Genomic DNA, 121896 nt, shown 5'->3' with positions numbered 1-121896 from the left:
GTTTCGGAGGCAGTGTGTCTCAGTGCTGGAGTCAGCGAGCTGCTGCTGGTGCGTGTGTTAGCAGCACGCCCTGATAGATATCAGACATAGATACCATCGGCCCTGCAGGCGAGCACTAGGATCTGTTAGATATCTCTTTCTCTTAAGGTACCGGAGACAGGCTGACCAATGCGACCGAAACAATTCCACATATACCCCAGGATATTTCCGACTCGTTTGCAGAGGAACTTTCATTTGTCCCCCGGAGTCTTTTCTTTCTGTCGCCAATAAGTTTACCTGGAATTCCCGCGTGTCTGCCTGCCTGCCGGTCCGGGCTGGGTGCAGACAGAAGAGAACACGGTCTGATTGTAGCGGTCATATCAAACCAACTGGCTGGTGATCATGAGCATGAAAACGCGCTGCTGGATTTTCCACATGTTTCTCTGCTTGGGAATAGTGTATTTGAAAATAGGGTGAGTAGCACATTGTGCATGTTGAGACCTGATAGCGTGGAATTAGGGATGAGAGCTGGGGAATGTTGTCAGTGGATAGCTATGAACACAGATCATATGAGACATGTGGGCAGGAAATAATACCTTCATCATTTATTGTTAACGAAATAATATTAGATAGACTAGTTTGTTTAATTCATTGTTCCAATAATTGTGATACCTGAGTAAATGAGCTATTAGCCCTAATAGACATGTATTAGCCTACTGTCCGGCACAGTGGGATTTATATTATAGTTTAAATAGTTTTAACATCAAACAGAGAAATAAACATGACCAAGAATATCTCGGATTGAAAATATTGTGCGGGTCGCTACAGTATGTTGAATGGTTTTGTATTGTAATGTATTTATGATTTATAGTCCGTGTCAAATGTCAATATACTTGCATGATTATCATTCAACACTATGTCCAAATATTTTGAAACCATGTTGATGACAAGTATCCAACGCATTATTCATTATTTGCCATCATTTAATGTAACTAATACAATTCACAGGGTTTTTTCGTCCGTGGTGGCATTAGGCGCGGGTATCATCTGTAACAAGATCCCGGGTTTAGCTCCACGACAGCGGACGATCTGTCAGAGCCGACCCGACGCCATCATAGTGATCGGAGAAGGAGCTCAGATGGGCATCAATGAGTGCCAGTTTCAGTTCAAAAACGGACGGTGGAACTGTTCTGCCCTGGGAGAGAGGACCGTATTTGGAAAAGAGCTGAACGTGGGTATGTAACAATCATTTCAGTTTCACCTCTTACAGTGATTAAATCGATATTAGTAGGATACACCTGCCAAATTGACAACACTCCGTTCCCAATGTATTTGCCAAGTGCTCAGAAATGTTCTTCCTTTTTTGAATGTTATAGCACGTGTATCCCCCTCTCACTTTAGTTCAGTTTGTCCATGACCATCATATGGCATCAGTCCAATGAGTAAGTTGTTTACACTCATCATGTCTGGTGTCCTATATTATGGACATCAGATAGCTGAGCAGTGACAAACTTTAATCATGTATGGTGTCCTATATTATGGACATCAGATAGCTGAGCAGTGACAGACTTTAATCATGTATGGTGTCCTATATTATGGACATCAGATAGCTGAGCAGTGACAGACTTTAATCATGTATGGTGTCCTATATTATGGACATCAGATAGCTGAGCAGTGACAGACTTTAATCATGTCTGGTGTCCTATATTATGGACATCAGATAGCTGAGCAGTGACAGACTTTAATCATGTATGGTGTCCTATATTATGGACATCAGATAGCTGAGCAGTGACAGACTTTAATCATGTCTGGTGTCCTATATTATGGACATCATACTTGAATTATTTCAACCATTTCTAGAACACAGATAAAATAGATTCTTAAAGAGGCGATCAGTTTCACTTCAAAGCTGAGGGGTGGGCTAGGCGAGGTGCGTGGCAGGGTTCCCGGGTGGGTAGAAGGATGCTGGGGGGTGGATGGGGAATAAGGGGAAATGGGTGGATGGGGAATAAGGGGAAATGGGTGGATGGGGAATAAGGGTAAAATGGGTGGATGGGGAATAAGGGGAAATGGGTGGATGGGGAATAAGGGGAAATGGGTTGGGGTTATCTTTGTATGCAATTCTTTGATTGATTGATTTTTTTTGTACCTGTAGTCCCCCACAAAACTAAATAATAACTTAATCACAATAACAAGCTGATGGATGATGGGGCTGGAGATACTGTATGTATCCACTTCTCAGATTCATAGACTGGTAGACTGTATGTATCCACTTCTCAGATTCATAGACTGGTAGACTGTATGTAACCCCTCTCAGATTCTTAGACTGGTAGACTGTATGTAACCACTCTCAGATTAATAGACTGTATGTAACCACTCTCAGATTCATAGACTGGTAGACTGTATGTAACCAGTCTCAGATTCATAGACTGGTAGACTGTATGTAACCACTCTCAGATTAATAGACTGTATGTAACCACTCTCAGATTCATAGACTGGTAGACGGTATGTAACCACTCTCAGATTCATAGACTGGTAGACTGTATGTAACCCCTCTCAGATTCATAGACTGGTAGACTGTATGTAACCACTCTCAGATTAATAGACTGTATGTAACCACTCTCAGATTCATAGACTGGTAGACTGTATGTAACCCCTCTCAGATTCATAGACTGGTAGACTGTATGTAACCACTTTCAGATTAATAGACTGTATGTAACCACTCTCAGATTCATAGACTGGTAGACTGTATGTAACCAGTCTCAGATTCATAGACTGGTAGACTGTATGTAACCACTCTCAGATTCATAGACTGTATGTAACCACTCTCAGATTCATAGACTGTATGTGACCACTCTCAGATTCATAGACTGGTAGACTGTATGGAACCACTCTCAGATTCATAGACTGGTAGACTGTATGGAACCACTCTCAGATTCATAGACTGGTAGACTGTATGTAACCACTCTCAGATTCATAGACTGTATGTAACCACTCTCAGATTCATAGACTGGTAGACTGTATGTAACCACTCTCAGATTCTTAGACTGTATGTAACCACTCTCAGATTCATAGACTGTATGTAACCACTCTCAGATTCATAGACTGGTAGACTGTATGGAACCACTCTCAGATTCATAGACTGGTAGACTGTATGGAACCACTCTCAGATTCATAGACTGGTAGACTGTATGTAACCACTCTCAGATTCATAGACTGTATGTGACCACTCTCAGATTCATAGACTGGTAGACTGTATGTAACCACTCTCAGATTCATAGACTGTATGTAACCACTCTCAGATTCATAGACTGGTAGACTGTATGTAACCAGTCTCAGATTCATAGACTGGTAGACTGTATGTAACCACTCTCAGATTCATAGACTGTATGTAACCACTCTCAGATTCATAGACTGTATGTGACCACTCTCAGATTCATAGACTGGTAGACTGTATGTAACCACTCTCAGATTCATAGACTGTATGTAACCACTCTCAGATTCATAGACTGGTAGACTGTATGGAACCACTCTCAGATTCATAGACTGGTAGACTGTATGTAACCACTCTCAGATTCATAGACTGTATGTAACCACTCTCAGATTCATAGACTGTATGTAACCACTCTCAGATTCATAGACTGTATGTGACCACTCTCAGATTCATAGACTGGTAGACTGTATGGAACCACTCTCAGATTCATAGACTGGTAGACTGTATGGAACCACTCTCAGATTCATAGACTGGTAGACTGTATGTAACCACTCTCAGATTCATAGACTGTATGTGACCACTCTCAGATTCATAGACTGGTAGACTGTATGTAACCACTCTCAGATTCATAGACTCTATGTAACCACTCTCAGATTCATAGACTGGTAGACTGTATGTAACCAGTCTCAGATTCATAGACTGGTAGACTGTATGTAACCACTCTCAGATTCATAGACTGTATGTAACCACTCTCAGATTCATAGACTGTATGTGACCACTCTCAGATTCATAGACTGGTAGACTGTATGTAACCACTCTCAGATTCATAGACTGTATGTAACCACTCTCAGATTCATAGACTGGTAGACTGTATGGAACCACTCTCAGATTCATAGACTGGTAGACTGTATGTAACCACTCTCAGATTCATAGACTGTATGTAACCACTCTCAGATTCATAGACTGTATGTAACCACTCTCAGATTCATAGACTGTATGTGACCACTCTCAGATTCATAGACTGGTAGACTGTATGGAACCACTCTCAGATTCATAGACTGGTAGTGTCATGTACTGTCATGTTGTGTCTTGTCTCTGTCCTTTCCCTTCACCCTGTCTCCCTCTGCTGGTTGTTGTTAGGTTACCTTTTCTCCCCCTCTTTCCCCCAGCTGTGCCTTGTCTCCTCCTAACCACCTCGTCACCCCTTTTCCCACCTGTTCCCTTTTTCCCTCTGATTAGGTCCCTATATCTCTCTCTGTTTCTGCTCCTGTCTTTGTCGGATTCTTGTTTGTTGTGTTTCATGCCTGAACCAGACTGTCGTCATGTTTGCTGTAACCTTGTCTTGTCCTGTCGGAATCTGCCGGTCCGTCTGAGCCTACCTATGTTTGGTAATTAAAGAAGCTCTGTTTAAGTTAATTCGCTTTTGGGTCCTCATTCACGCACCGTAACAGAAGAATCCGACCAAGAATGGACCCAGCGACTTCGGATCCTCTCCACTCAGCCGTCGGGATCCAGGGAGCGATGCTAGGCAGACACGAGCAGGAAGTGTCTGCTGCTCGACATGCCGTTGAGACCCTGGCCACCCAAGTCTCCAACCTCACAGAACAGGTTCACCATCTCCGCCTCGATCCACCGGCCACTTCCAGGGCTTTCGAATCTCCGGAGCCCAGAATCAATAACCCGCCGTGTTACTCTGGGGAGCCCACTGACTGCCGCTCGTTCCTCACCCAGTGTGATATTGTGTTTTCTCTCCAGCCCAACACTTACTCCAGGAGCACTGCTCGTGTCGCCTACGTCATATCTCTCCTTATTGGACGGGCTCGTGAGTGGGGCACGGCAATCTGGGAGGCAAGGGCTGAGTGTACTAACCAGTATCAGGACTTTAAGGAGGAGATGATACGGGTTTTTGATCGATCTGTTTTTGGGGAGGAGGCTTCCAGGGCCCTGTCTTCCCTATGTCAAGGTAATCGATCCATAACAGACTACTCTATTGAGTTTCGCACTCTTGCTGCCTCCAGTGGCTGGAACGAGCCGGCTTTGCTCGCTCGTTTTTTGGAGGGTCTCCGCGCAGAGGTAAAGGATGAGATTCTCTCCCGGGAGGTTCCTTCCAGCGTGGATTCCTTGATTGAACTCGCTATTCGCATTGAGCGACGGGTTGATCTTCGTCACCGAGCTCGTGGAAAGGAGCTCGCGTTCTCCGTTGCCCCCCTCTCCGCATCACTACCATCTTCCTCTGCCGGCTCGGGTGCTGAGCCCATGCAGCTGGGAGGTATCCGCATCTCGACTAAGGAGAGGGAACGGAGAATCACCAACCGCCTCTGTCTCTATTGCGGTTCCGCTGGTCATTTTGTCACTTCATGTCAAGTAAAAGGCCAGAGCTCGTCAGTAAGCGGAGGGCTACTGGTGAGCGCTACTACTCCTGTCTCTCCTTCAAGATCCTGCACTACCTTGTCGGTCCATCTACGCTGGACCGGTTCGTCAGCTTCCTGCAGTGCCTTAATAGACTCTGGGGCGGAGGGCTGTTTTATGGACGAGACCTGGGCTCGGGAACATGACATTCCTCTCAGACAGTTAAAGGAGCCCACGGCCTTGTTCGCCCTGGATGGTAGTCCTCTCCCCAGGATTCAGCGTGAGACGCTACCTTTAACCCTCACTGTTTCTGGTAATCATAGTGAAACCATTTCTTTTTTAATTTTTCGTTCACCTTTTACACCTGTTGTTTTGGGCCATCCCTGGCTAGTTTGTCATAATCCTTCCATTAATTGGTCTAGTAATTCTATCCTCTCCTGGAACGTCTCTTGTCATGTGAAATGTTTAATGTCTGCTATCCCTCCTGTTTCCTCTGTCTCTTCTTCACAGGAGGAGCCTGGTGATTTGACAGGGGTGCCGGAGGAATATCACGATCTGCGCACGGTGTTCAGTCGGTCCAGGGCCACCTCTCTTCCTCCACACCGGTCGTATGATTGTAGTATTGATCTCCTTCCGGGAACCACCCCCCCCCCCGGGGTAGACTATACTCTCTGTCGGCTCCCGAACGTAAGGCTCTCGAAGATTATTTGTCTGTAGCTCTTGACGCCGGTACCATAGTCCCCTCCTCCTCTTCCGCCGGAGCGGGGGTTTTTTTTGTCAAGAAGAAGGACGGGTCTCTGCGCCCCTGCATAGATTATCGAGGGCTGAATGACATAACAGTGAAGAATCGTTATCCGCTTCCTCTTATGTCTTCAGCCTTCGAGATCCTGCAGGGAGCCAGGTTTTTCACTAAGTTGGACCTTCGTAACGCTTACCATCTCGTGCGCATCAGGGAGGGGGACGAGTGGAAGACGGCGTTTAACACTCCGTTAGGGCACTTTGAATACCGGGTTCTTCCTTTCGGCCTCGCTAACGCTCCAGCTGTCTTTCAGGCATTAGTCAATGATGTCCTGAGAGACATGCTGAACATCTTTGTTTTCGTTTACCTTGACGATATCCTGATTTTTTCACCGTCACTCCAGATTCATGTTCAGCACGTTCGACGTGTCCTCCAGCGCCTTTTAGAGAATTGTCTTTTTGTGAAGGCTGAGAAGTGCACTTTTCATGCCTCCTCCGTCACATTTCTCGGTTCTGTTATTTCCGCTGAAGGCATTAAGATGGATCCCGCTAAGGTCCAAGCTGTCATTGATTGGCCCGTCCCTAAGTCACGCGTCGAGCTGCAGCGCTTTCTCGGCTTCGCGAACTTCTATCGTCGTTTCATCCGTAATTTCGGTCAGGTGGCAGCTCCTCTCACAGCCCTTACTTCTGTCAAGACGTGCTTTAAGTGGTCCATTTCCGCCCAGGGAGCTTTTGATCTCCTCAAGAATCGTTTTACATCCGCTCCTATCCTTGTTACACCTGACGTCTCTAGACAGTTCGTTGTCGAGGTTGACGCGTCAGAGGTGGGCGTGGGAGCCATTCTTTCTCAGCGCTCCCTCTCTGACGACAAGGTCCACCCATGCGCGTATTTTTCTCATCGCCTGTCGCCGTCGGAACGTAACTATGATGTGGGTAACCGCGAACTGCTCGCCATCCGGTTAGCCCTAGGCGAATGGCGACAGTGGTTGGAGGGGGCGACCGTTCCTTTTGTCGTTTGGACTGACCATAGGAACCTTGAGTACATCCGTTCTGCCAAACGACTTAATGCGCGTCAGGCGCGTTGGGCGCTGTTTTTCGCTCGTTTCGAGTTCGTGATTTCTTATCGTCCGGGCTCTAAGAACACCAAGCCTGATGCTTTGTCTCGTCTCTTCAGTTCTTCAGTAGCCTCCACTGACCCCGAGGGGATTCTCCCTGAGGGGCGTGTTGTCGGGTTGACTGTCTGGGGAATTGAGAGGCAGGTAAAGCAAGCGCTCACTCACACTCCGTCGCCGCGCGCTTGTCCTAGGAACCTTCTTTTCGTTCCCGTTCCTACTCGTCTGGCCGTTCTTCAGTGGGCTCACTCTGCCAAGTTAGCCGGCCACCCTGGCGTTCGGGGTACGCTTGCTTCCATTCGCCAGCGTTTTTGGTGGCCCACCCGGGAGCATGACACGCGTCGTTTCGTGGCTGCTTGTTCGGTCTGCGCGCAGACTAAGTCCGGTAACTCTCCTCCTGCCGGCCGTCTCAGGCCGCTTCCTATTCCCTCTCGACCGTGGTCTCACATCGCCTTAGATTTTGTCACCGGACTGCCTTCGTCAGCGGGGAAGACTGTTATTCTTACGGTTGTCGATAGGTTCTCTAAGGCGGCTCATTTCATTCCCCTTGCTAAGCTTCCTTCTGCTAAAGAGACGGCACAAATCATCATCGAGAATGTTTTCAGAATTCATGGCCTTCCGTCAGACGTCGTTTCGGACAGAGGTCCGCAATTCACGTCTCAATTTTGGAGGGAGTTTTGCCGTTTGATTGGGGCTTCCGTCAGTCTCTCTTCCGGCTTTCACCCCCAGTCTAACGGTCAAGCAGAACGGGCCAATCAGACTATTGGTCGCATCTTACGCAGTCTTTCTTTTCGCAACCCTGCGTCTTGGTCAGAACAGCTCCCCTGGGCAGAATACGCCCACAACTCGCTTCCTTCGTCTGCGACCGGGCTATCTCCTTTTCAGAGTAGCCTCGGGTACCAGCCTCCGCTGTTCTCATCTCAGTTCGCCGAGTCCAGCGTCCCCTCCGCTCAGGCTTTTGTCCAACGTTGCGAGCGCACCTGGAAGAGGGTCAGGTCTGCACTTTGCCGTTATAGGACGCAGACTGTGAGGGCTGCTAATAAGCGTAGAACTAAGAGTCCTAGATATTGTCGCGGTCAGAGAGTTTGGCTCTCCACTCAGAACCTTCCCCTTAAGACGGCTTCTCGCAAGTTGACCCCGCGGTTCATTGGTCCGTTCCGTATTTCTCGGGTCATTAATCCTGTCGCAGTTCGACTTCTTCTTCCGCGATACCTTCGTCGCGTCCACCCGGTCTTCCATGTCTCCTGCATCAAGCCCGTCCTTCGCGCCCCCGCTCGTCTTCCCCCCCCCCCCCCCCCCCATCCTTGTCGAGGGCGCACCCATCTACAGGGTCCGTAGAATTTTGGACATGCGTCCTCGGGGCCGTGGTCACCAGTACCTCGTAGATTGGGAGGGGTACGGTCCTGAGGAGAGGAGTTGGGTTCCCTCTCGGGACGTGCTGGACCGTGCGCTGATCGAGGATTTCCTCCGTTGCCGCCAGGTTTCCTCCTCGAGTGCGCCAGGAGGCGCTCGGTGAGTGGGGGGGTACTGTCATGTACTGTCATGTTGTGTCTTGTCTCTGTCCTTTCCCTTCACCCTGTCTCCCTCTGCTGGTCGTTGTTAGGTTACCTTTTCTCCCCCTCTTTCCCCCAGCTGTGCCTTGTCTCCTCCTAACCACCTCGTCACCCCTTTTCCCACCTGTTCCCTTTTTCCCTCTGATTAGGTCCCTATATCTCTCTCTGTTTCTGCTCCTGTCTTTGTCGGATTCTTGTTTGTTGTGTTTCATGCCTGAACCAGACTGTCGTCATGTTTGCTGTAACCTTGTCTTGTCCTGTCGGAATCTGCCGGTCCGTCTGAGCCTACCTATGTTTGGTAATTAAAGAAGCTCTGTTTAAGTTAATTCGCTTTTGGGTCCTCATTCACGCACCGTAACAGGTAGACTGTATGGAACCACTCTCAGATTCATAGACTGGTAGACTGTATGTAACCACTCTCAGATTCATAGACTGTATGTGACCACTCTCAGATTCATAGACTGGTAGACTGTATGTGACCACTCTCAGATTCATAGACTGTATGTAACCACTCTCAGATTCATAGACTGGTAGACTGTATGTAACCAGTCTCAGATTCATAGACTGGTAGACTGTAAATTTGTATTTGCAATGATGGCCTACCCCAGCCAAACCCAGACGACGCTGGGCCAATTGTGCACCGCCCTATGGAACTCCCAATCACGGCCGGATGTGATACAGCCTGGATACCATAACCCCACTGCCACCATGGGGGATGCTGTTCACAACATTAACATCAGCAAACCACTCGGCCATACAACGCCATACACGTGGTCTGGCCACATGACGCCATAAACGTGGTCTGGCCACACGACGCCATAAACGTGGTCTGGCCACACGACGCCATAAACGTGGTCTGGCCACACGACGCCATACTCGTGGTCTGGAAACACGACCCCATACACGTGGTCTGGAAACAGGACGCCATACACGTGGTCCGGCCACACGAACACATACACGTGGTCTGGCCACACAACGCCATATACGTGGTCTGGCCACACGACGCCATAAACGTGGTCTGGCCACACGACGCCATACTCGTGGTCTGGAAACACGACCCCATACACGTGGTCTGGAAACACGACCCCATACACGTGATCTGGAAACACGACGCCATACACGTGAACTGGAAACACGACGCCATACACGTGGTCCAGCCACACAACGCCATACACGTGGTCTGGCCACACGATGCCATAAACGTGGTCTGGCCACACAACGCCATACACGTGGTCTGGCCACACGCCGCCATACACGTGGTCTGGCCACAAGCCGCCATACACGTGGTCTGGCCACACGACGCCAGGGGCGGCAGGGTAGCCTAGTGGTTAGAGCGTTGGACTAGTAACCGGAAGGTTGCAAGTTCAAATCCCCGAGCTGACAAGACAAATCTGTCGTTCTGCCCCTGAACAGGCAGTTAACCCACTGTTCCTAGGCCGTCATTGAAAATAAGAATTTGTTCTTAACTGACTTGCCTAGTAAAATAAAGGTAAAAAAAAAAAAAAAAAAAAAAAAAATACACGTGGTCTGGAAACACGACCCCATACACGTGGTCTGGAAACACGACCCCATACACGTGGTCTGGAAACACGACCCCATACACGTGGTCTGGAAACACGACCCCATACACGTGGTCTGGAAACACGACGCCATACACGTGGTCTGGCCACATGACGCCATACACGTGGTCTGGAAACACGACCCCATACACGTGGTCTGGAAACACGACCCCATACACGTGAACTGGAAACACCACTCTCAGATTCTTAGACTGTATGTAACCACTCTCAGATTCATAGACTGTATGTAACCACTCTCAGATTCATAGACTGGTAGACTGTATGGAACCACTCTCAGATTCATAGACTGGTAGACTGTATGGAACCACTCTCAGATTCATAGACTGGTAGACTGTATGTAACCACTCTCAGATTCATAGACTGGTAGACTGTATGGAACCACTCTCAGATTCATAGACTGGTAGACTGTATGGAACCACTCTCAGATTCATAGACTGGTAGACTGTATGGAACCACTCTCAGATTCATAGACTGGTAGACTGTATGTAACCACTCTCAGATTCGTAGACTGTATGTGACCACTCTCAGATTCATAGACTGGTAGACTGTATGTAACCACTCTCAGATTCATAGACTCTATGTAACCACTCTCAGATTCATAGACTGGTAGACTGTATGTAACCAGTCTCAGATTCATAGACTGGTAGACTGTATGTAACCACTCTCAGATTCATAGACTGTATGTAACCACTCTCAGATTCATAGACTGTATGTGACCACTCTCAGATTCATAGACTGGTAGACTGTATGTAACCACTCTCAGATTCATAGACTGTATGTAACCACTCTCAGATTCATAGACTGGTAGACTGTATGGAACCACTCTCAGATTCATAGACTGGTAGACTGTATGTAACCACTCTCAGATTCATAGACTGTATGTAACCACTCTCAGATTCATAGACTGTATGTAACCACTCTCAGATTCATAGACTGTATGTGACCACTCTCAGATTCATAGACTGGTAGACTGTATGGAACCACTCTCAGATTCATAGACTGGTAGACTGTATGGAACCACTCTCAGATTCATAGACTGGTAGACTGTATGTAGCCACTCTCAGATTCATAGACTGTATGTGACCACTCTCAGATTCATAGACTGGTAGACTGTATGTAACCACTCTCAGATTCATAGACTGTATGTAACCACTCTCAGATTCATAGACTGTATGTGACCACTCTCAGATTCATAGACTGGTAGACTGTATGGAACCACTCTCAGATTCATAGACTGGTAGACTGTATGGAACCACTCTCAGATTAATAGACTGGTAGACTGTATGTAACCACTCTCAGATTCATAGACTGTATGTAACCACTCTCAGATTCATAGACTGGTAGACTGTATGGAACCACTCTCAGATTCATAGACTGGTAGACTGTATGTAACCACTCTCAGATTCATAGACTGTATGTAACCACTCTCAGATTCATAGACTGTATGTAACCACTCTCAGATTCATAGACTGTATGTGACCACTCTCAGATTCATAGACTGGTAGACTGTATGGAACCACTCTCAGATTCATAGACTGGTAGACTGTATGGAACCACTCTCAGATTCATAGACTGGTAGACTGTATGTAACCACTCTCAGATTCATAGACTGGTAGACTGTATGTAACCACTCTCAGATTCATAGACTGTATGTGACCACTCTCAGATTCATAGACTGGTAGACTGTATGTAACCAGTCTCAGATTCATAGACTGGTAGACTGTATGTAACCACTCTCAGATTTATAGACTGTATGTAACCACTCTCAGATTTATAGACTGTATGTAACCACTCTCTGATTCATAGACTGGTAGACTGTATGTAACCACTCTCAGATTCATAGACTGGTAGACTGTATGTAACCACTCTCAGATTCATAGACTGTATGTAACCACTCTCAGATTCATAGACTGTATGTGACCACTCTCAGATTCATAGACTGGTAGACTGTATGTAACCACTCTCAGATTCATAGACTGTATGTAACCACTCTCAGATTCATAGACTGGTAGACTGTATGGAACCACTCTCAGATTCATAGACTGGTAGACTGTATGTAACCACTCTCAGATTCATAGACTGGTAGACTGTATGGAACCACTCTCAGATTCATAGACTGGTAGACTGTATGTAGCCACTCTCAGATTCATAGACTGTATGTGACCACTCTCAGATTCATAGACTGGTAGACTGTATGTAACCACTCTCAGATTCAGTGGTTCAGTGGTTCAGTTGGCCCCTGCTCTCTGTGTGTTGTGGTATGGTTACTCAGGGGTTCAGTGGTTCAGTTGGCCCCTGCTCTCTGTGTGTTGTGGTATGGTTACTCAGGGGTTCAGTGGTTCAGTTGATCCCTGCTCTCTGTGTGTTGTGGTATGGTTACTCAGGGGTATGGTTACTCAGACTGGTAGACTGTATGTAACCACTCTCAGATTCATAGACTGTATGTAACCACTCTCAGATTCATAGACTGTATGTAACCACTCTCAGATTCATAGACTGTATGTGACCACTCTCAGATTCATAGACTGGTAGACTGTATGGAACCACTCTCAGATTCATAGACTGGTAGACTGTATGGAACCACTCTCAGATTCATAGACTGGTAGACTGTATGTAGCCACTCTCAGATTCATAGACTGTATGTGACCACTCTCAGATTCATAGACTGGTAGACTGTATGTAACCACTCTCAGATTCATAGACTGTATGTAACCACTCTCAGATTCATAGACTGTATGTGACCACTCTCAGATTCATAGACTGGTAGACTGTATGGAACCACTCTCAGATTCATAGACTGGTAGACTGTATGGAACCACTCTCAGATTAATAGACTGGTAGACTGTATGTAACCACTCTCAGATTCATAGACTGTATGTAACCACTCTCAGATTCATAGACTGGTAGACTGTATGGAACCACTCTCAGATTCATAGACTGGTAGACTGTATGTAACCACTCTCAGATTCATAGACTGTATGTAACCACTCTCAGATTCATAGACTGTATGTAACCACTCTCAGATTCATAGACTGTATGTGACCACTCTCAGATTCATAGACTGGTAGACTGTATGGAACCACTCTCAGATTCATAGACTGGTAGACTGTATGGAACCACTCTCAGATTCATAGACTGGTAGACTGTATGTAACCACTCTCAGATTCATAGACTGGTAGACTGTATGTAACCACTCTCAGATTCATAGACTGTATGTGACCACTCTCAGATTCATAGACTGGTAGACTGTATGTAACCAGTCTCAGATTCATAGACTGGTAGACTGTATGTAACCACTCTCAGATTTATAGACTGTATGTAACCACTCTCAGATTTATAGACTGTATGTAACCACTCTCTGATTCATAGACTGGTAGACTGTATGTAACCACTCTCAGATTCATAGACTGGTAGACTGTATGTAACCACTCTCAGATTAAAGACTGTGGTAACCACTCTCAGATTTATAGACTGTATGTAACCACTCTCAGATTCATAGACTGGTAGACTGTATGGAACCACTCTCAGATTCATAGACTGGTAGACTGTATGTAACCACTCTCAGATTCATAGACTGTATGTAACCACTCTCAGATTCATAGACTGTATGTAACCACTCTCAGATTCATAGACTGTATGTGACCACTCTCAGATTCATAGACTGGTAGACTGTATGGAACCACTCTCAGATTCATAGACTGGTAGACTGTATGTAACCAGTCTCAGATTCATAGACTGGTAGACTGTATGTAACCAGTCTCAGATTCATAGACTGGTAGACTGTATGTAACCACTCTCAGATTTATAGACTGTATGTAACCACTCTCAGATTTATAGACTGGTAGACTGTATGTAACCACTCTCAGATTCATAGACTGGTAGACTGTATGTAACCAGTCTCAGATTCATAGACTGGTAGACTGTATGTAACCAGTCTCAGATTCATAGACTGGTAGACTGTATGTAACCACTCTCAGATTTATAGACTGTATGTAACCACTCTCAGATTTATAGACTGGTAGACTGTATGTAACCACTCTCAGATTCATAGACTGGTAGACTGTATGTAACCACTCTCAGATTTATAGACTGTATGTAACCACTCTCAGATTTATAGACTGTATGTAACCACTCTCAGATTTATAGACTGTATGGAACCACTCTCAGATTAATAGACTGGTAGACTGTATGTAACCACTCTCAGATTCATAGACTGTATGTAACCACTCTCAGATTCATAGACTGTATGTAACCACTCTCAGATTCATAGACTGTATGTGACCACTCTCAGATTCATAGACTGGTAGACTGTATGGAACCACTCTCAGATTCATAGACTGGTAGACTGTATGTAACCAGTCTCAGATTCATAGACTGGTAGACTGTATGTAACCACTCTCAGATTTATAGACTGTATGTAACCACTCTCAGATTCATAGACACTCTGATTCATAGACTGTATGTGACCACTCTGATTCATAGAAAGACTCACCATCAATGATATACAATCATAGTTTGAACCATGTTTTGAAGCTATACTGTGTGTGTTTATTTTTACTTTGTTTACAAACGTTATAAGTCCACAAATGGATATTGCAACTGTAGATTTCCCCTTTGATTGGGCTGTTTATGGATTTTTACACAAATAGCCATAAATATACTATAATTTACAATGAAATGTAGGCTATTCCTTCTATAGTATGATCTTGTTGTATGGAGTAATGGTTGGATTAATATTTAAGTCATGTGTTCAAGTTAAATTGTTTTCAGACTACATTTGTTTTAAATGGCATTGGTGCAAGTCTGTGGTAAATGTTCATAACTCTTAGTTACACAACAGATCATGAAAAATACAGTTACAAATCTCTAAGGACATTTTGGTTTAGTACAACACACAACATCATACAGTCACTTTTTCACTCAACTTAAACAGTGTTTTGTAATACACATTGCAATGCATATTCGTATAGAGCATTTTCTTTTCACAATACAATGTCCAAATTACTGACTGTCTTCTCATTTGTTAAAATACATCTTGAACTGGTTTGTCTAAAGCAGATTTTAAAGCCCGGATCCGCTGTTGTTTTTCCCAACAGATGGAGCCCCACTGCTTGTGTTGTGAGAGAGAAAACATATAGAGTTTGAAGGAAAACATGGGGGCTTTTGCCTGGCCGTATCTGCTGGGCTGGCCTAGCCATATCTGCTGGGCTGGCCTGGCCATATCTGCTGGGCTGGCCTAGCCATATCTGCTGGGCTGGCCTAGCCATATCTTCTGGGCTGGCCTAGCCATATCTGCTGGGCTGGCCTGGCCATATCTGCTGGGCTGGCCTAGCCATATCTGCTGGGCTGGCCTAGCCATATCTGCTGGGCTGGCCTAGCCATATCTTCTGGGCTGGCCTAGCCATATCTTCTGGGCTGGCCTAGCCATATCTGCTGGGCTGGCCTGGCCATATCTGCTGGGCTGGCCTAGCCATATCTGCTGGGCTGGCCTAGCCATATCTGCTGGGCTGGCCTAGCCATATCTGCTGGGCTGGCCTAGCCATATCTGCTGGGCTGGCCTAGCCATATCTGCTGGGCTGGCCTAGCCATATCTGCTGGGCTGGCCTAGCCATATCTGCTGGGCTGGCCTGGCCATATCTGCTGGGCTGGCCTAGCCATATCTGCTGGGCTGGCCTAGTCATATCTGCTGGGCTGGCCTAGCCATATCTTCTGGGCTGGCCTAGCCATATCTTCTGGGCTGGCCTAGCCATATCTGCTGGGCTGGCCTGGCCATATCTGCTGGGCTGGCCTAGCCATATCTGCTGGGCTGGCCTAGCCATATCTGCTGGGCTGGCCTAGCCATATCTGCTGGGCTGGCCTAGCCATATCTGCTGGGCTGGCCTAGCCATATCTGCTGGGCTGGCCTAGCCATATCTGCTGGGCTGGCCTGGCCGTATCTGCTGGCCTGGCCGTATCTGCTGGGCTGGCCTGGCCGTATCTGCTGGGCTGGCCTGGCCGTATCTGCTGGGCTGGCCTGGCCGTATCTGCTGGGCTGGCCTGGCCGTATCTGCTGGGCTGGCCTGGCCGTATCTGCTGGGCTGGCCTGGCCGTATCTGCTGGGCTGGCCTGGCCGTATCTGCTGGGTTGAACTGGCCGTATCTGCTGGGCTGAACTGGCCGTATCTGCTGGGCTGAACTGGCCGTATCTGCTGGGCTTGTCTGGCCGTATCTGCTGGGCTAGCCATATCTGCTGGGCTGGTCCTGCTATATCTGCTGGCCTAGCCATATGTGCTGGGCTGGCCTAGCCATATCTGCTGGCCTAGCCATGTCTACTGAGCTGGCCTAGCCATATCTGCTGGGCCGACCTAGCCATGTCTACTGAGCTGGCCTAGCCATATCTTCTGAGCTGGCCTAGCCATATGTGCTGGGCTGGTCATGGGGAAAGGTGTGTCTTTGCGTAAATGCCATCCACTTAAAGGACCTTCATTGTGCCTCGCTCTGGGAGCCAGTGGAGTGAGAGGAAGCCTCTCCAGCTTGTTACTGCTGCCGCCAGACTGAAACACAGCCTACACATACTGACAAGTGACAAAGTCACAAATAAATGGCCAACGTTCTCCTGTTCAAGTCAGTGTTGATATTGTTGCTTTTATAATCAAATTAATCAGCTAGCTAGGTAGCCTAGAGGTTAAAGAGTTGGGCCAGTAACCCAAAAGGTTGCTGGATTGATTTCCCGAGCTGACTAGGTAAAAATCTGTTGTTCTGCCCCTGGGCACCGAAGACGTGGATGTCGCTTAAGGCAGCCCCCTGCACCACTCAGAGGTGTTGAGTTAAATGTGGAAGACACATTTCAGTTGAATACATTCAGTTGGACAACTGACTAGTTATCCCCCTTAGCTGCTTGCTAGATAGCAAGCATGTTTGATGAGTAGGCAGGGCATTTTTTTTTTAACTTACAGCAATTATGTACAGATCCTTGCGACATTATCATGCTGAAACATGAGGTGATGGCGGCGGATGAATGGCACAACAATGGGCCTCAGGATCCATCAATTAAATGCAATTGTGTTCATTGTCCATAGCTTATGCCTGCCCATACCATTTAAATTTATTTTTAAAAATGTAATTTAATTTAACCTTTATTTAACTAGGCAAGTCAGTTATAGAACAAATTTGTATTTGCAATGATGGCCTACCCCAGCCAAACCCAGACGACGCTGGGCCAATTGTGCACCGCCCTATGGAACTCCCAATCACGGCCGGATGTGATACAGCCTGGATACCATAACCCCACCGCCACCATGGGGGATGCTGTTCACAACATTAACATCAGCAAACCACTCGGCCATACAACGCCATACACGTGGTCTGGCCACATGACGCCATAAACGTGGTCTGGCCACACGACGCCATAAACGTGGTCTGGCCACACGACGCCATAAACGTGGTCTGGCCACACGACGCCATACACGTGGTCTGGAAACACGACCCCATACACGTGGTCCGGCCACATGACCCCATACACGTGGTCCGGCCACATGACCCCATACACGTGGTCCGGCCACATGACCCCATACACGTGGTCCGGCCACATGACCCCATACACGTGGTCCGGCCACATGACCCCATACACGTGGTCTGGAAACACGACCCCATACACGTGGTCCGGCCACATGACCCCATACACGTGGTCCGGCCACATGACCCCATACACGTGGTCCGGCCACATGACCCCATACACGTGGTCCGGCCACATGACCCCATACACGTGGTCTGGAAACACGACCCCATACACGTGGTCCGGCCACATGACCCCATACACGTGGTCCGGCCACATCACCCCATACACGTGGTCCGGCCACATGACCCCATACACGTGGTCCGGCCACATGACCCCATACACGTGGTCCGGCCACATGACCCCATACACGTGGTCCGGCCACATGACCCCATACACGTGGTCCGGCCACATGACCCCATACACGTGGTCTGGAAACACGACCCCATACACGTGGTCCGGCCACATGACCCCATACACGTGGTCTGGAAACACGACCCCATACACGTGGTCCGGCCACATGACCCCATACACGTGGTCTGGAAACATGACCCCATACACGTGGTCTGGCCACATGACCCCATACACGTGGTCTGGAAACATGACCCCATACACGTGGTCTGGAAACATGACCCCATACACGTGGTCCGGAAACATGACCCCATACACGTGGTCTGGAAACATGACCCCATACACGTGGTCCGGCCACATGACCCCATACACGTGGTCCGGCCACATGACCCCATACACGTGGTCTGGAAACACGACCCCATACACGTGGTCCGGCCACATGACCCCATACACGTGGTCTGGAAACATGACCCCATACACGTGGTCTGGCCACATGACCCCATACACGTGGTCTGGAAACATGACCCCATACACGTGGTCTGGAAACATGACCCCATACACGTGGTCCGGAAACATGACCCCATACACGTGGTCTGGAAACATGACCCCATACACGTGGTCTGGAAACATGACCCCATACACGTGGTCCGGCCACATGACCCCATACACGTGGTCTGGAAACACGACCCCATACACGTCGTCTGGAAACATGACCCCATACACGTGGTCCGGCCACATGACCCCATACACGTGGTCTGGAAACATGACCCCATACACGTGGTCCGGCCACACGACCCCATACACGTGGTCCGGCCACACGACCCCATACACGTGGTCCGGCCACACGACCCCATACACGTGGTCCGGCCACACGACCCCATACACGTGGTCCGGCCACACGACCCCATACACGTGGTCCGGCCACATGACCCCATACACGTGGTCTGCGGTTGCTCTCTAAATCGCCAATGGAGGTGGTTTATGGTAGTTTAAGATCTAAAGTGAACTTGATACACTGAGTGTACAAAACATTAGGAACAGATTCCTGATATTGAGTTGCACCCCCTTTTGCCCTCAGAACAGCATCAATTTGCCGAGTCATGGACTCTACAACGTGTCAAAGCGTTCCACAGGGATGCTGGCCCATGTTGACTCCAACGCTTCCTATTGGCTCGTAGTGGAGCTCTACCTCAAATAGCTAATTTCATCTCATCCCACAGATGCTTTGTTGGATTGAGGTCTGGTGGGCAGGCCTACTGCTGTAAGCAGATTCCACAACAATCCTCGCCTTGTGGCATGGGGCATTATCCTGCTGAAAAAAATTTGCAGATGTATACACTGCTGCCATGAAGGCATCTGATTGGCAATAATGTTCAGATATCCAATCAAACGTTGCTCCACTTTTATCAAGGGGCCCAATGTGTGCCCTGAAAACACAACAACAGCACCAGCCTGAAATGTTGACACGCTGAATAGTGGATGCATGTACTCATGGTTTTCTCCATACCCTAGTCCTCCCATCAGCGTGAAACTACAGGAACCGGGATTCATCAAACCAGGCAGTATTTTTCCAATTCTCCTGTGTCCAGTGTTTTGTTCCATAGCCCACTGCAATAGCAGTTTCTTGTTTGGTCGTCAGCTGCCATATCCCATTCGTGTCAAGGTACGACGAGTTGTGCATTCTTGTATGGGTCTTTGGGAACCAATGTTGTACTGGACTGTCAGTTGACTTACTGAGCCCGCCTGATGGTCTGCATAATTTGTGTCTGCCTCCTTTGTCCTCTTTCATCAATGACCCATTTTCCACCACTGGCCTGCTGTTGGCTGAAAGTCCTTTGGGTGGTGGACCATTCTTGATACACACTGGAAACTGTTAACTAAAAGTTAACTAGAACTATCTAGCTGTTTAGGATCTAAAGTTAACTAGATCTATCTAGCGGTTTAGGATCTAAAGTTAACTAGATCTATCTAGCGGTTTAGGATCTAAAGTTAACTAGATCTATCTAGCGGTTTAGGTCTAAAGTTAACTAGATCTATCTAGCGGTTTAGGTCTAAAGTTAACTAGATCTATCTAGTTCTTTATATGAAGTGTTCCTAAGGAGAGACAGGCCTCACTTCACTCCACATGATATTTTAAAACATTTCAATTGATTGCCCTGTCAGTTATTCAGTGTGCAATGTGCTGCATACCTGTAGCTATCGGTCCAGAACTGTGAAACTCATAACGCTGGCAGAGAGAACATATATAATCCACAGATGTAGACACAGGAACATGGTGTTCATTTCCTACAATTACATTGTCGGACAAAGAGTACTTCCTCTGACCTGCAGGTGCTCAGACATGATTGGTCATGATTAACCAGAGTAAACTAGTAAACCATTTTCACTGACTCTGCTCTGGGTAACAAAGGTTAGGATGTTATACACACTAAAACACATAACATAAAACGATATAGTTCCAAATATGAGTTATTTGGCTTGTAAGCAAAGGGGAACCATTTTTAGTGCTACTGTATATAGAAACTTGTTTTGATGGTTCTATAAAGAATGTTCTATATCACACCAAAGAAGGGTTCTGATGTGATTAAAACACTTTTTTTGGGGCTATATAAAATCAAATTTTATTTGTCACATACACATGGTTAGCAGATGTTAATGTGAGTGTAGCGAAATGCTTGTGCTTCTAGTTCCGACCGTGCAGTAATACCTAACAAGTAATCTAACAATTTCACAACAACTACCTTATACGCACACAAGTGTAAAGGAATGAATAAGAATATGTACATATAAATATATGGATGAGTGATGGCCGAACGGCATAGGCAAGATGCAGTAGATGGTATAGAGTACAGTATATACATATGAGATGAGTAATGTAGGGTATGTAAACATTATATAAAAGTGGCATTGTTTAAAGTGACTAGTGATACATTTATTACATCCAATTTTTAATTATTTAAGTGGTTAGAGATTTGAGTCAGTATGTTGGCAGAAGCCACACGATGTTAGCTGTTGTTTGCTGTTTAATGGTCTGATGGCCTTGAGATACAAGCTGTTTTGGGCAGGGTAGCCTAGTGGTTAGAGCGTTGGACTAGTAACTGAAAGGTTGCAAGTTCAAATCCCCGAGCTGACAAGGTACAAATCTGTCGTTCTGCCCCTGAACAGGCAGTTAACCCACTGTTCCTAGGCCGTCATTGAAAATAAGAATTTGTTCTTAACTGACTTGCCTAGTTAAATAAAGGTAAAATAAAAAAAGTATCTTGGTCCCAGCTTTGATGCACCTGTACTGACCTCGCCTTCTGGATGATAGCAGGGTGAACAGGCAGTGGCTCGGGTGGTTGTTGTCCTTGATGATCTTTTTTTTTTTGTCCTGGAGGGCAGGTAGTTTGCCCCCGGTGATGCGTTGTGCAGACCTCACTACCCTCTGGAGAGCCTTACGGTTGTGGGCGGAGCAGTTGCCGTACCAGGCGGTAATACAGCCCGACAGGATACTCTCGATTGTGCATCTGTAAAAGTTTGAGTTTTTTTGGTGACAAGCCGAATTTCTTCAGCATCCTGAGGTTGTGTGAGGTTATTTTCCTGACACCACACTCCGAGGGCCCTCACCTCCTCCCTGTAGGCCGTCTCGTCGTTGTTGGTAATCAAGCCTACCACTGTAGTGTTGTCTGCAAACTTGATGATTGAGTTGGAGGCGTGCATGGCCACGCAGTCATGGGTGAACAGGGAGTACAGGAGAGGGCTGAGAACGCACCCTCGTGGGGCCCCAGTGTTTAGGATCAGCGGGGTGGAGATATTGTTTCCTACCCTCACCGCCCGTCAGGAAGTCCAGGACCCAGTTGCACAGGGCTGGGTTGAGACCCAGGGTCTTGAGCTTGGAGGGTACTATGTTGTTAACTCTTGGAACCATCCATCCCGGATCCGGGATAATTATCTTCAACTACGCTAAATAGCATAGCGCAACGGTCAAATAATCTTACTAGAAAATATCCATATTCATGAAATCACAAGTGAAATATAGCGAAACACAACTTAGCCTTTTGTTAACTGTCGTCTCAGATTTTGAAATGATGCTTTACAGCGAAATCAATACAAGCGTTTGTAAGTTTATCGATATACTGGCGAAACATTATGTACACCTAGCAGCAGGTAACTTGGTCACGAATCAGAAAAGCAATCAAATTAATCGTTTACCTTTGATCTTCGGATGTTTTCACTCACGAGACTCCAATTTGACAGCAAATGTTCCTTGTGTTCCATAAAGATATTTTTTATATCCAAATACCTCCGTTAGTTTGATGCGTTATGCCCAGGAATCCACCGGAAATAGCGGTCACGACAATGAAGACACAAATTCCAAATTATATCCATAATATTGACAGAAACATGGCAAATGTTTTTTATAATCAATCCTCAAGGTGTTTTTCAAATATCTATTCGACAATATATCAACTGGGACAGTTGGCTTTTCACTAGGACCGGGAGGAAAAATGGCTACCTCTCTGTTTTGCACAAAAATCACACTGAGCCAACAACTGACCACTTACGCAATGTGGCCTGAAACTACGTCTAAAGGCTGTAGACACCTTAGGGAAGCCACAGAAAAAGAAATATGGTTGATATCCCTTTCAATGGTCAATAGGGATGCATAGGAACACAGAGCTTTCAAAATAAGTCACTTCCTGATTGGATTTTTCTCAGGCTTTCGCCTGCAATTTCATTTATGTTATACTCACAGACAATATTTTTACAGTTTTGGAAACTTTAGAGTGTTTTCTATCCTACGCTGTCAATTATATGCATATTCTAGCATCTGGTCCTGAGAAATAGGCCTTTTACTTTGGGAACGTTATTTTTTCAAAAATAAAAATAGTGCCCCCTAGCACTTCATGGTGACGGAATTGAGTGCTACGGGGCGATAGTCATTTAGCTCAGTTACCTTAGTTACCTTAGCTTTCTTGTGGCCCTCACAATAGTGGCCCTCTTGAAGCATGTGGGAACAGCAGACTGGGATAAGGATTGATTGAATATGTCCGTAAACACACCAGTCAGCTGGTCTGCGCATGCTCTGAGGTCGCAGCTAGGGATGCCGTCTGGGCCGGCAGCTTTGCGAAGGTTAACACGTTTAAATGTTTTACTCACGTTGGCTGCAGTGAAGGAGATCCCGCAGGTTTTGGTAGCGGGCCGTGTTGGTGGAACTGTATTGTCCTCAAGCAAAGAAGTTGTTTAGTTTGTCTGGGAGCAAGACATCGTGGTTCGCGACGGGGCTGGTTTTCTTTTTGTAATTCGTGATTGACGGTAGACCCTGCCACATACCTCTCGTGTCTGAGCCGTTGAATTGAGACTCTACTTTGTCTCTATACTGATGCTTAGCTTGTTTGATCGCCTTGCGGAGGGAATAGCTACACTGTTTGTATTCGGTCATGTTTCCAGTCGCCTTGCCCCGATTAAAAGCAGTTGTTTGCGCTTTCAGTTTTGCGCGAATGCTGCCATCAATCCACGCTTTCTGGTTGGGGAAGGTTTTCATAGTCGCTGTGGGTACAACATCACCGATGCACTTTCTAATGAACTCGCTCACCGAATCAGTGTATTCATCAATGTTATTATCCGATGCTATGCGAACATATCCCAGTCCATGTGATCGAAGCAATCTTGAAGCGTGTAATCCGATTGGTCGTACCAGCGTTGAACAGACCTGAGCACAGGCGTTTCCTGTTTTAGTTTCTGTCTATAGGCTGGGAGCATCAAAATGGAGTCGTGGTCAGATTTTCCGAAAGGAGGGCGGGGGAGGGCTTTGTATGCATCGCGGAAGTTAGAATAACAATGATCTAGGGTTTTACCAGCCCGGGTCGCACATTCGATATGCTGATAAAATTTAGATTAGCCTTGTTAAAATCCCTATCTACAATAAATGCAGCCTCAGGATATGTGGTTTCCAGTTTACATAGAGTCCAATGAAGTTCTTTCAGGGCCGTCGATGCGTCTGCTTGGGGGGGAATATACACGACTGTGATTATAATCGAAGAGAACTCTCTTGGTATATAATGCGGTCGGCATTTGAATTCTAGATCAGCTGAACAAAAGGACTTAGAAATAGAACCCTTTTTAATGGTTCTTTATAGAGAATGATTCTATAAAGAAACCTTCTCAATCTTAAGGTTCTAGAAAGAATCTTTTGAAGAACCAAACAGGGTTATTTTTTCTGGTTAGCCATTTTATATTGTTAACATTTCGTTGGTTTTATTATTGTGTTAACTAAGTTGAATCAGGTGTTCTAGATCTGCAATGGCTGGGGAGAACCACTGGTTTAGACATCAGTTAACTCAAGGCCATACGTGAGTCTTTCACTAGACACCGTCACGGGCCGTAGTCACATAATTAATTATCACTAAATGAGCAAAGAACCCTTTTGTGAACTGCAAAGAACCATTGAAGGGTTCTAATGGTTCTTTGAGTCATTATGTCTCCACATAGAACCATCAACCTTCCCAAAGAACCCTTGAGGAACCCTATTTTCTTAGTGTTTAGGGGGAGCTAGCGGTTGATTTGGAATACAGGGTATGTTTCCTTGGTTGAAGGGTCAGTGTTGTCGGGTTAAGGTGTAAATTATTGATCGGGGGTAGAGTTGACCAGGCAAGCCAGTAACACTGCTTATCAATACTGTAATGATGATGATGACGACACCACAGGGTTCAATCAATACATTTTTTTAAAGCCCTTCTTACATCAGCTAATGTCACAAAGTTCTGTACAGAAACCCAGCCTAAAGCCCTAAACCTAGAGAGGAACCAGGCTATGAGGGGTGGCCAGTCCTCTTCTGGCTGTGCCGGGTGGAGATTATAACAGAACATGGCCAAGATGTTCAAATGTTCATAAATGACCAGCAGGGTCAGATAATAATAATCACAGTGGTTGTCGAGGGGAGAGAGAGAGAGAGAGAGAGATCACACAGGACATTGGATAAGACAGGAGAAATACTCCAGATATAACAGACTGACCCTAGCCCCCCCGACACATAAACTATCAGCATAAATACTGACTTCAAATCTACTGAGATTTGTCCTGATAGGATGTGATTAAATTACAGTATGGTACTATCACTGACCAGCTCATGGGTGTTTTCATTTCCTGTGTATTTTATTTTCAATAGTATCACCTGTAAGGTGTTATCTGTATTTTAATTAAGAATGAGGCTAACCTGGTAGTGGTGTATGGGGTGGAACCCTATGGTATCACAGCCCTATGGTATCACAACCCTGAGTTATCACAGCCCTGTGGTATCACAACCCTGAGTTATCACAACCCTGTGTTATCAGAACCGAGTTGTATCTGAACAGAACACTGTGGTATCAGAATATAACCCTGTGGTATCAGAGCAGAACACTTTGGTATCAGAACAGAACCCTGTGGTATCATAACCCTGTGGTATAAGAACAGAACCATGTGGTATCTGAACAGAACCCTGTGGTATCAGAACCCCGTGGTATCAGAACAGAACCCTGTGGTATCAAAACCTGTGGTATCAGAACCCTGTGGTGTCAGAACAGAACTCTGTGGTATCAGAACAGAACCCCGGTCTGATCAGAACCTTGTGGTACTGTATTAGTGTGGGGTGTAATGGTGTGGTATCAGGCGGTCCATCTAGGGAGGGTCTGCATGCCTCTCAGCCCTCAGGCTCACCTCAAGGAGCTGCCAGCTGTGTGACAGGAGCTGGGCTGAGGGCCAGATTCTAAACATCACAACACTATCTCTCCCTCTGGGTGCACCGTTAAATACATCTCTGACCATTGTATTGCAGCAATACATGGACTATACTTTCCTGGGTTGACCTGGTTGATCTGCTGAGACAGTGTTGACCTGGACAGTTAACCTGCTGAGAGACAGTGTTGACCTGCTGAGAGACAGTGTTGACCTGGACAGTTGACCTGTTGAGAGACAGTGTTGACCTGCTGAGAGACAGTGTTGACCTGCTGAGAGACAGTGTTGACCTGCTGAGAGACAGTGTTGACCTGCTGAGAGACAGTGTTGACCTGCTGAGAGACAGTGTTGACCTGCTGAGAGGCAGTGTTGACCTGCCTCTCAGACAATGTTGACATGGTACCGGTCTGTCTGTCTGTCTGTCTGTCCAGAGACAGGATGTGGCTGCATGGCTGGACTAATGCTCCGTCCGTCCTTCCGTCCGTCCGTCCTTCCTTCCTTCCTTCCAGAGACAGTGTTGACCTGCTGAGAGAGTGTGTTGACTTTGAGGTTGACCTGCTTAGTGACAATGATGACCTGCCGAGATGCAGTGTTGACCTGCTGAGAGAGTGTGTTGACCTGTTGAGAGACAGTGTTGACCTGGCTCTTAGCAGGGCAACACTGTCTCTCAGCAGCTCAACACTGTCTCTTAGCAGGTCAACCTTCAGATCAACACTATCTCTCAGCAGGTCAACACTGCCTCTCAGCAGGTCAACACTGCCTCTCAGCAGGTCAACACTGTCTCTTGACTCATCATTGTCAATAAGCAGGTCAACCTTAAAGTCAACACACTCTCTCAGCAGGTCAACACTGTCTCTGGAAGGAAGGAAGGAAGGACGGACGGACGGAAGGACGGACGGAGCATTAGTCCAGCCATGCAGCCACATCCTGTCTCTGGACAGACAGACAGACAGACAGACCGGTACCATGTCAACATTGTCTCTCAGCAGGTCAACCTCGGGTCAACACTGTCTCTCAGCAGGTCAACACTGTCTCTCAGCAGGTCAACACTGCCTCTCAACAGGTAAACACTGCCTCTCAGCAGGTCAACACTGTCTCTCAGCAGGTCAACACTGCCTCTCAGCAGGTCAACACTGTCTCTCAGCAGGTCAACACTGTCTCTCAGCAGGTCAACACTGTCTCTCAGCAGGTCAACCTCCGGTCAACATTGTCTCTCAGCAGGTCAACACTGTCATTCAGCAGGTCAACACTGCCTCTCAGCAGGTCAACACTGTCTCTCAGCAGGTCAACACTGTCTCTCAGCAGGTCAACACGGTCTCTCAGTAGGTCAACCTCCGGTCAACATTGTCTCTCAGCAGGTCAACACTGTCATTCAGCAGGTCAACACTGTCTCTCAGCGGGTCAACATCCGGTCAACATTGTCTCTCAGCAGGTCAACACTGTCGTTCAGCAGGTCAACCCCAAAGTCAACACTGTCTTTCAGCAGGTCAACCTCCGGTCAACACTGTCATTCAGCAGGTCAACACTGTCATTCAGCAGGTCAACACTGTCATTCAGCAGGTCAACACTGTCATTCAGCAGGTCAACACTGCCTCTCAGCAGGTCAACACTGCCTCTCAGCAGGTCAACACTGTCTCTCTGCAGGTCAACAACTGTCCCTCTGCAGGTCAACACTGTCTCTCAGCAGGTCAACATTGTCTCTCAGCAGGTCAACCTCCGGTCAACACTGTCTCTCAGCAGGTCAACACTGTCTTTCAGCAGGTCAACAAACTCTCTTAGCAGGTCAACCCTGCCTCTCAGCAGGTCAACACTGCCTCTCAGCAGGTCAACCTCCAGGTCAACACTGTCATAAGCAGGTCAACACTGCTTCTCAGCAGTCACTAAGCAGGTCAATTTCCAAGTCAACACTGTCTCTCAGCAGGTCAACACTGTCTCTCAGGAGGTCAATACTGTCACTAAGCAGGTCAAACCCCAAGTCAACACTGCCTCTCAGCAGTCACTAAGCAGGTCAATTTCCAAGTCAACACTGTCTCTCAGCAGGTCAAAATTGTCTCTCTGCAGGTCAACACTGTCTCTCAGCAGGTCAACACTGTCTCTCAGCAGGTCAACACTGTCTCTCAGCAGGTCAACACTGTCTCTCAGCAGGTCAACACTGTCTCTCAGCAGGTCAACACTGTCTCTCAGCAGGTCAACACTGTCTCTCAGCAGGTCAACACTGTCTCTCAGCAGGTCAACACTGTCTCTCAGCAGGTCAACCCCCAAGTCAACACGGTCTCTCTGCAGGTCAACACTGTCTCTCAGTAGGTCAACCTCCGGTCAACACTGTCTCTCAGCAGGTCAACACTGTCTCTCAGCAGGTCAACTTCCAGGTCATCACTATCTCTCAACAGGTCAACACACTCTCTCAGCAGGTCAACCCTCCCTCTCAGCAGGTCAACACTGTCTCTGCAGGTCAACACTGTCTCTCAGCAGGTCAACACTGCTTCTCAGCAGGTCAACACTGCTTCTCAGCAGGTCAACACTGCTTCTCAGCAGGTCAACACTGCTTCTCAGCAGGTCAACACTGTCTCTCAGCAGGTCAACCTCCAGGTCAACACTGTCTCTCAACAGGTCAACACTGTCTCTTAGTAGGTCAACACTGCTTCTCAGCAGGTCAACACTGTCACTAAGCAGGTCAACCCCAAAGTCAACATTGTCTCTCAGCAGGTCAACTTCCGGTCAACACTGTCTTTCAGCAGGTCAACACTGTCTCTCAGCACGTCAACCTCCGTTCAACACTGTCTGTCAGCAGGTCAACCTCCAGTCAACACTGTCTCTCTGCAGGTCAACACTGTCCCTCTGCAGGTCAACATTGTCTCTCAGCAGGTCAACCTCCGGTCAACACTGTCTCTCAGCAGGTCAACACTGTCTTTCAGCAGGTCAACAAACTCTCTTAGCAGGTCAACCCTGCCTCTCAGCAGGTCAACACTGCCTCTCAGCAGGTCAACCTCCAGGTCAACACTGTCATAAGCAGGTCAACACTGCTTCTCAGCAGTCACTAAGCAGGTCAATTTCCAAGTCAACACTGTCTCTCAGCAGGTCAACACTGTGTCTCAGTAGGTCAATACTGTCACTAAGCAGGTCAAATCCCAAGTCAACACTGCCTCTCAGCAGTCACTAAGCAGGTCAATTTCCAAGTCAACACTGTCTCTCAGCAGGTCAAAATTGTCTCTCTGCAGGTCAACACTGTCGTTCAGCAGGTCAACCCCAAAGTCAACACTGTCTTTCAGCAGGTCAACCTCCGGTCAACACTGTCATTCAGCAGGTCAACACTGTCATTCAGCAGGTCAACACTGTCATTCAGCAGGTCAACACTGTCATTCAGCAGGTCAACACTGCCTCTCAGCAGGTCAACACTGCCTCTCAGCAGGTCAACACTGTCTCTCTGCAGGTCAACAACTGTCCCTCTGCAGGTCAACACTGTCTCTCAGCAGGTCAACATTGTCTCTCAGCAGGTCAACCTCCGGTCAACACTGTCTCTCAGCAGGTCAACACTGTCTTTCAGCAGGTCAACAAACTCTCTTAGCAGGTCAACCCTGCCTCTCAGCAGGTCAACACTGCCTCTCAGCAGGTCAACCTCCAGGTCAACACTGTCATAAGCAGGTCAACACTGCTTCTCAGCAGTCACTAAGCAGGTCAATTTCCAAGTCAACACTGTCTCTCAGCAGGTCAACACTGTCTCTCAGGAGGTCAATACTGTCACTAAGCAGGTCAAACCCCAAGTCAACACTGCCTCTCAGCAGTCACTAAGCAGGTCAATTTCCAAGTCAACACTGTCTCTCAGCAGGTCAAAATTGTCTCTCTGCAGGTCAACACTGTCTCTCAGCAGGTCAACACTGTCTCTCAGCAGGTCAACACTGTCTCTCAGCAGGTCAACACTGTCTCTCAGCAGGTCAACACTGTCTCTCAGCAGGTCAACACTGTCTCTCAGCAGGTCAACACTGTCTCTCAGCAGGTCAACACTGTCTCTCAGCAGGTCAACCCCAAGTCAACACGGTCTCTCTGCAGGTCAACACTGTCTCTCAGTAGGTCAACCTCCGGTCAACACTGTCTCTCAGCAGGTCAACACTGTCTCTCAGCAGGTCAACTTCCAGGTCATCACTATCTCTCAACAGGTCAACACACTCTCTCAGCAGGTCAACCCTCCCTCTCAGCAGGTCAACACTGTCTCTGCAGGTCAACACTGTCTCTCAGCAGGTCAACACTGCTTCTCAGCAGGTCAACACTGCTTCTCAGCAGGTCAACACTGCTTCTCAGCAGGTCAACACTGCTTCTCAGCAGGTCAACACTGTCTCTCAGCAGGTCAACACTGTCTCTCAACAGGTCAACACTGTCTCTTAGTAGGTCAACACTGCTTCTCAGCAGGTCAACACTGTCACTAAGCAGGTCAACCCCAAAGTCAACATTGTCTCTCAGCAGGTCAACTTCCGGTCAACACTGTCTTTCAGCAGGTCAACACTGTCTCTCAGCACGTCAACCTCCGTTCAACACTGTCTGTCAGCAGGTCAACCTCCAGTCAACACTGTCTCTCTGCAGGTCAACACTGTCCCTCTGCAGGTCAACATTGTCTCTCAGCAGGTCAACCTCCGGTCAACACTGTCTCTCAGCAGGTCAACACTGTCTTTCAGCAGGTCAACAAACTCTCTTAGCAGGTCAACCCTGCCTCTCAGCAGGTCAACACTGCCTCTCAGCAGGTCAACCTCCAGGTCAACACTGTCATAAGCAGGTCAACACTGCTTCTCAGCAGTCACTAAGCAGGTCAATTTCCAAGTCAACACTGTCTCTCAGCAGGTCAACACTGTGTCTCAGTAGGTCAATACTGTCACTAAGCAGGTCAAATCCCAAGTCAACACTGCCTCTCAGCAGTCACTAAGCAGGTCAATTTCCAAGTCAACACTGTCTCTCAGCAGGTCAAAATTGTCTCTCTGCAGGTCAACACTGTCTCTCAGCAGGTCAACACTGTCTCTCAGCAGGTCAACACTGTCTCTCAGCAGGTCAACACTGTCTCTCAGCAGGTCAACACTGTCTCTCAGCAGGTCAACACTGTCTCTCAGCAGGTCAACACTGTCTCTCAGCAGGTCAACACTGTCACTAAGCAGGTCAACACTGTCTCTCAGTAGGTCAACCTCCGGTCAACACTGTCTCTCAGCAGGTCAACACTGTCTCTCAACAGGTCAACTTCCAGGTCATCACTATCTCTCAACAGGTCAACACTGTCTCTGCAGGTCAACACTGTCTCTCAGCAGGTCAACCTCCAGGTCAACACTGTCTCTCAACAGGTCAACACTGTCTATCAGCAGGTCAACCCTGCTTCTCAGCAGGTCAACACTGCTTCTCAGCAGGTCAACACTGTCTCTCAGCAGGTATACCTCCAGGTCAACACTGTATCTCAACAGGTCAACACTGTCTCTTAGTAGGTCAACACTGCTTCTCAGCAGGTCAACACTGTCACTAAGCAGGTCAACCCCAAAGTCAACATTGTCTCTCAGCAGGTCAACTTCCGGTCAACACTGTCTTTCAGCAGGTCAACACTGTCTCTCAGCACGTCAACCTCCGTTCAACACTGTCTGTCAGCAGGTCAACCTCCAGTCAACACTGTCTCTCTGCAGGTCAACACTGTCCCTCTGCAGGTCAACACTGTCTGTCAGCAGGTCAACCTCCGGTCAACACTGTCTCTCTGCAGGTCAACACTGTCCCTCTGCAGGTCAACACTGTCTGTCAGCAGGTCAACCTCCGGTCAACACTGTCTCTCTGCAGGTCAAAACTGTCTTTCAGCAGGTCAACTCTGCCTGTAAGCAGGTCAACACACTCTCTCAGCAGGTCAACCCTGCCTCTCAGCAGGTCAACACTGCCTCTCAGCAGGTCAACCTCCATGTCAACACTGCCTCTCAGCAGGTCACCTCTTCCTGTCAGCAGGTCAACACACTCTCTCAGCAGGTCAACCCTGCCTCTCAGCAGGTCAACACTGCCTCTCAGCAGGTCAACCTCCATGTCAACACTGTCTCTCAGCAGGTCAACAAACTCTCTCAGCAGGTCAACACTGTCTCTCAGCAGGTCAACTCTGCCTGTCAGCAGGTCAACACACTCTCTCAGCAGGTCAACTCTGCCTCTCAGCAGTTCAACACACTGTCTCTCAGCAGGTCAACACTGTCTCTCAGCAGGTCAACCCTACCTCTCAGCAGGTCAATACTGTCTCTCAGCAGGTCAACCTACAGGTCAACACTGACCCTCCATAGGTCAACACTGTCTCTCAGCAGGTCAACACTGCTTCTCAGCAGGTCAACACTGTCTCTCAGCAGGTCAACACTGTCTCTCAGCAGGTCAACACTGTCTCTCAGCAGGTCAACACTGTCTCTCAGCAGGTCAACCCTGCCTCTCAGCAGGTCAATACTGTCTCTCAGCAGGTCAACCTCCAGGTCAACACTGACTCTCCATAGGTCAACACTGTCTCTCAGCAGGTCAACACTGCTTCTCAGCAGGTCAACACTGTCTCTCAGTAGGTCAACCTCCGGTCAACACTGTCTCTCAGCAGGTCAACACTGTCTCTCAGCAGGTCAACCTCCAGGTCAACACTGTCTCTCAACAGGTCAACACTGTCTCTCAGTAGGTCAACACTGTCTCTCAGTAGGTCAACACTGCATCTCAGCAGGTCAACACTGTCACTAAGCAGGTCAACACTGTCTCTCTGCAGGTCAACCTCCAGGTCAACACTGACCCTCCATAGGTCAACACTGTCTCTCAGCAGGTCAACACTGCTTCTCAGCAGGTCAACACTGTCTCTCAGCAGGTCAACACTGTCTCTCAGCAGGTCAACACTGTCTCTCAGCAGGTCAACCCTGCTTCTCAGCAGGTCAATACTGTCTCTCAGCAGGTCAACCTCCAGGTCAACACTGACTCTCCATAGGTCAACACTGTCTCTCAGCAGGTCAACACTGCTTCTCAGCAGGTCAACACTGTCTCTCAGTAGGTCAACCTCCGATCAACACTGTCTCTCAGCAGGTCAACACTGTCTCTCAGCAGGTCAACCTCCAGGTCAACACTGTCTCTCAACAGGTCAACACTGTCTCTCAGTAGGTCAACACTGTCTCTCAGTAGGTCAACACTGCTTCTCAGCAGGTCAACACTGTCACTAAGCAGGTCAACCCCCAAGTCAACACGGTCTCTCTGCAGGTCAACACTGTCTCTCTGCAGGTCAACACTGTCTCTCAGCAGGTCAACATTGTCTCTCAGTAGATCAACCTCCGGTCAACACTGTCTCTCAGCAGGTCAACACTGTCTCACAGCAGGTCAACTTCCAGGTCATCACTATCTCTCAACAGGTCAACACACTCTCTCATCAGGTTAACCCTGCCTCTCAACAGGTCAACACACTCTCTCAGCAGGTTAACACTGTCTCTCAGCAGGTCAACCTCCAGGTCAACACTGTCTCTCAACAGGTCAACACTGTCTCTCAGCAGGTCAACACTGTCTCTCAGCAGGTCAACAAACTCTCTTAGCAGGTCAACACTCTCTCTTAGCAGGTCAACACTGTCTCTCATCAGGTCAACCCTGTCTCTCAGCAGGTCAACTCTGCCTGTAAGCAGGTCAACACACTCTCTCAGCAGGTCAACCCTGCCTCTCAGCAGGTCAACTCTGCCTGTCAGCAGGTCAACACACTCTCTCAGCAGGTCAACCCTGCCTCTCAGCAGGTCAACTCTGCCTGTCAGCAGTTCAACACTGTCTCTCAGCAGGTGAACACTCTCTCTCAGCAGGTCAACACTCTCTCTTAGCAGGTCAACACTGTCTCTCATCAGGTCAACACTGTCTCTCAGCAGGTCAACACTGTCTCCCAGCAGGTCAACACTGCCTCTCAGCAGGTCAATATTGTCTCTCAGCAGGTCAACCTCCAGGTCAACACTGCTTCTCAGCAGGTGAACACTCTCTCTCAGCAGGTCAACACTCTCTCTCAGCAGGTCAACACTGTCTCTCAGCAGGTCAACACTGTCTCTCAGCAGGTCAACACTGTCTCTCAGCAGGTCAATATTGTCTCTCAGTAGATCAACCTCCGGTCAACACTGTCTCTCAGCAGGTCAACACTGTCTCTCAGCAGGTCAACACTGTCTCTCAGCATGTCAAAACTGTCTCTCAGCAGGTCAACACTGTCACTCAGCAGGTCAACCCCCAAGTCAACACGGTCTCTCTGCAGGTCAACCCTGCCTCTCAGCAGGTCAACACTGTCTCTCAGCAGGTCAACCTCCAGGTCAACACTGCTTCTCAGCAGGTCAACACTGTCACTAAGCAGGTCAACCCCCAAGTCAACACGGTCTGTCTGCAGGTCAACACTGTCTCTCAGCAGGTCAACATTGTCTCTCAGTAGATCAACCTCCGGTCAACACTGTCTCTCAGCAGGTCAACACTGTCTCTCAGCAGGTCAACTTCCAGGTCATCACTCTCTCAACAGGTCAACACACTCTCTCAGCAGGTCAACCCTGCCTCTCAGCAGGTCAACACTGTCTCTGCAGGTCAACACTGTCTCTCAGCAGGTCAACCTCCAGGTCAACACTGTCTCTCAACAGGTCAACACTGTCTCTCAGCAGGTCAACACTGCTTCTCAGCAGGTCAACACTGTCTCTGCATGTCAACACTGTCTCTCAGCAGGTCAACCTCCAGGTCAACACTGTTTCTCAACAGGTCAACACTGTCTCTTAGTAGGTCAACACTGCTTCTCAGCAGGTCAACACTGTCACTAAGCAGGTCAACCCCAAAGTCAACATTGTCTCTCAGCAGGTCAACCGCCGGTCAACATTGTCTATCAGCAGGTCAACACTGTCTTTCAGCAGGTCAACACTGTCTCTCAGCAGGTCAACCTCCGGTCAACACTGTCTCTCTGCAGGTCAACACTGTCCCTCTGCAGGTCAACACTGTCTCTCAGCAGGTCAACCTCCGGTCAACACTGTCTCTCAGCAGGTCAACCTCCGGTCAACACTGTCTCTCAGCAGGTCAACACTGTCTCTCAGCAGGTCAACCCCCAAGTCAACACTGTCTCTCTGCAGGTCAACACTGTCTCTCAGCAGGTCATCTCTGCCTGTAAGCAGGTCAACACACTCTCTCAGCAGGTGAACCCTGCCTCTCAGCAGGTCAACATCCATGTCAACACTGTCTCTCAGCGGGTCAACAAACTCTCTCAGCAGGTCAACACTGTCTCTCAGCAGGTCAACTCTGCCTTTCAGCAGGTCAACACACTCTCTCAGCAGGTCAACACTGTCTCTCAGCAGGTCAACACTGTCTCTCAGCAGGTCAACACTGTCTCTCAGCAGGTCAACACTGTCTCTCAGCAGGTCAACACTGTCTCTCAGCAGGTCAACACTGTCTCTCAGCAGGTCAACACACTCTCTCTCAGCAGGTCAACACACTCTCTCTCAGCAGGTCAACACTGTCTCTCAGCAGGTCAACACTGTCTCTCAGCAGGTCAAAACTGTCTCTCAGCAGGTCAACACTGTCTCTCAGCAGGTCAACCCTGCCTCTCAGCAGGTCAATACTGTCTCTCAGCAGGTCAACCTCCAGGTCAACACTGTCTCTCCACAGGTCAACACTGTCTCTCCACAGGTCAACACTGTCTGTCCACAGGTCAACACTGTCTCTCAGCAGGTCAACACTGTCTCTCAGCAGGTCAACACTGTCTCTCAGCAGGTCAACACTGTCTCTCAGCAGGTCAACACTGTCACTAATTAGGTCAACCTCCATGTCAACACTGTCTCTCAGCAGGTCAACAAACTCTCTTAGCAGGTCAACCCTGTCTCTCAGCAGGTCAGCTATGCCTGTAAGCAGGTCAACACACTCTCTCAGCAGGTCAACCCTGCCTCTCAGCAGGTCAACCCTGCCTCTCAGCAGGTCAACACTGTCTCTCAGCAGGTCAACTCTGCCTGTCAACAGGTCAACACTATCTCTCAGCAGGTCAACTCTGCCTGTCATTCAGGTTAACACTCTCTCTCAGCAGGTCAACACTGTCTCTCAGCAGGTCAACACTGTCTCTCAGCAGGTCAACACTGTCTCTCAGCAGGTCAACCCTGCCTCTCAGCAGGTCAATACTGTCTCTCAGCAGGTCAACCTCCAGGTCAACACTGTCTCTCCACAGGTCAACACTGTCTCTCAGCAGGTCAACACTGCTTCTCAGCAGGTCAACACTGTCTCTCAGAAGGTCAACACTGTCACTAAGCAGGTCAACCCCCAAGTCAACACGGTCTCTCTGCAGGTCAACACTGTCTCTCAGTAGGTCAACCTCCGGTCAACACTGTCTCTCAGCAGATCAACACTGTCTCTCAGCAGATCAACACTGCCTCTCTGCAGGTCAACACTGTCTCTCAGCAGGTCAACCACCAGGTCAACACTGTCTCTCAACAGGTCAACACTGTCTCTCAACAGGTCAACACTGCTTCTCAGCAGGTCAACACTGTCTCTCAGCAGGTCAACACTGTCTCTCAGCAGGTCAACCTCCAGGTCAACACTGTCTCTCAACAGGTCAACACTGTCTCTCAGCAGGTCAACCCTGCATCTCAGCAGGTCAACACTGTCTCTCAGCAGGTCAACCCTGCCTCTCAGCAGGTCAACACTGTCTCTCAGCAGGTCAACTCTGCCTGTCAACAGGTCAACACTATCTCTCAGCAGGTCAACTCTGCCTGTCAGCAGGTTAACACTCTCTCTCAGCAGGTCAACACTGTCTCTCAGCAGGTCAACACTGTCTCTCAGCAGGTCAACACTGTCTCTCAGCAGGTCAACCCTGCCTCTCAGCAGGTCAATACTGTCTCTCAGCAGGTCAACCTCCAGGTCAACACTGTCTCTCCACAGGTCAACACTGTCTCTCAGCAGGTCAACACTGCTTCTCAGCAGGTCAACACTGTCTCTCAGCAGGTCAACACTGTCACTAAGCAGGTCAACACTGTCACTAATTAGGTCAACCCCCAAGTCAACACGGTCTCTCTGCAGGTCAACACTGTCTCTCAGCAGGTCAACCTCCAGGTCAACACTGTCTCTCAGCAGGTCAACCCCCAAGTCAACACTGTCTCTCTGCAGGTCAACACTGTCTCTCAGCAGGTCAACACTGTCTCTCAGCAGGTCAACACGGTCTCTCAGCAGGTCAACCACCAGGTTAACACTGTCTCTCAGCAGGTCAACACTGCCTCTCTGCAGGTCAACACTGTCTCTCAGCAGGTCAACCACCAGGTTAACACTGTCTCTCAACAGGTCAACACTGTCTCTCAACAGGTCAACACTGCTTCTCAGCAGGTCAACACTGTCTCTCAGCAGGTCAACACTGTCTCTCAGCAGGTCAACACTGTCTCTCAGCAGGTCAACACTGTCTCTCAGCAGGTCAACACTGTCTCTCAGCAGGTCAACACTGTCTCTCAGCAGGTCAACACTGTCTCGTCAGCAGGTCAACACTGTCTCTCAGCAGGCCAACACTGTCTCTCAGCAGGTCAACACTGTCTCTCAGCAGGTCAACACTGTATCTCAGCAGGTCAACCTCCAGGTCAACACTGCCTCTCAGCAGGTCAACCTGCAGCAGCCTGCCTGGCTGGACGAATGATTCCTCTGTCTGACATGCAGAATAAAGGACAGTGTTTGTATTACATCTAGTGTGCCCTCTGAGATTGACACTTTCTCTTCGGCATAGTAAACTAAGTTTGGATTCTATCTCCTACAGATATCTGTGAGCTCACAATACTCAGAGCCCTTCAGGTGCATTTCCCCCTTTCCCTGCCCTCCTCCTCCTCTGCTCCTCTCCCCCTTTCCCTGCCCTCCTCCTCCTCTGCTCCTCTCCCCGTTTCCCTGCCCTCCTCCTCCTCTTCTCCTCACCCCCTTTCCCTGCCCTCCTCCTCCTCTGCTCCTCTCCCCCTTTCCCTGCCCTCCTCCTCCTCTGCTCCTCTCCCCCTTTCCCTGCCCTCCCCCTCCTCTGCTCCTCTCCCCCTTTCCCTGCCCTCCTCCTCCTCTGCTCCTCTCCCCGTTTCCCTGCCCTCCTCCTCCTCTTCTCCTCACCCCCTTTCCCTGCCCTCCTCCTCCTCTGCCTCTCCCCCTTTCCCTGCCCTCCTCCTCCTCTTCTTCTCTCCCCCTTTCTCTGCTCTCCTCACCCCTTTCCCTGCACTCCTCTCCCTCTTTCCCTGCACTCCTCCTCCTCTTCTCCTCTCCACCTTTCCCTGCCCTCCTCCTCCTCTGCCTCTCCCCCTTTCCCTGCTCTCCTCTCCCCTTTCCATGCCCTCCTCCTCTCCTCTCCCCTTTCCCTGCTCTCCTTCCCCCCTTTCCCTGCCCTCCTCCTCTCCTCTCCCCTTTCCCTGTTCTCCTTCCCCCCTTTCCCTGCCCTCCTCTCCTCCTTCCCCCTGCAGCCCTGCCCCTCATCCCCCTACCGTCATTAATCTGTTTAAAGCAGCCGTGATAAATGAACTAAACTTGGCTTGCCTCGCATTTTTTATGATTTGGTTTGAACAAGCTATGTCAGGTATGTGAGGAGGCTTGATACCGCCCTAACAGAGGGTCATGTTGTCAGCGATTCTGATTCAAAAAGGTTCTTTATGTATTTCATTGCTGTGCAAAACAAATTCCCTTCAGGGAAATGGTTTCAATCAATCAACCAACCAATCAAATCCTCTCTCCTCTCTCCCAGGTAGTAAGGAGGCAGCGTTTACCTACGCCATCATCGCCGCAGGTGTGGCCCATGCCATCACAGCAGCGTGTACCCAGGGGAACCTGTCTGACTGCGGCTGTGATAAGGACAAGCAGGGGACCTACAGCCAGGACGAGGGCTGGAAGTGGGGAGGCTGCTCGGCTGACGTGAGCTATGGCCTGGGGTTCTCTAAGGTCTTCGTAGACGCGAGAGAGATCAAACAGAATGCCAGGACCTTAATGAACCTCCACAACAACGAAGTGGGACGCAAGGTATGTAGATACAAAAGTGGACATTCCACCTCAATGACATCCTGTAGGAAGTCATGTCAATGTTTCCCCTCACTAACAATGTCTAATAGGAAGATAATTTTATCATATTGAGACATGGTATAAAACACCTTAATTGTAGTCTGATAGACCACCATGAGGTAGAGCAACAAACAGACCCTCCTCTCATGTAATCATTATAACCTGCAAGACTCCGTTCGCAAGAAGAGCTGGAAGCAGTGGACGGTGCTGTAAGCTTGGTGTTGTGATGTCTAATCCCCTGTCTGTATGCTCTGGAGAATAAACCACAGGAAGTAGTCAGACGCATCAGAGAGGAAGTAACCTGTAATGGAACCATGGCAGGCGTTACAGAGGAGGCAAAACAGACAGGAAGTAGTCAGACGCATCAGAGAGGAAGTAACCTGCAATGGAACCATGGCAGGCATTACAGAGGAGGGAAAACACAGAAAGGTGTGATCACATCTTAAATCTGGACCTGGTATGGACCTGGAAACTGGAACACCCTGGTTCAGACACTGTTCTCTCTCTGTTCTCTCTCAGCTCCATCACCCTGGTTCAGACACTGTTTTCTCTCGGTTCTCTCTCAGCTCCATCAACCTGGTTCAGACTCTGTTCTCTCTCTGTTCTCTCTCAGCTCCATCACCCTGCTTCAGACACTGTTCTCTCTCCTCTCTCAGCTCCATCACCCTGGTTCAGACACTGTTCTCTCTCTGTTCTCTCTCAGCTCCATCAACCTGGTTCAGACTCTGTTCTCTCTCTGTTCTCTCTCAGCTCCATCAACCTGGTTCAGACTCTGTTCTCTCTCAGCTCCATCAACCTGGTTCAGACACTGTTCTCTCTCTGTTCTCTCTCAGCTCCATCACCCTGGTTCAGACACTGTTTTCTCTCTGTTCTCTCTCAGCTTCATCGCTATACTAAGTACTTCCTCTATGAACAGTTAGATGTAGTAACTGTTTTGATAACATGATGAGATCAATTAAGAAAACAACCTCTACATGTTGTGATGATGTTTCCACTTCACAGAGCCCTCTGTCTCTGTCTGGAGATGCACCCCTGGCTGATAGGACCTTTATACTGATTAAGGTCCAATATTTTCTTGGTTTATAATGACATGTCTTTCTTGCTCAATGTTGATATCATGCCCTCACTTTGCAGAGATGTGTAAAGTGTTTCAGCACTGGACAGAGCTGGTTGGGGATATGATATTATATGATATGACCCTACAGAGCTGGTTGGGGATATGATATTATATGATATGACCCTACAGAGCTGGTTGGAGATATGATATGATATGACCCTACAGAGCTGGTTGGGGATATGATATTATATGATATGACCCTACAGAGCTGGTTGGGGATATGATATTATATGATATGACCCTACAGAGCTGGTTGGAGATATGATATGATATGACCCTACAGAGCTGGTTGGGGATATGATATGATATGACCCTACAGAGCTGGTTGGGGATATGATATGATAGGACCCTACAGAGCTGGTTGGGGATATGATATGATATGACCCTACAGAGCTGGTTGGGGATATGATATGATATGACCCTACAGAGCTGGTTGGGTTATGATATGATATGACCCTACATAGCTGATTAGGGATATGATTTGACCATACAGAGCTTTTTGGGTTATGATATGATATGACCCTACAGGACTGGTTGGTGATATGATATGATATGACCCTAAAGAGCTGGTTGGGGATATGATATGGCCCTACAGAGCTGGTTGGGTTATGATATGATATGACCCTACAGAGCTGATTGGAGATATGATATGATATGACCCTACAGAGCTGGTTGGGGATATGATAGGATATGATATGACCCTACAGAGCTGATTGGAGATATGATATGACCCTAGAGAGCTGGTTGGGGATAGGATATGATATGACCATACAGTACTGGTTGGGGATATGATAGAATATGATATGACCCTACAGAAGTGATTGGAGATATGATATGACCCTAGAGAGCTGGTTGGGGATAGGATATGATATGACCCTACAGTGCTGGTTGGGGATATGATATGACCCTACAGAGCTGATTGGGGATATGATATGATATGACCCTACAGAGTTGAATGGGGATATGATATGATATGAACCTACAGAGCTGGGTGAGGATAGGATATGATATGACCCTACAGAGATGGTTGGGGATTAGGAAATGATATGACCCTACAGAGCTGATTGGAGATATGATATAATATGACCCTACAGAGCTGGTTGGGGATATGATGTGATATGACCCTAAAGAGCCGATTGGGGATATGATATGACCCTACAGAGCTGGTTGGGGATATGATATGACCCCACAGAGCTGAATGGGGATATGATATGATGTGACCCTGCAGAGCTGGTTGGGGATAGGATATGATATGACCCTACAGAGCTGGTTGGGGATAGGATATGATATGACCCTACAGAGCTGGTTGGTGATATGACATGATATGACCGTATTGAGCTGGTTGGGTTATGAAATGATATGACCCTACATAGCTGATTAGGGATATGATTTGACCATACAGAGCTTTTTGGGTTATGATATGATATAACCCTACAGGGCTGGTTGCGGATATGATATGATATGACCCTACAGGAGCTGGTTGGGGATATGATATGACCCTACAGAGCTGGTTGGGTTATGATATGATATGACCCTACAGAGCTGATTAGGCATATGATTTGACCATACAGAGCTTTTTTGGTTATGATATGATATGACCCTACAGAGCTGGTTGGGGATATGATATGATATGACCCTACAGAGCTGGTTAGGGACATGATATATGACCCTAAAGAGCTGGTTGGGGATATGATATGATATGACCCTAAAGAGCTGATTGGGGATATGATATGATATGACCCTACAGAGCTGAATGTGGATATGATATGATATGACCCTAGAGAGCTGGTTGGGGATAGGATATGATATGACCCTACAGAGCTGGTTGGGGATATGATATGAACCTACAGAGCTGGGTGAGGATAGGATATGAAATGACCCTACAGAGATGGTTGGGGATTAGGAAATGATATGACCCTACAGAGCTGATTGGAGATATGATATAATATGCCCCTACAGAGCTGATTTGAGATATGATATGATATGACCCTACAGAGCTGGTTGGGGATATGATGTGATATGACCCTAAAGAGCCGATTGGGGATATGATATGACCCTACAGAGCTGGTTGGGGATATGATATGACCCCACAGAGCTGAATGGGGATATGATATGACCCTACAGAGCTGGTTGGGGATAGGATATGATATGACCCTACAGAGCTGGTTGGGGATAGGATATGATATGACCCTACAGAGCTGGTTGGTAATATGATATGATATGACCGTATTGAGCTGGTTGGGTTATGAAATGATATGACCCTACATAGCTGATTAGGGATATGATTTGACCATACAGAGCTTTTTGGGTTATGATATGATATAACCCTACAGGGCTGGTTGCGGATATGATATGATATGACCCTACAGGGCTGGTTGGGGATATGATATGACCCTACAGAGCTGGTTGGGTAATGATATGATATGACCCTACAGAGCTGATTAGGCATATGATTTGACCATACAGAGCTTTTTTGGTTATGATATGATATGACCCTACAGAGCTGGTTGGGGATATGATATGATATGACCCTACAGAGCTGGTTGGGTTATGATATGATATGACCCTACAGAGCTGATTAGGGAAATTATTTGACCATACAGAGCTTTTTTGGTTATGATATGATATGACCCTACAGAGCTGGTTGGGGATATGATATGATATGACCCTACAGAGCTGGTTAGGGACATGATATATGACCCTAAAGAGCTGGTTGGGGATATGATATGATATGACCCTAAAGAGCTGGTTGGGGATATGATATGATATGACCCTGAAGAGCTGATTGGGGATATGATATGATATGACCCTACAGAGCTGATTGGAGATATGATATGATATGACCCTACAGAGCTGGTTGGGGATATGATAGGATATGATATGACCCTACAGAGCTGATTGGAGATATGATAGGATATGATATGCCCCTACAGAGCTAATTGGAGATATGATATGATATGACCCTACAGAAGTGATTGGAGATATGATATGACCCCACAGTACTGGTTGGGGATATGATAGGATATGATATGACCCTACAGAGCTATTTGGAGATATGATATGACCCTACAGAGCTAGTTGGGGATATGATATGACCCTACAGAGCTGATTGGGGATATGATATGACCCTTCAGAGCTGATTGGGGATATGATATGATATGACCCTACAGAGCTGAATGGGGATATGATATGATATGACCCTAGAGAGCTGGTTGGGGATAGGATATGATATGACCCTACAGAGCTGGTTGGGGATATGATATGAACCTACAGAGCTGGGTGAGGATAGGATATGAAATGACCCTACAGAGATGGTTGGGGATTAGGATATGATATGACCCTACAGAGCTGATTGGATATATGATATAATATGACCCTACAGAGCTGATTTGAGATATGATACAATATGACCCTACAGAGCTGGTTGGGGATATGATGTGATATGACCCTAAAGAGCCGATTGGGGATATGATATGACCCTACAGAGCTGGTTGGGGATATGATATGACCCCACAGAGCTGAATGGGGATATGATATGATATGACCCTACAGAGCTGGTTGGGGATAGGATATGATATGACCCTACAGAGCTGGTTGGGGATATGATATGATATGACCGTATTGAGCGGGTTGGGCTATGAAATTATATGACCCTACATAGCTGATTAGGGATATGATTTGACCATACAGAGCCTGTTGGGTTATGATATGATATGACCCTACAGAGCTGGTTGGGTTATGATATGATATGACCCTACAGAGCTGGTTGGGGATATGATATGATATGACCCTACAGAGCTGGTTGGGTTATGATATGATATGACCCTACAGAGCTGGTTGGGGATATGATAGGATATGATATGACCCTACAGAGCTGATTGGAGATATGATAGGATATGATATGCCCCTACAGAGCTTTTTGGAGATATGATATGACCCTACAGAAGTGATTGGAGATATGATATGACCCCACAGTACTGGTTGGGGATATGATAGGATATGATATGACCCTACAGAGCTGATTGGAGATATGATATGACCCTACAGAGCTAGTTGGGGATATGATATGACCCTACAGAGCTGATTGGGGATATGATATGACCCCTGATTGGATATATGATATAATATGACCCTACAGAGCTGATTTGAGATATGATACAATATGACCCTACAGAGCTGGTTGGGGATATGATGTGATATGACCCTAAAGAGCCGATTGGGGATATGATATGACCCTACAGAGCTGGTTGGGGATATGATATGACCCCACAGAGCTGAATGGGGATATGATATGATATGACCCTACAGAGCTGGTTGGGGATAGGATATGATATGACCCTACAGAGCTGGTTGGGGATATGATATGATATGACCGTATTGAGCGGGTTGGGCTATGAAATGATATGACCCTACATAGCTGATTAGGGATATGATTTGACCATACAGAGCCTGTTGGGTTATGATATGATATGACCCTACAGAGCTGGTTGGGTTATGATATGATATGACCCTACAGAGCTGGTTGGGGATATGATATGATATGACCCTACAGAGCTGGTTGGGTTATGATATGATATGACCCTAGAGAGCTGGTTGGGGCGGCAGGGTAGCCTAGTGGTTAGAGAGTTGGACTAGTAACCGGAAGGTTGCAAGTTCAAACCCCCCGAGCTGACAAGGTACAAATCTGTCGTTCTGCCCCTGAACAGGCAGTTAACCCACTGTTCCTAGGCCGTCATTGAAAATAAGAATTTGTTCTTAACTGACTTGCCTGGTTAAATAAAGGTAAAATACAATAAAAAATGATATGATATGACCCTACAGAGCTGGTTGGGGTTATGATATGATATGACCCTACAGAGCTGGTTGGGTTATGATATGATATGACCCTACAGAGCTGGTTGGGGATATGATATGATATGACCCTACAGAGCTGGTTGGGTTATGATATGATATGACCCTACAGAGCTGGTTGGGGATATGATATGATATGACCCTACAGAGCTGGTTGGGTTATGATATGATATGACCCTAGAGAGCTGGTTGGGGCGGCAGGGTAGCCTAGTGGTTAGAGAGTTGGACTAGTAACCGGAAGGTTGCAAGTTCAAACCCCCCGAGCTGACAAGGTACAAATCTGTCGTTCTGCCCCTGAACAGGCAGTTAACCCACTGTTCCTAGGCCGTCATTGAAAATAAGAATTTGTTCTTAACTGACTTGCCTGGTTAAATAAAGGTAAAATACAATAAAAAATGATATGATATGACCCTACAGAGCTGGTTGGGGATATGATATGATATGACCCTACAGAGCTGGTTGGGGATATGATATGACCCTACAGAGCTTGTTGGGGATATGATATGATATGACCCTACAGAGCTGGTTGGGTTATGATATGATATGACCCTAGAGAGCTGGTTGGGGATATGATATGATATGACCCTACAGAGCGGGTTGGGTTATGATATGATATGACCCTACAGAGCTGGTTGGGTTATGATATGATATGACCCTACAGAGCTGGTTGGGTTATGATATGATATGACCCTACAGAGCTGGTTGGGGATATGATATGACCCTACAGAGCTGGTTGGGGATATGATATGATATGACCCTACAGAGCTGTTTGGGTTATGATATGATATGACCCTACAGAGCTGGTTGGGTTATGATATGATATGACCCTACAGAGCTGGTTGGGTTATGATATGATATGACCCTACAGAGCTGGTTGGGTTATGATATGATATGACCCTACAGAGCTGATTTGAGATATGATATGATATGACCCTACAGAGCTGGTTGGGGATATGATGTGATATGACCCTAAAGAGCCGATTGGGGATATGATATGACCCTATAGAGCTGGTTGGGGATAGGATATGATATGACCCTACAGAGCTGGTTGGTGATATGATATGATATGACCGTATTGAGCTGGTTGGGTTATGAAATGATATGACCCTACATAGCTGATTAGGGATATGATTTGACCATACAGAGCTTTTTGGGTTATGATATGATATAACCCTACAGGGCTGGTTGCGGATATGATATGATATGACCCTACAGGGCTGGTTGGGGATATGATATGACCCTACAGAGCTGGTTGGGTTATGATATGATATGACCCTACAGAGCTGATTAGGCATATGATTTGACCATACAGAGCTTTTTTGGTTATGATATGATATGACCCTACAGAGATGGTTGGGGATATGATATGATATGACCCTACAGAGCTGGTTGGGTTATGATATGATATGACCCTACAGAGCTGGTTGGGGAAATGATATGATATGACCCTACAGAGCTGGTTGGGTTATGATATGATATGACCCTACAGAGCTGGTTGGGTTATGATATGATATGACCCTACAGAGCTGGTTGGGGATATGATATGACCCTACAGAGCTGGTTGGGTTATGATATGATATGACCCTACAGAGCTGGTTGGGGATATGATATGATATGACCCTACAGAGCTGGTTGGGTTATGATATGATATGACCCTACAGAGCTGGTTGGGGATATGATATGATATGACCCTACAGAGCTGGTTGGGTTATGATATGATATGACCCTACAGAGCTGGTTGGGTTATGATATGATATGACCCTACAGAGCTGGTTGGGGATATGATATGACCCTACAGAGCTGGTTGGGGATAGGATATGATATGACCCTACAGAGCTGTTTGGGTTATGATATGATATGACCCTACAGAGCTGGTTGGGTTATGATATGATATGACCCTACATAGCTGGTTGGGGATATGATATGACCCTACAGAGCTGGTTGGGTTATGATATGATATGACCCTACAGAGCTGGTTCGGGATATGATATGATATGACCCTACAGAGCTGGTTGGGTTATGATATGATATGACCCTACAGAGCTGGTTGGGTTATGATATGATATGACCCTACAGAGCTGATTTGAGATATGATATGATATGACCCTACAGAGCTGGTTGGGGATATGATGTGATATGACCCTAAAGAGCCGATTGGGGATATGATATGACCCTACAGTGCTGGTTGGGGATATGATATGACCCCACAGAGCTGAATGGGGATATGATATGATATGACCCTACAGAGCTGGTTGGGGATAGGATATGATATGACCCTACAGAGCTGGTTGGGGATAGGATATGATATGACCCTACAGAGCTGGTTGGTGATATGATATGATATGACCGTATTGAGCTGGTTGGGTTATGAAATGATATGACCCTACATAGCTGATTAGGGATATGATTTGACCATACAGAGCTTTTTGGGTTATGATATGATATAACCCTACAGGGCTGGTTGCGGATATGATATGATATGACCCTACAGGGCTGGTTGGGGATATGATATGACCCTACAGAGCTGGTTGGGTTATGATATGATATGACCCTACAGAGCTGATTAGGCATATGATTTGACCATACAGAGCTTTTTTGGTTATGATATGATATGACCCTACAGAGATGGTTGGGGATATGATATGATATGACCCTACAGAGCTGGTTGGGTTATGATATGATATGACCCTACAGAGCTGGTTGGGGAAATGATATGATATGACCCTACAGAGCTGGTTGGGTTATGATATGATATGACCCTACAGAGCTGGTTGGGTTATGATATGATATGACCCTACAGAGCTGGTTGGGGATATGATATGACCCTACAGAGCTGGTTGGGTTATGATATGATATGACCCTACAGAGCTGGTTGGGGATATGATATGATATGACCCTACAGAGCTGGTTGGGTTATGATATGATATGACCCTACAGAGCTGGTTGGGGATATGATATGATATGACCCTACAGAGCTGGTTGGGTTATGATATGATATGACCCTACAGAGCTGGTTGGGTTATGATATGATATGACCCTACAGAGCTGGTTGGGGATATGATATGACCCTACAGAGCTGGTTGGGGATAGGATATGATATGACCCTACAGAGCTGTTTGGGTTATGATATGATATGACCCTACAGAGCTGGTTGGGTTATGATATGATATGACCCTACATAGCTGGTTGGGGATATGATATGACCCTACAGAGCTGGTTGGGTTATGATATGATATGACCCTACAGAGCTGGTTCGGGATATGATATGATATGACCCTACAGAGCTGGTTGGGGATAGGATATGATATGACCCTACAGAGCTGGTTGGTGATATGATATGATATGACCGTATTGAGCTGGTTGGGTTATGAAATGATATGACCCTACATAGCTGATTAGGGATATGATTTGACCATACAGAGCTTTTTGGGTTATGATATGATATAACCCTACAGGGCTGGTTGCGGATATGATATGATATGACCCTACAGGGCTGGTTGGGGATATGATATGACCCTACAGAGCTGGTTGGGTTATGATATGATATGACCCTACAGAGCTGATTAGGCATATGATTTGACCATACAGAGCTTTTTTGGTTATGATATGATATGACCCTACAGAGATGGTTGGGGATATGATATGATATGACCCTACAGAGCTGGTTGGGTTATGATATGATATGACCCTACAGAGCTGGTTGGGGAAATGATATGATATGACCCTACAGAGCTGGTTGGGTTATGATATGATATGACCCTACAGAGCTGGTTGGGTTATGATATGATATGACCCTACAGAGCTGGTTGGGGATATGATATGACCCTACAGAGCTGGTTGGGTTATGATATGATATGACCCTACAGAGCTGGTTGGGGATATGATATGATATGACCCTACAGAGCTGGTTGGGTTATGATATGATATGACCCTACAGAGCTGGTTGGGGATATGATATGATATGACCCTACAGAGCTGGTTGGGTTATGATATGATATGACCCTACAGAGCTGGTTGGGTTATGATATGATATGACCCTACAGAGCTGGTTGGGGATATGATATGACCCTACAGAGCTGGTTGGGGATAGGATATGATATGACCCTACAGAGCTGTTTGGGTTATGATATGATATGACCCTACAGAGCTGGTTGGGTTATGATATGATATGACCCTACATAGCTGGTTGGGGATATGATATGACCCTACAGAGCTGGTTGGGTTATGATATGATATGACCCTACAGAGCTGGTTCGGGATATGATATGATATGACCCTACAGAGCTGGTTGGGTTATGATATGATATGACCCTACAGAGCTGGTTGGGTTATGATATGATATGACCCTACAGAGCTGATTTGAGATATGATATGATATGACCCTACAGAGCTGGTTGGGGATATGATGTGATATGACCCTAAAGAGCCGATTGGGGATATGATATGACCCTACAGTGCTGGTTGGGGATATGATATGACCCCACAGAGCTGAATGGGGATATGATATGATATGACCCTACAGAGCTGGTTGGGGATAGGATATGATATGACCCTACAGAGCTGGTTGGGGATAGGATATGATATGACCCTACAGAGCTGGTTGGTGATATGATATGATATGACCGTATTGAGCTGGTTGGGTTATGAAATGATATGACCCTACATAGCTGATTAGGGATATGATTTGACCATACAGAGCTTTTTGGGTTATGATATGATATAACCCTACAGGGCTGGTTGCGGATATGATATGATATGACCCTACAGGGCTGGTTGGGGATATGATATGACCCTACAGAGCTGGTTGGGTTATGATATGATATGACCCTACAGAGCTGGTTGGGTTATGATATGATATGACCCTACAGAGCGTATTAGGGAAATTATTTGACCATACAGAGCTTTTTTGGTTATGATATGATATGACACTACAGGGCTGGTTGGGGATATGATATGACCCTACAGAGCTGGTTAGGGACATGATATATGACCCTAAAGAGCTGGTTGTGGATATGATATGATATGACCCTAAAGAGCTGGTTGGGGATATGATATGATATGACCCTGAAGAGCTGATTGGGGATATGATATGATATGACCCTACAGAGCTGATTGGAGATATGATATGATATGACCCTACAGAGCTGGTTGGGGATATGATAGGATATGATATGACCCTACAGAGCTGATTGGAGATATGATATGATATGACCCTACAGAAGTGATTGGAGATATGATATGACCCCACAGTACTGGTTGGGGATATGATAGGATATGACCCTACAGAGCTGATTGGAGATATGATATGACCCTACAGAGCTAGTTGGGGATATGATATGACCCTACAGAGCTGATTGGGGATATGATATGACCCTTCGGAGGTGATTGGGGATATGATATGATATGACCCTACAGAGCTGAATGGGGATATGATATGATATGACCTTAGAGAGCTGGTTGGGGATAGGATATGATATGACCCTACAGAGCTGGTTGGGGATATGATATGAACCTACAGAGCTGGGTGAGGATAGGATATGAAATGACCCTACAGAGATGGTTGGGGATTAGGATATGATATGACCCTACAGAGCTGATTGGAGATATGATATAATATGACCCTACAGAGCTGATTTGAGATATGATATGATATGACCCTACAGAGCTGGTTGGGTTATGATATGATATGACCCTAGAGAGCTGGTTGGGGCGGCAGGGTAGCCTAGTGGTTAGAGAGTTGGACTAGTAACCGGAAGGTTGCAAGTTCAAACCCCCCGAGCTGACAAGGTACAAATCTGTCATTCTGCCCCTGAACAGGCAGTTAACCCACTGTTCCTAGGCCGTCATTGACAATAAGAATTTGTTCTTAACTGACTTGCCTAGTTAAATAAAGGTAAAATACAATAAAAAATGATATGATATAACCCTACAGGGCTGGTTGCGGATATGATATGATATGACCCTACAGGGCTGGTTGGGGATATGATATGACCCTACAGAGCTGGTTGGGTTATGATATGATATGACCCTACAGAGCTGGTTCGGGATATGATATGATATGACCCTACAGAGATGGTTGGGTTATGATATGATATGACCCTACAGAGCTGGTTGGGTTATGATATGATATGACCCTACAGAGCTGATTTGAGATATTATATGATATGACCCTACAGAGCTGGTTGGGGATATGATGTGATATGACCCTAAAGAGCCGATTGGGGATATGATATGACCCTACAGTGCTGGTTGGGGATACGATATGACCCCACAGAGCTGAATGGGGATATGATATGATATGACCCTACAGAGCTGGTTGGGGATAGGATATGATATGACCCTACAGAGCTGGTTGGTGATATGATATGATATGACCGTATTGAGCTGGTTGGGTTATGAAATGATATGACCCTACATAGCTGATTAGGGATATGATTTGACCATACAGAGCTTTTTGGGTTATGATATGATATAACCCTACAGGGCTGGTTGCGGATATGATATGATATGACCCTACAGGGCTGGTTGGGGATATGATATGACCCTACAGAGCTGGTTGGGTTATGATATGATATGACCCTACAGAGCTGGTTGGGTTATGATATGATATGACCCTACAGAGCGTATTAGGGAAATTATTTGACCATACAGAGCTTTTTTGGTTATGATATGATATGACACTACAGGGCTGGTTGGGGATATGATATGACCCTACAGAGCTGGTTAGGGACATGATATATGACCCTAAAGAGCTGGTTGTGGATATGATATGATATGACCCTAAAGAGCTGGTTGGGGATATGATATGATATGACCCTGAAGAGCTGATTGGGGATATGATATGATATGACCCTACAGAGCTGATTGGAGATATGATATGATATGACCCTACAGAGCTGGTTGGGGATATGATAGGATATGATATGACCCTACAGAGCTGATTGGAGATATGATATGATATGACCCTACAGAAGTGATTGGAGATATGATATGACCCCACAGTACTGGTTGGGGATATGATAGGATATGACCCTACAGAGCTGATTGGAGATATGATATGACCCTACAGAGCTAGTTGGGGATATGATATGACCCTACAGAGCTGATTGGGGATATGATATGACCCTTCGGAGCTGATTGGGGATATGATATGATATGACCCTACAGAGCTGAATGGGGATATGATATGATATGACCTTAGAGAGCTGGTTGGGGATAGGATATGATATGACCCTACAGAGCTGGTTGGGGATATGATATGAACCTACAGAGCTGGGTGAGGATAGGATATGAAATGACCCTACAGAGATGGTTGGGGATTAGGATATGATATGACCCTACAGAGCTGATTGGAGATATGATATAATATGACCCTACAGAGCTGATTTGAGATATGATATGATATGACCCTACAGAGCTGGTTGGGGATATGATGTGATATGACCCTAAAGAGCCGATTGGGGATATGATATGACCCTACAGAGCTGGTTGGTGATATTATATGACCCCACAGAGCTGAATGGGGATATGATATGATATGACCCTACAGAGCTGGTTGGGGATAGGATATGATATGACCCTACAGAGCTGGTTGGGGATAGGATATGATATGACCCTACAGAGCTGGTTGGGGATATGATATGACCGTATTGAGCTGGTTGGGTTATGAAATGATATGACCCTACATAGCTGATTAGGGATATGATTTGACCATACAGAGCTGGTTGGGTTATGATATGATATGACCCTACAGAGCTGGTTGGGTTATGATATGATATGACCCTACAGAGCTGGTTGGGGATATGATATGATATGACCCTACAGAGCTGGTTGGGTTATGATATGATATGACCCTAGAGAGCTGGTTGGGGCGGCAGGGTAGCCTAGTGGTTAGAGAGTTGGACTAGTAACCGGAATGTTGCAAGTTCAAACCCCCCGAGCTGACAAGGTACAAATCTGTCATTCTGCCCCTGAACAGGCAGTTAACCCACTGTTCCTAGGCCGTCATTGACAATAAGAATTTGTTCTTAACTGACTTGCCTAGTTAAATAAAGGTAAAATACAATAAAAAATGATATGACCAGAGCTGGTTGGGGATATGATATGATATGACCCTACAGAGCTGGTTATGATATGATATGACCCTACAGAGCTGGTTGGGGATATGATGTGACCCTACAGAGCTGGTTGGGGATATGATATGATATGACCCTACAGAGCTGGTTGGGTTATGATATGATATGACCCTACAGAGCTGGTTGGGGATATGATATGATATGACCCTACAGAGCTGGTTGGGGATAGGATATGATATGACCCTACAGAGCTGGTTGGTGATATGATATGATATGACCGTATTGAGCTGGTTGGGTTATGAAATGATATGACCCTACATAGCTGATTAGGGATATGATTTGACCATACAGAGCTTTTTGGGTTATGATATGATATAACCCTACAGGGCTGGTTGCGGATATTATATGATATGACCCTACAGGGCTGGTTGGGGATATGATATGACCCTACAGAGCTGGTTGGGTTATGATATGAAATGACCCTACAGAGCTGATTAGGCATATGATTTGACCATACCAAGCTTTTTTTGGTTATGATATGATATGACCCTACAGAGATGGTTGGGGATATGATATGATATGACCCTACAGAGCTGGTTGGGTTATGATATGATATGACCCTACAGAGCTGGTTGGGGATATGATATGATATGACCCTACAGAGCTGGTTGGGTTATGATATGATATGACCCTACAGAGCTGGTTGGGTTATGATATGATATGACCCTACAGAGCTGGTTGGGGATATGATATGACCCTACAGAGCTGGTTGGGTTATGATATGATATGACCCTACAGAGCTGGTTGGGGATATGATATGATATGACCCTACAGAGCTGGTTGGGTTATGATATGATATGACCCTACAGAGCTGGTTGGGGATATGATATGATATGACCCTACAGAGCTGGTTGGGTTATGATATGATATGACCCTACAGAGCTGGTTGGGTTATGATATGATATGACCCTACAGAGCTGGTTGGGGATATGATATGACCCTACAGAGCTGGTTGGGGATATGATATGATATGACCCTACAGAGCTGTTTGGGTTATGATATGATATGACCCTACAGAGCTGGTTGGGTTATGATATGATATGACCCTGCAGAGCTGTTTGGGTTATGATATGATATGACCCTACAGAGCTGGTTGGGTTATGATATGATATGACCCTACAGAGCTGGTTGGGGATATAATATGACCCTACAGAGCTGGTTGGGTTATGATATGATATGACCCTACAGAGCTGGTTCGGGATATGATATGATATGACCCTACAGAGCTGGTTGGGTTATGATATGATATGACCCTACAGAGCTGGTTGGGTTATGATATGATATGACCCTACAGAGCTGATTTGAGATATGATATGATATGACCCTACAGAGCTGGTTGGGGATATGATGTGATATGACCCTAAAGAGCCGATTGGGGATATGATATGACCCTACAGTGCTGGTTGGGGATATGATATGACCCCACAGAGCTGAATGGGGATATGATATGATATGACCCTACAGAGCTGGTTGGGGATAGGATATGATATGACCCTACAGAGCTGGTTGGGGATATGATATGATATGACCGTATTGAGCTGGTTGGGTTATGAAATGATATGACCCTACATAGCTGATTAGGGATATGATTTGACCATACAGAGCTTTTTGGGTTATGATATGATATAACCCTACAGGGCTGGTTGCGGATATGATATGATATGACCCTACAGGGCTGGTTGGGGATATGATATGACCCTACAGAGCTGGTTGGGTTATGATATGATATGACCCTACAGAGCTGATTAGGCATATGATTTGACCATACAGAGCTTTTTTGGTTATGATATGATATGACCCTACAGAGATGGTTGGGGATATGATATGATATGACCCTACAGAGCTGGTTGGGTTATGATATGATATGACCCTACAGAGCTGATTAGGGAAATTATTTGACCATACAGAGCTTTTTTGGTTATGATATGATATGACACTACAGGGCTGGTTGGGGATATGATATGACCCTACAGAGCTGGTTAGGGACATGATATATGACCCTAAAGAGCTGGTTGTGGATATGATATGATATGACCCTAAAGAGCTGGTTGGGGATATGATATGATATGACCCTGAAGAGCTGATTGGGGATATGATATGATATGACCCTACAGAGCTGATTGGAGATATGATATGATATGACCCTACAGAGCTGGTTGGGGATATGATAGGATATGATATGACCCTACAGAGCTGATTGGAGATATGATATGATATGACCCTACAGAAGTGATTGGAGATATGATATGACCCCACAGTACTGGTTGGGGATATGATAGGATATGACCCTACAGAGCTGATTGGAGATATGATATGACCCTACAGAGCTAGTTGGGGATATGATATGACCCTACAGAGCTGATTGGGGATATGATATGACCCTTCAGAGCTGATTGGGGATATGATATGATATGACCCTACAGAGCTGAATGGGGATATGATATGATATGACCCTAGAGAGCTGGTTGGGGATAGGATATGATATGACCCTACAGAGCTGGTTGGGGATATGATATGAACCTACAGAGCTGGGTGAGGATAGGATATGAAATGACCCTACAGAGATGGTTGGGGATTAGGATATGATATGACCCTACAGAGCTGATTGGAGATATGATATAATATGACCCTACAGAGCTGATTTGAGATATGATATGATATGACCCTACAGAGCTGGTTGGGGATATGATGTGATATGACCCTAAAGAGCCGATTGGGGATATGATATGACCCTACAGAGCTGGTTGGTGATATTATATGACCCCACAGAGCTGAATGGGGATATGATATGATATGACCCTACAGAGCTGGTTGGGGATAGGATATGATATGACCCTACAGAGCTGGTTGGGGATAGGATATGATATGACCCTACAGAGCTGGTTGGGGATATGATATGATATGACCGTATTGAGCTGGTTGGGTTATGAAATGATCTGACCCTACATAGCTGATTAGGGATATGATTTGACCATACAGAGCTGGTTGGGTTATGATATGATATGACCCTACAGAGCTGGTTGGGTTATGATATGATATGACCCTAGAGAGCTGGTTGGGGCGGCAGGGTAGCCTAGTGGTTAGAGAGTTGGACTAGTAACCGGAAGGTTGCAAGTTCAAACCCCCCGAGCTGACAAGGTACAAATCTGTCATTCTGCCCCTGAACAGGCAGTTAACCCACTGTTCCTAGGCCGTCATTGAAAATAAGAATTTGTTCTTAACTGACTTGCCTAGTTAAATAAAGGTAAAATACAATAAAAAATGATATGATATGACCCTACAGAGCTGGTTGGGGATATGATATGATATGACCCTACAGAGCTGGTTGGGTTATGATATGATATGACCCTACAGAGCTGGTTGGGGATATGATATGACCCTACAGAGCTGGTTGGGGATATGATATGATATGACCCTACAGAGCTGGTTGGGTTATGATATGATATGACCCTACAGAGCTGGTTGGGGATATGATATGATATGACCCTACAGAGCTGGTTGGGTTATGATATGATATGACCCTACAGAGCTGGTTGGGGATATGATATGATATGACCCTACAGAGCTGGTTGGGTTATGATATGATATGACCCTACAGAGCTGGTTGGGTTATGATATGATATGACCCTACAGAGCTGGTTGGGGATATGATATGACCCTACAGAGCTGGTTGGGGATATGATATGACCCTACAGAGCTGGTTGGGGATATGATATGATATGACCCTACAGAGCTGGTTGGGGATATGATATGACCCTACAGAGCTTGTTGGGGATATGATATGATATGACCCTACAGAGCTGGTTGGGTTATGATATGATATGACCCTACAGAGCTGATTTGAGATATGATATGATATGACCCTACAAAGCTGGTTGGGGATATGATGTGATATGACCCTAAAGAGCCGATTGGGGATATGATATGACCCTACAGAGCTGGTTGGGGATATGATATGACCCCACAGAGCTGAATGGGGATATGATATGATATGACCCTACAGAGCTGGTTGGGGATAGGATATGATATGACCCTACAGAGCTGGTTGGGGATAGGATATGATATGACCCTACAGAGCTGGTTGGTGATATGATATGATATGACCGTATTGAGCTGGTTGGGTTATGAAATGATATGACCCTACATAGCTGATTAGGGATATGATTTGACCATACAGAGCTTTTTGGGTTATGATATGATATAACCCTACAGGGCTGTTTGCGGATATGATATGATATGACCCTACAGGGCTGGTTGGGGATATGATATGACCCTACAGAGCTGGTTGGGTTATGATATGATATGACCCTACAGAGCTGATTAGGCATATGATTTGACCATACAGAGCTTTTTTGGTTATGATATGATATGACCCTACAGAGATGGTTGGGGATATGATATGATATGACCCTACAGAGCTTTTTTGGTTATGATATGATATGACACTACAGGGCTGGTTGGGGATATGATATGACCCTACAGAGCTGGTTAGGGACATGATATATGACCCTAAAGAGCTGGTTGTGGATATGATATGATATGACCCTAAAGAGCTGGTTGGGGATATGCTATGATATGACCCTGAAGAGCTGATTGGGGATATGATATGATATGACCCTACAGAGCTGATTGGAGATATGATATGATATGACCCTACAGAGCTGGTTGGGGATATGATAGGATATGATATGACCCTACAGAGCTGATTGGAGATATGATATGATATGACCCTACAGAAGTGATTGGAGATATGATATGACCCCACAGTACTGGTTGGGGATATGATAGGATATGATATGACCCTACAGAGCTGATTGGAGATATGATATGACCCTACAGAGCTAGTTGGGGATATGATATGACCCTACAGAGCTGATTGGGGATATGATATGACCCTTCAGAGCTGATTGGGGATATGATATGATATGACCCTACAGAGCTGAATGGGGATATGATATGATATGACCCTAGAGAGCTGGTTGGGGATAGGATATGATATGACCCTACAGAGCTGGTTGGGGATATGATATGAACCTACAGAGCTGGGTGAGGATAGGATATGAAATGACCCTACAGAGATGGTTGGGGATTAGGATATGATATGACCCTACAGAGCTGATTGGAGATATGATATAATATGACCCTACAGAGCTGGTTGGGTTATGATATGATATGACCCTACAGAGCTGATTTGAGATATGATATGATATGACCCTACAAAGCTGGTTGGGGATATGATGTGATATGACCCTAAAGAGCCGATTGGGGATATGATATGACCCTACAGAGCTGGTTGGGGATATGATATGACCCCACAGAGCTGAATGGGGATATGATATGATATGACCCTACAGAGCTGGTTGGGGATAGGATATGATATGACCCTACAGAGCTGGTTGGGGATAGGATATGATATGACCCTACAGAGCTGGTTGGTGATATGATATGATATGACCGTATTGAGCTGGTTGGGTTATGAAATGATATGACCCTACATAGCTGATTAGGGATATGATTTGACCATACAGAGCTTTTTGGGTTATGATATGATATAACCCTACAGGGCTGTTTGCGGATATGATATGATATGACCCTACAGGGCTGGTTGGGATATGATATGACCCTACAGAGCTGGTTGGGTTATGATATGATATGACCCTACAGAGCTGATTAGGCATATGATTTGACCATACAGAGCTTTTTTGGTTATGATATGATATGACCCTACAGAGATGGTTGGGGATATGATATGATATGACCCTACAGAGCTGGTTGGGTTATGATATGATATGACCCTACAGAGCTGGTTGGGTTATGATATGATATGACCCTAGAGAGCTGGTTGGGGCGGCAGGGTAGCCTAGTGGTTAGAGAGTTGGACTAGTAACCGGAAGGAACCCTACAGAGCTGGTTGGGTTATGATATGATATGACCCTACAGAGCTGGTTGGGTTATGATATGATATGACCCTACAGAGCTGATTTGAGATATGATATGATATGACCCTACAAAGCTGGTTGGGGATATGATGTGATATGACCCTAAAGAGCCGATTGGGGATATGATATGACCCTACAGAGCTGGTTGGGGATATGATATGACCCCACAGAGCTGAATGGGGATATGATATGATATGACCCTACAGAGCTGGTTGGGGATAGGATATGATATGACCCTACAGAGCTGGTTGGGGATAGGATATGATATGACCCTACAGAGCTGGTTGGTGATATGATATGATATGACCGTATTGAGCTGGTTGGGTTATGAAATGATATGACCCTACATAGCTGATTAGGGATATGATTTGACCATACAGAGCTTTTTGGGTTATGATATGATATAACCCTACAGGGCTGTTTGCGGATATGATATGATATGACCCTACAGGGCTGGTTGGGGATATGATATGACCCTACAGAGCTGGTTGGGTTATGATATGATATGACCCTACAGAGCTGATTAGGCATATGATTTGACCATACAGAGCTTTTTTGGTTATGATATGATATGACCCTACAGAGATGGTTGGGGATATGATATGATATGACCCTACAGAGCTTTTTTGGTTATGATATGATATGACACTACAGGGCTGGTTGGGGATATGATATGACCCTACAGAGCTGGTTAGGGACATGATATATGGTTGGGGATAGGATATGATATGACCCTACAGAGCTGGTTGGGGATATGATATGATATGACCGTATTGAGCTGGTTGGGTTATGAAATGATCTGACCCTACATAGCTGGTTGGGTTATGATATGATATGACCCTACAGAGCTGGTTGGGTTATGATATGATATGACCCTACAGAGCTGGTTGGGGATATGAAATGATATGACCCTACAGAGCTGGTTGGGTTATGATATGATATGACCCTAGAGAGCTGGTTGGGGCGGCAGGGTAGCCTAGTGGTTAGAGAGTTGGACTAGTAACCGGAAGGTTGCAAGTTCAAACCCCCCGAGCTGACAAGGTACAAATCTGTCATTCTGCCCCTGAACAGGCAGTTAACCCACTGTTCCTAGGCCGTCATTGAAAATAAGAATTTGTTCTTAACTGACTTGCCTAGTTAAATAAAGGTAAAATACAATAAAAAATGATATGATATGACCCTACAGAGCTGGTTGGGGATATGATATGATATGACCCTACAGAGCTGGTTGGGTTATGATATGATATGACCCTACAGAGCTGGTTGGGTTATGATATGATATGACCCTACAGAGCTGGTTGGGGATATGATATGATATGACCCTACAGAGCTGGTTGGGTTATGATATGATATGACCCTACAGAGCTGGTTGGGGATATGATATGATATGACCCTACAGAGCTGGTTGGGTTATGATATGATATGACCCTACAGAGCTGGTTGGGTTATGATATGATATGACCCTACAGAGCTGGTTGGGGATATGATATGACCCTACAGAGCTGGTTGGGGATATGATATGATATGACCCTACAGAGCTGGTTGGGGATATGATATGACCCTACAGAGCTTGTTGGGGATATGATATGATATGACCCTACAGAGCTGGTTGGGTTATGATATGATATGACCCTACAGAGCTGGTTGGGGATATGATATGACCCTACAGAGCTGGTTGGGTTATGATATGATATGACCCTACAGAGCTGGTTGGGGATATGATATGATATGACCCTACAGAGCTGGTTGGGTTATGATATGATATGACCCTACAGAGCTGGTTGGGGATATGATATGATATGACCCTACAGAGCTGGTTGGGTTATGATATGATATGACCCTACAGAGCTGGTTGGGTTATGATATGATATGACCCTACAGAGCTGGTTGGGGATATGATATGACCCTACAGAGCTGGTTGGGGATATGATGTGATATGACCCTACAGAGCTGTTTGGGTTATGATATGATATGACCCTACAGAGCTGGTTGTGTTATGATATGATATGACCCTACAGAGCTGGTTGGGGATATGATATGACCCTACAGAGCTGGTTGGGTTATGATATGATATGACCCTACAGAGCTGGTTCGGGATATGATATGATATGACCCTACAGAGCTGGTTGGGTTATGATATGATATGACCCTACAGAGCTGGTTGGGTTATGATATGATATGACCCTACAGAGCTGATTTGAGATATGATATGATATGACCCTACAAAGCTGGTTGGGGATATGATGTGATATGACCCTAAAGAGCCGATTGGGGATATGATATGACCCTACAGAGCTGGTTGGGGATATGATATGACCCCCACAGAGCTGAATGGGGATATGATATGATATGACCCTACAGAGCTGGTTGGGGATAGGATATGATATGACCCTACAGAGCTGGTTGGGGATAGGATATGATATGACCCTACAGAGCTGGTTGGTGATATGATATGATATGACCGTATTGAGCTGGTTGGGTTATGAAATGATATGACCCTACATAGCTGATTAGGGATATGATTTGACCATACAGAGCTTTTTGGGTTATGATATGATATAACCCTACAGGGCTGTTTGCGGATATGATATGATATGACCCTACAGGGCTGGTTGGGGATATGATATGACCCTACAGAGCTGGTTGGGTTATGATATGATATGACCCTACAGAGCTGATTAGGCATATGATTTGACCATACAGAGCTTTTTTGGTTATGATATGATATGACCCTACAGAGATGGTTGGGGATATGATATGATATGACCCTACAGAGCTTTTTTGGTTATGATATGATATGACACTACAGGGCTGGTTGGGGATATGATATGACCCTACAGAGCTGGTTAGGGACATGATATATGACCCTAAAGAGCTGGTTGTGGATATGATATGATATGACCCTAAAGAGCTGGTTGGGGATATGCTATGATATGACCCTGAAGAGCTGATTGGGGATATGATATGATATGACCCTACAGAGCTGATTGGAGATATGATATGATATGACCCTACAGAGCTGGTTGGGGATATGATAGGATATGATATGACCCTACAGAGCTGATTGGAGATATGATATGATATGACCCTACAGAAGTGATTGGAGATATGATATGACCCCACAGTACTGGTTGGGGATATGATAGGATATGATATGACCCTACAGAGCTGATTGGAGATATGATATGACCCTACAGAGCTAGTTGGGGATATGATATGACCCTACAGAGCTGATTGGGGATATGATATGACCCTTCAGAGCTGATTGGGGATATGATATGATATGACCCTACAGAGCTGAATGGGGATATGATATGATATGACCCTAGAGAGCTGGTTGGGGATAGGATATGATATGACCCTACAGAGCTGGTTGGGGATATGATATGAACCTACAGAGCTGGGTGAGGATAGGATATGAAATGACCCTACAGAGATGGTTGGGGATTAGGATATGATATGACCCTACAGAGCTGATTGGAGATATGATATAATATGACCCTACAGAGCTGGTTGGGTTATGATATGATATGACCCTACAGAGCTGATTTGAGATATGATATGATATGACCCTACAAAGCTGGTTGGGGATATGATGTGATATGACCCTAAAGAGCCGATTGGGGATATGATATGACCCTACAGAGCTGGTTGGGGATATGATATGACCCCACAGAGCTGAATGGGGATATGATATGATATGACCCTACAGAGCTGGTTGGGGATAGGATATGATATGACCCTACAGAGCTGGTTGGGGATATGATATGATATGACCGTATTGAGCTGGTTGGGTTATGAAATGATATGACCCTACATAGCTGATTAGGGATATGATTTGACCATACAGAGCTTTTTGGGTTATGATATGATATAACCCTACAGGGCTGTTTGCGGATATGATATGATATGACCCTACAGGGCTGGTTGGGATATGATATGACCCTACAGAGCTGGTTGGGTTATGATATGATATGACCCTACAGAGCTGATTAGGCATATGATTTGACCATACAGAGCTTTTTTGGTTATGATATGATATGACCCTACAGAGATGGTTGGGGATATGATATGATATGACCCTACAGAGCTGGTTGGGTTATGATATGATATGACCCTACAGAGCTGGTTGGGTTATGATATGATATGACCCTAGAGAGCTGGTTGGGGCGGCAGGGTAGCCTAGTGGTTAGAGAGTTGGACTAGTAACCGGAAGGTTGCAAGTTCAAACCCCCCGAGCTGACAAGGTACAAATCTGTCATTCTGCCCCTGAACAGGCAGTTAACCCACTGTTCCTAGGCCGTCATTGAAAATAAGAATTTGTTCTTAACTGACTTGCCTAGTTAAATAAAGGTAAAATACAATAAAAAATGATATGATATGACCCTACAGAGCTGGTTGGGGATATGATATGATATGACCCTACAGAGCTGGTTGGGTTATGATATGATATGACCCTACAGAGCTGGTTGGGGATATGATATGACCCTACAGAGCTGGTTGGGGATATGATATGATATGACCCTACAGAGCTGGTTGGGTTATGATATGATATGACCCTACAGAGCTGGTTGGGGATATGATATGATATGACCCTACAGAGCTGGTTGGGTTATGATATGATATGACCCTACAGAGCTGGTTGGGGATATGATATGATATGACCCTACAGAGCTGGTTGGGTTATGATATGATATGACCCTACAGAGCTGGTTGGGGATATGATATGATATGACCCTACAGAGCTGGTTGGGTTATGATATGATATGACCCTACAGAGCTGGTTGGGTTATGATATGATATGACCCTACAGAGCTGGTTGGGGATATGATATGACCCTACAGAGCTGGTTGGGTTATGATATGATATGACCCTACAGAGCTGGTTGGGGATATGATATGACCCTACAGAGCTGGTTGGGTTATGATATGATATGACCCTACAGAGCTGGTTGGGGATATGATATGATATGACCCTACAGAGCTGGTTGGGTTATGATATGATATGACCCTACAGAGCTGGTTGGGGATATGATATGATATGACCCTACAGAGCTGGTTGGGTTATGATATGATATGACCCTACAGAGCTGGTTGGGTTATGATATGATATGACCCTACAGAGCTGGTTGGGGATATGATATGACCCTACAGAGCTGGTTGGAGATATGATATGATATGACTCTACTGAGCTGTTTTGGTTATGATATGATATGACCCTACAGAGCTGGTTGTGTTATGATATGATATGACCCTACAGAGCTGGTTGGGGATATGATATGACCCTACAGAGCTGGTTGGGGATATGATATGATATGACCCTACAGAGCTGGTTGGGTTATGATATGATATGACCCTACAGAGCTGGTTGGGTTATGATATGATATGACCCTACAGAGCTGATTTGAGATATGATATGATATGACCCTACAAAGCTGGTTGGGGATATGATATGACCCCACAGAGCTGAATGGGGATATGATATGATATGACCCTACAGAGCTGGTTGGGGATAGGATATGATATGACCCTACAGAGCTGGTTGGGGATAGGATATGACCCCACAGAGCTGAATGGGGATATGATATGATATGACCCTACAGAGCTGGTTGGGGATAGGATATGATATGACCCTACAGAGCTGGTTGGGGATAGGATATGATATGACCCTACAGAGCTGGTTGGTGATATGATATGATATGACCGTATTGAGCTGGTTGGGTTATGAAATGATATGACCCTACATAGCTGATTAGGGATATGATTTGACCATACAGAGCTTTTTGGGTTATGATATGATATAACCCTACAGGGCTGTTTGCGGATATGATATGATATGACCCTACAGGGCTGGTTGGGGATATGATATGACCCTACAGAGCTGGTTGGGTTATGATATGATATGACCCTACAGAGCTGATTAGGCATATGATTTGACCATACAGAGCTTTTTTGGTTATGATATGATATGACCCTACAGAGATGGTTGGGGATATGATATGATATGACCCTACAGAGCTTTTTTGGTTATGATATGATATGACACTACAGGGCTGGTTGGGGATATGATATGACCCTACAGAGCTGGTTAGGGACATGATATATGACCCTAAAGAGCTGGTTGTGGATATGATATGATATGACCCTAAAGAGCTGGTTGGGGATATGCTATGATATGACCCTGAAGAGCTGATTGGGGATATGATATGATATGACCCTACAGAGCTGATTGGAGATATGATATGATATGACCCTACAGAGCTGGTTGGGGATATGATAGGATATGATATGACCCTACAGAGCTGATTGGAGATATGATATGATATGACCCTACAGAAGTGATTGGAGATATGATATGACCCCACAGTACTGGTTGGGGATATGATAGGATATGATATGACCCTACAGAGCTGATTGGGGATGTGATCTGATATGACTGTAAAGAGCTGGTTGGGGATATGATATGATATGACCCTACAGTACTGGTTGGGGATAGGATATGATATGACCCTACAGTACTGGTTGGGGATATGATATGACCCTACAGAGCTGGTTGGGGATTAGGATATGATATGACCCTACAGAGCTGATTGGAGATATGATATAATATGACCCTACAGAGCTGATTTGAGATATGATATGATATGACCCTACAGAGCTGGTTGGGGATATGATGTGATATGACCCTAAAGAGCTGATTGGGGATATGATATGACCCTACAGAGCTGGTTGGTGATATTATATGACCCCACAGAGCTGAATGGGGATATGATATGATATGACCCTACAGAGCTGGTTGGGGATAGGATATGATATGACCCTACAGAGCTGGTTGGGGATAGGATATGATATGACCCTACAGAGCTGGTTGGGGATATGATATGATATGACCGTATTGAGCTGGTTGGGTTATGAAATGATATGACCCTACATAGCTGATTAGGGATATGATTTGACCATACAGAGCTGGTTGGGTTATGATATGATATGACCCTACAGAGCTGGTTGGGTTATGATATGATATGACCCTACAGAGCTGGTTGGGGATATGATATGATATGACCCTAGAGAGCTGGTTGGGGCGGCAGGGTAGCCTAGTGGTTAGAGAGTTGGACTAGTAACCGGAAGGTTGCAAGTTCAAACCCCCCGAGCTGACAAGGTACAAATCTGTCGTTCTGCCCCTGAACAGGCAGTTAACCCACTGTTCCTAGGCCGACATTGAAAATAAGAATTTGTTCTTAACTGACTTGCCTAGTTAAATAAAGGTAAAATACAATAAAAAATGATATGAGAGCTGGTTGGGGATATGATATGACCCTACAGAGCTGGTTGGGGATATGATATGATATGACCCTACAGAGCTGGATGGGTTATGATATGATATGACCCTACAGAGCTGGTTGGGTTATGATATGATATGACCCTACAGAGCTGGTTGGGTTATGATATGATATTACCCTACAGAGCTGGTTGGGGATATGATATGATATGACCCTACAGAGCTGGTTGGGTTATGATATGATATGACCCTACAGAGCTGGTTGGGTTATGATATGATATGACCCTACAGTGCTGGTTGGGGATATGATATGATATGACCCTACAGAGCTGGTTAGGGATATGATATGACCCTACAGAGCGGATTGGGGATGTGATCTGATATGACCGTAAAGAGCTGGTTGGGGATATGATATGATATGACCCTACAGTACTGGTTGGGGATAGGATATGATATGACCCTACAGTACTGGTTGGGGATATGATATGACCCTACAGAGCTGGTTGGGGATATGATATGATATGACCCTACAGAGCTGGTTGGGATATGATATGACCTTACAGAGCTGGTTGAGGATATGATATGATATGACCCTACAGAGCTGGTTGGGGATATGATATGATATGACCCTATAGAGATGGTTGGGATATGATATGACCTTACAGAGCTGGTTGGGGATAGGATATGATATGACCCTACAGAGATGGTTGGGGATTAGGATATGATATGACCCTACAGAGCTGATTGGAGATATGATATAATATGACCCTACAGGGCTGATTTGAGATATGATATGATATGACCCTACACAGCTGGTTGGGGATATGATGTGATATGACCCTAAAGAGCCGATTGGGGATATGATATGACCCTACAGAGCTGGTTGGGGATATGATATGACCCCACAGAGCTGAATGGGGATATGATATGATATGACCCTACAGAGCTGGTTGGGGATAGGATATGATATGACCCTACAGAGCTGGTTGGGGATAGAATATGATATGACCCTACAGAGCTGGTTGGTGATATAATATGATATGACCGTATTGAGCTGGTTGGGTTATGATATGATATGACCCTACAGAGCTGGTTGGGTTATGATATGATATGACCCTACAGAGCTGGTTGGGGATATGATATGATATGACCCTACAGAGCTGGTTAGGGATATGATATGACCCTACAGAGCTGATTGGGGATGCGATCTGATATGACCGTAAAGAGCTGGTTGGGGATATGATATGATATGACCCTACAGTACTGGTTGGGGATAGGATATGATATGACCCTACAGAGCTGGTTGGGGATATGATATGATATGACCCTACAGAGCTGGTTGGGATATGATATGACCTTACAGAGCTGGTTGAGGATATGATATGATATGACCCTACAGAGCTGGTTGGGGATATGATATGATATGACCCTATAGAGATGGTTGGGATATGATATGACCTTACAGAGCTGGTTGGGGATAGGATATGATATGACCCTACAGAGATGGTTGGGGATTAGGATATGATATGACCCTACAGAGCTGATTGGAGATATGATTTAATATGACCCTACAGAGCTGATTTGAGATACGATATGATATGACCCTACAGAGCTGGTTGGGTTATGATATGATATGACCCTACAGAGCTGGTTGGGTTATGATATGATATGACCCTACAGAGCTGGTTGGGGATATGATATGACCCTACAGAGCTGGTTGGGGATATGATATGATATGACCCGACAGAGCTGTTTGGGTTATGATATGATATGACCCTACAGAGCTGGTTGTGTTATGATATGATATGACCCTACAGAGCTGGTTGGGGATATGATATGACCCTACAGAGCTGGTTGGGGATATGATATGATATGACCCTACAGAGCTGGTTGGGTTATGATATGATATGACCCTACAGAGCTGATTTGAGATATGATATGATATGACCCTACAAAGCTGGTTGGGGATATGATATGACCCCACAGAGCTGAATGGGGATATGATATGATATGACCCTACAGAGCTGGTTGGGGATAGGATATGATATGACCCTACAGAGCTGGTTGGGGATAGGATATGACCCCACAGAGCTGAATGGGGATATGATATGATATGACCCTACAGAGCTGGTTGGGGATAGGATATGATATGACCCTACAGAGCTGGTTGGGGATAGGATATGATATGACCCTACAGAGCTGGTTGGTGATATGATATGATATGACCGTATTGAGCTGGTTGGGTTATGAAATGATATGACCCTACATAGCTGATTAGGGATATGATTTGACCATACAGAGCTTTTTGGGTTATGATATGATATAACCCTACAGGGCTGTTTGCGGATATGATATGATATGACCCTACAGGGCTGGTTGGGGATATGATATGACCCTACAGAGCTGGTTGGGTTATGATATGATATGACCCTACAGAGCTGATTAGGCATATGATTTGACCATACAGAGCTTTTTTGGTTATGATATGATATGACCCTACAGAGATGGTTGGGGATATGATATGATATGACCCTACAGAGCTTTTTTGGTTATGATATGATATGACACTACAGGGCTGGTTGGGGATATGATATGACCCTACAGAGCTGGTTAGGGACATGATATATGACCCTAAAGAGCTGGTTGTGGATATGATATGATATGACCCTAAAGAGCTGGTTGGGGATATGCTATGATATGACCCTGAAGAGCTGATTGGGGATATGATATGATATGACCCTACAGAGCTGATTGGAGATATGATATGATATGACCCTACAGAGCTGGTTGGGGATATGATAGGATATGATATGACCCTACAGAGCTGATTGGAGATATGATATGATATGACCCTACAGAAGTGATTGGAGATATGATATGACCCCACAGTACTGGTTGGGGATATGATAGGATATGATATGACCCTACAGAGCTGATTGGGGATGTGATCTGATATGACTGTAAAGAGCTGGTTGGGGATATGATATGATATGACCCTACAGTACTGGTTGGGGATAGGATATGATATGACCCTACAGTACTGGTTGGGGATATGATATGACCCTACAGAGCTGGTTGGGGATTAGGATATGATATGACCCTACAGAGCTGATTGGAGATATGATATAATATGACCCTACAGAGCTGATTTGAGATATGATATGATATGACCCTACAGAGCTGGTTGGGGATATGATGTGATATGACCCTAAAGAGCTGATTGGGGATATGATATGACCCTACAGAGCTGGTTGGTGATATTATATGACCCCACAGAGCTGAATGGGGATATGATATGATATGACCCTACAGAGCTGGTTGGGGATAGGATATGATATGACCCTACAGAGCTGGTTGGGGATAGGATATGATATGACCCTACAGAGCTGGTTGGGGATATGATATGATATGACCGTATTGAGCTGGTTGGGTTATGAAATGATATGACCCTACATAGCTGATTAGGGATATGATTTGACCATACAGAGCTGGTTGGGTTATGATATGATATGACCCTACAGAGCTGGTTGGGTTATGATATGATATGACCCTACAGAGCTGGTTGGGGATATGATATGATATGACCCTACAGAGCTGGTTGGGCTATGATATGATATGACCCTAGAGAGCTGGTTGGGGCGGCAGGGTAGCCTAGTGGTTAGAGAGTTGGACTAGTAACCGGAAGGTTGCAAGTTCAAACCCCCCGAGCTGACAAGGTACAAATCTGTCGTTCTGCCCCTGAACAGGCAGTTAACCCACTGTTCCTAGGCCGACATTGAAAATAAGAATTTGTTCTTAACTGACTTGCCTAGTTAAATAAAGGTAAAATACAATAAAAAATGATATGAGAGCTGGTTGGGGATATGATATGACCCTACAGAGCTGGTTGGGGATATGATATGATATGACCCTACAGAGCTGGATGGGTTATGATATGATATGACCCTACAGAGCTGGTTGGGTTATGATATGATATGACCCTACAGAGCTGGTTGGGTTATGATATGATATTACCCTACAGAGCTGGTTGGGGATATGATATGATATGACCCTACAGAGCTGGTTGGGTTATGATATGATATGACCCTACAGAGCTGGTTGGGTTATGATATGATATGACCCTACAGTGCTGGTTGGGGATATGATATGATATGACCCTACAGAGCTGGTTAGGGATATGATATGACCCTACAGAGCGGATTGGGGATGTGATCTGATATGACCGTAAAGAGCTGGTTGGGGATATGATATGATATGACCCTACAGTACTGGTTGGGGATAGGATATGATATGACCCTACAGTACTGGTTGGGGATATGATATGACCCTACAGAGCTGGTTGGGGATATGATATGATATGACCCTACAGAGCTGGTTGGGATATGATATGACCTTACAGAGCTGGTTGAGGATATGATATGATATGACCCTACAGAGCTGGTTGGGGATATGATATGATATGACCCTATAGAGATGGTTGGGATATGATATGACCTTACAGAGCTGGTTGGGGATAGGATATGATATGACCCTACAGAGATGGTTGGGGATTAGGATATGATATGACCCTACAGAGCTGATTGGAGATATGATATAATATGACCCTACAGGGCTGATTTGAGATATGATATGATATGACCCTACACAGCTGGTTGGGGATATGATGTGATATGACCCTAAAGAGCCGATTGGGGATATGATATGACCTTACAGAGCTGGTTGGGGATATGATATGACCCCACAGAGCTGAATGGGGATATGATATGATATGACCCTACAGAGCTGGTTGGGGATAGGATATGATATGACCCTACAGAGCTGGTTGGGGATAGAATATGATATGACCCTACAGAGCTGGTTGGTGATATAATATGATATGACCGTATTGAGCTGGTTGGGTTATGATATGATATGACCCTACAGAGCTGGTTGGGTTATGATATGATATGACCCTACAGAGCTGGTTGGGGATATGATATGATATGACCCTACAGAGCTGGTTAGGGATATGATATGACCCTACAGAGCTGATTGGGGATGCGATCTGATATGACCGTAAAGAGCTGGTTGGGGATATGATATGATATGACCCTACAGTACTGGTTGGGGATAGGATATGATATGACCCTACAGAGCTGGTTGGGGATATGATATGATATGACCCTACAGAGCTGGTTGGGATATGATATGACCTTACAGAGCTGGTTGAGGATATGATATGATATGACCCTACAGAGCTGGTTGGGGATATGATATGATATGACCCTATAGAGATGGTTGGGATATGATATGACCTTACAGAGCTGGTTGGGGATAGGATATGATATGACCCTACAGAGATGGTTGGGGATTAGGATATGATATGACCCTACAGAGCTGATTGGAGATATGATTTAATATGACCCTACAGAGCTGATTTGAGATACGATATGATATGACCCTACACAGCTGGTTGGGGATATGATGTGATATGACCCTAAAGAGCCGATTGGGGATATGATATGACCCTACAGAGCTGGTTGGGGATATGATATGACCCCACAGAGCTGAATGGGGATATGATATGATATGACCCTACAGAGCTGGTTGGGGATAGGATATGATATGACCCTACAGAGCTGGTTGGGGATAGAATATGATATGACCCTACAGAGCTGGTTGGTGATATGATATGATATGACCGTATTGAGCTGGTTGGGTTATGAAATGATATGACCCTACATAGCTGATTAGGGATATGATTTGACCATACAGAGCTTTTTGGGTTATGATATGATATGACCCTACAGGGCTGGTTGCGGATATGATATGATATGACCCTACAGGGCTGGTTGGGGATATGATATGATATGACCCTACAGAGCTGGTTGGGTTATGATATGATATGACCCTACAGAGCTGGTTGGGTTATGATATGATATTACCCTACAGAGCTGGTTGGGGATATGATATGATATGACCCTACAGAGCTGGTTTGGTTATGATATGATATGACCCTACAGAGCTGGTTGGGTTATGATATGATATGACCCTACAGTGCTGGTTGGGGATATGATATGATATGACCCTACAGAGCTGGTTGGTGATATAATATGATATGACCGTATTGAGCTGGTTGGGTTATGATATGATATGACCCTACAGAGCTGGTTGGGTTATGATATGATATGACCCTACAGAGCTGGTTGGGGATATGATATGATATGACCCTACAGAGCTGGTTAGGGATATGATATGACCCTACAGAGCTGATTGGGGATGCGATCTGATATGACCGTAAAGAGCTGGTTGGGGATATGATATGATATGACCCTACAGTACTGGTTGGGGATAGGATATGATATGACCCTACAGAGCTGGTTGGGGATATGATATGACCTTACAGAGCTGGTTGAGGATATGATATGATATGACCCTACAGAGCTGGTTGGGGATATGATATGATATGACCCTATAGAGATGGTTGGGATATGATATGACCTTACAGAGCTGGTTGGGGATAGGATATGATATGACCCTACAGAGATGGTTGGGGATTAGGATATGATATGACCCTACAGAGCTGATTGGAGATATGATTTAATATGACCCTACAGAGCTGATTTGAGATACGATATGATATGACCCTACACAGCTGGTTGGGGATATGATGTGATATGACCCTAAAGAGCCGATTGGGGATATGATATGACCCTACAGAGCTGGTTGGGGATATGATATGACCCCACAGAGCTGAATGGGGATATGATATGATATGACCCTACAGAGCTGGTTGGGGATAGGATATGATATGACCCTACAGAGCTGGTTGGGGATAGAATATGATATGACCCTACAGAGCTGGTTGGTGATATGATATGATATGACCGTATTGAGCTGGTTGGGTTATGAAATGATATGACCCTACATAGCTGATTAGGGATATGATTTGACCATACAGAGCTTTTTGGGTTATGATATGATATGACCCTACAGGGCTGGTTGCGGATATGATATGATATGACCCTACAGGGCTGGTTGGGGATATGATATGATATGACCCTACAGAGCTGGTTGGGTTATGATATGATATGACCCTACAGAGCTGGTTGGGTTATGATATGATATTACCCTACAGAGCTGGTTGGGGATATGATATGATATGACCCTACAGAGCTGGTTGGGTTATGATATGATATGACCCTACAGAGCTGGTTGGGTTATGATATGATATGACCCTACAGTGCTGGTTGGGGATATGATATGATATGACCCTACAGAGCTGGTTGGTGATATAATATGATATGACCGTATTGAGCTGGTTGGGTTATGATATGATATGACCCTACAGAGCTGGTTGGGTTATGATATGATATGACCCTACAGAGCTGGTTGGGTTATGATATGATATTACCCTACAGAGCTGGTTGGGGATATGATATGATATGACCCTACAGAGCTGGTTGGGTTATGATATGATATGACCCTACAGAGCTGGTTGGGTTATGATATGATATGACCCTACAGAGCTGGTTGGGTTATGATATGATATGACCCTACAGTGCTGGTTGGGGATATGATATGATATGACCCTACAGAGCTGGTTAGGGATATGATATGACCCTACAGAGCGGATTGGGGATGTGATCTGATATGACCGTAAAGAGCTGGTTGGGGATATGATATGATATGACCCTACAGTACTGGTTGGGGATATGATATGATATGACCCTATAGAGATGGTTGGGATATGATATGACCTTACAGAGCTGGTTGGGGATAGGATATGATATGACCCTACAGAGATGGTTGGGGATTAGGATATGATATGACCCTACAGAGCTGATTGGAGATATGATATAATATGACCCTACAGAGCTGATTTGAGATATGATATGATATGACCCTACACAGCTGGTTGGGGATATGATGTGATATGACCCTAAAGAGCCGATTGGGGATATGATATGACCCTACAGAGCTGGTTGGGGATATGATATGACCCCACAGAGCTGAATGGGGATATGATATGATATGACCCTACAGAGCTGGTTGGGGATAGGATATGATATGACCCTACAGTACTGGTTGGGGATAGGATATGATATGACCCTACAGTACTGGTTGGGGATATGATATGACCCTACAGAGCTGGTTGGGGATATGATATGATATGACCCTACAGAGCTGGTTGGGGATATGATATGATATGACCCTATAGAGATGGTTGGGATATGATATGACCTTACAGAGCTGGTTGGGGATAGGATATGATATGACCCTACAGAGATGGTTGGGGATTAGGATATGATATGACCCTACAGAGCTGATTGGAGATATGATATAATATGACCCTACAGAGCTGATTTGAGATACGATATGATATGACCCTACACAGCTGGTTGGGGATATGATGTGATATGACCCTAAAGAGCCGATTGGGGATATGATATGACCCTACAGAGCTGGTTGGGGATATGATATGACCCCACAGAGCTGAATGGGGATATGATATGATATGACCCTACAGAGCTGGTTGGGGATAGGATATGATATGACCCTACAGAGCTGGTTGGGGATAGAATATGATATGACCCTACAGAGCTGGTTGGTGATATGATATGATATGACCGTATTGAGCTGGTTGGGTTATGAAATGATATGACCCTACATAGCTGATTAGGGATATGATTTGACCATACAGAGCTTTTTGGGTTATGATATGATATGACCCTACAGGGCTGGTTGCGGATATGATATGATATGACCCTACAGGGCTGGTTGGGGATATGATATGATATGACCCTACAGAGCTGGTTGGGTTATGATATGATATGACCCTACAGAGCTGGTTGGGTTATGATATGATATGACCCTACAGAGCTGATTAGGGATATGATTTGACCATTCAGAGCTTTTTTGGTTATGATATGATATGACCCTACAGGGCTGGTTGGGGATATGATATGATATGACCCTAAAGAGCTGGTTGGGGATATGATATGATATGACCCTGAAGAGCTGATTGGGGATATGATATGATATGACCCTACAGAGCTGATTGGAGATATGATATGATATGACCCTACATAGCTGGTTGGGGATATGATAGAATATGATATGACCCTACAGAAGTGATTGGAGATATGATATGACCCTACAGGGCTGATTGGAGATATGATATGATATGACCCTACAGAGCTAGTTGGGGATATGATATGACCCTACAGAGCTGATTGGGGATATGATATGACCCTTCAGAGCTGATTGGGGATATGATATGATATGACCCTACAGAGCTGAATGGGGATATGATATGACCCTAGAGAGCTGGTTGGGGATATGATATGACCCTACAGAGCTGGTTGGGTTATGATATGATATGACCCTACAGAGCTGGTTGGGTTATGATATGATATGACCCTACAGAGCTGGTTGGGGATATGATATGATATGACCCTACAGAGCTGGTTGGGTTATGATATGATATGACCCTACAGAGCTGGTTGGGTTATGATATGATATGACCCTACAGAGCTGGTTGGGGATATGATATGACCCTACAGAGCTGGTTGGGGATATGATATGATATGACCCTACAGAGCTGGCTGGGTTATGATATGATATGACCCTACAGTGCTGGTTGGGTTATGATATGATATGACCCTACAGAGCTGGTTGGGGATATGATATGACCCTACAGAGCTGGTTGGGTTATGATATGATATGACCCTACAGAGCTGGTTGGGGATATGATATGATATGACCCTACAGAGGCGGTTGTGTTATGATATGATATGACCCTACAGAGCTGGTTGGGTTATGATATGATATGACCCTACAGAGCTGGTTGGGGATATGATATGATATGACCCTGCAGAGCTGGTTGAGTTATGATATGATATGACCCTACAGAGCTGGTTGGGTTATGATATGATATGACCCTACAGTGCTGGTTGGGGATATGCTATGATATGACCCTACAGAGCTGGTTAGGGATATGGTATGACCCTACAGAGCTGATTGGGGATGTGATCTGATATGACCGTAAAGAGCTGGTTGGGGATATGATATGATATGACCCTACAGTACTGTTTGGGGATAGGATATGATATGACCCAACAGTACTGGTTGGGGATATGATATGACCCTACAGAGCTGGTTTGGGATATGATATGATATGACCCTACAGAGCTGGTTGGGATATGATATGACCTTACAGAGCTGGTTGGGGATATGATATGATATGACCCTACAGAGCTGGTTGGGGATATGATATGACCCTATAGAGATGGTTGGGATATGATATGACCTTACAGAGCTGGTTGGGGATAGGATATGATATGACCCTACAGAGATGGTTGGGGATTAGGATATGATATGACCCTACAGAGCTGATTGGAGATATGATATAATATGACCCTACAGAGCTGATTTGAGATATGATATGACGCTACAGAGCTGGTTGGGGATATGATGTGATATGACCCTACAGAGCTGGTTGGGATATGATATGACCTTACAGAGCTGGTTGGGGATATGATATGATATGACCCTACAGAGCTGGTTGGGGATATGATATGATATGACCCTACAGAGCTGGTTGGGATATGATATGACCTTACAGAGCTGGTTGGGGATATGATATGATATGACCCTACAGAGCTGGTTGGGGATATGATATGACCCTATAGAGATGGTTGGGATATGATATGACCTTACAGAGCTGGTTGGGGATAGGATATGATATGACCCTACAGAGATGGTTGGGGATTAGGATATGATATGACCCTACAGAGCTGATTGGAGATATGATATAATATGACCCTACAGAGCTGATTTGAGATATGATATGACGCTACAGAGCTGGTTGGGGATATGATGTGATATGACCCTAAAGAGCCGATTGGGGATATGATATGACCCTACAGAGCTGGTTGGGGATAGGATATGATATGACCCTACAGAGCTGGTTGGTGATATGATATGATATGACCGTATTGAGCTGGTTGGGTTATGAAATGATATGACCCTACATAGCTGATTAGGGATATGATTTTACCATACAGAGCTTTTTGGGTTGTGATATGATATGACCCTACAGGGCTGGTTGCGGATATGATATGATATGACCCTACAGGGCTGGTTGGGATATGATATGATATGACCCTACAGAGCTGGTTGGGTTATGATATGATATGACCCTACAGAGCTGGTTGGGTTATGATATGATATGACCCTACAGAGCTGATTAGGCATATGATTTGACCATACAGAGCTTTTTTGGTTATGATATGATATGACCCTACAGAGCTGGTTGGGGATATGATATGACCCCACAGAGCTGGTTGGGTTATGATATGATATGACCCTACAGAGCTGATTAGGGATATGATTTGACCATACAGAGCTTTTTTGGTTATGATATGATATGACCCTACAGGGCTGGTTGGGGATATGATATGATATGACCCTAAAGAGCTGGTTGGGGATATGACACCAGGTATCCTCCAGACTGGCACTATGCTGGGTCCTGGCACCAGGTACCCTCCAGACTGACACCAGGTACCCTCCAGACTGACACCAGGTATCCTCCAGACTGGCACTATGCTGGGTCCTGGCACCAGGTACCCTCCAGACTGACACCAGGTATCCCCCAGACTGGCATTATGCTGGGTCCTGGCACCAGGTATCCTCCAGACTGGCACTATGCTGGGTCTTGGCACCAGGTACCCTACAGACTGACACCAGGTACCCTACAGACTGACACCAGGTACCCTCCAGACTGGCACCAGGTACCCTACAGACTGACACCAGTTATCCTCCAGACTGGCACTACGCTGGGTCCTGACACCAGGTACCCTCCAGACTGGCACTATGCTGGCTGCTGGCACCAGGTACCCTCCAGACTGGCACTATGCTGGGTCCTGGCCCCAGGTACCCTCCAGACAGGCACTATGCTGGCACCAGGTACCCTCCAGACTGGCACTATGCTGAGTCCTGGAACTAGGTATCCTCCAGACTTGCAATATGCTGGCTGCTTGCACCAGGTATCCTCTAGACTGGCACTATGCTGGCTGCTGGCACCAGGTACCCTCCAGACTGGCACTATGCTGGGTCCTGACACCAGGTACCCTCCAGACTGGCACTTTGCTGGCACCAGGTGTCCTCCAGACTGGCACTATGCTGACACCAGGTATCCTCCTGACTGGCACTATGCTGTGTCCTAGCACCAGGTATCCTCTAGACTGGCACTATGCTGACACCAGGTACCATCCACAATGACACCAGGTATCCTACAGACTGGCACTATGCTGGGTCCTGACACCAGGTACCCTCCAGACTGGCACTATGCTGGGTCCTGACACCAGGTACCCTCCAGACTGGCACTATGCTGTCTGCTGGCACCAGGTATCCTCCAGACTGGCACTATGCTGGGTCCTGACACCAGGTACCCTCCAGACTGGCACTATGCGGGGTCCTGACACCAGGTACCCTCCAGACTGGCACTATACTGGCACCAGGTATCCTCCAGACTGGCATTACGCTGGGTCCTGACACCAGGTACCCTCCAGCCTGACACCAGGTACCCTCCAGACTTACACCAGGTATCCTCCAGACTGGCACTATGCTCGGTCCAGACACCAGGTATCCTCCAGACTGGCACTATGCTGGGTCCTGGCACCAGGTACCCTCCAGACTGACACCAGGTACCCTCCAGACTGACACCAGGTATCCTCCAGACTGGCACTATGCTGGGTCCTGGCACCAGGTACCCTCCAGACTGACACCAGGTATCCCCCAGACTGGCACTATGCTGGGTCCTGGCACCAGGTACCTTCCAGACTGACACTATGCCGGCACCAGGTACCCTCCAGACTGGCATTATGCTGGGTCCTGGCACCAGGTATCCTCCAGACTGGCACTATGCTGGGTCCTGGCACCAGGTACCCTACAGACTGACACCAGGTACCCTACAGACTGACACCAGGTACCCTCCAGACTGGCACCAGGTACCCTACAGACTGGCACCAGGTACCCTACAGACTGACACCAGGTACCCTCCAGACTGACACCAGGTACCCTCCAGACTGACACCAGGTACCCTCCAGACTGACTCCAGGTACCCTCCAGACTGGCACCAGGTACCCTCCAGACTGGCACCAGGTACCCTCCAGACTGGCACCAGGTACCCTCCAGACTGACACCAGGTACCCTCCAGACTGGCACCAGGCTTTTTTTGGCCCATCTAGACTGGCGCTATGCTGGGTGCTGCCACCAGGTACAGTGCCTTGCGAAAGTATTCGGCCCCCTTGAACTTTGCGACCTTTTGCCACATTTCAGGCTTCAAACATAAAGATATAAAACTGTATTTTTTTGTGAAGAATCAACAACAAGTGGGACACAATCATGAAGTGGAACGACATTTATTGGATATTTCAAACTTTTTTAACAAATCAAAAACTGAAAAATTGGGCGTGCAAAATTATTCAGCCCCTTTACTTTCAGTGCAGCAAACTCTCTCCAGAAGTTCAGTGAGGATCTCTGAATGATCCAATGTTGACCTAAATGACTAATGATGATAAATACAATCCACCTGTGTGTAATCAAGTCTCCGTATAAATGCACCTGCACTGTGATAGTCTCAGAGGTGCGTTAAAAGCGCAGAGAGCATCATGAAGAACAAGGAACACACCAGGCAGGTCCGAGATACTGTTGTGAAGAAGTTTAAAGCCGGATTTGGATACAAAAATATTTCCCAAGCTTTAAACATCCCAAGGAGCACTATGCAAGCGATAATATTGAAATGGAAGGAGTATCAGACCACTGCAAATCTACCAAGACCTGTCCGTCCCTCTAAACTTTCAGCTCATACAAGGAGAAGACTGATCAGAGATGCAGCCAAGAGACCCATGATCACTCTGGATGAACTGCAGAGATCTACAGCTGTGGTGGGAGACTCTGTCCATAGGACAACAATCAGTCGTATATTGCATAAATCTGGCCTTTATGGAAGAGTGGCAAGAAGAAAGACATTTCTTAAAGATATCCAGAGAAAGTGTCGTTTAAAGTTTGCCACAAGCCACCTGGGAGACACACCAAACATGTGGAAGAAGGTGCTCTGGTCAGATGAAACCAAAATTGAACTTTTTGGCAACAATGCAAAACGTTATGTTTGGCGTAAAAGCAACACAGCTCATCACCCTGAACACACCATCCCCACTGTCAAACATGGTGGTGGCAGCATCATGGTTTGGGCCTGCTTTTCTTCAGCAGGGACAGGGAAGATGGTTAAAATTGATGGGAAGATGGATGGAGCCAAATACAGGACCATTCTGGAAGAAAACCTGATGGAGTCTGCAAAAGACCTGAGACTGGGACGGAGATTTGTCTTCCAACAAGACAATGATCCAAAACATAAAGCAAAATCTACAATGGAATGGTTCAAAAATAAACATATCCAGGTGTTAGAATGGCTAAGTCAAAGTCCAGACCTGAATCCAATCGAGAATCTGTGGAAAGAAGAGCTGTTTTGCAAGGAGGAATGGGAAAAAATGTCAGTCTCTCGATGTGCAAAACTGATAGAGACATACCCCAAGCGACTTACAGCTGTAATCGCAGCAAAAGGTGGCGCTACAAAGTATTAACTTAAGGGGGCTGAATTATTTTGCACGCCCAATTTTTCCGTTTTTGATTTGTTAAAAAAGTTTGAAATATCCAATAAATGTCGTTCCACTTCATGATTGTGTCCCACTTGTTGTTGATTCTTCACAAAAAAATACAGTTTTATATCTTTATGTTTGCAGCCTGAAATGTGGCAAAAGGTCGCAAAGTTCAAGGGGGCCGAATACTTTCGCAAGGCACTGTACCAGGGCTTTTGTGACACATCAAGACTGGCACTAAGCTAGGTTAATGATCTGAGAATCCCTGTCCTGTAATTTGTCATCATTAGAATCATCATGCATACCCAGTATTTCTCAGTGTAGTCTGTCATCTGGGCCCAGACTGGTCAAGTCATTGCTCTGGGACAGAGCATAGCTTTGATGACATAAAAGGGCGTTGAGCTTGTGTCTGCGACTGTCTTCCTACTTGAGCTTCCAGGGGGTCTGAATGTTAAACTGACAACAATATATTCATGGGCATGTAGCTTCAATGTAGCTTCAATCAGCTCCATGAATGTAGTGTTTCTCAGGAGTCTGAGGCATTACCATACTAAGCTGCTGTGCTCGCAGGGCTTCTGATGATTACCCACCTGACTCCAGCCTGTCTGAGGGGAGGAGGGTGGGGGGAGTGAGGGAGGGGAGAGAAGGGGGAATGTAATCATTAAGAATAGGGTGAGGGTAGAAGAGCGAGAGATAGACAGGGAGGGGGATATGAGAGGAGGGGGAATGTAATCATTAAGAATAGGGTGAGGGTAGAAGAGCGAGAGATAGACAGGGAGGGGTATATGAGAGGAGGGGGAATGTAATCATTAAGAATAGGGTGAGGGTAGAAGAGCGAGAGATAGACAGGGAGGGGTATATGAGAGGAGGGGGAATGGAATCATTAAGAATAGGGTGAGGGTAGAAGAGCGAGAGATAGACAGGGAGGGGGATATGAGAGGAGGGGGAATGGAATCATTAAGAATAGGGTGAGGGTAGAAGAGCGAGAGATAGACAGGGAGGGGGATATGAGAGGAGGGGGAATGGAATCATTAAGAATAGGGTGAGGGTAGAAGAGCGAGAGATAGACAGGGAGGGGGATATGAGAGGAGGGGGAATGGAATCATTAAGAATAGGGTGAGGGTAGAAGAGCGAGAGATAGACAGGGAGGGGGATATGAGAGGAGGGGGAATGGAATCATTAAGAATAGGGTGAGGGTAGAAGAGCGAGAGATAGACAGGGAGGGGGATATGAGAGGAGGGGGGATGTAATCATTAAGAACAGAGAGAGAGAGAGGTGAGCGAGCAAGAGAAGGGGATATTTTTATTTTACCTTTATTTAACTAGGCAAGTCAGTTAAGAACAAATTCTTATTTTCAATGAGGGCCTAGGAACAGTGGGTTAACTGTCTTGTTCAGGGGCAGAACGACAGATTTTTACCTTGTCAGCTCGGGGATTTGATCTTGCGATTTTTCAATTACTGGCCCAACGCTCGAACCACTAGGCTACCTGCCGCCCCAAAATGGGTGGAGAGAGGGAGAGATGGGGGGGAGAAGGGGGAATGCAATAATTAAGAACAGTGTGAGGGTAGAGAGAGACAGGGGGAGGAGGGGGGATATGAGAAATGGGAGAATGGAATCGTTAATGAGAGAGAGAGAAATAGTGTAATGAATAAAAAGGGAGCGGCTTCTGTCTGGGAAGGAGAGAGATAATGTCATTCAGTGGATGGGGGGTAGAATGAAAGAGAGAGATGGAGACAGACTGAAAGAGAGATGTGGAGACAGACTGAAAGAGAGAGATGGAGACAGACTGAAAGAGAGATGTGGAGACAGACTGAAAGAGAGAGATGGAGACAGACTGAAGAGAGAGGTGGAGACAGACTGAAAGAGAGAGGTGGAGACAGACTGAAGAGAGAGGTGGAGACAGACTAAAAGAGATGTGGAGACAGACTGAAAGAGAGAGATGGAGACAGACTGAAAGAGAGAGATGGAGACAGACTGAAAGAGAGATGGAGACAGACTGAAAGAGAGAGATGGAGACAGACTGAAAGAGAGAGATGGAGACAGACTGAAGAGAGATGGAGACAGACTGAATGAGATAGATGGAGACAGACTGAAAGAGAGAGGTGGAGACAGACTGAAAGAGAGAGATGGAGACAGACTGAAGAGAGAGATGCAGACAGACTGAAAGAGAGATGGAGACAGACTGAAAGAGAGAGATGGAAACAGACTGAAGAGAGATATGGAGACAGACTGAAGGGAGATGGAGGCAGACTGAAAGAGATAGATGGAGACAGACTGAAAGAGAGAGATGGAAACAGACTGAAAGAGAGAGATGGAAACAGACTGAAAGAGAGAGATGGAGACAGACTGAAAGAGATACGGAGACAGACTGAAAGAGAGAGATGGAGACAGACTGAAAGAGAGATGGAGACAGACTGAAGAGAGATGGAGACAGACTGAAAGAGAGAGATGGAGACAGACTGAATGAGATAGATGGAGACAGACAAAAAGAGAGATGGAGACAGACTGAAGAGAGATGGAGACAGAGTCAGAAAGAGAGAGAATGCAGAGAGACTAGACTACCAACCTCTAAAAGGGATTGCCCAGTTATATTTTCAATCCCTGGTCCTATCACACTTAGAATACTGTCCAGTTATATGGTCAATCCCTGGTCCTATCACACTTAGAATACTGTCCAGTTATCTGGTCAATCCCTGGTCCTATCACACTTAGAGAACTGTCCAGTCATATGGTCAATCCCTAATCCTATCACATTTAGAGTACTGTCCAGTTATATGGTCAATCCCTGATCCTATCACACTTAGAGTACTGTCCCTGGTCCTATCACACTTAGAGTACTGTCCAGTTATATGGTCAATCCCTGGTCCTATCACACTTAGAGTACTGTCCCTGGTCCTATCACACTTAGAGTACTGTCTCTGGTCCTATCACACTTAGAATACTGTCTAGTTATATGGTCAATCCCTGGTCCTATCACACTTAGAGTACTGTCCAGTTATATGGCCAATCCCTGGTCCTATCACACTTAGAGTACTGTCCAGTTATATGGCCAATCCCTGGTCCTATCACACTTAGAGTACTGTCCCTGGTCCTATCACACTTAGAGTACTGTCCCTGGTCCTATCACACTTAGAGTACTGTCCCTGGTCCTATCACACTTAGAGTACTGTCCAGTTATATGATCTGCAGCAAAGATATAAAAAAGCTCCAAATGCCTCAAAACAGGGCTGCCAGATTATCTCTTCATAGCTCAAAACAGGTCAAGGTATGAATATTATCCAAAGCATCAGAATCTCTCATGGCTTCACTTTAAAAACAAATTACTATCTAATCTTCTGAGTTTCTTTAGGAATGTTGTATTTGATTTTTTTTAAACAGTATTTGTCAGTCCAGTTAGTACATACTAGCAACACGCGTAACCACCAAACCAGACAGGTAAATTCAAGGCATCTAAGAAAACCCAAGCCAAGGACAAATGGCCTTAAATCTACAGTTTTATATCGAGCCATAGTTGAATGGAACTCTTTACCAATCCATATTTCACAGGCAAAAAATAAATCTACCTTCAAGAAAAAAATGTAAGAACATCTAATGTGATAGACCATATGACTGGACAGGAAATAGACAGAACATCTAATGTGATAGACCATATGACTGGACAGGAAATAGAAAGAACATCTAATGTGATAGACCATATGACTGGACAGGAAATAGAAAGAACATCTAATGTGATAGACCATATGACTGGACAGGAAATAGAAAGAACATCTAATGCGTAAGACCATATGACTGGACAGGAAATAGAAAGAACATCTAATGTGATAGACCATATGACTGGACAGGAAATAGAAAGAACATCTAATGTGATAGACCATATGACTGGACAGGAAATAGAAAGAACATCTAATGTGATAGACCATATGACTGGACAGGAAATAGAAAGAACATCTAATGCGTAAGACCATATGACTGGACAGGAAATAGAAAGAACATCTAATGTGATAGACCATATGACTGGACAGGAAATAGACAGAACATCTAATGTGATAGACCATATGACTGGACAGGAAATAGAAAGAACATCTAATGTGATAGACCATATGACTGGACAGGAAATAGAAAGAACATCTAATGTGATAGACCATATGACTGGACAGGAAATAGAAAGAACATCTAATGCGTAAGACCATATGACTGGACAGGAAATAGAAAGAACATCTAATGTGATAGACCATATGACTGGACAGGAAATAGAAAGAACATCTAATGTGATAGACCATATGACTGGACAGGAAATAGAAAGAAAATCTAATGTGTAAGACCATATGACTGAATGCTAGATGTGTTAAATTCAGTTGACTCAGGAGTACAGTGTGCAGTGATGTGTCCTATAAGGAGCATGGCCGAATAGTAAAGTACATCTAGCCACCCGAGAGCACCCTTACCTGCTGAAAATATATGAATGAAAGTATTTTAATTTATTATGGATCCCCATTAGTTCCTGCCAAGGCAGCAGCTACTCTTCCTGGGGTTTATTATGGATCCCCATTAGTTCCTGCCAAGGCAGCAGCTACTCTTCCTGGGGTTTATTATGGATCCCCATTAGTTCCTGCCAAGGCAGCAGCTACTCTTCCTGGGGTTTATTATGGATCCCCATTAGTTCCTGCCAAGGCAGCAGCTACTCTTCCTGGGGTTTATTATGGATCCCCATTAGTTCCTGCCAAGGCAGCAGCGACTCTTCCTGGGGTTTATTATGGATCCCCATTAGTTCCTGCCAAGGCAGCAGCGACTCTTCCTGGGGTTTATTAGGGATCCCTATTAGTTCCTGCCAAGGCAGCAGCTACTCTTCCTGATGTTTATTATGGATCCCCCATTAGTTCCTGCCATCAGGTTTTTTACAGAAAGGCTTGGTGATAGACTAGAAATGCCTTGGAGATTGACAAGTTGATCACGATCGACTGGTTGGTGACCACTGCTGTAGACTGAACCATGTTGTTGTATGCTGTAGACTGAACCATGTTGTATACTGTAGACTGAACCATGTTGTATACTGTAGACTGAACCATGTTGTATGCTGTAGACTGAACCATGTTGTTGTATGCTGTAGACTGAACCATGTTGTTATATACTGTAGACTGAACCATGTTGTATACTGTAGACTGAACCATGTTGTATACTGTAGACTGAACCATGTTGTATACTGTAGACTGAACCATGTTGTATACTGTAGACTGAACCATGTTATATACTGTAGACTGAACCATGTTGTATACTGTAGACTGAACCATGTTGTATACTGTAGACTGAACCATGTTGTTGTATACTGTAGACTGAACCATGTTGTTATATACTGTAGACTGAACCATCTAGTTTTATACTGTAGACTGAACCATGTTGTTGTATACTGTAGACTGAACCATGTTGTATACTGTAGACTGAACCATGTTGTTGTATACTGTAGACTGAACCATGTTGTTGTATGCTGTAGACTGAACCATGTTGTTTTATACTGTAGACTGAACCATGTTGTATACTGTAGACTGAACCATGTTGTATGCTGTAGACTGAACCATGTTGTTATATACTGTAGACTGAACCATGTTGTTGTATACTGTAGACTGAACCATGTTGTATACTGTAGACTGAACCATGTTGTATGCTGTAGACTGAACCATGTTGTTGTAGACTGAACCATGTTGTATACTGTAGACTGAACCATGTTGTTGTATGCTGTAGACTGAACCATGTTGTTTTATACTGTAGACTGAACCATGTTGTATACTGTAGACTGAACCATGTTGTATGCTGTAGACTGAACCATGTTGTTATATACTGTAGACTGAACCATGTTGTTGTATACTGTAGACTGAACCATGTTGTTGTATACTGTAGACTGAACCATGTTGTATACTGTAGACTGAACCATGTTGTTGTATGCTGTAGACTGAACCATGTTGTTATATACTGTAGACTGAACCATGTTGTATACTGTAGACTGAACCATGTTGTATACTGTAGACTGAACCATGTTGTATACTGTAGACTGAACCATGTTGTATACTGTAGACTGAACCATGTTGTTGTATACAGTAGACTGAACCATGTTGTTGTATGCTGTAGACTGAACCATGTGGTATACTGTAGACTGAACCATGTTGTTGTATGCTGTAGACTGAACCATGTTGTTATATACTGTAGACTGAACCATCTAGTTTTATACTGTAGACTGAACCATGTTGTATACTGTAGACTGAACCATGTTGTATACTGTAGACTGAACCATGTTGTATACTGTAGACTGTACCATGTTGTATACTGTAGACTGAACCATGTTGTATGCTGTAGACTGAACCATGTTGTTGTATACTGTAGACTGAACCATGTTGTATACTGTAGACTGAACCATGTTGTATACTGTAGACTGAACCATGTTGTATACTGTAGACTGAACCATGTTGTTGTATACAGTAGACTGAACCATGTTGTTGTATGCTGTAGACTGAACCATGTGGTATACTGTAGACTGAACCATGTTGTTGTATGCTGTAGACTGAACCATGTTGTTATATACTGTAGACTGAACCATCTAGTTTTATACTGTAGACTGAACCATGTTGTATACTGTAGACTGAACCATGTTGTATACTGTAGACTGAACCATGTTGTTGTATACTGTAGACTGAACCATGTTGTTGTATGCTGTAGACTGAACCATGTTGTTTTATACTGTAGACTGAACCATGTTGTATACTGTAGACTGAACCATGTTGTATGCTGTAGACTGAACCATGTTGTTATATACTGTAGACTGAACCATGTTGTTGTATACTGTAGACTGAACCATGTTGTATACTGTAGACTGAACCATGTTGTATGCTGTAGACTGAACCATGTTGTTGTAGACTGAACCATGTTGTATACTGTAGACTGAACCATGTTGTTGTATGCTGTAGACTGAACCATGTTGTTTTATACTGTAGACTGAACCATGTTGTATACTGTAGACTGAACCATGTTGTATGCTGTAGACTGAACCATGTTGTTATATACTGTAGACTGAACCATGTTGTTGTATACTGTAGACTGAACCATGTTGTATACTGTAGACTGAACCATGTTGTATGCTGTAGACTGAACCATGTTGTTGTATACTGTAGACTGAACCATGTTGTATACTGTAGACTGAACCATGTTGTTGTATACTGTAGACTGAACCATGTTGTATACTGTAGACTGAACCATGTTGTATGCTGTAGACTGAACCATGTTGTTGTATACTGTAGACTGAACCATGTTGTATACTGTAGACTGAACCATGTTGTTGTATGCTGTAGACTGAACCATGTTGTTATATACTGTAGACTGAACCATGTTGTTGTATACTGTAGACTGAACCATGTTGTATACTGTAGACTGAACCATGTTGTTGTATACTGTAGACTGAACCATGTTGTATACTGTAGACTGAACCATGTTGTATGCTGTAGACTGAACCATGTTGTTGTATACTGTAGACTGAACCATGTTATATACTGTAGACTGAACCATCTAGTTGTATACTGTAGACTGAACCATGTTATATACTGTAGACTGAACCATGTTGTATGCTGTAGACTGAACCATGTTGTTATATACTGTAGACTGAACCATGTTGTTGTATACTGTAGACTGAACCATGTTGTATACTGTAGACTGAACCATGTTGTTGTATACTGTAGACTGAACCATGTGTTTTATACTATAGACTGAACCATGTTGTTTTATACTGTAGACTGAACCATGTTGTTGTATACTGTAGACTGAACCATGTTGTTGTATACTGTAGACTGAACCATGTTGTATACTGTAGACTGAACCATGTTGTTGTATGCTGTAGACTGAACCATGTTGTTATATACTGTAGACTGAACCATGTTGTTTTATACTATAGACTGAACCATGTTGTTTTATACTATAGACTGAACCATGTTGTTGTATACTGTAGACTGAACCATGTTGTTATATACTGTAGACTGAACCATGTTGTATACTGTAGACTGAACCATGTTGTTGTATACAGTAGACTGAACCATGTTGTTATATACTGTAGACTGAACCATGTTGTTGTATGCTGTAGACTGAACCATGTTGTTATATACTGTAGACTGAACCATGTTGTTGTATACAGTAGACTGAACCATGTTGTTGTATACTGTAGACTGAACCATGTTGTATACTGTAGACTGAACCATGTTGTTGTATACTGTAGACTGAACCATGTTGTTGTATGCTGTAGACTGAACCATGTTGTTATATACTGTAGACTGAACCATGTTGTATACTGAAGACTGAACCATGTTGTATACTGTAGACTGAACCATGTTGTTGTATACTGTAGACTGAACCATGTTGTTGTATACTGTAGACTGAACCATGTTGTTATATACTGTAGACTGAACCATGTTGTTATATACTGTAGACTGAACCATGTTGTTGTATACTGTAGACTGAACCATGTTGTTATATACTGTAGACTGAACCATGTTGTTTTATACTGTAGACTGAACCATGTTGTTGTATACTGTAGACTGAACCATGTTGTTGTATACTGTAGACTGAACCATGTTGTATACTGTAGACTGAACCATGTTGTATACTGTAGACTGAACCATGTTGTTATATACTGTAGACTGAACCATGTTGTATACTATAGACTGATCCATGTTGTTGTATACTGTAGACTGAACCATGTTGTTATATACTGTAGACTGAACCATGTTGTTATATACTGTAGACTGAACCATGTTGTTATATACTGTAGACTGAACCATGTTGTTGTATACTGTAGACTGAACCATGTTGTTATATACTGTAGACTGAACCATGTTGTTATATACTGTAGACTGAACCATGTTGTTATATACTGTAGACTGAACCATGTTGTTGTATACTGTAGACTGAACCATGTTGTTATATACTGTAGACTGAACCATGTTGTTATATACTGTAGACTGAACCATGTTGTTATATACTGTAGACTGAACCATGTTGTATACTGTAGACTGAACCATGTTGTATACTGTAGACTGAACCATGTTGTATACTGTAGACTGAACCATGTTGTTGTATACTGTAGACTGAACCATGTTGTTATATACTGTAGACTGAACCATGTTGTTGTATACTGTAGACTGAACCATGTTGTATACTGTAGACTGAACCATGTTGTATACTGTATACTGAACCATGTTGTTATATACTGTAGACTGAACCATGTTGTTATATACTGTAGACTGAACCATGTTGTTGTATACTGTAGACTGAACCATGTTGTATACTGTAGACTGAACCATGTTGTTATATACTGTAGACTGAACCATGTTGTATACTGTAGACTGAACCATGTTGTATACTGTAGACTGAACCATGTTGTATACTGTAGACTGAACCATGTTGTTGTATACTGTAGACTGAACCATGTTGTTATATACTGTAGACTGAACCATGTTGTTATATACTGTAGACTGAACCATGTTGTTTTATACTATAGACTGAACCATGTCGCGATTGCCTGCCACTGAGATTCCTTACATATCCTGCTGACTACGTTTGGAATGTTTAAGATCAATTGGAATGTTTTAATTCTTATGGCTTGAATCCCGCAAACGGGATCGATATGACAACAGCCAGTGAAAGTGTAGGGCGCCATATTCAAACAACAGAAATCTCATAATTAAAATTCCTCAACATAGAAGTATTTTGCACCATTTTAAAATAAACTTGTTGTTAATCCCACCACAGTGTCCAATTTCAAAAAGGCTTTACGACGAAAGCACACCAAACGATTATGTTAGGTCTGCACCTAGTCACAGAAAAACACAGCCATTTTTCCAGCCAAAGAGAGAAGTCACAAAAAGCAAAAATAGAGAGAAAATGAATCACTAACCTTTGATGATCTTCATCAGATGACACTCATAGGACTTTATGTTACACAATACATGTATGTTTTGTTTGATAAAGTTCATATTTATATAAAAAAATCTGAGTTTACATTGGCGCGTTACGTTCACTAGTTCCAAAAACATCCAGTGATTTTGCAGAGCCACATCAATTCAACAGAAATACTCATCATAAATGTAGATGAAAATACAAGTCATGCACATGGAATTATAGATATACCTCCTTAATGCAACCGCTGCGTCAGATTTCAAAAAACTTTACCGAAAAAGCACAACATGCAATAATCTGAGTACAGTGCTCAGACAACAAAACAAGCCAAACAGATATCCGCCATGTTGTGCAGTCAACAGAAGTCAGAAATAGCATTATAAATATTGACTTACCTTTGATGATCTTCATCAGAATGCACTCCCAGGAATCCCAGTTCCACAATAAATGTTTGATTTGTTCGATAAAGTCCATCATTTATGTCCAAATACCTCATTTTTGTTCGCGCATTTAGTTCCCAATCCAAATTCATGAGGCGCGAGCAGATGAAAAGTAAAAAAGTAACGTTACAGTCCGTAGAAACATGTCAAACGATGTATAGAATCAATCTTTAGGATGTTTTTAACATAAATCTTCAATAATGTTTCAACCGGAGAATTCCTTTGTCTGTAGAATTGCAATGGAACGCAAGCTACCTCTCACGTGAACGCGCGTGATCAGGCCATGCACTCTGCCAGACCTCTGACTCATTCAGTTCTCATTTCCCCCTCCTTCATAGAAGCATAAAACAAGGTTCTGAAGACTGTTGACATCTAGTGTAAGCCTTAAGAAGTACAATATGACCCCATAGACACTGTATATTTGATAGGCAATGACCTGAAAAACTACAAACCTCAGATTTCCCACTTCCTGGTTGGATTTTTTCATCCAAGCTACTCAATACTGCTAATACTAATAATGTATACTAATACTTAACTGTTTACAATATTCTGCTAGAATACTTTCTGAGGAACATGCACCCTGCTTTTTAGTAAATAAGTTATTTAATGTTTCCAAACCTCAGGTTATTATTAGAGTTACAACTAATACTGTATCCTATATTTCAATATTACAGTAATAATGCCATACCCTACTGTATATCTCAATTTGATCCTCCTAACCTGACAAGTCAACCCACTCGATCAGGATGTCCTAACACATCCGTCTTGTTTAGTAGTTTCTCTCTCTCGCTCTCTCTCTCTCTCTTGCTCTCTCTCTCACTCTCTCTCTCTCTCTCTCTCTTTCTGTATATCCCTCTTACTAAAGCATAGTCTAAATTGAAATCAAATCAAAACTTATTGGTCTCTTACATAGATTTGCAAGTGCAGCGAAATGCTTGAGTTTGTATCAGTAACAGTGAATTGAATGTATATGACCCTGTGTTCCTCTCTCTGTGTGTCCCAGATCCTGGAGAAGAGTATGCGTGTGGAGTGTAACTGTCACGGAGTGTCAGGATCCTGCACCACTAGGACGTGTTGGACCACGCTGCCTATGCTCCGCCAGCTGGGCTACATGCTGAGGGACAAGTACAACCAGGCCGTGCACGTAGAACCGGTACGCGCCACGCGACACAAACGACCCACCTTCCTGAAGGTCAAGAAGGCCCACTCCTACAGGAAGCCCATGGACACAGACTTGGTGTACGTAGAGAGGAGCCCTAACTACTGCGAGGCTGACCTGGTCACGGGCAGCATAGGTACCCACGGGAGGTCATGTAACAAAACAGCCCAACAGACTAATGGCTGTGACCTGATGTGTTGTGGACGAGGTTACGACACTCACCAGTACTCTAGAGTCTGGCAGTGCAACTGCAACTTTCTCTGGTGCTGCTATGTGAAGTGTAATACCTGCAGAGAGAGGACAGAGGTATACACCTGTAAATAAGAGTTATATGTGGGTTACAGTGTCTTATCATTTAGGGGTGTGGAGACTTCACTATTCTCTTTAGTATCTTATCATTTAGGGGTGTGGAGACTTCACTAGTCTCTTTAGTATCTTATCATTTAGGGGGGTGGAGACTTCACTAGTCTCTTTAGTATCTTATCATTTAGGGGGGTGGAGACTTCACTAGTCTCCTTAGTATCTTATCATTTAGGGGGGTGGAGACTTCACTAGTCTCTTTAGTATCTTATCATTTAGGGGGGTGGAGACTTCACTAGTCTCCTTAGTATCTTATCTCATACATCTCTCCCCAGAACCTAATCCAGCAACCTAATCCAGGTCTGAGAGAGAGGGGCATATTTCAGTGATAGGGATGTCTGTGGCTGACATGGATGTTACAATGACAGGAGTGGAGAGTAAGAGATGTATGGTATCTTCTGGTCTGTTCATGGACATACTGTTTACTCTGTTGACCCAAAGCAGGACAGTACTATATGTGCTACTGGACTACTACAACACTGGACTACTATTGTACAAACTCCCTGCTCCTTCAGTCACAAGCTGCTCCTTCGAGCCGGATGATAGACTGCCCTTATCACTGCTTTAATGGCCCAGAACTGGACAATAGAACGAAATGATACACGCTGTGATTTACTGGAGCTAGCTATGTGAACTTAAGTTTATACACTGGACATGTACTTACTGTAAGAGTGGAAGATGATTTGTAACGTTTATGCAACTAGCTACATCACATTCAAACTTGAAAAATCTAACGTTCTTAAACTAATTTAACAGAATACACCACGGCCAATCAGATGCAGCTTCTTCTCGATGAAGGAGTTAGTTCTGTGAATCTGATCGATTCACATAAAATAAGTAGTTTTGGGACAAAAAGAGCTACAAGATTGTTAACTGCTGAACTGGAGGGTCAGGGTGTATTTATATTTATTATGGATCCCCATTAGTTCCTGCCAAGGCGGCAGCTAGTCTTCCTGGGGTTTATTATGGATCCCCGTTCCTGTCAAGGCAGCAGCTACTCTTCCTGGGGTTTATTATGGATCCCCATTAGTTCCTGCCAAGGCAGCAGCTACTCTTCCTGGGGTTTATTATGGATCCCCATTAGTTCCTGCCAAGGCAGCAGCTACTCTTCCTGGTGTTTATTATGGATCCCCATTAGTTCCTGCCAAGGCAGCAGCTACTCTTCCTGGGGTTTATTATGGATCCCCATTAGTTCCTGCCAAGCCAGCAGCTACTCTTCCTGGGGTTTATTATGGATCCCCATTAGTTCCTGCCAAGGCAGCAGCTACTCTTCCTGGGGTTTATTATGGATCCCCATTAGTTCCTGCCAAGGCAGCAGCTACTCTTCCTTGGGTTTAGATTACCAACCTTACTGGCTGTGTCTCTGATCTTATTGACTGTTTACTGAGGGTCAGCTTTACTGACTGTTGCCTTACTGTTTGTTACCTGTCCACCAAGACTAAACCATTCTTATTCCAAAATACGTTTTTCCCGTTGTTGACATTGTTTAATAGAATATATTTTGTAAGAGACTATTTTTATATGCATATTTTATTTATTTCTTTGTGTAATATACCCTCCTCCCAGCCCCTGTTGTAAATGTTGGAGTTCAGTAAAGACAGGACAATAAGGTAGGTAGAGTTTGGTTAGGTAATGTTTTATCATGTCTGATGGTGACAAAGTTTGACCAAAGACCAACTGAAACACAAAATGTCTGACTCTAAAGAACCTGCAACCAGGACGTCATCCTGATTACAGGGAGCTTCATACTGAACTGATATTTTACCAAACTGATAATAGTTGATGTCTGTATTGTCATGTCTGATCTAACAGAAATATGATGTTCTGTTTCAGTGTTAATAAATCAACAGATAAAGGTTATTTCCTGTGTTTGTCATTCTCACAGCCAGGTTGTTAAATTGTTAGAGATGACCTAGCACTTGTCCAATCTGTATTGCTGAAGATCTGCATTATAGGACAAGTTCAATTTAAAGGTAATTTCCGTTTGACAAATGAAGCGTTTACTTCAATGAAGTCTCCGCAAACGCAGGAACATTGCCTTCGCCTTTCAATCATGCTACAGTGTGGATCTTCAGCACTACGGATTGAATCTAGACTGTAGATAGCAACAGAAATCTAGGAAATAATCATTCTCAATGTACTATTAAATTAGAAGGCAATGTGTCATTTGTAACAAAACAGTTGTAAATACTTTTATTGTTGTCTGTTTGTTCGACAGGTTTAAATGGCTATGTGTATAATCTCAGAACAAGAGTTTAGTAGCTATGTTTATAATCTCAGAACAAGAGTTTAGTAGCTATGTTTATAATCTCAGAACAAGAGTTTAGTAGCTATGTTTATAATCTCAGAACAAGAGTTTAGTAGCTATGTGAATAATCTCAGAACAAGAGTTTAGTAGCTATGTTTATAATCTCAGAACAAGAGTTTAGTAGCTATGTGAATAATCTCAGAACAAGAGTTTAGTAGCTATGTGAATAATCTCAGAACAAGAGTTTAGTAGCTATGTGTATAATCTCAGAACAAGAGTTTAGTAGCTATGTTTATAATCTCAGAACAAGAGTTTAGTAGCTATGTGAATAATCTCAGAACAAGAGTTTAGTAGCTATGTGTATAATCTCAGAACAAGAGTTTAGTAGCTATGTTTATAATCTCAGAACAAGAGTTTAGTAGCTATGTGAATAATCTCAGAACAAGAGTTTAGTAGCTATGTTTATAATCTCAGAACAAGAGTTTAGTAGCTATGTGAATAATCTCAGAACAAGAGTTTAGTAGCTATGTTTATAATCTCAGAACAAGAGTTTAGTAGCTATGTGAATAATCTCAGAACAAGAGTTTAGTAGCTATGTGAATAATCTCAGAACAAGAGTTTAGTAGCTATGTTTATAATCTCAGAACAAGAGTTTAGTAGCTATGTTTATAATCTCAGAACAAGAGTTTAGTAGCTATGTGAATAATCTCAGAACAAGAGTTTAGTAGCTATGTGAATAATCTCAGAACAAGAGTTTAGTAGCTATGTGAATAATCTCAGAAAAAGAGTTTAGTAGCTATGTGAATAATCTCAGAACAAGAGTTTAGTAGCTATGTGTATAAACTCACAACAAGAGTTTAGTAGCTATGTGTATAATCTCAGAACAAGAGTTTAGTAGCTATGTTTATAATCTCAGAACAACAGTTTAGTAGCTATGTGTATAATCTCAGAACAAGAGTTTACTAGCTATGTAAATACTCTCAGAACAATAATTTACTGTATGTATGACTAGAGGGCCGGAAAGCAGATGAGGAAAGTGGTAGAGTTGTCATGGCAGGCTGGAGTAGAGAGCTGACATGGCAGGCTGGAGGAGAGAGTTGTCATGGCAGGCTGGAGGAGAGAGTTGTCATGGCAGGCTGGAGCAGAGAGTTGTCATGGCAGGCTGGAGGAGAGAGTTGTCATGGCAGGCTGGAGGAGAGAGTTGTCATGGCAGGCTGGAGGAGAGAGTTGTCATGGCAGGCTGGAGGAGGGAGTTGTCATGGCAGGCTGGAGGAGAGAGTTGTCATTGCAGGCTGGAGGAGAGAGTTGTCATGACAGGCTGGAGGAGAGATTTGTCATGGCAGGCTGGAGGAGGGAGTTGTCATGGCAGGCTGGAGGAGAGAGTTGTCATGGCAGGCTGAAGGAGGGAGTTGTCATGGCAGGCTGGAGGAGCGAGTTGTCATTGCAGGCTGGAGGAGAGAGTTGTCATTGCAGGCTGGAGGAGAGAGTTGTCATGACAGGCTGGAGGAGAGATTTGTCATGGCAGGCTGGAGGAGGGAGTTGTCATGGCAGGCTGGAGGAGAGAGTTGTCATGGCAGGCTGAAGGAGGGAGTTGTCATGGCAGGCTGGAGGAGCGAGTTGTCATTGCAGGCTGGAGGAGAGAGTTGTCATGACAGGCTGGAGGAGAGATTTGTCATGGCAGGCTGGACGAGGGAGTTGTCATGGCAGGCTGGAGGAGAGAGTTGTCATGGTAAACTGGAGGAGAGAGAAGGTGAGTTCTAAGTATCAGAGTAAAATGGGCTAATTCAGTTTTGGATCTGAATGGGTCACAGCAGGAGGAAGAGAAGAGCAGGAGAAAGTATGGATGCTGTGGGGTGATATTCCCGCATTAGGAGATGATGCTGTGGGGTGATATTCCCGCATTAGGAGATGATGCTGTGGGGTGATATTCCCGCATTAGGAGAGGATGCTGTGGGGTGATATTCCCGCATTAGGAGATGATGCTGTGGGGTTATATTCCCGCATTAGGAGATGATGCTGTGGGGTGATATTCCCGCATTAGGAGAGGATGCTGTGGGGTGATATTCCCACATTAGGAGATGATGCTGTGGGGTGATATTCCCACATTAGGAGATGATGCTGTGGGGTGATATTCCCACATTAGGAGATGATGCTGTGGGGTGACATTCCCACATTAGGAGAGGATGCTGTGGGTTGATATTCCCGCATTAGGAGATGATGCTGTGGGGTGATATTACCGCATTAGGAGAGGATGCTGTGGGGTGATATTCTCACATTAGGAGATGATGCTGTGGGGTGATATTCCCGAATTAGGAGACGATCCTGTGGGGTGATATTCCCACATTAGGAGATGATGCTGTGGGTGATATTCCCGCATTAGGAGATGATGCTGTGGGGTGATATTACCGCATTAGGAGAGGATGCTGTGGGGTGATATTCCCACATTAGGAGATGATGCTGTGGGGTGATATTCCCACATTAGGAGATGATGTTGTGGGGTGATATTCCCGAATTAGGAGACGATCCTGTGGGGGCTGTTACTAATTCAGTAAGTGGTGGGAGTTGTGGGGACCTGAGCTTTGGGTTAATGGAGCTGGGTGCTGTAACACTGGGAGACAGAACGACTGGAGAAGCAGTAGCTGATCGGTGGGGTTTCACTCCTGTAGTTGAGTTAGGCGGTTGGGGCGCTGAGCTGCATTGTGTAGAGCTGAGAGGTGAAGAGCTTTGCTAAGCTGCGGTGTGAATTACTCTGACATCTGCTTTCATCACTGCTCACCCTGGTTGCCACAACAACTGCTAATCACCCACAAAAATGCTAAATGTTAACGGTGTTAAACCATGGGGGGGAGAAAGAGAGAAGGAGGGGAGGGGGAGAAAGAGAGAAGAGGGGGGAGAAAGAGAGGAGGAGAAGAGGAGAAGGAGGGGAGGGGAACAAAGAGAGGGGGAGATAGAATGAGGGGAAGAAAGAGAAAGAGGGTAGAAAGAGAGAAAGAAGGATAGGAAGCAAGAAAGGGGGATAATTTTTTTTTAAAGAAAGCTTTACAATGGTGAAAAATAATGTGTAGAAGAAGAGAGGATCTTAACTTCCTGAATAATCCTCAGCTCTTCTTCATTAGGGTTAGGGTATGGGCGCTTGGAGAAAACAGCTGGCCAAACAGACTAACAGACACCATGACTGGTTAGAGTAGTAACACAGGAACACCCAGGCTCTGTCTCTGTTGGTCTCTCAGACGAATTACATTATATTTCCAAGAGGAGCTGTGAATGAGATGTCACCACTATACTACGTAATTTAACAGATCTGGGCCTGTACTCATAATGTGGCTCAGAGTAGGACTGCTACATAGGATCAGCCCCCCCCCCCCCCCCCCTGAAATCAGAAGAGATTTAGCACGAAATCCAGAAGCCTTCAACCAGGAGTACCAGAATGTTGCATCACTCTTAGAAAAAAAAAAAAAGGAGTTAAGTAGAACCGTACAGGGTTCTTCGGTTTGTCTACATGGGGAACCCTTCTTGGTGCTGGGTGGAACCCTTTGCAGAGGGACCTAGAACCCTCTACGCAGGGTTCTTCATAGAACCCCCTGTGTATGGTTCTACCTACTCTACTATGGTTCTATCTACTCTACTAAGAATCATTTTATAATCTGTTTCTTCCTAGTACCGCATATGAAGGGTTCTAATGCAAACCCTTTATCTTTGTAGGGTTCTTCCTAGAACCCTCTAAGAACTGGTAGAACCCACGAGCCTTATTAGCCTTTACAATGTAATTATTTACATTACACATATCATAAGGCCTTTCTTTGAGGGCTTAGTTATTCCCTAACAGAGTTTACAGGCCACATCAGGCCTGCAAGTCACATTATGCTGGCTTGAAAAGTGATGTGTATCTCCTATTGGAATCTAGTCAGAGTTTGGACATCCAACAAGTGGAATTGTTCATCACCTGCAACCTGCATTCAGGATAACTGTCAGGGAAGGGAAAATTGAATACTGAGACTACCTCGATCATCTAAACTGAAACAACCATCTCAGTAACAGGTGCAATACATCCAACTATTAACATATTGGATTAGTTTAAAAAACGTTGTTATTTATCTTTGTGTAGCATAAAATGTATCAACCAATGCAAAAACATAGATATTACAGTAAAACAAACAAATATGAAAATCTCCCTGCAATAGAGCATGCTGGGAAATATTATATATGGTCCTATGTAGAACCCTTCTTGCCTTCCAAAGAACCCTTCTTGCCTTCCAAAGAACCCTTCCTGCCTTCCAAAGAACCCTTCCTGCCTTCCAAAGAACCCTTCCTGCCTTCCAAAGAACCCTTCTTGTCTTCCAAAGAACCCTTCTTGTCTTCCAAAGAATCATCAAATAACCTTTCCTTGGTTCTTAGGATGTTAAAAGTTCTAGGTCGACCACTTTGCCTTGACTTCTAAAGTTATTTTGATCAAAACAGTTGTTGGTAGAACCCTATCTCGCCGCACTGAACCCTTTTGGAAGCCTTTTTTCTAAGGGTGTAATCAGATGTTTTTCACTAGGCTACTCCTAACTAACAGCAGTCAGTCACAGGTCTCAGCCTACTTCAGCCTCTCATGTCTTCACATTCTCAACGACCTCAGAAAAACACTAAAGTATTCCGTTCAGCTACCACACAAGACATACCATTCTATTTTGCTACCACACAAGACATACCATTCCATTCTGCTACCAGACAAGACATACCATTCTATTTTGCTACCACACAAGACATACCATTCTATGCTGCTACCACACAAGACATACCATTCTATTTTGCTACCACACAAGACATACCATTCTATGCTGCTACCACACAAGACATACCATTCTATTTTGCTACCGCACAAGACATACCATTCTATTCTGCTACCACACAAGACATACCATTCCATTCTGCTACCACACAAGACATACCATTCTATGCTGCTACCACACAAGACATACTATTCTATTCTGCTACCACACAAGACATACCATTCTATTCTGCTACCACACAAGACATACCATTCTATTTTGCTACCACACAAGACATACCATTCTATGCTGCTACCACACAAGACATACCATTCTATTCTGCTACCACACAAGACATACCATTCTATTCTGCTACCACACAAGACATACCATTCTATGCTGCTACCACACAAGACATACCATTCTATGCTGCTACCACACAAGACATACCATTCTATGCTGCTACCACACAAGACATACCATTCTATTTTGCTACCACACAAGACATACCATTCTATTTTGCTACCACACAAGACATACCATTCTATGCTGCTACCACACAAGACATACCATTCCATTCTGCTACCACACAAGACATACCATTCCATTCTGCTACCACACAAGACATACCATTCTATGCTGCTACCACACAAGACATACCATTCTATGCTGCTACCACACAAGACATACCATTATATTTTGCTACCACACAAGACATACCATTCTATTTTGCTACCACACAAGACATACCATTCTATTCTGCTACCACACAAGACATACCATTCCATTCTGCTACCACACAAGACATACCATTCCATTCTGCTACCACACAAGACATACCATTCTATGCTGCTACCACACAAGACATACCATTCTATGCTGCTACCACACAAGACATACCATTCTATGCTGCTACCACATAAGACATACCATTCTATTCTGCTAATATACCATTCTAGGCTGTTATAATTATGACAAGTGTACCATATTACGTATTGGATCATAAAAAAATAGTGTTTACACTACCTTGTAGTTTACCAATAAAATGTACGGATGGTGAAGTAGACATACTTGGCATTCACATCTGAAAAAATAGATAAGATTCTGCAACCATGGAGAGGTAAATACTTGTCCATTTATGAAAAAATCACATTGATTAACTCTTTGGTCCTGTCACAGTTTACTGACTAATGGTCCTATCACATTGATTAACTTTGGTCCTGTCACAGTTTACTGACTAATGGTCCTATCACATTGATTAACTCGTTGGTCCTATCACAGTTTACTTACTAATGGTCTTATCACATTGATGAACTCTTTGGTCCTGTCACAGTTTACTGACTAAAGGCACTGCCTACTCTTTTTTAAAATCATATGAGCAAATGTTATATTTCACTTTATTTGGAATGCTAAGCCAGACAAATATTAAACTTGTCTATTTATATGATGAATATGAGTTTGTGGGGCTAAAATTATTGAATATTGAAGCTTTAAACCTCTCACTAAAAGCTTCACTCATACATAAATGAAACTTAAACCCAAAATGGTTCTCCAGTAGATTATTAAGAGACTCATCCTTTGCTCAAACAGCCTTTTTGCCTTTATACAAATTACAGATTACACACAAGTTTCACCCTTTCTTAAACAAGCCATACACAGTCTTATCCCCCAGAAAAGATTGAACAAACATTACAACAAATATTTAAACTCAAATATAGTGATTAATAAATATAGTGATTAATAAAAAAAACATTCTTTATGGATTTAAAAAAATATACACTGCTCAAAATAATAAAGGGGACACTAAAATAACACATCCTAGATCTAAATGAATGAAATATTCTCATTAAATACTTTTTACTTTACATAGTTGAATGTGCTGACAACAAAATCACACAAAAATTATCAATGGAAATCAAATTTATCAACCCATGGAGGTCTGGATTTGGAGTCACACTCAAAATTAAAGTGGAAAACCACACTACAGGCTGATCCAACTTTGATGTAATGTCCTTAAAACAAGTCAAAATGAGGCTCAGTAGTGTGTTTTTGGCCTCCACGTGCCTGTATGACCTCCCTACAACGCCTGGGCATGCTCCTGATGAGGTGGCTGAGGTGGCGGATGGTCTCCTGAGGGATCTCCTCCCAGACCTGGACTAAAGCATTCGCCAACTCCTGGACAGTCTGTGGTGCAACGTGGCGTTGGTGGATGGAGCGAGACATGATGTCCCAGATGTGCTCAATTGGATTCAGGTCTGGGGAACGGAAGGGGCAGTCCATAGCATCAATGAGTGTCTTATATCGGCTGAAAGCTTAAATTCATGTCAATATAACTGCACTGTCCAATTTACAGTAGCTTTTACTGTAAAAAAAATGCCATGCTATTGTTTGAGTTGAGGTCCTAACTTTTCACCTCGATACCCGCACACTGACTGGACTCTACCCACACACCGACTGGACTCTACCCACACATCAACTGGACGCTACCCACGCACTCCCTGGACTCTACCCACAGAGTGACTGAACTCTACCCACACACTGACTGGACTCTACCCACACACTGACTGAACTCTACCCACACTGACTGGACTCTACCCACACACTGACTGGACTCTACCCACACACTGACTGGACTCTACCCACACACTGACTGACTGGACTCTACCCACACTGACTGGACTCTACCCACACACTGACTGGACTCTACCCACACACTGACTGGACTCTACCCACACACTGACTGGACTCTACCCACACACTGACTGACTGGACTCTACCCACACTGACTGGACTCTACCCACACACTGACTGGACTCTACCCACACACTGACTGGACTCTACCCACACACTGACTGGACTCTACCCACACACTGACTGACTGGACTCTACCCACACTGACTGGACTCTACCCACACACTGACTGGACTCTACCCACACACTGACTGGAGACTACCCACACTGACTGGACTCTACCCACACACTGACTGGACTCTACCCACACACTGACTGGACTCTACCCACACACTGACTGGACTCTACCCACACTGACTGGACTCTACCCACACACTGACTGGACTCTAGCCACACACTGACTGGACTCTACCCACACACTGACTGGACTCTACCCACACACTGACTGGACTCTACCCACACACTGACTGGACTCTACCCACACACTGACTGGACTCTACCCACACACTGACTGGATTCTACCCGCACACTGACTGGACTCTACCCGCACACTGACTGGACTCTACCCACACTGACTGGACTCTACCCACACACTGACTAGACTCTATCCACACTGACTGGACTCTATCCACACTGACTGGACTCTACCCACACACTGACTGGACTCTACCCACACACTGACTGGACTCTACCCACACACTGACTGGACTCTATCCACACTGACTGGACTCTACCCACACACTGACTGGACTCTACCCACACACTGACTGGACTCTACCCACACACTGACTGGACTCTACCCACTTACTGACTGGACTCTACCCGCACTCTGACTGGACTCTACCCGCACACTGACTGGACTCTACCCGCACACTGACTGGACTCTACCCGCACACTGACTGGACTCTACCCGCACACTGACTGGACTCTACCCGCACACTGACTGGACTCTACCCGCACACTGACTGGACTCTACCCACACTGACTGGACTCTACCCACACACTGACTGGACTCTACCCACACACTGACTGGACTCTACCCACACACTGACTGGACTCTACCCGCACACTGACTCGACTCTACCCACACACTGACTGGACTCTACCCACACACTGACTGGACTCTACCCACACACTGACTGGACTCTACCCACACACTGACTGGACTACCCGCACTCTGACTGGACTCTACCCGCACACTGACTGGACTCTACCCACACACTGACTGGACTCTACCCACACACTGACTGGACTCTACCCACACACATACAAGCATTTCGCTACACTCGCATTAACATCTGCTAACCATGTGTATGTGACAAATAAAATTTTGATTTGATTTGATTTGACACTGACTGGACTCTACCCACACAATGACTGGGGTCTAACCACACACTGACTGGACTCTACCCACACACTGACTGGACTCTACCCACACTGACTGGACTCTACCAACACACCCACATATACTACACTGACATTCCAACACACACACTCCAACAAACACATACTCACACAGTACATACGCTCACACACTGACACAAATGCGTATTGATGCCACACACACACACTCACCCATAGACACACTTTCACACTCTCCACATACAGTGCTGCTACTCTGTTTATTGTCTTTCCTGATTTCCTGATTCACTTTTACCCCTACAGACATATATATATTACGTAAATTACCTACCTGGTACCCCTGGACCTTGGCATTGGTACTCCTGTATATAGCCTTATTACTACCTGGGTCTGTCCTACAGGTATGGTACCACTGGGTCTGTCCTAAAGATATGGTTACCCTGGGTCTGTCCTAAAGGTATGGTTACCCTGGGTCTGTCCTAAAGGTATGGTTACCCTGGGTCTGTCCTAAAGGTATGGTTACCCTGGGTCTGTCCTAAAGGTATGGTTACCCTGGGTCTGTCCTAAAGGTATGGTACCACTGAGTCTGTCCTACAGGTATGGTACCACTGGGTCTGTCCTAAAGATATGGTTACCCTGGGTCTGTCCTAAAGGTATGGTTACCCTGGGTCTGTCCTAAAGGTATGGTTACCCTGGGTCTGTCCTAAAGGTATGGTTACCCTGGGTCTGTCCTAAAGGTATGGCTACCCTGGGTCTGTCCTAAAGGTATGGTTACCCTGGGTCTGTCCTAAAGGTATGGTTACCCTGGGTCTGTCCTAAAGGTATGGTTACCCTGGGTCTGTCCTAAAGGTATGGTTACCCTGGGTCTGTCCTATAGGCTTTAGATCCGTGGGCTCAAACAGTCTTGTGATGCACAGGAGACCCAGTTTCAAACACAGACATTCACACATAGTTGTCACTACCCACTTGTCTGAGTTACTGGTAAAACAGTGAATTGGGGACTGGGTGAATTGGGGTCTGGGTAAATTGGGTTCTGGGAGAATTGGGGACTGGGTGAATTGGGGACTGGGTGAATTGAGGTCTGGGTGAATTGGGGTCTGGGTGAATTGGGGTCTGGGTAAATTGGGACGAGACAATCAAAGTTCAACAACCACTTGTGTGGCCTGTTCTAACAGACACACCTCTCAATGGAAGAATATTTTTTCCATTCGTCATGCCATCTTCTGTCAAGGAACTCCCTCCTTCTCTTGATGTGTCAATGTGTGGTTCAGTATCAGGTCACAGCTCTAGCAGCGACAGAATGGAAACTAGGAAGTCAGATACGTCCCAAATCACATCCTATTCCTTATTTAGTGCACTACTGTTGAGCAGGCCTCTGACTAAAAGTAATGCATTCTAAAGAGAATATTCCACATTTAACCACAGGTAACAACATGTAATTAAGAGTGAATATTATGATAAGATGACTGTGTCTAAGTCATGTGACTTGGAGCTGGCAGCATCAGGTTCTGTGAACTCTCTCTCTCTCTCTCTCTCTCTGTCTCTCTCTCTCTCTCTCTCTCTCTCTCTCTCTCTCTCTCTCTCTCTCTCTCTCTCTCTCTGTTTCAATTTAAGGGGCTTTATTGGCATGGGAAACATATGTTTACGTTGCCAAAGCAAATGAAATAGATAATAAACAGAAGTGAAACAAACAATAAAAAATTACAGTAAACATTAGACTCACATAAGTTTCAAAGGAATAAAGATATTTCAAATGTCATATGTCTAGTGTTGTAACGATGTGCAAATAGTTTAAGTACAAAAGGGAAAATGAATAAACAAAATGCTATGTGGGCTAAAGCAAAAGGGGCTGGTTTGGCAGATGATTGGATGGCTTTAAAACGTCTTCAAAATATGGGTGTGGCTATGATCCGTAAACTGAAAGCAGACCACAACCTGTAATCTACTTCACATCATTTTAATAATCCATCCAAATTTTGTCAAGTAGTGAAGGGTTTGGAGTGCAAAAAGATACACAGCTTCCCAAACAATTGTTGGTTGTAACTGAGAGTATCTGAAAGCCTTGAATCAGCATTTTTTAGATGCAGGCAGTTCATTTGAAAAGGTCAAAGTATAATTGATCTTCCTATGAATTTATCTGACACCCCTGTGCACTCCTTTTCATCCTTCGCTGTTTCAGAAGTGTGTAAAGCCCTGAAAGAAATTGATTTTAAAAAATCCCCTGGCCCTGATGAACTAGACCCCCGCCTCCTACACCTACTGTAGCCGCAGACATCATTGCTCCCCCTGAACATGTATTTTTAACCTTACGCTTGATGTTAAGGAAATCCCCAAGTTATGGAAATCTGCTTTTGTACTGCCTCTCCTGAAAGGTGGAGATCCCTCGCTACTTGACAACTATCGACCCATATCAAAATTGTCTGTACTGTCAAAGGTACTGGAGTCCTTAGTTAGTAGGCAGCTAAAGGTCTACTTCCAAGAAAACAACATCTTAAATGGAATGCAATCAGGTTTTAGGTCTGGCCACAGCACTGTTTCAGCAACATGGAAGGTTTTAAATGACATCCACTGTGCTCTTGATAAAAAGTTATATTGTGTGTCCGTCTTTATTGATTTGTCGAAGGATTTTGACACCGTGGACCATGCTGTATTTGTGCAAAGGCTAAAATGTTGTGGAATTACTGGTCATGCTCTAGATTGGTTAATAAATTACCTACAGAATGTGTACACAATGTGTAATGGCGGATGCTTGTAAATCTGAGTCCATAGAGGTGTGCTCAGGTGTTCCGCAAGGTTCCATTTTGGGCCCTCTGTTGTTCATTTTGTATATCAACAACATTGGGGTTCTTATTGAAACAGCAGATGTTCATTTTTATGCAGATGATACTGTTCTTTATTCTAGTGGTAGTAGTTTATCTTTAGCTTTTGAAAATGCCCAAAGAGCATTTAACATCATGCAACAGAATCGGTATGATTTAAAGCTGATTCTAAATTCAGGTAAAACAAAATGCATGGTATTTTCAAATGCCAGGCATGTTACAAATCATGTCATTGCTACATTGGCTGGACATACTATAGATCAACTTAATGTGTACAAATATTTGGGTGTGTGGATTGATGATAAGCTGAGCTTCACTGTGCATGTAGAGAACTTGATAAGGAAGCTCAAGCTGAGAATAGGTTTTTATTACCGGCATAAGGCTTGTTTTTCTCCGGAGGCCAGGAAGGAGCTGGTACGATGTACATTACTGGCATCAGGCTTGTTTTTCTCTGGAGGCCAGGAAGGAGCTGGTACGATGTACATTACTGGCGGTTTTAGATTGTAGTGATGTTATAAATATGCAGGCCTCAGCCACTACCCTGAGAGCACTTGATTCAGTGTATCATGCAGCCCTCCGGTTCATAACAAATCAGAAACGTCTAACACATCATTGTGATCTCTACAGCGCTGTTGGCTGGTCGTTATTGACCTTGCGTAGGCTTAAACCCTGGTATACACTGATTTATAAGGCCATATTGGGTAAAATGCCATTTTATCTCTGTTCTTTTTTAGTCAGGTCAGTAAATAAATATCAATTACGGTCCCATTCTGATTTACTTCTAACAGTACCAAAAATTAGAACAGGACATGGTAGAAAAAGTTTTAGTTACTTAGCACCGTGGACCTGGAATTCTCTCCTGAACATTTTAAAATGTGATGATCTAGTTTCGTTGGTGGAGCTTAAACACTTGATCGATGTATATATCATAGAAGAGTGTAATTGTGTTTAGGACAGCTGTTTCTAGTCAAGACTTTCGTGTTTTTAACGTAACATGTTTTTGTTGTACTGTGTGTGTGTTTATAGTTTTGTTTAATGTTGTGCTAGTGTTGGTAAATTGTTTTGTCTGAAACGTTGTTCCCCCTGCTGCTATTGGACCAGGTCTCTCTTGGAAAAGATGTTATCTCAATGAGAAATAACCTGTATAAATAAAGGTTAAATATATATATTTTTTAAATGGTATTTCATCTAATAGATATGGGTTTAGCAAAATTTGATTTGTTTTCTAATTCTTTGTGGGTCTGTGAAATCTGAGGGAAACATGTGTCTAATATGGTGATACATTGGGCAGGAGGTTCGGAAGTGCAGCTCAGTTTCCACCTCATTTTGTAGGCAGTGTGCAGATAGCCTGTCTTCTCTTAAGAGCCAGGTCTCCCTACGGCGGCCTTTCTCAATAGCAAGGCTATGCTCACTGAGTCTGTACATAGTAAAAAAACAGTGGTCAGGTATTCTCTCTCTCTCTCTGCTGTGTTGCTTTAAAAACATTTTTTTTTTCAGGTGAGGCCACATTCTGCAGGAGAAAGTCCTCAGATACTGTGGGCCAAATGTCAGGTCTGGGGAAGCAAAGGCTGCAGGAGTAGTCAGGTACTGTGGGGCACGGCTGGGGCTGGGGAAGCAAAGGATGCATGAGTAGTTAGATACTGTGGGCCAAATGTCAGGGCTGGGGAAGGAAAGGCTGCAGGAGTAGTTAGATACTGTGGGTCAGGGCTGGGGAAGGAAAGGCTGCAGGAGTAGTTAGGTACTGTGTGTCAGGGCTGGGGAAGCAACGGCTGCAGGAGTAGTTAGATACTGTGGGTCAGGGCTGGGGAAGCAAAGGCTGCAGGAGTAGTTAGATACTGTGGGTCAGGGCTGGGGAAGCAAAGGCTGCAGGAGTAGTTAGATACTGTGGGTCAGGGCTGGGGAAGCAAAGGCTGCAGGAGTAGTTAGATACTGTGGGTCAGGGCTGGGGAAGCAAAGGCTGCAGGAGTAGTTAGATACTGTGGGTCAGGGCTGGGGAAGCAAAGGCTGCAGGAGTAGTTAGATACTGTGGGTCAGGGCTGGGGAAGCAAAGGCTGCAGGAGTAGTTAGATACTGTGGGCAAAAGGTCAGGGCTGGGGAATAAAAGGTAGCCTAGTGGTTTGAGCGTTGGGCCAGTAACTGAAAGGTTGCTAGATTGAATCACCGAGCTGACAAGGTAAAAATCTGTCGTTCTACCCCTGAACAAGGCAGTTAATCCACTGTTGCAAGGCCGTCATTGAAAATAAGAATTTGTCCTTAACTGACTTGCCTGGTTAAATAAAGGTAAAAAATATTTTTTTAAAGCTGCAGGAGTGGATTTTTGCAGCACTTTGAGGTTTATTTATTGAGGCAAATTTACCATAAATGTACCATGAAGATATTGTAGCTGATTCAGGGAGTAACCTCACATTGACTTGAACCAGGGTCTGTCAGGTCTGAGACATGATCGCTAACTGCATTTATTCACATGTCACACACTCTTCTATGGAAGCAGTCCTGGATATTTTACCAGCTCTTCCAAGAAAGTTCATTTTCCTGGGGAGGTCAAATACAAGTGTGTTTATTTTTTCATATACACATGATTAAAAGGAGAACACAGTGCAACAAAATGTTTACTTGCAGGTTCACCACTCAACATGTTAGCCTGGGTACTTAGCCTCAGGGGGATCTTAGCCTGGATCTTAGCCTAAGGGGGATCTTAGCCTGGGTTCTTAGCCTCAGGAGGATCTTAGCCTGGATCTTAGCCTCAGGGGGATCTTAGCCTGGATCTTAGCCTCAGGGGGATATTAGCCTGGATGTTAGCCTGGGTTCTTAGCCTCAGGAGGATCGTAGCCTGGATCTTAGCCACAGGAGGATCTTAGCCTGGATCTTAGCCTCAGTGGGATCTTAGCCTGGATGCTAGCCTGGGTTCTTAGCCTCAGGAGGATCTTAGCCTGGATCTTAGCCACAGGAGGATCTTAGCCTCAGGGGGATCTTAGCCTGGATCTTAGCCTGGATCTTAGCCTCAGGAGGATCTTAGCCTGGATCTTAGCCTGGATCTTAGACTGGATCTTAGCCTCAGGAGGATCTTAGCCTGGATCTTAGCCTCAGGGGGATCTTAGCCTGGATCTTAGCCTCAGGAGGATCTTAGCCTGGATCTTAGCCACAGGAGGATCTTAGCCTGGATCTTAGCCTCAGGAGGATCTTAGCCTGGATCTTAGCCACAGGAGGATCTTAGCCTCAGGGGGATCTTAGCCTGGATCTTAGCCTGGATCTTAGCCTCAGGAGGATCTTAGCCTGGATCTTAGCCTGGATCTTAGACTGGATCTTAGCCTGGATCTTAGCCTCAGGAGGATCTTAGCCTGGATCTTAGCCTCAGGGGGATCTTAGCCTGGATCTTAGCCTCAGGAGGATCTTAGCCTGGATCTTAGCCACAGGAGGATCTTAGCCTGGATCTTAGCCTCAGGAGGATCTTAGCCTGGATCTTAGCCACAGGAGGATCTTAGCCTCAGGGGGATCTTAGCCTGGATCTTAGCCTGGATCTTAGCCTCAGGAGGATCTTAGCCTGGATCTTAGCCTGGATCTTAGACTGGATCTTAGCCTGGATCTTAGCCTCAGGAGGATCTTAGCCTGGATCTTAGCCTCAGGGGGATCTTAGCCTGGATCTTAGCCTCAGGAGGATCTTAGCCTGGATCTTAGCCTCAGGAGGATCTTAGCCTGGATCTTAGCCTCAAGGGGATCTCAGCCTGGATCTTAGCCTCAGGGGGATCTTAGCCTGGATCTTAGCCTCGGGATAATCTTAGCCTGGATGGTGTGAGTGTGCACGTGCGTGCGTGTTCTGATGTCCTAACAAAGCTGGCAAAACCTCACAGAGACAGAGAGATCAAACCCTGTTTGAAGATCTGATCCACAGAACAATTTCACTGTTACCCTCTGACTGTGTGCCATTGTCAGGCAGCCGAGGGCCTGATGCTTCCCCGTGTCTGTAAAGGGTCACGTGTCTACAGTCTTAACCATCTCAAAAGTTGGCAATTGCCTGATTCCAGGAATGCATTACCTCTGTTACATGTACTGTACATCTCTTAATGTTGAGATTCAGACAGCCAGTCGAGACAGTGATATAGAGACTCAGTGATTTAGAGACACAGTGATATGGAGACACACAGGGATATGGAGACACACAGGGATATGGAGACACACAGTGATATGGAGACACACAGTGATATGGAGACACACAGTGATATGGAGACACACAGGGATATGGAGACACACAGTGATATGGACACACACATGGATATGGACACAAAGGGATATGGAGACACAGGGATATGGAGACACACAGTGATATGGACACACAGGGATATGGAGACACACAGGGATATGGAGACACACAGGGATATGGAGACACAGTGATATGGAGACACACAGTGATATGGAGACACACAGGGATATGGAGACACACAGGGATATGGAGACACACATGGATATGGAGACACAGGGATATGGAGAGACAAAGGGATATGGAGACACACAGTGATATGGAGACACACAGGGATATGGAGACACACAGGGATATGGAGACACACAGTGATATGGAGACACACAGGGATATGGAGACACACATGGATATGGAGACACACATGGATATGGAGACACAGGGATATGGAGACACAGGGATATGGAGACACACAGGGATATGGAGACACAGGGATATGGAGACACACAGGGATATGGAGACACACATGGATATGGAGACACAGGGATATGGAGACACAGTGATATGGAGACACAGTGATATGGAGACATACAGTGATATGGAGACACACAGGGATATGGAGACAAACATGGATATGGAGACACATGGATATGGAGACACACAGTGATATGGAGACACAGGGATATGGAGACACAGTGATATGGAGACACAGTGATATGGAGACACACAGGGATATGGAGACACAGGGATATGGAGACACACAGTGATATGGAGACACACAGTGATATGGAGACACACAGTGATATGGAGACACACAGTGATATGGAGACACAGTGATATGGAGACACAGTGATATGGAGACACAGTGATCTGGAGACACAGTGATATGGAGACAGTGATATGGAGACACACAGGGATATGGAGACAAACATGGATATGGAGACACATGGATATGGAGACACACAGTGATATGGAGACACACAGGGATAAGGAGACACAGTGATATGGAGACACAGTGATATGGAGACACAGTGATATGGAGACACACAGTTATATGGAGACACACAGTGATATGGAGACACACAGTGATATGGAGACACACAGTGATATGGAGACACACAGTGATATGGAGACACAGTGATATGGAGACACACAGTGATATGGAGACACACATGGATATGGAGACACAGTGATACAGAGACACACAGTGATATGGAGACACACAGTGATATGGAGACACAGTGATATGGAGACACACAGTGATATGGAGACACAGTGATATGGAGACACACAGTGATATGGAGACACACAGTGATATGGAGACACACAGTGATATGGAGACACACAGGGATATGGAGAAACAGGGATGTGGAGACACACAGTGATATGGAGACACACAGTGATATGGAGACACACAGGGATATGGAGACACACAGGGATATGGAGACACACAGTGATATGGAGACACAGGGATATGGAGACACACAGGGATATGGAGACACAGTGGTATGGAGACGCAGTGATATGGAGACACACAGGGATATGGAGACACAGTGATATGGAGACACAGTGATATGGAGACACAGTGATATGGAGACACACAGGGATATGGAGACAAACATGGATATGGAGACACATGGATATGGAGACACACAGTGATATGGAGACACACAGGGATAAGGAGACACAGTGATATGGAGACACAGTGATATGGAGACACAGTGATATGGAGACACACAGTTATATGGAGACAAACATGGATATGGAGACACATGGATATGGAGACACACAGTGATATGGAGACACACAGGGATAAGGAGACACAGTGATATGGAGACACAGTGATATGGAGACACAGTGATATGGAGACACACAGGGATATGGAGACAAACATGGATATGGAGACACATGGATATGGAGACACAGTGATATGGAGACACAGGGATATGGAGACACACAGTGATATGGAGACACAGGGATATGGAGACACAGTGATATGGAGACACAGTGATATGGAGACACACAGGGATATGGAGACACAGGGATATGGAGACACACAGTGATATGGAGACACACAGTGATATGGAGACACACAGTGATATGGAGACACACAGTGATATGGAGACACAGTGATATGGAGACACAGTGATATGGAGACACAGTGATCTGGAGACACAGTGATATGGAGACAGTGATATGGAGACACACAGGGATATGGAGACAAACATGGATATGGAGACACATGGATATGGAGACACACAGTGATATGGAGACACACAGGGATAAGGAGACACAGTGATATGGAGACACAGTGATATGGAGACACAGTGATATGGAGACACACAGTTATATGGAGACACACAGTGATATGGAGACACACAGTGATATGGAGACACACAGTGATATGGAGACACACAGTGATATGGAGACACAGTGATATGGAGACACACAGTGATATGGAGACACACATGGATATGGAGACACAGTGATACAGAGACACACAGTGATATGGAGACACACAGTGATATGGAGACACAGTGATATGGAGACACACAGTGATATGGAGACACAGTGATATGGAGACACACAGTGATATGGAGACACAGTGATATGGAGACACACAGTGATATGGAGACACACAGGGATATGGAGAAACAGGGATGTGGAGACACACAGTGATATGGAGACACACAGTGATATGGAGACACACAGGGATATGGAGACACACAGGGATATGGAGACACACAGTGATATGGAGACACAGGGATATGGAGACACACAGGGATATGGAGACACAGTGGTATGGAGACGCAGTGATATGGAGACACACAGGGATATGGAGACACAGTGATATGGAGACACAGTGATATGGAGACACAGTGATATGGAGACACACAGGGATATGGAGACAAACATGGATATGGAGACACATGGATATGGAGACACACAGTGATATGGAGACACACAGGGATAAGGAGACACAGTGATATGGAGACACAGTGATATGGAGACACAGTGATATGGAGACACACAGTTATATGGAGACAAACATGGATATGGAGACACATGGATATGGAGACACACAGTGATATGGAGACACACAGGGATAAGGAGACACAGTGATATGGAGACACAGTGATATGGAGACACAGTGATATGGAGACACACAGGGATGTGGAGACAAACATGGATATGGAGACACATGGATATGGAGACACAGTGATATGGAGACACAGGGATATGGAGACACAGTGATATGGAGACACACAGGGATATGGAGACACAGGGATATGGAGACACACAGTGATATGGAGACACACAGTGATATGGAGACACACAGTGATATGGAGACACACAGTGATATGGAGACACAGTGATATGGAGACACACAGTGATATGGAGACACACAGGGATAAGGAGACACAGTGATATGGAGACACAGTGATATGGAGACACAGTGATATGGAGACACACAGTGATATGGAGACACACAGTGATATGGAGACACAGTGATATGGAGACACACAGTGATATGGAGACACACAGGGATAAGGAGACACAGTGATATGGAGACACAGTGATATGGAGACACAGTGATATGGAGACACACAGTTATATGGAGACACACAGTGATATGGAGACACACAGTGATATGGAGACACAGTGATATGGAGACACACATGGATATAGAGACACAGTGATACGGAGACACACAGTGATATGGAGACACACAGTGATATGGAGACACACAGTGATATGGAGACACACAGTGATATGGAGACACACAGTGATATGGAGACACAGTGATATGGAGACACACAGTGATATGGAGACACACAGGGATAAGGAGACACAGTGATATGGAGACACAGTGATATGGAGACACAGTGATATGGAGACACACAGTGATATGGAGACACACAGTGATATGGAGACACAGTGATATGGAGACACACAGTGATATGGAGACACACAGGGATAAGGAGACACAGTGATATGGAGACACAGTGATATGGAGACACACAGTTATATGGAGACACACAGTTATATGGAGACACACAGAGATATGGAGACACACAGTGATATGGAGACACACAGTGATATGTAGACACACAGTGATATGGAGACACACAGTGATATGGAGACACAGTGATATGGTGACACACATGGATGTAGAGACACAGTGATACGGAGACACACAGTGATATGGAGACACACAGTGATATGGAGACACACATTGATATGGAGACGCAGTGATATGGAGACACACAGTGATATGGAGACACACAGTGATATGGAGACACACAGTGATATGGAGACACACAATGATATGGAGACACACAGGGATATGGAGACACACAGGGATATGGAGACACACAGTGATATGGAGACACACAGGGATATGGAGACACACAGGGATATGGAGACACACAGTGATATGGAGACACACAGTGATATGGAGACACACTGGGATATGGAGACACACAGTGATATGGAGACACAGGGATATGGAGACACAGTGATATGGAGACACAGTGATATGGAGACGCAGTGATATGGAGACACACAGGGATATGGAGACACAGTGATATGGAGACACAGGGATATGGAGACACAGTGATATGGAGACACACAGGGATATGGAGACACAGGGATATGGAGACACACAGTGATATGGAGACACACAGTGATATGGAGACACACAGTGATATGGAGACACACAGTGATATGGAGACACAGTGATATGGAGACACACAGTGATATGGAGACACACAGGGATAAGGAGACACAGTGATATGGAGACACAGTGATATGGAGACACAGTGATATGGAGACACACAGTGATATGGAGACACACAGTGATATGGAGACACAGTGATATGGAGACACACAGTGATATGGAGACACACAGGGATAAGGAGACACAGTGATATGGAGACACAGTGATATGGAGACACAGTGATATGGAGACACACAGTTATATGGAGACACACAGTGATATGGAGACACACAGTGATATGGAGACACAGTGATATGGAGACACACATGGATATAGAGACACAGTGATACGGAGACACACAGTGATATGGAGACACACAGTGATATGGAGACACACAGTGATATGGAGACACACAGTGATATGGAGACACACAGTGATATGGAGACACAGTGATATGGAGACACACAGTGATATGGAGACACACAGGGATAAGGAGACACAGTGATATGGAGACACAGTGATATGGAGACACAGTGATATGGAGACACAGTGATATGGAGACACACAGTGATATGGAGACACAGTGATATGGAGACACACAGTGATATGGAGACACACAGGGATAAGGAGACACAGTGATATGGAGACACAGTGATATGGAGACACACAGTTATATGGAGACACACAGTTATATGGAGACACACAGAGATATGGAGACACACAGTGATATGGAGACACACAGTGATATGTAGACACACAGTGATATGGAGACACACAGTGATATGGAGACACAGTGATATGGTGACACACATGGATGTAGAGACACAGTGATACGGAGACACACAGTGATATGGAGACACACAGTGATATGGAGACACACATTGATATGGAGACGCAGTGATATGGAGACACACAGTGATATGGAGACACACAGTGATATGGAGACACACAGTGATATGGAGACACACAATGATATGGAGACACACAGGGATATGGAGACACACAGGGATATGGAGACACACAGTGATATGGAGACACACAGGGATATGGAGACACACAGGGATATGGAGACACACAGTGATATGGAGACACACAGTGATATGGAGACACACTGGGATATGGAGACACACAGTGATATGGAGACACAGGGATATGGAGACACAGTGATATGGAGACACAGTGATATGGAGACGCAGTGATATGGAGACACACAGGGATATGGAGACACACAGTGATATGGAGACACACAGGGATATGGAGACACACAGTGATATGGAGACACACAGGGATATGGAGACACACAGTGATATGGAGACACACAGGGATATGGAGACACACATGGATATGGAGACACAGGGATATGGAGACACAGGGATATGGAGACACAGGGATATGGAGACACAGTGATATGGAGACACAGTGATATGGAGACACAGTGATATGGAGACACACAGGGATATGGAGACACACAGGGATATGGAGACACACAGTGATATGGAGACACACAGGGATATGGAGACACACAGTGATATGGAGACACACAGGGATATGGAGACACACAGGGATATGGAGACACACATGGATATGGAGACACACCGGGATATGGAGACACAGGGATATGGAGACACACAGTGATATGGAGACACACAGGGATATGGAGACACACATGGATATGGAGACACACAGGGATATGGAGACACACAGGGATATGGAGACACACAGGGATATGGAGACACACAGGGATATGGAGACACACAGTGATATGGAGACACAGTTATATGGAGACACAGGGATATGGAGACACAGTGATATGGAGACACACAGGGATATGGAGACAAACATGGATATGGAGACACACAGGGATATGGAGACAAAGGGATATGGAGACACACAGGGATATGGAGACACAGAGTGATATGGAGACACACAGGGATATGGAGACACACAGTGATATGGAGACACAGTGATATGGAGACACAGGGATATGGAGACACAGTGATATGGAGACACACAGGGATATGGAGACACACATGGATATGGACACACACAGGGATATGGAGACACAGGGTTATGGAGACACACAGGGATATGGAGACACAGGGATATGGAGACACACAGTGATATGGAGACACAGTGATATGGAGACACACAGGGATATGGAGACACACATGGATATGGAGACACATGATATGGAGACACACAGGGATATGGAGACACACAGGGATATGGAGACAAAGTGATATGGAGACACAGTGATATGGAGACACACAGGGATATGGAGACACACAGGGATATGGAGACACAAAGGGATATGGAGACACACAGTGATATGGAGACACACAGGGATATGGAGGCACAGTGATATGGAGACAAACAGTGATATGGAGACACACATTGATATGGATACACACAGTGATATGAAGACACAGTGATATGGAGACACAGTGATATGGAGACACACAGGGATATGGAGACACACAGGGATATGGAGACACACATGGATATGGAGACACACAGGGATATGGAGACACGGGGATATGGAGACACACAGTGATATGGAGACACACAGGGATATGGACACACAGGGATATGGACACGCAGGGATATGGAGACACAGGGATATGGAGACACAGGGATATGGAGACACAGTGATATGGAGACACACAGGGATATGGAGACACAGGGATATGGAGACACACAGGGATATGGAGACACAGGGATATGGAGACACACAGGGATATGGAGACACAGGGATATTGAGACTCAGGGATATGGAGACACAGTGATATGGAGACACAGTGATATGGAGACACACAGTGATATGGAGACACACAGGGATATGGAGACACACAGGGATATGGAGACACACAGTGATATGGAGACACACAGGGATATGGAGACACAGTGATATGGAGACACACAGGGATATGGAGACACAGTGATATTGTAAGGGTTTTCCTGTGGTGAAGTAGAGGCGGACCAAACTGCAGCGTGGTGGTTATTCATGGTACTTTAATAAAGACACAGTGATATTGAGACAGACAGGGATATGGAGACACAGAGGGATATGGAGACACACAGGGATATGGAGACACACAGTGATATGGAGACACACAGGGATATGGAGACACACAGGGATATGGAGACACGCAGTGATATGGAGACACACAGGGATATGGAGACACAGGGATATGGAGACACAGTGATATGGAGACACAGGGAAATGGAGACACACAGGGATATGGAGACACACATGGATATGGAGACACACCGGGATATGGAGACACACAGTGATATGGAGACACACAGTGATATGGAGACACACAGGGATATGGAGACACACATGGATATGGAGACACACAGGGATATGGAGACACACAGTGATATGGAGACACAGTGATATGGAGACACACAGTGATATGGAGACACACAGTGATATGGAGACACACAGTGATATGGAGACACAGTGATATGGAGACACACAGTGATATGGAGACACACAGGGATAAGGAGACACAGTGATATGGAGACACAGTGATATGGAGACACACAGTTATATGGAGACACACAGTTATATGGAGACACACAGAGATATGGAGACACACAGTGATATGGAGACACACAGTGATATGTAGACACACAGTGATATGGAGACACACAGTGATATGGAGACACAGTGATATGGTGACACACATGGATGTAGAGACACAGTGATACGGAGACACACAGTGATATGGAGACACACAGTGATATGGAGACACACATTGATATGGAGACGCAGTGATATGGAGACACACAGTGATATGGAGACACACAGTGATATGGAGACACACAGTGATATGGAGACACACAATGATATGGAGACACACAGGGATATGGAGACACACAGGGATATGGAGACACACAGTGATATGGAGACACACAGGGATATGGAGACACACAGGGATATGGAGACACACAGTGATATGGAGACACACAGTGATATGGAGACACACTGGGATATGGAGACACACAGTGATATGGAGACACAGGGATATGGAGACACAGTGATATGGAGACACAGTGATATGGAGACGCAGTGATATGGAGACACACAGGGATATGGAGACACACAGTGATATGGAGACACACAGGGATATGGAGACACACAGTGATATGGAGACACACAGGGATATGGAGACACACAGTGATATGGAGACACACAGGGATATGGAGACACACATGGATATGGAGACACAGGGATATGGAGACACAGGGATATGGAGACACAGGGATATGGAGACACAGTGATATGGAGACACAGTGATATGGAGACACAGTGATATGGAGACACACAGGGATATGGAGACACACAGGGATATGGAGACACACAGTGATATGGAGACACACAGGGATATGGAGACACACAGTGATATGGAGACACACAGGGATATGGAGACACACAGGGATATGGAGACACACATGGATATGGAGACACACCGGGATATGGAGACACAGGGATATGGAGACACACAGTGATATGGAGACACACAGGGATATGGAGACACACATGGATATGGAGACACACAGGGATATGGAGACACACAGGGATATGGAGACACACAGGGATATGGAGACACACAGGGATATGGAGACACACAGTGATATGGAGACACAGTGATATGGAGACACAGGGATATGGAGACACAGTGATATGGAGACACACAGGGATATGGAGACAAACATGGATATGGAGACACACAGGGATATGGAGACAAAGGGATATGGAGACACACAGGGATATGGAGACACAGAGTGATATGGAGACACACAGGGATATGGAGACACACAGTGATATGGAGACACAGTGATATGGAGACACAGGGATATGGAGACACAGTGATATGGAGACACACAGGGATATGGAGACACACATGGATATGGAGACACACAGGGATATGGAGACACAGGGTTATGGAGACACACAGGGATATGGAGACACAGGGATATGGAGACACACAGTGATATGGAGACACAGTGATATGGAGACACACAGGGATATGGAGACACACATGGATATGGAGACACATGATATGGAGACACACAGGGATATGGAGACACACAGGGATATGGAGACAAAGTGATATGGAGACACAGTGATATGGAGACACACAGGGATATGGAGACACACAGGGATATGGAGACACAAAGGGATATGGAGACACACAGTGATATGGAGACACACAGGGATATGGAGGCACAGTGATATGGAGACACACAGTGATATGGAGACACACATTGATATGGATACACACAGTGATATGAAGACACAGTGATATGGAGACACAGTGATATGGAGACACACAGGGATATGGAGACACACAGGGATATGGAGACACACATGGATATGGAGACACACAGGGATATGGAGACACGGGGATATGGAGACACACAGTGATATGGAGACACACAGGGATATGGACACACAGGGATATGGACACGCAGGGATAAGGAGACACAGGGATATGGAGACACAGGGATATGGAGACACAGTGATATGGAGACACACAGGGATATGGAGACACAGGGATATGGAGGCACACAGGGATATGGAGACACAGGGATATGGAGACACACAGGGATATGGAGACACAGGGATATTGAGACTCAGGGATATGGAGACACAGTGATATGGAGACACAGTGATAGGGAGACACACAGTGATATGGAGACACACAGGGATATGGAGACACACAGGGATATGGAGACACACAGTGATATGGAGACACACAGGGATATGGAGACACAGTGATATGGAGACACACAGGGATATGGAGACACAGTGATATGGAGACACACAGGGATATGGAGACACAGTGATATTGTAAGGGTTTTCCTGTGGTGAAGTAGAGGCGGACCAAACTGCAGCGTGGTGGTTATTCATGGTACTTTAATAAAGACACAGTGATATGGAGACAGACAGGGATATGGAGACACAGAGGGATATGGAGACACACAGGGATATGGAGACACACAGTGATATGGAGACACACAGGGATATGGAGACACACAGGGATATGGAGACACGCAGTGATATGGAGACACACAGGGATATGGAGACACAGGGATATGGAGACACAGTGATATGGAGACACAGGGAAATGGAGACACACAGGGATATGGAGACACAGGGA

General features: G+C 45.1%; 1 protein-coding gene across 1 annotated transcript; it reads left to right on the top strand.

The window, feature by feature from the left end:
- The first annotated feature begins 237 nt into the window (after positions 1-237).
- On the top strand, positions 238-94797 carry wnt7aa (wingless-type MMTV integration site family, member 7Aa). The gene is made up of 4 exons (XM_021610831.3): positions 238-452; positions 988-1214; positions 38778-39049; positions 92422-94797. Exons 1-4 carry the CDS (start codon positions 382-384, stop codon positions 92899-92901), a joined length of 1050 nt encoding a protein of 349 aa, XP_021466506.2. The 5' UTR covers positions 238-381; the 3' UTR covers positions 92902-94797.
- Positions 94798-121896: the final 27099 nt, after the last annotated feature.

Source organism: Oncorhynchus mykiss, chromosome 7 (genome assembly GCF_057628025.1).
Source record: "Oncorhynchus mykiss isolate SJ-2025 chromosome 7, ASM5762802v1, whole genome shotgun sequence".
NCBI lineage: Eukaryota > Metazoa > Chordata > Actinopteri > Salmoniformes > Salmonidae > Oncorhynchus > Oncorhynchus mykiss.
Note: the sequence above shows the minus strand (reverse complement) of the source record. Positions and strands in the feature narration are given on the sequence as shown.

Bases quoted from the DNA above. Each gene is read 5' to 3' on its own strand.
- wnt7aa (XM_021610831.3), top strand. From the start codon at position 382: ATGAGCATGAAAACGCGCTGCTGGATTTTCCACATGTTTCTCTGCTTG. The intron at 453-987 runs GTGAGTAGCACA...TACAATTCACAG, and splicing joins ATAGTGTATTTGAAAATAGG to GGTTTTTTCGTCCGTGGTGG. The intron at 39,050-92,421 runs GTATGTAGATAC...TGTGTGTCCCAG, and splicing joins ACAACGAAGTGGGACGCAAG to ATCCTGGAGAAGAGTATGCG.